Source organism: Gossypium raimondii, chromosome 1 (genome assembly GCF_025698545.1).
Source record: "Gossypium raimondii isolate GPD5lz chromosome 1, ASM2569854v1, whole genome shotgun sequence".
Taxonomy (NCBI): domain Eukaryota; kingdom Viridiplantae; phylum Streptophyta; class Magnoliopsida; order Malvales; family Malvaceae; genus Gossypium; species Gossypium raimondii.
Genome location: NC_068565.1, coordinates 3,232,793 through 3,376,971, shown reverse-complemented (window position 1 = coordinate 3,376,971; position 144,179 = coordinate 3,232,793). Strand labels below are relative to the sequence as shown.

The 144,179-nt window shown below is 32.9% G+C and overlaps 6 protein-coding genes, 1 long non-coding RNA gene and 1 pseudogene across 34 annotated transcripts; 1 reads left to right on the top strand and 7 right to left on the bottom strand.

The window, feature by feature from the left end:
* Nucleotides 1–12,300: 12,300 nt before the first annotated feature.
* Nucleotides 12,301–18,122, bottom strand: LOC105776123 (receptor-like protein 15). Of its 4 annotated transcripts, none has more exons than XM_052627533.1 (6): nt 17,467–18,122; nt 17,301–17,375; nt 17,050–17,205; nt 14,700–14,846; nt 13,667–14,617; nt 12,301–13,090 (listed from the first exon to the last, which is right to left on the bottom strand). In XM_052627533.1, exons 1-6 carry the CDS (start codon nt 17,717–17,719, stop codon nt 12,528–12,530), a joined length of 2,145 nt encoding a protein of 714 aa, XP_052483493.1. In that variant the 5' UTR covers nt 17,720–18,122; the 3' UTR covers nt 12,301–12,527. The 4 variants fall into 4 exon arrangements, with proteins under 4 accessions (XP_052483493.1, XP_052483495.1, XP_012454081.1 ...); XM_052627535.1 differs by having other exon boundaries at nt 12,301–13,036; XM_012598627.2 differs by having other exon boundaries at nt 12,301–14,617; nt 17,467–17,613; nt 17,722–18,122.
* A 15,036-nt stretch (nt 18,123–33,158) lies between these two features.
* Nucleotides 33,159–37,420, bottom strand: LOC105776136 (serine/threonine-protein kinase SAPK2). 25 transcript variants are annotated; one of them, XR_001127880.2, is made up of 8 exons: nt 36,528–37,419; nt 36,330–36,431; nt 36,182–36,235; nt 35,237–35,309; nt 35,012–35,057; nt 34,115–34,326; nt 34,000–34,028; nt 33,159–33,438 (listed from the first exon to the last, which is right to left on the bottom strand). XR_001127880.2 is itself a non-coding variant. In XM_012598680.2 (7 exons), exons 2-6 carry the CDS (start codon nt 36,420–36,422, stop codon nt 34,025–34,027), a joined length of 270 nt encoding a protein of 89 aa, XP_012454134.1. In that variant the 5' UTR covers nt 36,423–36,431; nt 36,528–37,419; the 3' UTR covers nt 33,159–33,438; nt 34,000–34,024. The 25 variants fall into 25 exon arrangements, 8 of the variants coding, with proteins under 8 accessions (XP_012454134.1, XP_012454127.1, XP_012454111.1 ...); XR_001127878.2 differs by having other exon boundaries at nt 33,159–33,435; XR_001127881.2 differs by having other exon boundaries at nt 34,137–34,326.
* A 9,453-nt stretch (nt 37,421–46,873) lies between these two features.
* Nucleotides 46,874–49,289, bottom strand: LOC128040609 (rust resistance kinase Lr10-like; annotated as a pseudogene).
* Nucleotides 49,290–53,677: 4,388 nt separating this feature from the next.
* LOC128040611 (uncharacterized) lies at nt 53,678–56,305 on the bottom strand. The gene is made up of 3 exons (XR_008195401.1): nt 55,817–56,305; nt 55,440–55,566; nt 53,678–55,022 (listed from the first exon to the last, which is right to left on the bottom strand). It is a non-coding gene; the product is annotated as an uncharacterized LOC128040611 (long non-coding RNA).
* Nucleotides 56,306–68,247: 11,942 nt separating this feature from the next.
* Nucleotides 68,248–71,566, bottom strand: LOC105784871 (LEAF RUST 10 DISEASE-RESISTANCE LOCUS RECEPTOR-LIKE PROTEIN KINASE-like 2.2). The gene is made up of 3 exons (XM_012610792.2): nt 70,656–71,566; nt 70,046–70,092; nt 68,248–69,394 (listed from the first exon to the last, which is right to left on the bottom strand). The coding sequence occupies exons 1-3, from the start codon at nt 71,516–71,518 to the stop codon at nt 68,259–68,261; spliced, it is 2,046 nt and encodes a 681-aa protein (XP_012466246.2). The 5' UTR covers nt 71,519–71,566; the 3' UTR covers nt 68,248–68,258.
* An 8,733-nt stretch (nt 71,567–80,299) lies between these two features.
* On the bottom strand, nt 80,300–84,059 carry LOC105776093 (rust resistance kinase Lr10). Its single transcript, XM_052629753.1, has 3 exons — nt 83,048–84,059; nt 82,171–82,232; nt 80,300–81,605 (listed from the first exon to the last, which is right to left on the bottom strand). The coding sequence occupies exons 1-3, from the start codon at nt 83,857–83,859 to the stop codon at nt 80,524–80,526; spliced, it is 1,956 nt and encodes a 651-aa protein (XP_052485713.1). The 5' UTR covers nt 83,860–84,059; the 3' UTR covers nt 80,300–80,523.
* Nucleotides 84,060–103,237: 19,178 nt separating this feature from the next.
* LOC105786649 (LEAF RUST 10 DISEASE-RESISTANCE LOCUS RECEPTOR-LIKE PROTEIN KINASE-like 2.3) lies at nt 103,238–115,748 on the bottom strand. Its single transcript, XM_052628534.1, is given in 10 exon segments — nt 103,238–103,339; nt 103,675–103,772; nt 105,629–105,838; nt 112,580–112,723; nt 112,726–112,941; nt 112,944–112,982; nt 112,985–113,044; nt 113,047–113,661; nt 114,206–114,249; nt 115,010–115,748. Coding segments are annotated over 10 exon segments (2,238 nt in total). The 5' UTR covers nt 115,720–115,748.
* Nucleotides 115,749–136,119: 20,371 nt separating this feature from the next.
* On the top strand, nt 136,120–137,418 carry LOC128039848 (uncharacterized). Its single transcript, XM_052628531.1, has one exon. It carries the CDS (start codon nt 136,120–136,122, stop codon nt 137,416–137,418), a length of 1,299 nt encoding a protein of 432 aa, XP_052484491.1.
* Nucleotides 137,419–144,179: the final 6,761 nt, after the last annotated feature.

Below are 144,179 nucleotides of genomic sequence, written 5' to 3'. Positions count from 1 at the left end.
GACTAAAGAAGTTATAGCATTTGGTTCAACTCCAATGCTGATCTTCATGTTGAGCTGCTGCTGGTTTCCATGCTGAACTGCTGCTGGTCTCTTGTTGCATTTCAGGCCAATGCTCAACAGGAATTTATGAATTTCGATTTTTTTGCTATCACTTGTAGTTCTAATGATAGTTCTACTGATAGTCTTGTTTTGTGTAACTTTCTTTATTAAATCTTCATATATTTAAAAATGCCATGAGTAACGTGTTTGTAATGTGCTGCAGCTATTTCAGGTGAAAGCAAGAATTTCCAGACGTTACCCAGAGTAAGATGTTTGGAAGGGACACAAGGAGAGGCTCTTTATCACCCAAGGATCAACAGTCTCGAAAAAACAAAAGAGTTGTGCTAGACAAGAGAAAAGGAGGTAAAAAAGAGAGCAAAAAAACAAAGAAAAAGAAGGTGCTACTATTTGGATTAAGGAGGTTCTCTCCAACCTAGCTCCTTATTCATGTAGGTCTGCTCGAACTAGTGTTTACATCAACTAGTATTACTCTAGTGAGGTCATCTGCAATGATTTCTATTTTTATAGGGTTGCCTCCTACACCCATGATTATCGCTTTGACAACTCTGCCTACTGTTTCGTGGCCAATACTTCTGCTCCTGTAGAGTTGCCAGGATCTAAGGTTTCTAAAACCCAAGAGCATGTATTGATGTTGGCTGCTATGGATAGGCCATAAGCCAACGTTTGAATACTTTAGAGGAGTTAAGGCAATTGATGCCTGACTGCTACAAATATCATAAGGTTGTGACTGCGTACCAGCAAGAAAACAAGAAGCTGCGGGCGCAGCTCGATTCTTCTAAGATGTTGGCTACAGCTCGATTCTTCTAAGATGTTGACTAACTATTGGAATGTCATAAATATTTTAAAACTATTCCAACACCTGAAGTTCTGATCGACACTTTGAACCTTTAGTATTGGGTTTTAACACTAGTTTCCATTTTACGAATCTAGAAACAAATATTAACAGTCTGGTAACTTTGATTTTATCACAGAGTAAAATTGGAAGCATAAAAACTCAAAAGAAATTTCATTCAAGAAGGCTTTATACACTTTGTTAAGTATGGCTCCTACTTTTAGTCAAATTTGAGAAATAATCTTCTAGTTAAACTCTGTTTATTTGTTGCAGTCAAACACTGATTAGTTTAGATTATTTTATTATTATTTGACATATGAATTTAGCCTATAAATAGGCTCTTTTACAACCTTAGAAAGACACCCATTAGAGATTAGAACTCATAACACATTTAGTGAATTTTGTGTTTACGTTTTGAGGGTTCTTTGTTTTCGGGGTTTAGTTTTTATCTCCATCTTTTGTACTCTTCGTTCTTTTTCCATTATAATAAAATTATCTTTGCTCGTGGTTTTTTATCCTCTTTGGAGGAGTTTTTCCACGTTAAATTTGTGCGTTCAATTTCTCAATTTATTCCGCTATTTTTGTTACTTGTTGCTTAAATTGAGTCGATCTTAACAAGTGATATCAGAGCTAGTTCAATTCAGATATGGCAACAACAAGGTTTGAAATTGAGAAGTCGATGGTGAGACAAATTTCAATCTATGGCAAGTTCGGATGATGGCAATTCTAGTTCAATCCGGTTTGAAAAAGGTTGTTACGGGAAAAAAGCCTGAGAATCTAAATAAAGCAGAATGGGAAGAGCTTGATGAAAAGGCCTTGTCTACAATCCAGTTGTGCCTCGCGAATACGGTATTGCAGGAGGTATTGATGGAGAAGACCTCATCCGCCTTATGGAAAAGGTTAGAAACTCTTTATGCGACTAAGTCTCTGGCTAACCGTTTAGTGTTGAAACGTCTATTTACATTTCGCATGAACGAAAGTGAGCTTCTTAGAGATCACATCAGTCAATTCATTACTCTTTTAAATGATTTAAAGAACGTTGAGGTTCATATTGATGATGAAGATCAAGCTATGCTATTATTGTGCTCTTTACCCCCTTCATACAAGTCTTTCAGGGAGACTCTGATTTATGGCAGAGACAAACTCTCGTTCAAAGATTTGAAGGGTCATTTGTTGAGTAGAGACAAACTTGACAATGAGCTTCATTTTGATAGCAAGGCAGATAGACAAGCTTCCGTTTTGATAGCATCAAAGAAACGAGACAAAAGGTGTCGCTATTGTAAAAAGTTAGGTCACGTCAAAGCAGATTGCTATAAACTGCGAAATAAAAGAGCTGCTGAGAGTAACGAGGAAGATGTAGCTAGTGCTAATTTGATCGATGAAAGCGGTGATGATTTCTTATTAGTGTCAACGAGCGATAAGTCCAAGCTCACATCCGAGTGGATCCTAGATTCGGGATGTTCTTTCCACATGTGTCCCAATAGAGAATGGTTCTCCACATATAGTTCGGTTGAAGGTGGAGTTGTGCGCATGGGAAATGATTCATCTAGTAAGGTAATTGGTATTGGTACTGTTAAAATTAGGATACACGATGGGACGATTAGGACACTCTCAGATGTCAGGTATGTACCTAATTTACAAAAGAATCTCATCTCCTTGAGTATTTTAGACTTGAAAGGATGCAAAATCAACATCGAGTCAAACGGCATTAAAGTATCTCGTGGAGCTCTCGTTTTGTTAAAAGGTAAAAAAACTGGCAGTCTTTATATTCTGGAAGGTTCTACAGTGACCGGTGAAATCGGACGTCCCTCATCCGTTACAGAGTCGAAGTCAACTCGTTTGGAGCGGAGGCAACTTGGTCATAGGAGGGAAAAATGTATGACTGTTTCGTTGAAGAGAGGTTCTCTTTTGGATGCAGGTTTTGAAAAGTTAAGGCACTGTGTTCGTGAAAATCAAACCCGGGTTAGTTTTGATTTGACAGTGTACAAGTCGAAGGCTAGAAGTCTTCCAGTTTCTAAGCACAGATTCGACTTAGTTAATTCCCTGCATAGTTTAAAATAGGCTCGTAGCGGGCTTTGGCAAAGATGGCGTTGTAGAAATATGAGTCAAGGTGGAGATTTGTTAAGTATAACTCCTATTTTTAGTCAAATTTGAGAAATAATCTTCTAGTTAAATTCTGTTTATTTGTTTCAGTCAAACACTGATTAGTTTAGATTATTTTATTATTATTTGACATATGAATTTAGCCTATAAATAGGCTCTTTTACAACCTTAGAAAGACACCCATTAGAGATTAGAACTCATGACACATTTAGTGAATTTTGTGTTTACGTTTTGAGGGTTCTTTGTTTTCGGGGTTTAGTTTTTATCTCCATCTTTTGTACTCTTCGTTCTTTTTCCATTATAATAAAATTATCTTTGCTCGTGGTTTTTTATCCTCTTTGGAGGAGTTTTTCCACGTTAAATTTGTGCGTTCAATTTCTCAATTTATTCCGCTATTTTTGTTACTTATTGCTTAAATTGAGTCAATCCTAACACACTTGAATTGAACTTAATGTATAATTTTTCTTGCATTAGAAAAAATATTATATACACATACATATAATCTAATTGTATATAGCTGTATCATATGTCTCTTGCCACAGAGAAGTAAAGCCATTTTCTAACTGACTTTCGTAACAATTCAAAGGAAAATCATTTCCAAATTGCACCAAGTAGCCATCCATTGACATCTCTTGGACATGATCTTCCACATACCAATTCATGTCATCGCTTGGAGAGGAAGGCACCATTTCCATTTCACTCCATTCAAAGTAATTGTTGCTTCCAATGTCTCCTTCAATACTGCATGAATCAGCATTCACCATTCTAATCTCAGCTTCTAGAGATTCCATCAAACTAGTTACCTGCTCCTCATTGCAGTACTCCTCACACTGTGATTCCTCTAATAACGACATTAGAAGACCGGCATCGATTTCGGGGACTCCGATTTCTTCCACGCCATTACTTCCGTTGATTAATCCTGGATTTTCCGTTAACATGAGAGCCATAATTTACAGCTTTTCTTTCTTTGGTGTATTATAACAAAGAATGGAAGAGGCTAAGTTAACTTAGACTTGAGAAAATGTTTTGCAATGACTCCATCAATGGAAGCTAAGCTTTTTATAGCGCAGATAATTGTGCTTAAGAGGCCCCATCGAACGTGCGCACATGTTCTCAACCAATAATTAAATAGATAATCAATTGGACAATAAAAGATAACAAATTGTTTAATCAATGGTCGTGCCAGGCAAACATGGAACAAACAACATAAAATTATTTTTGAAGTGGTGACAAATCAAAGTTGGATTAATTAATTTCCACCACACGATTTTAAGCATATCTCAAAGTGAAGGATTCCAAAGAAAAAAAATATCCCCACTTGGTCTAGCAACAAACTACTTTCCAGGCAGGCAATAATATCCAGCGTTGTATCAGACTCAACCAAATAGAGACCAAACAATATCTTATATGAAATGGACATTTTAAGCACCACTGCCAACTAGGGGCTTGCCTTTTATTATTATTTTATTCTTTGAGTCTTTACATTAAAACAATAATTGTACTAATCAAATTTTGTGGAAGTCAATTAGGACCACTTTAATTTGATTTGTATGGAATAAGATGCATTCAGGTCATATCTTTACCAAACTAATAAAAGGAGAATAATATGATGCTCATTTTGTGTTATATGTTTAAAGTATTATAGATTTCTAAAGGAAAAAATATTATAGATTTATTAGGTATAATAATTTATTTGGTGCTTCAGTTTTATAAAAAAAATTATTTTAATTTTTCATTTAATTGTTCATCTTTTTAGCTCTTAATTAAACATGCATTGCTTATCAAATCACCCAAAATAGATTGAAAAGTTAATGTTTGTTATCTTTGCTGGTGTGGCATACACATGGATTGTCGCATCAGTAATTAATTAATTTTTAAAATTTAAAAATTATTAAAAGTAAAAAATATTTTTAATTATAAAAAAATAATTAATTACTAACGTGGCATACACATAGCAGTCCACATGTTATGCCATGTCAGCAAAGTTAATGTTTGTTAACTTTTCTATGCATTTTGTGGGTGATTTGATAAATAATACAAGTTCAAGAGATAAAAGAGGTAAAAATTGGAGGGTCAAAAAAGTCATTATGCCTTTCAATTATAAAACATATAGAACTAAACATTTTTCAAATAAGAAAAAGGATGTGTTTGATAAATTGAAATTTAAGTAATGAAAATTAAGTACTGAATTTTTATTGTTAAATTTTATAAGTGCTGAATTTATATTAAAAATTGTTTGATAAATAAGTAAATTTAAGTACTGAATAAAATTATGTTATTTAATAAAAGTAAATACTAATTTAAAAATATTTATTTTAAATTTTAATCTTATTAATATAATATTTTATATTATTTTGGATAGTTTTGAATAAAAGATACATATGGTAACTTGAATAACTCATTTTCTAAAAAGAAGATAATTTATTTTAATTTTTAAATAAATAAAATCAACTTAATATTTTCTACATTGAATGATAACTAGCTACCTATTTACTTATCTTATTTAACTTTTTTTTGAAAATTTTATATTAAATAAATATTTAAAAACATATTTAAACTATTAAATATTGAATATTTTTATTTTTATTTTTAATAAAATAATTTTTATAATTAATAAAACACTCTAAAATTGTTGTAATACACGTGTTGGGCTTATATGGCAGACTAGAAAAACAAGCCCAGATGTGAATTTCACCTTATGATATAAAAATGTCCCAATATATAGGTCTTAACTGAACAGCAATTAGCAAAAATTTGATTTGATCTATATATATTTTTAAGCAATATAAAATCAAACCAACACTCCAAAGTGGATTTGTTGACACCGACTACCTTAAACAGTAATCCGACTTAATTTCAAACTAATAAAATTTCTCAATTGATTTCTCAAATCTTTAAAGACATTTCCAATTGTCATGAAGAACCAAAGCACATGGGTCTTGCTTCAATCATTGTTACTTAAGACCCAAAATAGATATTCATTTTTGTGTGTAGTGGCAACATGAGCACCAAAGTATTGGTTGAATGATAAAAAATTATGGGTCAATGCATTTGTAGCTTAATCTGGTCAGTTTGGTTGCCCATTTCCTTCTCAACATCCAGCATAAACATGTGACACAAGCTCGTTTATGTCATTGATTATTCAAGTCCCCACTTCACAAAAGATTCAGTAACTAAAATAATAATAATGGGTGCACAAACTTGTCAATGAATCTTGTCAATAGTGGGTGTATAGTGTCGGCTGCCTTTGATTAACATATAGTCCTTTGCTGATTCCTGTGTCTTTCATGTCTTTGGTCATACTCCACAAAAGCTAGATCTTGCCTATCAACAAAATCTTTATTCTATTCTCTTATCTTAATCTTATCACTATTTGATTAATTTGTATGTTTCCACTTTGATTCTTATTTACTTTGCACAATTATTTGTGTGAATTGAATGATTGGAGAGGCATTGCACGTTTGCAAGTTCCCTATATAAAGTTTTATTTCCTTTTGGAAGAACCACAACAATTGTGTTTCAATACTTTTTCAATCCCAATCTTCATCATTTCAGCAAATTCACTTTGTTTTCTCACATTTCCTTGTCTTAATCACTATGGCATTTGTAGTGCAAGAAAATTCGTTGCGTATGAGCTGTGATGTTGAGTTCAACAATGCCCTTCTCATGTCCTTCCTTGAAGAATCACCTAACGAAGAGTACGACAGTAAAGAATTAGACAGCTGGATGAGATCGTTAGAAGCCGAAATCAATCCGAACCCGATTGGTATCCGAGACTTAAGGATGGATCCAGAAAGTCTTAGCGATGGAGAGGAAAGCAATGGTACAAAACCAATTGATGTTGAGTTTCAGTGGGGTGATTTGGAGTCAATGTCATCCCCATCACCAAGCCATGACATGAATTGGCACATGGATAATCAGGGAAAGGAAGTAGACGTCTTGATTGATTATGGAGGTGATTATTTCGATGTATCCTTTGAGGATGCTGTGCTCCATGAACAAATGTACACACTTTCGAGGATTGAAACAGATGCTATTGGAATTTACAGCTAACTAGATGGATCATTTGTCACCTTCATATAATTTCCATTTACAATAGCTTTTGTACACAAATTAGTAGTAATTAAATAACCATAATTTACAAATCTTGTACATTATTGAGATATATAGAATTTCGTAAAACAAATGGTCGATATTCGTGGCAATTGTTTAATGGCTTAAGATTAAAAAAAAGTTCTTGCTAAAATTGCAAAATCAATTAAGCTTTTTAAGAAAAAGAAAAGTGTATAGTCCACGATGATAAAAATAATAAAAATTGGGTCCTTCTTAAATATTTAAAAATAAAAATTATAAAAAATAAAACTATTAAAATATAAAAATTAGTAAAAGCTTTTCTCACCCATAAACATTTGATTAAGTAACTAAAACTGTGTGATTGAAAATTTTAAATACATCATTTAAAATAAAAATAAATAAACTTTTTATTCTAGTTGGCTCAATATATTTATTGAAATGAGCTTAGTAACTACATAACTTGAATTTAAGAAATTTAAATGATAATTTATATTTTCTGTTAAACAAATTTAAGGTTAAAATTTAATCATTATTGTAAACCATGTCAAATATAAGATAATTGAGATAGAATAAAAATGGTAACTAAAATAGTAGTCCCTTAATTATTAGTATTTTTTATCATTCAACTATAAAAAGTTACAAAATTGTCACCTAACTATTCAAATTTGTCTTTTTTGTCACCAATTGGGTAGCGGTGACAACTTTTAAGATTGGTATGATAGTAGCTTTAACCTTTAACATTTATAAATTATGTCAATTTCCTCTTGATTCTAAAAATTTTAACCCTCAACATTTACACATTATATAATTTGATTTTTTTGGCGGATTTGTTTTTCTTTATAACATTGAGGGTTAATTTGAAAAGAATGAAAAAGATGAGAATTATTATCTTGGAATTTTTATGTTTCTATTTTTGTATATTTTCAATCAACTTTAGCTAATAAAATTATTTTTAATCTTTTTAGCTGAAAAGGTCACAAAGAAAAATAAAGCGCAAAAAGACCAAATTACACAATGTGTAAATGTTGAAGGCTAAAGTTGTTATTATGTCAATTTTAAAACTTATCACCATTAGCCAACTATTAAGTAAAAATACAAAATTGAATAGTTGAGTGATCATTTTGTAACTTTTCATAGGTGAGTGACTATTAGTGCAGTTTATCTTAAAAGTACGACTTCAAAAATAATAAAACAAATTACACAAAATGAAAAGTATTATGAACATAATACAAATATTATGAAAATATTAAAAATTAATATAAACATGAATATATAAATATATTAAAATATACATAAAATAAATTATTATCGCATAAAAATTTATAATAATAAATTGACATAAAGACTTTTTAGTCTTCCAACTTTATTTTAAAAAAGTCATTTCAGTTCCTCTATTTAATTTTCACCTCTTTTATCCCTTTAACTTATATTATTTGTCAAATTGCCCTAAAATGAATAAAAGTTAACGTTTGTTAACTTTTCTAACATGGCATACACATGGATTGCCACATGTATGCCATGCAAGCAATTAATTAATTTTAATTTTAAAAATATTAAAAATATATTTTTATATTTTTATAATAAATTTTAAAATAATTATTTTTAATTTTAAAATTTAAAAATAATTACTTTTGATTTGGCACCCACGTATATGTCAAATCAGTAAAGTTAATAATGTTAACTTTTAATTTATTTTGAGGTGATTTGATAAGTAATAAAAACTTAAAGCTAAAAAGGCGATAAATTAAATTGAGAGCTAAAATAATTTTTTTACAAAATTGGAAGGCAAAATAAGATATTATACCTAATTCAAAACACTCAAATATTTTCTCTCTATAAACTTTCAGAATTTTATGGTAATTTCTTATAGGCTGCTTCTTAATCTTACTTTTGTGAAATCCAGGAATTCATTTTAAAAAGAAAGTCAAGAATTGAGAAGAATAAAGCTTGTTTAGTATTATTTAAAAAAAAAAACTTGAAAAGCACTTTCTCGAAAAAAAACTATATTAAACAAAATTTTTGGTTAAAATATTTTACTTTTAAAATATTTTTATTGTTTAATTACACAATGGACTCTTTAATGCATACGCTCCACCTCTTATGTTTTTCTTAACTAAACTCAAAAGATATAATTTTTAATAATACATTATTATAATCTTGATTAATTAATAGGATTAACGATCCATAAAAGAAAAAAAACAAGTTCAAAAAGTAATACTGGCCTATTTCTTTTATGATTCTATGAAATTAGACCACATGTAATTTTAAGGTATGCAACATAATTATTACATAAAAAGTAATTAATTCATTAACAAATAAATTAATCCATAGCTAAAATAAAATCTAAAATTCAATCAAACCTCATACTTGTTCATCATTTCTAAACATAGAAAACCTTAGTAGCTTGAATACAATTAACTTAAAAGAGAAAAAAAAGCAACTAATCACTGAAATTGGTCACTAACTTGCGAAGAGTATCAACAATAAAGTACGACAATTTCATACCATTTTCCTTCAGTTTCAATGGACGGTAATGGAGTCTCCACAACTTTGGTGTGATTTTTCTCTGATGGTAGTCCATAAAGAAATGGATTTCCTTCATAACTGTTGATGTCAAATGTTGCGAATTGCCCCTTGTCTGGAACTCTGCCTGATAAATTGTTGTGCGCGACTTCCACGAAGTTAATATTGAACAAATCAGATGGGATCTTTCCACTTAAATTGTTGTAAGAAAAATCCAAACTTTCAAGTTGAGATAGATTCGATAAGGAAACCGGGATAAGTCTTGTCAGATGATTGTGGGACAGGTTAAGTGCACCAATGGCCCTAAAATCCATAATGCCCGTGAGATTGTTATTTGAGAAATCTAATTCAGAATGTTTCCTGTGTAAGGAAGGAGACTATTTTTTGTGACAAACTCTATCTTAACCCTATGCTTATCTATTTTAAACATATACTTATCTTCTAACAGAACACTATCCATCAAACTGCGCGAGTCATAAAGTTCTCGGAGGGGTTTTACAAAATCATAACCAGCTTCACTCCAGCTAAATGAATAAATTAACTCTACAGCGTGAGCGGAACCAATCTCAGAGTCAAAATTATTCAAGCAACTAGGTATCGAACCGGAAAAGGAGTTGTTGCAAAAATCAATTATCCTTATATCTCTTAATTGACACAACTGTCTAGGAATCAAGCCGCTGAAATGATTATTTCCTAGCAAAAGAAAATTTATGGCAGAAAGTAAATCAATTTGGATGGGAATATTTCCAGACAATCTATTATTTTGTAGGTTCAGCAACCAAACATTTGAAGGATCCATGGATAACGATAAGCACGAAAGTATTGGTCCTGGAAGAAAGTAATGGGAAATATCAATAACTAGCCCACCAAAAAAACCTTTGCACGGAAATTGGCCGTCAAAAGAATTGTTGTCGCGGCTAATTCATTAGGATGCTTACCAGTCATTTTGTTGTTGCTAACGTCAAAAGTTTCCATCCCAGCATAGAATTCTTTTTTTGTTATTAGACCTCCAGTGAACTCATCGTTCCCCAGCTTCAACACTTGTACGTTAGTCAAGTTATAGTGAGTGGAAAAAAATTCACCATGAGAGTTGTTATTGGTTAACGTCAAAGAAAACAAAGCAGTGCAGGTTTTTTACCAATTCTTTTGGAAATTCCCCTGATAAATTATTGAAAAATAAATCCAACGACAACAACTTCCTCATGGCACCAATTGAGGGTGGGAGCTCGCCTTCCAATAATTTATAGGATAAAAGGAACTTTAAATTTGGAAATATCATTCCAAGATCCTTTGAAAGATGCCCATCAATATGATTGTATGATACATCCATAAAAGCCATACTAATAGGATGTTGTGGAAGAGGATCAAATTTCCAAGTAACGGAATATTCCAAAGGTTCAGAACCTTTAGATCAGTGTTGTTTCAAGCAACCAAGAAGGCAATAAGGCTCTGTTCAACTGATTGCCTGACATATCAACCCACACTAAGCGATGCTGGTTTAACAAAAAATTAGCATTCCACATGTTACAATTAGAAAGTCGCAATGCCTTTAGTTGAATCGGAAGTATAAGGAAGAGGTTTTGATGAATTGGAAGATTTCACAGGCACAGCTCAAAGCTAAGCAGAAGTATTTCAAAACAGGGGAAGGAAGCTGAAATACCAAATATCAAAAAAAAATCCTTTGTGCAAGATGTCTTCAATCTCTCAGTATTGTTCTAATTATATCCGTTTGTCAACAATTTTGATAAATTTTCCTTTATATCAATTCGTTACACTTATTTTACTCTGACAAATGTCAATGTCCTTCTCATTTTTATTTTACTCCTATCCTTTTTCGTTACTCTTTTACCTTTTTTTTATAAATTAATATAAATAAAAATTTACATTATAATTAAAATGTTTCTCAAATTTATAGTTAATTAGAAAATTAGTTTTTATAATAATTTTATAAAAAACATTTTAATTGTTAATTTTCTTTTTCCTTTATATAAATAAATATAAAACAAATAATAGTTTATATACTAATTTAAATTAATTTTATTTAAAATTATAAAAATATATCCATTTATATTAATTTCATAAAATTGTTTTAACTTTCACTTTTTCCTTTTTTTTTCCTTCTCATTTTCTTTTTTATTGCTTTCTAATCATTTTATTATTATTATCGACATTTATTATAACAGAAACAAATATACGTGGTAGATAAGAAGAAAAAACAATTTCATACCTATATAAATAGCAGAATGAACACCAGATGTGATCATGAATCTAATAAACATACCTAGCTTCTGTTGAAGACAAAAGGCATACCTTGCTACTCTTTCCATCTCATGCGATTGTAAGCTAAAATTAAAGTTTTTTGATCTTTAAAAGATTGAAATAAGGTGATGTTTCAATTCGGTGAATAAGAACTCAAATCAGGGTGACATTGATAATTTACTCCACCTCGCATCCATTTTTAAAAAAATAGAACTCACTCAATTAGAAGTAGATTAGCTCGAAATCTATCTAATGATTCAAAATTTTATTAATATAAAGATCTCAAAGAAGTTATAAAAATATAATAAACACTTTATTATAGATTTAAGGTTCTGATCATATTTTTTTTTTACATAATATTAATGCCTACAACTACTCATAGTCTCTCCCAAACCATAAATAAAATGATAATATGCATTTCAACACACTTGAACTCATGCCCTCCTACATTGACAATAATGTGAATACCAATCTTAACTAAGAGTAAATCAGTTGTACAATTAACTACTTATAGCATCATGAATTCAAAATAAGCATAAATTCAACCTTCATTCTTGCCCATCATTTGTAAGCATAGAAAACCTTAGTAGCTTTGGTAAAATTAACATAAAATGAGGAAAGAACACTAATTATTAAATTTGATAGCTAACTTGCGAAAACAACCAACAACAAAGTATTAAGAGCTGTAAATAAAATTTTCAATGAAACGAAACCACCTCCTTCGCCAATAAGGGTTGATGTAGAAAAGAGCCCCAAAAGTCAATAAGAAGACACCGTACGTTGCAACAAAACTTGAAATGAAAAATGTACGATCAATATCATACCATTTTTCTTCAGTTTCATCTGATGATAATGGTATCTCTATAGGTTTGGTGCGGTTCTTCTCTGATGGCAGCCCATTAAGAAATGGATTTCCTTTATAACTATTGATTCCAAATGTTGCGAATTGCCCTTTGTCTGGAATTCTGCCTGATAAATTATTGTGCGCGACACTGAAGACTGCGAAGAAGTTAAGATCGACCAACTCTGATGGGATTCTTCCACTTAAATTGTTGTAAGAAAAATCCAAACTCTCAATTTGGGATAGATTTGACAGCGAAACTGGGATATGCCCTGTCAGATGATTGTGGGATAAGTTGAGAGCACGAATGGAGAACAACTTCCCGAGACTCCGAGGAATTGCGCCTGTCAGATTGTTACATGACAAATCTAATCCAGACATGTAATCCAGAATGTTTCCTTTGAAAGAAAGTAGATTATTTTTAGTGACAAAGTCTATATTAAACACATACTGATCTTCTAACTTAACATTGTCCCAGAAACTAGTAAAGTCATAAAGTCGTACAAGGGGATATAGATCACTGTAACCATCTTCATGCCTGATATTCCAATAAGAAAACATTAAATTTCCCCAGGAATAACTGAAATAATTGCCAAAGGAGACATTACTCAAGCAACTTGGTATTGACCAAGAAAAGAAGTTGGAAAGATCCATTATGCTTATGTCTCTTAATTGACACAATTGCCTTGGAATCAGGCCATTGAAACGATTATTTCCTAACAAAAGAATTCTTAGGCTAGGGAAAAAACTAATTTCCGCGGGAATATTTCCTGACAATCTATTATCTCTTAAGTTCAACAACTTAACATTTGAAAAAGCCTTGGATATTAAGCATGAAGGTATTTGTCCCGACAGAAAGTTATGAGAAATATCAACAACTTGGGCATTAAAAAATCCTTCGCATGGAATTTGGCCTTCAAAAGAATTTTTCTGCAGTAAAAGAACCTTAGCATCTATTCCATTAGGAATCTTACCAGTCATTTTGTTGTTGCTAACATCAAAAATTCGCATCTCAGCATAAAATTCCTCTTTTGTCATTAGGCCTCCAGTGAACTCATTGTTTCCCAATTCCAAAGCTCGTAAGTCACTCAAGTTAAAGTCAGTGGAAAAAAAATCACCACGAAAATTGTTATTGTTTAACTTCAAAACACCCAAATCAGTGCAGATTTTTACCAATTCGTTTGGAAGTTTCCCTGATAAATTATTGAAGGATAAATCCAACAACAACAACTTCCTCATGGCACCAACTGAGGATGGGAGCTCGCCTTTAAAGAAGTTATAAGATAAATTAAGATATTGTAAATTTGGAAGTACGATTCCGAGATCCTTAGGAAGATGGCCATCAATATGATTGTATGATGCATCCATATGAACCATACTACTCAGAGGATGTTGTGGAAAAGGGTCAAGTTTCCCAGTAAAAGAATTATTCCGAAGATTCAGAAACTTTAGATCCGTGTTGTTTTGAAGCAACCAGGAAGGGATGGCTCCGCTCAACTTATTGTGTGAGATATCAACCCATATCAATCGGTGCTGGCTTAGCAAAAAAAGTGGAGCACTCTTCATGCTACAATTGGAAAGTTGCAATACCTTTAGTTGAAACAACGGAATCCCATTCCCAGCTTGGTTGTCATTATCAATCTGTAGCTTGTTTTTCGTGCCCCCAAGTACGATTACCTCAAGCTTGGAAAGATTGAACATGGAGCTGAAAGAGAAGGAACCTTCAAAAACATTATTGCTAATATCGATGAACTGAAGAAACTTTTGACTTGGTATTAAATTTGGAGTAATGGAGCCACTGAGTAGGTTATCATGTACATCTAAAACCTTAAGAGATGTCAAATTGCTCAGGCAAGAAGGAAGGGTTCCTTCCAACCTATTATGACTAATGTCCAACACTTGAAGTCTCCTCAATTCGCACAAGCCTGTCACCAAGGAGAAATTAAAATTGTTTACATCATTTATATAAAAAAATAATACATCTCAACATTTTAATTTTGCTCTTACCTGGGACCGGTAAGGACCCTTTGAATAGATTGCCTGCCAAATATAGCGCTTTAAGAGAGGATAGCTTCCCAAGATTTTGAGGAATACTCCCATTGAAATAATTCCTCCTTAAATCTAATAGCTCCAATCTTCCTAAAGTTATCAAATCTACCAACAAAGCAAAGATAAGGCATGTTAAGAGATGCAACAAATAGGGAAACCTAAGAAAACATTTTTTTTTTCAAAGCAGTATGGTGTGCAAGTTAGTACATCTATACCATTTTTTTCATTCAATAATTTAAAATTATAACAGTGTTATGTAAGTATAAGGAATATTTTTTTGATTAATTGGAAGATTTCACTGCTCGAAGCTAAGCAAAAGTTACTCAAAACAGGCGAAGGAAGCTAGAATCACAAATATCTAAAATCCTTTGAGCAATATGTCTTCAATCCTGATAATGGACCGAGCTACCCTTTTAGATTCGAAGGTTCACCCGAAAAGTGAGAGGGTTTAGACAAAAATATAGGTCCAAAAAATAGACTTGAATAAAAAAAAATTAAAGTTCGTTTTGTAACATGCCAAGCTTTGTGTAAGATTTTTTGCTTGTGCCGGCTCATCTGGCTAAATTTTTTCCTGCATTGTTTTGATGTCATCTTGCTATTATATTGCTCTTATTTTATTGTTAATTTTGCTACTATTTTAGAAGCATTTGTTTGCTAAGTTTCAACTATCTTAGTATTATTTAAATATAAAGAATTTTTTAGTGTACTTTTAATTTGTTGGGAAACATTTATTTTAAAACTTTTAGTGTATTTAATGTATTATATTTTTTAAATTTGTTTCTATATAAAAATATTATAAAAAATTTAATATGACCAAGCTTAAATTTAGTATTTTGTATATGGGTGGGACTTGGGTAAAATTATTTAAATATATTGTTAAATTTTTAATATAATCATTTAACTACATTAAATAATTATTGCTTAAATATGTAATATTTTTATATAATATGTAAATAAATTTAAAATTACTTTCTAATATGCAAAATATGAGATAAACTGAAATATAACAAAAACGTGATATAAGAAAATTAAGTGGACATGGCAAAAAAAAAACATGAAAATGAAATGAAGATATGATTAGTAAGACCACTTTAAATAATGCAGTTCAGTTTCAAGAAATAAATAATTTAAAAATTTGAATTAATTCATGAGTAATTTAATGGATTAACTTATTTAAATATATCAATTATAATTAAAGTAAAATAATTATTTAAATAATTTTATATTTTAATCATTTTCTAGTTGGTCGGACTTAGATCATAAATGAACATGTAGAATTTTATAATTATATTTATTTACTATAAAATAATAAGAAGAAGAAAATATTTTCTCTAAATTTGATTACTATTAAAATCATATCACTATGTACCACGCGGATTTTTCTTTTAATTAAAATCACCCAAACAAGTCATACAAAACATTACATGAAGTCATACATTACATCAGATATAGTATAAAAATATAATAAAATAAACAAGATAAGAATAAATAAATATATCAATATAAAAATACCACACCTTTCCAATAGAAAAAAAAAAAGAAAAGGCAGCTGTTACGCTTTGAAAATAAAATTGAAAATAAAGAAACCTACACCTAATAAACCTTGTTTTTATTGAAAATAAAATTGTTTTAAAATAAAAACTCAATTATTGATTAACTATTTAATTTTTTTATAGTTAAATAGAATCGATGAAGATGATACTGTAGCTTATAAAATTGACATAATAGTAATTTAACATTTAATATACATTATTAATTTAGTCTTGATTATAAAAATTTAACCGTTAACATTTACACATTGTGTAATTTAGTCTCTCTTTTAATTTTGCTTTTCTTTAATTCTTTCACCTAAAAACTAAAAAAAATCTATCAACTAAATTTGGTTTGTAATGTACCAAAAATCTAATATAATAATTTTCATCATTTCTCATTCTTTTAAAATTAATCCTTAATATCACGAATACAAGTAAAATTGCCAAAAAAGATAGACTAAATTATTAAAATGTGTAAATGTTGAGTGTTAATTATTTTAGAATTAAGACTAAAGAGCACAATATATAAATATTGAGGGTTAGAGTTGTTATTATGCAATTTTAAAACCTGTTAATTTGATGACCAAAAAAGAAATATTCGTGGCCCAAAAGAAAAATCGGATAGTTGAGAAACCATTTTATAACTATTCATAATTGAGTAATAAAAAAAAATTACTAATAGTTGGATGACTACTAGTGTAATTTACCCAAAATAAAAATACACCAAAAAGATGATGATAATTGTAACATCTGAGGGAAATTGCATGTTTACATACCTTGATTCGACAGAGTGCTTTCCATTCCCAGCATATTAGAGGAAAGGTCAAGAGACCTGAGCGACGGAAGTGAACCCAGCAACCTCAGAATCTCAGTAGAATTGAAGTAATTGTTATGCAGCACTACATTCCTCAGCTTTGAGAAATTCGCAGCGTCTGAATAATTATTAAAAAGCAATGATTGTCAATCATCATCATATATCCAGTTCCAACACATAAATATTCAAATCATTGGGTAATTTGCTCCATACCCAACTCCCTTGGGGAGTCACTTAGGGAATTCCAACTTAAATCCAATGTCTCCAAGTTTTCAAAACCAGATAGTTCTGCATTGTGTGGAAGAGAGAAGAATTATTGTAAACTCCAATGTCTGCAGTATTATAATAGTATTAGACTCCCACATATATATATATATACCTGGGGTAGGGAAGGATCCGTTGAAGGAATTGCAACTAAGAATCAAATTCTTAAGAGATTTGAGTTCCATCAAGGACTGCAGATGGCTACTTGTTAAACCGTTACCAGAAAGATCCAACGTCTCCAACTGTTGTAGCCTTAGCAAACCTATAAAGAAGATAATGATCCAATAACCCAAATGTTCAAAGATAACTTCGGGAAATGGAAATGCAGGGTCACTTAAAGATGGGTTCGGGTGAAACTGAATAAACATACCTTGGTTCTCTTGCCATCTAATATAATTATAGGATAAATTGAGTTTTTAGATCTTTAAAAGACTGGAATAAGGTAACATTCAAATAGGATGAAAACACAAAATCATTATAACAGCCATATAAAAACCCTCCTATAAGAGAGAGGGAGAGTTTAACAATCCGTCGGGTGGTTGAGTTGCAGCTAACTCTCTCCCAACCACAGCAATCACTCCTTGGGTCATCAACCCATGAAGGGAGTACAACATGGTCTGAACCATCCACCACTTCTTGCTTCAAAAAGGACTTCAATTCTAACAGCCCCATCCTCTCTTCTTCAAAACATGCCTTGTTCCCATCAAATTGAGTCAATAGGATGACCAAATTCATCACTTGTATCAACTTTAGTGAATGCATCCCTTTCATTTCCAAAACCAAACCAAACTCTGATTACTTTATGGCCCATGGTGGCCCTTTATATTGTATATTGTATAGCTAGCAGACAATTTAATCCATGAACACGTCGAAACCAAACCAAACTCTCTGATTACTTTATTGCCGGTGGTCGCATTTTATATTGTATAATCCATGAACACGTGGAAAATGGAAAGTTGACTTTGATTACCATATTTTGCAAAAGTGATTTTGAGTAACATAAAAATTGATTTTGTAAAATTTGGCGGTGTTTATTTCTATTGTTTAAAAATGTTTATTTAACATAGTAAAAGGACTAAAACTACAGTTAAACAAAAAACTATCCTTCATTTTTTGTTTGTTGACGCCCAGAGTGAATAATATCTGCAAAGGAGCGAACTTAGAAATTTAGTACTAGAGGGTAAAAATAAAATTATAAAATTTTGGAGGGTTAAAATAAAAAAAATTATTTTAAAGGGCTTAAATTAAACTATTAACAATTATGAAGAACTAAAAATATTATTATGTCATTTAATGAAGGAGCCAAAGCCCTGTCACTTGGCTACGTGCCTGTCTTTTTTTTTATACATCTGGTCTACTGATAATATATATTTTTTTTTCTTTAAAATTATTTGAAGGTCTTCATGATAGTTGGGAAATTGTTGAAAATATATATTTTTCCTTGCAATATTATACATGTTTTCATGGCAGTTTTCTAGAAGTTGCTGGGAAACAAAGGGAACTTGCAACAACTTTTTTTGAAAAGAAAGAAAAAAAAGAATCCTATGTTTTTTTCAATGAGAAGGAATCTATGTCGATTATTAGATTAAGAAAAAATTGCGTTAGAATGCATGCTGACAAGATAGATAGTTTAGATCCATACCAAACATCTATAGAATTTTTGTTTCAAATAATAAATATCAAAAGCTCAATAAGTCTTAAATTGGGTTGCATTGTTTACAGGACAAAGTTTAAAAAATATTTTTAGGCACTATAATTAAATATTTTATGATAGTAAAATGTAATCTTATCATTTTAATATTTATATTTTATAATTTTAAAGGATTAAATCAAAATGTTATTATTTTAAAGAGGGCCAAAGTTTAATTTTTCTTTTATTAATTTAAATTTTTATAAGTTTTAAAAGGACCTAAATATATTTTTTTTTCCATGGTTCAAGTGCCTGCCAGCTCCCGTCTATGCCCCTAATTGTTGATGCAATAATTTGAAGAAGGGTGGTTTATCTTAATATGCTTTATATATTATTTGTTATTCATATTTGACACTTTTTTCTAATGTAGTATTTGTGTTTTTTTATCTAATGTGGTATTTGTATTTGATAAAATTATATATTTTGGTATCTAAAGGTAACATTATTAACTTTTTAGTATTTACTCGAGCTTTAGGATTGATTCGGTAAAAGTTAATTACTAATATTATTAGATTTGAATATTTCATAAGTTTGTTAATAGAATAAATTTAATGTTAATTGTGAATTTATTTATTTTATGTCTAATTTGTTAAGTACAATCTAATGATGTGATTTAATTGGATTTTAAGATTAATTTGATGATAGTTAATTGCTAATATTATGAGCTAATTATGATCTTTCATCAAATCAACTCTAAAACATGAATTAAACACTAAAAGGTTAACAACGTTAACTTCGGTACCAAAATGTATAACTTTTGTCAAATACAAGTACTACATTGGATAAAAAAATAATAGGTACCACATTAGAAAAGAGTTTCAAACTCATATACCAAATTATGTATTAAGCCTTAATAAAATCATAGGGGTTATTATTTACTCTTATTTTATGTAATTTATCATAGAGGATAAGAAGAATAAAGATATGGTTTTATACCAACAATTGGTTAGGTGTAATAATAAGACAAATAGCATTTATAAAGGAGAATATAAGTTCAAAAAAATATTTTTTTATTTAACTGCCCAAAGAAAAAATATTTATATATAATCTAAAATTCAATGAAAACTTATATCTAAATTCAAACTGCATACTTGTCCATCAACCTTAATAGCTTGACTACAATCAACTTAAAGGAGCTGTAAATAAGTACACTAATTATTGAAATTGATAGCTAACTTGCGGAAAGTATCAACAACAATAGGAACTGTAAATAAGATTCTCAGATAAATAGAACCATCTCCTTCGCCAATAAGGATTGATGTAGAGACAACCCCGAAACTCAACAAGAAGACAATACGTTGCAACAAAACTTGCAAAGAAAGAAACACGATCAATTTCATACCATTTTCCTTCGGTTTCATCTGATGCAAAAGGCATATCTATGACTTTGGTGTGATTTTTCTCTAATCGTAGCCCATAAAGAAATGGATTTCCTTCATAATTGCTGATGGAAAATGTTGCGAATTGTCCGTTGCTTGGAATTCTTCCCGATATATTGTTGTGAGCGACACTGAAGACTTCCAAGAAGTTAAGATTGACCAACTCTGATGGGATTTTTCCACTTAATTTGTTGTAAGAAAAATCCAGACTCCCAACCTGGGATAGATTCGACAATGAAACAGGGATAAACCCTGTAAGATGATTGTGGGATAAGTTTAGTGCATGAATGGCGAACAACTTCCCGAGACTCTGAGGAAGTTGGCCTGTCAAATTGTTACATGACAAATCTAATCTAGACATGTAATTCAGAATGTTTCCTTTATAAGAAAGGAGACAATTTTTAGTGAGAAATTCTATCTTAAACACATACTTATTTGGCTCAACAGTAGTCATGAAGCTACTACCGTGTTGGTTTTTCTTTGTAAGGAAGAAAGAACAGACAGATCAAAGTTCAGCAATCAAATGTGTCTTTCTATATTTTTTCTATTTTAATACAGAATTTACATACAAAGTGCAGCCTTATATAAAAAAAATATTACCAATTACAACTTATCAAATTCATCAAGTCTAGGAACTTGAAATGTACTCATTGAAGATTTCTGTTCAATCAGCACCATTAAAATTATCCTATCAAATTTAAGATAAATAAAATAAACAAGTTGACAACTTACCAACGTGTATTAAAAACATTTGGAGCATCTCATCTTGCAAGGTCAGTTTGCCCCTCTAGTTTGGAGCATGTCCATTCACAAGACAGCTCGCATCTTGAGTATCTAAGAATCTTGTTTCCATTTGAACAATCAGCCGGATAATCCGCCAATTACTGCCCGCCAGATAGGTTGCTGCCCATAAGATCACCCATGACTTATAAAAAGAAGCCCATGAAGCAAATGATGCCCATACCAATAATAGATCCTTTGCTTCAAGGCTTCAAAGGGCACATTGAACACCCAATGGTGCACCTCCTAAGTCTCCAATAGAAGCATCACATCTAGCAACTTCTAAATTCCGAATCGGAGCTTGACATATACTCTCAAGGTGTCACCAAAGGTCTTATAAATAGTAAGCACTCTTGCCATTTTTAAACTTATCATAAGTCACCCAATCATGAGTAAAGTGTGTCCAAAAGGTGTAACTACGATTCCCTTCTCACAAGTCCAAAGAGCCCACAAGTCATTACCACAAGCAAACGACGGGAAAACCCCTTTATTGCATTAGGGCCTCTCATCCAAGTAACCTTAGGATTATAAGCCATGAGACCCTGACACCTAAACCTGTTCATAGGTTAAGTTCCTCATTCAACCTCAAAGGCTCACTTAAAATTTAGAAGGATTTGGATGAAAATGTTAAGTTTGAAAAATAGGTTTGGACAAAAAAATGCTTAAAATGTGGGGCGAGCTTGAGCTCAAACATCCAAGGCTCAAGTTTGATCCAACTCAACCCGTTTTCTAAGTTTATAATATATTATATTATATTTATATAATTTATAACACAAAAATTAAATATATAGTAATATATAATACTATAATATAAATATTGAAAAATTATTAAAATTCCTATATATAAATTTTAATAAATAAAAAGTATGTATAATCACTAAAGATTAAATTAAAAAATATAATAAATTTAAAAAATAATTAAAAAATAACATGGATAAGCTTAAAATGGGCTAACTATTTACAAATATGGGTAGACCTAAGCAAAATTTAGACTTGTATTCCAAGTTGTAAATATAAAGTGTATTAATATTATACTTTTGTTTACACCGTAAGAGGAGTTTGAGATGTCTACAAATCACTAAAAAAAAACCCTGGGATTAGTCCTCTCCACGTTTTCTAACACCTCACTTCGAGCTCAAGCCCTACAAGTTCTCTTCACAAGCTATAGTTTCTCTCCCCTTGAAACTTTAAGCTAAGGAAGTTCAAGTCGCTCATCCTCTAGGAGTTCGACGAGTCTGCATAGCATGCCTCACTTATCTCTCCCATACTTTCAAGGTTTGCCTCCCTCAAATACTACGAGAATTGACAATCCTCCCACCAAGGAGACTGCAGGATCTGAAGGCCCTTTCAAGGTCCTCTTTTGCATCCTTGGCACCCAAAATGGGGGCCCTTAGATCTACGTCGTTTCTTCTTCCATTCATTCCAGAGTTTCTATCTCTCAAGCAGTCAGAAGAGTCAGAGGAGTCTGTAAATCCGTCTCCGGTGCCTCATCTTCATCCCCTCTCAACCCTTAGGCTACATCTTGCACCTAGGTAACCTCAAATTATCTTCTTTCTCCATCAATAACTCCGATTTTCATCTACTTTCACCTAGCTACTAGTGGTACATGCTCTTAAGTATAGATGCTTGCGATTCTTTATTTTTCTATTCTGCAACATTTGTTGCTTCCATTAAGAGACGAACTCAAGGCGCTATGCCTCCAAAGAAAGTAGTGGAGCCTGCCCCTCAAAGTGGTCATCCACCTTAATGTGAGAGGCCACCAAAAGCTCTGTTGGGGAATGTTCATAATAAAGAGACCATGTGTCTTCAAAACTCCCTAACCTATGAAAACGAGAAGTGCTACCCTCACCATTCAAAACCAACAAGACAAGAGTCTGAAACCTCACGTAGATAATCAAGGAACTAGCTTAAAAACAAAACACCAAATCGGAGCTAGCAATAGCTCACATCCTAAAATGGAAGATGACACTTAGACTCTTGTAAAAATAGAACGTCAATAATGATAATATATCACAAAGAAAAGAAAAATAAAAATAAAGAACACACAAATTTTTACGTAGAAACCCATTCGGGAAAAAAACCACCAGTAGAGGAGAAGAAAATTCACTATGTCAATTTCGAATGATTACAAGAGGAGTTTCGACTACATCTATTTATAGGTTGAAAAAACCTAATTTTAATCAAAGTCAAATATATTTTGCTAATAAATGCTAAATATATCATACTCATAAATACTAAATCTTCTAGAAAGAAGGTATATTTTGTTTAACTTGACTTACAAGCAATCTCTTAGAATTTTGGTCACACAACTCTAACAATCTCCACCTTGACACAAATTCTCAACGAACAAGTTTTTTTCACCTCTTCCATAAAACCTTTTGGGTTTAACTTCAACAATGAACACCAACCAAGTCTAAGCAATGCTCAAACTTGGTTATAGGAAGTGACTTAGTCATCATATCTACAGGTTATTCATGAGTACTAATTTTGCTCACAACAATATCACCACGAGCAATAATATCACGAACAAAATGATATCGAACAATAATGTTTTTTGTTCTCTCATGAAATATTTGATCTTTTGTAAGGAAGATGACACTCTGATTGTCACAATTGTACTGATTTGAAGGTCTTCATTGAGTTCACTAAAGAGTTCCTTCAACCAAATAGCTTCTTTACAAGCCTCAGTAATCGCCATGTACTCAGCTTTAGTGGTAGACAAAGCGACTGTAGTTTGCAAAGTGGCTTTCCAACTGATTGCACAACCTCTGATTGTAAAGATATAACCTGTGAGAGATCTTCTTCTATTAAGGTCTCCAGCAAAATCGGCATCAACATACCCAATGACTCCATCTCTAGTTCTTCCAAACTGTACACAAACATCAGTAGTACCTCGTAAGTATCTTAAAATCTACTAAAATTCTTTCCAATGTTCTTTACCGAGATTCGTCATGTATTTGCTAACTGCACTGACTGCATATGATAAATCTGGACGTAAACAAACCATAGCTTACATGAGAGATCCCACTACACTAGAGTATGGAACATGTGACGTGTACTCAATCTCATCACCTGATTGTGGAGACAAAGCCGATAGAAGTCTTAAATGGCTACTAAAGGAGTACTAATAGGCTTAGCACTTTGCATATTGAACCTGAAAAGAACTTTCTCAATGTACCCTTTCGGACTTAGGTATAATTTACTTGCTTTTTTATCTCTGAGAATCTCCATACCAAGTATTTTTTTTGCTAGTCCTAAATCTTTCATCTCAAATTTTTCACTTAGTTGGTCTTTGACCTTTCTTATCTCTCATTTATCTTTTACTGCTATCAACATGTCATCAATATAAATGAGTAGATACACAAAAAAACCATCACTGTTTTTCTTAAAGTAAACACAACTATCAAAACTACTTCTTTTAAGATCATGAGAAGTTATAAAGGAATCAAACCTCTTGTACCACTATCTTGGTGACTGTTTCAAACCGTAAAAGGACTTTTTTAGCAAGCAAACATAGTTCTCTTTTTTTGATACTATAAAACCCTCTGGTTCTTGCATGTAAATATCATCCTCAAGTTCTCCATACAAAAATATAGTTTTTACATCTAACTGCTCAAGCTCTAAATCATGCATGGCCACAATACCAAGCAAAACTCGAATCGAACTATGCTTCACAACTAGGAGAACACATCTATGAAGTCCACTCCTGAAATTTGACCGTAACCCTTTACAACCATAACTCTTTGCACCAAGCCTTACTTTATATCTGGGTTTTTCAACTCTTGGAGTCCCTTCTTTCCTTTTAAACACCCATTTACAACGAACAACCTTTTTACCTTTAGGAAGTTTCACAAGATCCCATATTATATTTTTGTGAAGTGATTCTATCTGCTTTTACATAGAAAACATCCACTTTTCTGAGTCTTCATAGCTAACCGACTTAGGATAATTAGATGGCTCTTGGTTTGCATCTATATCTTTAACCACATTTAAAGCATAAGCAACTAGATCAGCCACATTTAGATGGCTCTTGGTTTGCATCTATATCTCGGCATATTTATTTAAAGGTTTAATTTATTTTCTAGTTTTGTTTTTGGTGATAGAAAATTGTGGTAAAGAAACAACTCTATTCTGAATTTTCGTACTGGCTTGAGGAATCGACTCTGTTGTAGATTCTAGATTAATTTGATACTCCACCTGTTTTTTATTTTTTTTATTGGAAGAGTCTTTAAGAGATAAATTAGGTAGCATGGCAGTTTCATCAAAAACAACATCTCTGCTAATTATAACTTTTCTATTTTCAAGACACCATAACTTATACCCTTTTACACCAGCTTTATAACTAAGAAAAACACATTTAATAGATTTTGGTTCTAATTTTCCATTATCAACATGAGCATACGCAGGACACCCAAAGATCTTTAAATTAGAATAGTCAGCAAGATTACCAGACCATACCTCTTGTGGAGTCTTTTTCTCAATGGCAACGGATGAAGATCGGTTGATCAAAAAACATGCAGTAGAGGCTACTTCGGCCCAAAACAACTTTGGTAAGTTGGCATTTGACAACATACATCAAACCTTCTCCATGATCATTCTGTTCATTCGTTCTACAATGCTGTTTTACTATGGAGTATGACAAATTGTCAAGTGTCTCACGATCCTTTCTGACTTGCACAATTTATTAAACTCATCAGAACAAAACTCTAAGCCATTGTCTGTGCAGAGATATTTTATTTATTTTCTCGTCTGTTTTTCAATCATAGTTTTTCAATACTTAAATGCAGAAAACACATCGCTTTTCTGCTTTAAGAAGAATGCCCAAACTTTTCTGGAAAAATCATCAATAAAAGTTAGCATATAATTAGCTCCACCTCTCAAATGCACTCTGGATAGCCCCCACAGATCAGATATACTCCAATGTTTCTTTCGTGTTATGGATTCCTCTAGTGAATCGAACTCTCTTTTGTTTCTCAAAAACGCAGTGCTCACAGAACTTTAGTTTGCAAATTCCTTGCCCATCAAGAAGTCCTCTTTTGCTCAATTCTACCATGCCATTCTCACTCATATACCCTAGGCGCATATGCCACAGTTTAGTAATATCATCATCTGACAAGGAAGAGGAAGTGACAGCTGCATCACCAGTAACAATAGAACCCTAAAAAACATATAACTTGACAGTCTTTCTCTGCCCTTTCATCATAACGAGGGAACCTTTGGAAATCTTCAAAACCCCACTTTCAGTTGTGTATCTGTACCCTTTTAAATCAAGAGTACTTAATGAAATTAAATTTCCCTTCAATTCTGGAACATGACACACGTCACTAAGTGTTCTGACAACTCCGTCAAACATCTTAACTTTAATCATTCCAACACCTGTAATTTTACACGATGCATTATTTCCCATTAAAACAACACCTTCAGACACTGTTTCATAAGTGGTAAACCAATCCCGATTGGGACTCATGTGGAGGGTGCAGCCTGAATCAATGATCCACTCCTCGCTCACTTTAGAATTGTTGACAGAAGCGACTAGAAGTTCACCATCGTTGTAGTCTTCTACAATATCAACTTTATTAGAATTTTCTATTTGTTTTCCCTTTTGATTCACAGTCTCTCTTTTGATCTTGTTCTGTAGCTTGTAACACTCAGATTTAATGTGCCCTTTCTTCTTGCAGAAGTTACAAGTTTTACCTCTATTTGAAGACTTCTTGCGAGGGTTCTGTTTCTGTGTCCTTCCACGATCATCATCAGCATTTCGTTCTTGTCTCCCACGAACAGTGAGACTTTCTCCCTTAGAGTTGGGTTTAACCACAAGATGATTCATCTTATCATATGAGGTCAAAGAATCATAAACCTCATCAATTGTGAGAGACTCGTGGCTATATAAAATCGTGTGTCTAAATGTTGAATAAAACAGGGGCAACAACTAAAGTAGAATCAACCCTAGATCTTCCTTATCATACTGAACCTCTATTGCCTCCAAGTTTGAGAGAATTTCTTTAAACACTATTAAGTATTCGTGCACAAACGCACCTTCCTCCAAACGATGAGCATAAATACGCTATTTAAAATGCAACTTGCTAGTTAAAGTTCTCAACATACATATTTGTTCCAGCCTCTTCCATAATGCAGCGGCGGTCTTCTCCTTCATCACATCTTGTAAAATTTCGTTAGACAAATGCAGATGTAATTGTGTTAACGCCTTTCGATCCTTACGCTTCTTCTCTTCATATGTAAATGTTGAAGGCATCTTATCTATCCCTAGTAGGGCATCCTCCAGATCCATCTGCGCAAGGATTGCTTGCATCTTAATCTGACATAATACAAATCTAGTGTTACGATCCAATAGCGAAATTTTATACTTCAAAGACACCATTACCGTGATCGAGATGAACAACCCGAAAGCTCTGATACCAATTTGTAAAAATAAGACATCGGTAATGATAATATATTGCAAAGAAAAGAGAAATAAAAATAAAGAACAAATAGATTTTTATATGGAAACCCTTTCGGGAAAAAAAACCACCAGCAGAGGAGAAGAAAATTCACTATGTCAATTTCGAATGATTACAAGAGGAGTTTCGACTAAATCTATTTATAGGTTGAAAAAACATAATTCTAATCAAAGTCAAATATATTATGGTAATAAATGTTAAATATATTATACTCATAAATACTAAATCTTCTAGAAAGAAGGTATATTTTGTTTAACTTGACCTGCAAGCAATCTCTTAGAATTTGGGTCACAACACTCTAACAACTCTCAAGGATGTCACTCCTATAGGTACCTCTCCCGATGTTTCCTTGGTACCCACATATGCCTTCTGCAACTCAATTTTTAAGGTTTGCATATTGATAATTTTTAAGGTTATTGGTTCAAATTTCATGATTTATAGATAGAGATATGAAACTAAAAGGTTTAATTTAAGGTCAAGCATTAAACCAATTAAAATATATATAAAGGGTAAATGAAAATAGTGTATAAAATGTGACAGCAATATTGATTAGCTCCAAATAATTTCACTTTTAGCTATCTCTGTATTAGTGTATATCTAAATTATTATTATTTAAATTTTTGGTGTCAATTTTCTAATTTAATTGTAAAACATCAAAAACTTAATATTTTATTAAGTAATAAAAATAATTTTGAGGATACTTTTATTTTTGTTATACAATTTAGAAAAATACATTTACATGATAAAATTTAAACTCAAAATTATAAAATTATTTGTTCTTTTTATACAATATCAAGATTGAGAATGAGAATAACATGATTTGAACTCGTATTAAATGAATCTTGTACAAGAGCTTAATCTGTCACTCCATATAAATTGTTGACACCATTTTTCAAAAATGAGGTCGACTTGGATTTTAAAAAAGAATATGAATATGGGAGTCGCCACCTATCTTTTTTATTTAGGTGTGATCGGATCACCTCATTTAATCATTTTAATAAATGTTTAAATTTATTAAAAACGATAATTTTTTGTCTACAAAATCCAGAAAACGGGTTCGGGAGTCGATTACGTAAGAGGAAGGATTAGCACCCTCGTAACGCCCAAAATTGGTACCTGGTTGATTAATTAATGTCTTAAAGTCAAAAGTCGAAAATCCATAAAGAATTTAAAAAATGCGATCCTCCCTTTTTATTAATGTTAAATTTATAAACGATGATTGGATAAATCGAGGTGGATGCTAAAGACCTTCTTGTCTCAGAGTAATAAAATGTCACATCCAGTACGTTAGGACACAACATTTTAAACCCTCGAGAACAAGCTTATCTTTTGATTTTCAAAACTCGTACATTTTAATTTCAAAAGGATATTAAATTATTTGGGTTAAAGGAGAAAAATTGAAACCCAGCAAGTTAGGGCACGATCACTCGAATTTCCCAAATACGGAATATTGCCTTTATTATTTTTAGAAAAATCCTCATCATGAGAAAACAACGTGTCATATCCAATGCGTTAGGACACAACGTATTGAATTCCCGATAATGAGCTTTTTATGTTTTTTGATTAAAGAGCATTCTTGATTATTTAGATTCAACGAAGAAAATTGGAACCCAATACGTTAGGGCTCAATCCTCCCGAAGATCCCAAATACTGAGTATTGCCTTTATTTTCAAATTTTTCTCTTTTTTACGAATTTAGGTAAAAATTATATAATGGAGTAACAATTGTGATAATGTAAATATAAATAGCACGAGCAAGAACAAAAAAATAATAATAATAATGAAAAGATAAATAAATAAAAACAAATCAATCATATATACACAATATCAAGTAAACAAACAAATAAAAAGCTGAAGCATTTAAAGAATATAATAATGATAATAATGGACATGTGAATAAATAAATAAATAAATGAAGATCAAGTAAAGCAATAATAATAACAAAGAAAATAGATAAAATTATAAATATATATAAAAAAATATATGTATATATATAAAAGAAATATATGTGTATAACAAAGTTTATAATTAAAAGATATAAATGGGTAAATACTAATAATAATAATAGTAAGCTAAGAATAAAATAAAGTAAAATAAAACAATGATACATTGAATGCGAAAAGAAAGAATAGAAAATGAAGAATAGAAAATAAAAAATAAAATAAAATAAGTAAATAAATAAAGTAAGCAAAACACCACAAATAATAAAAAAAAACCCTAATCGAAACTAAAAAGGATTAGATTAAAGTCAAAACAAAATTTAAAGGCAAGAAATTGAAAATAAACAAGTAAAAGCATCCCAGGATCAAATCACAACGTGCGCATGACATGGGGGACTAAAAGGGGAAATTTCCCCACCCTCAAAACGCAGCTCTTTAATGCGTACTTAATTGAAACAGAAATAAAATGGGAGAATAAAATTTAAAAGGAAATAAAATATAAAAGAAGGACCAGATCGAAATGCGCTTAAAATGCGGAAAGACCGCGTGCTCAAATGTCCCCTTTACCGCAGAAACACGCGGATCCTAAGGGTTCGGGTCGGACTCGGGTCGGCCATTGGGTTTTAAGCCAAACGGCGCTGTTTTGGCCACTGAGGCCAAGGTCCAAAACGACGTCGTTTTTATACCTTATAAATACAAAAAAAATCAACAAAAAAACATTTTACCCCACTTTTTAGAAAAAAAAAAAGAGAGAGGGTTCTCTCTCCCTCCTAAGACCGGCCTAGGTCTCCGATCGAGGGCTCCGGTGCACCTCCGCCGTAGCTCCACCGTACGCGGTGGTCAGAGGTGCAAAAATCGGGCATTTCTTAGCCCCGCTTAAAGCTTGTCACTCCTAGAACCTAGATTTAAGACTGAATCATTTGAAAAGTGGCCACGAGTCCTAGAATCGAAGGGAAACCGTTTGGCTTCTCCTCCTCCGGTGCGGCGCAGGTAAAGATTCTCCTTATCTTTTCTCTTTTATATATATATAATCTTATATATATATGCTCTAAAAACAAAACAAAAAAAAGAAAGAAAAAGAAAAATAAATCAGGAGATCGAATGAAATAGAGGAAAAACGAACACCTTTCTTCCAAAAATTTCGATTTTTTATTGATTCAGCAATATTTTTGTATTTTTCAATCGTTTTCATCACAGTCCCTCCCCCCCCCCCTTTACAATATTTTCTCAGGCCATTTATAGCTGATTTACACGCTGTTTTTGTTTGCTTTTGCTTTGCTTCCGTGTCAGTCTCCTTTTTGCCCTGTTTGCAGGTTTTGGCAAGGTCAACGAGCGTTGGAGGGATAACCCTGGCCATTTTGGTGCAAGGCCGCAAATGTCTGTCCTGCTTCGGGCGATGAGTACGCTACAAGGATACGAAGAAGCAGTGCGGTGCACATGGTGCCCTAGGGTGTCTTTTTTTTTTCTGAAATAGTTTAAGCTTTGGGTCATTTTGGGCTACTAGGTTTTTTCTGATTTGGGCCATATTGGGCCTGTTTGTAATTTGGACTTTATGAATATTTTTGTTATTTTGGGTTTTATTTATTTGTGCTTGGACCTGGATAAAATAGGACCTGTACATAAATTAAATTAAATTTCAAAATCTTAGTTTTTCAGATTTTATAATTTCAACGAAAACTATATTTAATTTTCATATAAATTTATTATATATTTGTAACATAAATTTTATTACCAACTCCAATCAGTTTCAATTTTAGCGTACATACATAATCGAAAAATTTAGATTCATATATAAGAAAAAACGAAAACGTAAACTTTAAATATTTTAAAACTTTCGGACAATGTTAATGCTTTTGAAAATTTTAAGACATTTTTCAATAAAAATTTGAAATATTTTTCCCTGATCCTAAGTTTATACTCCATTCACCGAGCCACAATTTAAGCAACAAATATATATACATACAAAGGGGGGGGGGGGAAGCAGAACAAAAAGCCCTTTCCCACAAAAACGAATGTATCCTAACATGCACATGTATTTTCATCCACAAAAGGAAATTAATTACACAATTTTGGAGCTAAAATTAACAAAGCATATGTAACTTCAACTTCGTGTCTTCATCTATGTACAGCAAACATAGCCAAGCATCATTAACAAATGACACAACTAAGGAAGCACTTATCGGCATCCTCGCCGATACCGGAAACATCTTCAGCCTGATCCAAAACATCGGCCGCATCATTGGCATCTGCATAATACATACATTCATATATACCTTGAACTTCATATCTTCATCCGCATAATACATACATAGGCAAATATCATGTACAAAAGAAACAACAGACGACCTCTGGGCCAGCACCGTCCTCAATATCAACAATGGCTTCAGCAATATCGATGGTGGCTGCAACCTTATCCAAAACATCGGCCGCATCATTGGCATCTTTAATGGCTTCTGCAGCTTTCTTTAAGAACCTAGATAGCTGGTCTTTCTTGGTTACAATTATAACCCCAAATACAATGTTAAAAAGGAATGCGATAACAATGAGGAAAGCAGCAGTGTAAGCCATCTTTAATTTCGTTGGCTATATAAAGATTAAAATGCAAATGCAATGAATATATATATATGCACATAATATGCTTTTAGAGGCATTGGAATTGTCGGGAAAGATTGGGAGTTTCGTTTTAATCTACGCTATGAATTTGATAAAATATTAGATGCTTTGGGGTATATACTCCTTCATTATGGTACTCTTTGTTTGGTATATTTAGACTTGTGTGCTCAAGCTTTGTAATCTTTTGTTTGTTTTAATGTAACGTGACATTCTTAATGATATTTTAAATACCATGATTGTATAATTAATTTCACTACACCAAAATAGGTTTTTAGTGGCGCTTTTTTAAAGCGCCGCTAATAGTATTTGCAGCGCTTTGAGAAGCGCCGGAAAAAACGCCGCTAAAGAACGCGTCGCTAACTTTCAGCGGCGCTTTTCCCACAAACGCCGCTAAAGACCAAGACCTTTAGCGGCGCTTTTCTCACAAACGCCACTAAAGACCACGACCTTTAGCGGCACTTTTCCACAAACACCGTTAAAGACCATGACCTTTAGCAGCGCTTTTTTACAAACGCCGCTATAGACCACGACCTTTAGCGACGCTTTTCCCACAAACGCCGCTATAGACCATGATCTTTAGCAGCGCTTCTAGCAAAAACGCCACTAAAAACATAACCTTTAAAAAAATTATTTTAATCAAATAATATTTATTTTTATGATAAATATTATATTATGTTTTATTTTTAAAATTTGAACTTTAAATATACTTTTTAAATATAAATATAAAATATTATTTAAATTAAATTTTCTATGAAAATTTTAACTTTAAAACTAAATATAAAAATTAATGAATTTAGTTTTAGAATTTAGGGCCGTAAATTAATAACACAATTAAAATTCAAAAGTTAAAACTCAAGTTGTCGTAAATATTAAAGTAAAATAAAAATTTAGAATCAAAACTAAAATAAACAATGGAAAGATAGCTCAAATGTAGGTTTTTGCTGCAAGTTACAAAGACAATAACGAAAAATTAAACAACACACATAAAATTTATCAAACTAGTTAAGAAATACATGGTGCAGCCATGCAGTATAAATACAATAGAATCATAGGGTAATTTTGTATAAATATCTTCAGAGTACCAAGAACAATTTGTCACAAAATTATAAAACATAATTAAAAAAAAAAAGAACAAGTAGCAGACAAGCTATTTGTTACTTTTTGTTTTGCTTCCAAGGCTTCCTCAGTTGCCTTCATCTTGGCAACAGAATCATCTTCATCATCCCTGCTTAAGAAAACAAAGAACCTATTGTTAAACAATTTAGAACTTGAAAAAGAAAAGAACCATGTTACTCGGACTTAGGTATGAGTGTTAGGTGTCAATATAAAGACATGTCAGATATGGGTATGAAGGCATGTCTGAGATGAGTATGTTCAATTTTTTTCCAAGTTTTCCCACATCCATGGGTTCCGAACACTGATACTTAAATCATAAAGAGTCAGAATAAAAAGCATAACCATAATAATAAAGTACAAACCTAAAAAAGCAAGTACATTCAACAACATATTTTTCTTGAAATCCCATAGAAGCAAGATAGCAAATCATGTGACAACTCTTATCATATAAAAAATAGAGGAATTAATAGATCATAAAACTATAAAGACAGCTAAGGGCAAAAGTGGACATTAGAACCAAAAACAACAAAATAAAGGCACTAATATAATAACTTAAACTTTTAGGTTCAATGATTCTTTGACATCATCAAAATTAATAATACAATTTCTATATGTTAAGAAACATCCTAGCTGAAGGTTAAATGAAGAGGCTTAAACTTAAGAAGCAGCTTACCTATGTTCGGCACCTCTTAAATTATTTACCTGAAACGAAAAGTTTTTTTCAATAAATCATGTACACATCAACTCAAGATGAAGAAAAACAGAAAATATTAGTCCAATGTTATAACTGAAAATTGCATATCCTTGTACAGCTTAATGTGCTTGTTAGCTGATAACGATGTTATCTGAGAATTGTATAACTTTCTTTTCTCTTCAATAGCTTCAATTGAAGCCTTCTCTCAATTGAAACCATTGCCAATTCTTCCTTTTCTGCAAGCAAACTCTTAATGGAGGCTTCCATTCCTTACTGGCTAGAATTAGATTGTTCCAAACTAAGTTTCTGTGCAGTAAGAGAACGTCACATTTAATATTTAAACAAAAATAAGCATGCCACCATTTAACCTTACAGAGGGAAAAAAAATTTAACCATTTAACCAAGGGGATATACTGAGGAAAGCACACGAAGCCACATTAACATAAATGATAAAAGAGCACACTATATAAACAAGAGATTCATCATCATTTAGCAAAGGCAAACCTTTCCACACTGATTAAATATTTGTTCTAATGTTGATACATACAGGATTATCAACAATGAGTACAAATGTTTAGCAAAGCCTAAGTGTCAGTAACTAGGTGCACACATGTGATCAAAGTATATCCATATTAAAAAGTTTTAATTGAGCTGCATCATTAGTATATTTTACATTCATTGTATGCAGATGTGAGTGTTTTGCAGTACAATATAGTGATATATTGCTTTTTTTATATCAACATGATATATTGTTTATTATATTTAAATGCTTAACGCACCGTTATCCTTCCTGGTTTTGTTATAACAGGGAAAAATCCACTCCTTTAATTCACAAACCAGATATCAAAGCTTATGTCAACATATAAAAAGAAAAATGATATACAGGTTTTAAAATGTGTGCTCCCTAAACATAAAACAAATTATCACACTAAGCTAGCTCCAATGCCATTAAAACAATTAGAAACAATACAATAAATGTCAATGCAATTACCTTCCACCATACAGTAAAAAGCCAAGTGCCGCAAACAGTGACAAACCTGCACATATACAGTGAGGATCAAATATCCATTCATTATTGAAACAAATTACAACATGATTAACATTTATAAAGCATCTAAACTAAGTGATTATCCTGAATCATGGTACATCAACAGAGCACCAAAGTTACTCAACAGTTAACTACTAAAAATCTATTAAGAACACCAAAAAGACTTACCTGCAAAGAACATTTTAGATAGAATGACTAAAACTGGGATATATTTCCACCACAATATCAGCCACATTGCTATCTGAAATCAAGTACCCCCAGCCTCATGTTAGAGAAACTTTATTAACATCTTGTCCGAAGCAATGTTTCAAAGGAAATCAATTATGCAATAGCACTTACAAAGGTGACAGAATCATTAAACTTGCTAGATAAGAAAAAATATATACCTATGTTACTTGGACTCAGGTATGAGTGTCAGATACGAGTATGTATCTGACATAGGTGTGGTTAGTTTTTCTATGTTTTTTTATGTATTTGAAGGATCCTCGGAGGTCATATCTTCATATCCGTGTTTCGGACATAAATGTCGGTCATGGGTACTTCATGAAAAATGAAGAGTCCTAACAACTTAGATATATTTTGTGGGTTCATATTTACTACTAAAATTTGCAAGTGCTAGAAACATCCTTGCATTGTTCTAGCAAAAGAAATAGTGTATTCTAACTTACTAACCTATTTTATGGTTTATCCCTCATCCAACTAATGGCAAAATAAATATCATATTCTTCTAACCTTCAAAAATCTGCAAATGCTATATACATCCTTCCCCACTTAACATGTATGTACATCCTTCCCCACTTAACCAGTCATCAAATCAGACCAGCTTATATCTATATATGCTACTTACAAACCTGCACCATTCATGTCTCAAGCTGGTAACTGACATTTAAGATGGACTATATATAATTATTCCCAAACCTTAGAGTAACTGAAATCGCAGATTTTCAAACGAGGTGCAGAACTTCCATCTAAAAGGGTATTTTCTTATTTCAAATCTCTATGGCATATTTGCTGCAAACAAGAATAGGAACATGGAAACAATAAGTAGATTTAGTTCTTACATTTGGCATACACTAAGAAACATCAAGGTTTGATTTTTTTGAGTTTAAATACCATGGAGTGACAGTAATTAACACCAGAGATCAACTGCTGAAAAAAATATCTAGCCTGAAGAAATACAAGTAAGCACTAAAATAAATTTTGTTTCCAAAAAAAAAAAAAGTGGGAATGAAAAGAATAAAAATAGAAACAGAAAAAGGACCTCATCTTCACTGAATCTACCAGCACTGTAAATTCGATCAAAGAGCTCACCACCAGCAGCATACTCCATCACAATTGCTAAATGGGTAGGCATCAAAACCACCTACAGCATTCATATCCCATCAAAAATAGAAACATCCTAAATTTTTTAAAAGGGAAATGAAGCAATAGAAACATCAAAAATATAAACATCCTTAACCTCATCTTCCACTCAGTACCCTTTAATTTCCAATCCCTTTTTGCTCTTTTTCTCATCGTTTCCTTGGTTTAAGAAGGGCTTTTCTTTGCTCTTCTTTCCAGGATTCCTTCTCATCGAGAGATGCGGCATTACCGCTGTTGTCTCTATGCCTTTTTGCCTATCTTACTCTTTCTCGAGGGACAGATGCCGATTATCCTACAATGCTTTTTTTAACATCTGAAAAAGCTTTTCTTCACAGGTCGAGAGAAGCCCAAGAATTCCTATCTAAGGCTCGGAACCAACCTCAGCAGTTAGGTGTTCGCAGATGAGTTTACGATCCTACCCAGCCTTTCTTCTTGCGACTAGTTGAGTTGACCTTTCTGTCTGGAGCGCGAGTGTAGCGAAGGACCCTTCTAGGACCACCTATCTTTTTATCTTTATATCGTTATATATATATATAAATATAGGGCTTTCACTGCCTCCCTTAATACAGTACAACACGAATTTTTGGGAGGTTTATTTGATTTATAATCAGAGGAGAAGCTATCTTACTTTCCCGGTAGTGTGCCTTCTGGTTTTGGTGAGGAGTGAGCCGGAAGGAACAAATAATCTTGAAAAAAGCTTCTTATTCATTCAACAAAGCATCAGTAACTGATTGCGGACCAATCAGACATTTTTTTTTAGAAAAGAGAAGGGAAGAGGATCCCATCCTGGTTCTGGGTTCTTTGATTTTGGAGCCTTTTTATCCATTTGAGAGTTTTAAGACGAAGAACAAACAAGAACTGGCTTGGCTTCAGTTGGGAAGAAACACAGAGTGAATAAGCTTTTGGGTTTTTTACTTGGATGTGGGAAATTAGGGATTTTAGGGGGGGAAGTTGGGGATTTCGGGGGAGGGGATTTGTCAAAATGGCGCTATTTTTTTTTTGAAGTAAAATTTTTTTTTTGGCGTTTTTATAAAAGCGCCTCAATTGCTTATCTTTTGCGGTGTTTTTAAAAAATATCGTAAAAAATTATTTCATTTGGAATAAAATGATACCGTTTTGCTATATAAATGGCGCTATTTTTTTAAAGTAAAATTATTTTTGTGGCGTTTTTTATAAAAACGCCGCTATTGCTTGCAAAAAATTATTTCATTTGGAATAAAACGACATTGTTTTGCTATGCTAAAATGGAGCTATTTTTGTAAAGTAAAATTATTTTTTGTGGCGTTTTTTATAAAAACGCCGCTATTGCTTACCTTTTGCGGCGTTTTTCATAAAAGCGCCGCAAAAAATTATTTCATTTGGAATAAAACGACACTGTTTTGCTATGCTAAAAATCTTTTATTTTTCATTAAAATTATTAGTTAAGTGATTTTATAAAACATTTACTATTATTTTTATAAATTGAATTTTATAAAAAATCAAGTACTCTCAAAATAAATATCGTATATTTTAATAAGAAAAAATGATTAAATAGTCGTAATTAATTATTAAGTTAGAATTATCCAATGTAAGCAATTAATCTCTCACATATCAAATTTCTATTAAAGATTGAGGCGTTAATCATGATTTTATATTATTCATTTCGATCTAATCTCCATTTTATTAGAGATATTTCTTCCTAACTAAAATATAATTATTTTGCTAGATGTTCGATGTGGAATGATTTTAGTTTTTGTATTTTATTTTTATTTGCTATAATTTGGTCCTATATATCCAAAATAGATAGTTACCTATCTGTATCAATTTGTTACATATTTTTATTAATTTTTTTAAATCTAATATTTAAATATATCAAATGGTTTAGATTAAATATTTTTTAGTCATAAACACCGCTAATGTTACCTTTTCCGGCGTTTACAGAAGAAACGCCACTAATAAATTAAATTCTTGTAATGAAACGACACCGTTTTGAAAAATTCTAATACATATTAGCGGCGTTTTTGCTATAAACGCCGCCAAAGCTCACATATTTTATAATTTTTTATATTCAATTATTGTATATTGCATATCAATTTTAAATTAATAATCTTTACAATTTATTATTATCTCTTTTACAATTATATAAGAAGTTATTTAATACATAAATTAAAAAAATACTAATTAATCTAAACCTTAAACTCTAAGCTGACCTTGAATCTCTAAACCCTAAATCACTAACTCTTAACCACAAACACCAAACCCCTAACCACTAACCCCTAAACCTTATTTAATATATAAATTAAAAAATACTAATTAATCTAAATCCTAAACCCTAACCCTAACCCTAACCCGACCCCGAATCCCTAACCCCTAACCCCTAAACATTATTTAATATATAAATTCAAACACACTAATTAATCTAAACCCTAAACCCTAACCTGACATCGAATCCATAAACCCTAAATCCCTAACTCTTAACCTCTAACCCTTAACCCCTAACCCATAAACCTTAAATCACAACCCTTAAATCAGAATCCCTAATCCATAATCCCTAATTCCATAATCTATAAACCTTAAAATTGTAACTCTTAAATCGGCCCTAAATCCTAAATTAACCATATATATTAAACCCTAAACTATAATGATAATTAAATTAAATATTTTATAATTAATACTATCGTATCTTTTACAATTATATTTGAAATTATTTAATATATAAATTAAAATCAATCAATTATGTACCCAAAAAAATTAAAATTATTTTAAATAATAGTATTTTAATTTCTCCATTTTTAACAAATATTTTTCTATTTTTTTATTTCAAATTATTTCTACGTGTCATTATTTCAAATTTGTCTATTTTTAACAAATATTCAATTAAAAATAAATTAAATTATAATTAATATAAATAAACAAATTAACTAGTAAATAGACAGATAAAATATTTTTGCGACGCTTTTTCAAAAACGCCGCTAAAGCCCCGAGCATTAACGGCGCTTCTTGGAAAACGCCGCTAAAGCCCCCAGCATTAGCGGCGCTTTTCCAAAAGCACCACTAAAAATCTGAGCATTAGCGGCGCTTTTCCAAAAACGCCGCTAAAAATCTGAGCATTAGCGGCGCTTTCTTTAAAAACGCCGCTAAAGCCCCAAAAGATAGAAAACGATGCCGTTGGGCTTAGGTTTTTTGCGGCGTTTTTTTAAAAAACGCCGCTAATGCTTGATCTTTAGCGGCATTTTACGTAATGCGCCGCTAATGCTCGATTTTTAGTGACGTTTTTTTATCCAAATGCCGCTAAAAGCCTGTATTGGTGTAGTGTTTGTACCATGACAACAACTTGGATTAGACTCATGATGTTGAAGTAATGTTTTACAACTTTATTTTTGTTATTCCAAAAGTTGTTATTTTAGTCAAAGGATATATATTTCGTTTATTAATTTACTAATTATTAATTATATTGTGATACTGTGTATCAACATGAGTGAAAAAAGGGGAGACAAAATGGTCTTGAAGAAGGTTTTGAATATGGAGACAAAAGATTTTATGGAGAAGAAGAAGATAAGCCATGGAGTGTCTCACATGTCCCCCAAAATGAAGTGTCTGGGATTATTTAAATCATGGGTATTTCAAGTCGAATCTCGGGTTGAGTTATTTTCACTATAATTATATAACAATTATCTACTGCATTAAATATGCATTCAAGATAAAATTCTTGCATAAATTATTTTATTTTGTTAAACTCCTAAATAAATAGGTATCACAAGTTAATTAGGCACCAAGTTAATTAAAAATTATTAAAATATTCTTTATATGTAACATAAATTATATTATTATGAGAGTGTTTTCGACTTTTTATATTTTATTTAAAATCAATAAAATCCCAATCATAATAAATCTTGAATTCATGATACAATGCATTTTAAACATTTAACTTTACCATTCAAATCAAATAAGGCAAACTATACAAATAGTCACCCAACTATGCTTGCATTCTGTTTTGGTCACCCAATTTTTTAAAAAAATCAATTTAGACACTAATATTTGTACTCATTCATGTTTTGGTCACTGTTGTTAAATTGATAATGAAAATAATGGTGTGGCCTTTTTCTAATTGGTATAATAAGACATTTAGTCCTTAATACTTGCATATTCTACCAATTTGATTCTAATTCTAAATAATTCAATAACTTCAACTCTTCATATTTACAAATTCTATCAATTTGAAGACTAAATGTGTTATTATAACAGTTAAAAATGTCGCATCATTATTCTCGTTTTCAATTTAACAATGGATGATAAAAAAGAAATGAATAAAACATTAGGGCCTAAATTAAAAAAATTAAAATTGAGTGACCAAAACAGGAATATGAGTATAGTTGAATGACCATTTGTATATTTTACCCAATCAAATATTTATTTAATTCTTACATAAAATTTAATAAATATATGCGTTTATTTTTCTGGCGAATATTGTGATATGCCATAATCCATAAGATGTATGAAGCTTTTGGCAACGGTAGCGTCACCAATCTTTAAATTCCGATTTCCCCGGCTATACAAAGATTAATTGGAAATTCATTGAAACATTTATATACAACTAGAATAAACCCTCCCACTTCGTTAAGGATTTTTTATTTTTTTATTTAATAATAAATATATTAAAATTTAAATTTACTATAATTATTTAATCATGCATTACAAATTTATATTATGTATATGAATCTTTAGCAACACATTTTTTTTAACACTAATCTCATTATAGGTTATTTATCATATCTGTTTTTTTTTATATACAATAAAACCTAATTCTACCCATAGCCTATCTCCAACTATTAAATAGGTCTCAGCGTACTCAAACTCACGTCCTCCTGCATCGATAATAGTGTGAATGCCAATCAAGATATTCATCTGCTTCCGAATCCTACAAGACCCATTCATTCTTTTTTCTCTTATATATGGTCAGAACTTCATCTGGGTTCAAATTCTACTGAGAGGTCCACTATAGATAAAAAATTGTTGAAGAAATTAAGAACAATATGTTCCTTTTGTCCCTTCCAAGCGATCAAAAAAATAAAGAAATAGTTAATATATTCAAGATAATTAGTATTTACAAAATACCGTCTCAATTCATCCTATTTCATCATATCCAAGATGTGATATGGTTCCGAAGGACTAACTGGGCAATTCCAATAAGATTTCATTCTTGAACAAATATCCATTTTTATTTATTTATTTCATCTATTCCATGACCAGAACAGGGGGATACACATTAGAAGAAATGACAGATCTATTCACTATATCAATAACCGAGTCGGATCTGGTGTATTATAAGGGATTTGCCTTTTCTATTGATTCCTATGGATTAGATCAAAACCAATTCTTGAATGAGGTATTAATTCAACTCCAGGGATGAATCGAAAAAGAAATCTTTATCGGCTCTACCTCCTATTTTTATTAAGAAAATGAATATTTTTTATCGAAGGATCAGAAAAAAATCGGTCCGGATCTCTTGCGGGAATGATTTGGAAGACTCAATTCGCCATTTTAACTATATATTTTAAGATATATTTTACTTATAAGAGGTAAAAAATAATATATGATTAATGATTTTGAATCAACTTAAGACACAAAACGTGGACCAACCTCTTTAGATATATTATTTAAAAACAAAATAAATTCATTGTTTAGAGCAAAAATAAATTTTGATATGAAGCCGATATGTGAGTGAATGTTCCAATCCTTCTCTAAAAATCAACTTCAAATACATAACCTGTTTGAGATTTTAATAAAAACTTTTATTTTGGCTGATAAAAGAACTTCAAATACATAATTTTAAGATAAAATAGTTCTATATTTGTTCAAACAGATGGGGTATGTACCTCAATCAATATAAAGTAACATGTAGACCCACCCTGTTAAATAACCCATTTACAGATTAAAAATTATAAAAATTAAAAGAATAATTTAAGAAATAAGTTTTAATTTTTATATTTTCAAGAAAAATAAGTTGGAAGAAGAGGGATAGGTATGAGAGAAGCTGGATTCATTTCATATGTACCTTGAACTTCATATATTCATCTGCATAATACATACATAGGCAAGTATCATGCACAAAAGAAACAACAGACCGTCACGCCAACTTCTACAGTTTCACCGCCAACAATATCACCAATGGCTTCAAGAATATCGATGGTGGCTTCAGCGATTTCTTTGGCGGATTCCAAAACGTCATCTGCATCGTTCACTTTAGTAGCATCTTGAGGCTGCTTGGCATCTTCAGGTTGCTTTTCCTCACCATCTTCCTTCTGTTCTCCTTTCTTTTTGCGACTTGCCAACGCAATTACAAACCCAAATACAACAAAGAATAAGAGACCGATCGATGATAGGCGCAAACTGCCCACCCATCTTTACTTTCCGAAGTTGCTATCTATACAAAGATTAAATGCAAACTTAACCAATCTTTTATATATAATAAGTTTTTATAAGCTTTGGAATTCTGAGAAATATTAAAAGTTTGTTCTTTCACCATGAACGGCCGGATATATATATATATATATTATTGAGTTTGGTATATGAGTTTTTTTTTCAATTTGATATTTTATTTTGTTACCTTAGTTAAATACTTGAGTTTGGCAGAAATGCTTAATTTGGTAACTGATTTTTTCCTAATTAAGTATCGATATTCTTTTCTACTAGAGTAGACATATCAAACATTCATTAAGTTATTTGATTTAGATACCAAATTTAATATCAAAACGAAACTTAAATACTAAAAATATATTAAATATAAAATATAAAATATAAAATATATTTTAAAAAGTAGGATGGAATATTTATATAGATGCTTGAGTATCTTTATTTTAATTTTTACTGCGATTTTAATTTGCTTTTTCGTACTGAAATTTGTTGCCTTATGTTTTAGCTTTTGCTTGATTTGTAATTTTTTTGTTTGTTATGATTCAATTTCAATACTTAGTAAATATGACACAATAAAAATAAAAAATTTAATTCCTATTAATTTTGAAAGTGAACAAAGATGATTAATTACGAAAATTAATAGTTTCTTTAATAGTATAGAATTTAATTTATATAATAATAAATTAAGTCCTTAATATTTATCTATTTTTTCAATTTAATCCTAATTTTAAAAAAATTCAAAAATCATTTTAATAGCACTTTCAAGGAAGTTTACACCAAATGGATCAGGTTTGAAAGGTGGGGTTTTGATGCAATGATGTTTTAAAAGCCCCAATGAAAGGAAATATATTAGAAAATAATGAAGATGAAAATGAACTAGAGTTTCATTAATTTAAAAAGAAAAGAAAAGAATTGATTAATATAAGATCCCTAACAAGGTTAAAAGTTAATTAATTAAATAAAAAATCATTTTAATAAAACTTTCAAAATGAATGGGCATTTCATGCATAACTGACAATGATGTTTTAAAAGGAAATGTATAAAAATAATGAAGCTGAAAATGATCCCATAAAAAGTTTTTGTTCTAATATTTGTTACAAATATTAGAGGAGCAATATATATATATATATATATATATATATATATATATATATATATATAGAATCAAACCTTTTGAGTTATAAATTATATTAATAAACTTAGGAATGAGCTGGAAAGGTAAAGACTCTCTAATCATTGAGATTGGATCAAATGAGGCATTAGTGTAGGTAATGTTTGAGAACAGAATGGTTAGAGTAGATAATGTTTCTTTCTCGAAAGGTTGAGACCGTGGATGCTGCAATCTATCTTCAAGGATATTGAAAACAGATGGTTAGAGTAGGTAATGTTTCCTTCTCGAAAGCTAAGAAGCACGGAAATGAGATGGCTTATGCTCTGGCGTTAGCTAGAATAAAAAGGCATGGTGGTGAATATATATTGAGTGATGTTGTTGTGTTTCTTCTGAAGAATTGGTTAGCAGTTAGTGCCTAAAGGATTCTTGGTTATATGGGGCATATGTTTTGGTTGCTTGCACAATTTTTTTAGAGGGCAGATTAACAGAGGGGGGTTTTGGAGTCTAGTGGTATGAAATTATGATGTTATCGATATGAGATTTTGGTGTTTTGTACTTGGGTGATGGACACTTTTCGTGGGGGATTGCTGCATTTTGTAGATTTTAATATTATTTACAAATGCGTAAATGTGTAATAATTTGATTGAGATAAAAAAAAAAACTTAAAACAGCTTTCAATGTATGTTTAAGTAACACAAGATTTCTTTAAAAGAATGAGACTTAAACTTAATTTTTAATTTTTAAAAGCATCATATTTATTAATGATGTAATTTAATGTCGACGACTATGAAAAAATAATTATAACTTCGCCTTAGAACTACCTAATTTACTAACCCAAAAGAAAATCTTTCTGAAATTGATAACAAGTTTAATAATTTTAGACAAATCTCTATCATCTTAATTATCCCAACTACAATAAATGATGTTCAAGACAAGTCAAGTTTAATACGTAAGTAGTGTGGAATCAAGTTTTAAATATCAAGGAAATATGAAAGCACTGAAACGTTTTGTTTAGGGTAAATGAAAGCTTCTGAAACTTTGAGAAATCAAAGTAATTAAACCAATAAAATTCCTTTGGACGTTTTTGGCACATGAATTGTATTGTTTTACACTAAACAATTAGTCATGGTCTTCCATAACAATTACACTAAACAATTCATCAAGGAAGGAATATTCCAGCCCAATACGTCGCAAGCCACATTTAAAAATCTTTTGGTTTCATTTGGATTCATGCCTCATTTGCAAACTCGAATTTGAGATAATAAAATTTAACAAAAAATCGATCCACCCTCAACCAACGTTATATCATAAATGTCATCAATCGTTACATATAAAGGCGTTTAATTTCTGAACCCCAATAATCCATTTTTTTTGACGGTTTTTAGCAGCCATTTATCGGACAAACGCCACTAATAAACTCCGCGGAGTCCTCAAATTCCTGTAGTGTGACTTAACTTTTTTAGCATATTTTGATGATATTTCATATTAATAATATGTTCGTGGAAGTGAATGACATGTTTGACATTATATGTATAAGATGTTGATGAATTATCAAGTATTCTAATTTAGTGGAGGCAGGGGCGAAGTCAGATCAATCTTTTAAGGGAGTCGAATAAAATTTTAATTTTTAAAAGATTAAATCGAATTTTTATAATTTTAAGGGGTCAATGTATAATTTTACTTTTACTAATTTAAAATTTTTTAAAATATTTAAAAGCTTAAATAACAATTTTATATTTTAGGGGGTCAGAGCCATGCCCCTCTAGATTCGAGGACCAAAATTTAATATGAGAGGTTAATGAGAGATTGAAAGCAGATATTAAATGAAATAAGCTGAAACACAACAAAATCTGAGTCAACACGAAATATAAGTTTTATGGTTTTGATTGAAGATAAGAATGGAGGCATCAATACCAAAATGAGATTGTCAAACACTATCTATTACACTAATTATAATTTTCAAACTGATATTTATATTAATTTAATATTTTTTATATATAAGTTGCATAATATAAATGTTATTTAGTTAAATAAAATTAGATTAGAGCAAATCCTAATTTATTTTTATACCAACATTATTTTCTTTGAATTTATTTTTAAATTTAATATTTTATTCAACTTTAAAAGAAAAGGATAAATGGTTATTTGCTTGATTTAATGTCTAGATTTAATTCAATATTCAACCCGTCAAAATTATCTATTAGACTAATATGAGAAAATCCTCTGACTGTTTTTTATTTTTCAGCCTTATAAATTAAAAGGGTCATGATAATAAATTTAAAATAATTATTTTATTTTATTTTTATTAATGTTTAATTATTATTATTATTATTATTATTTATTTCATCTATAACTAATGTACAAATTGTAAAATTAATTATAACTTCAATTAAAATTAAAAAGAAAAGATTGGCAACAAAAATTGTAAAAAAATACAGACTCAATCATCATAACAACGAAAAAGTAAACAAGTCATCTAACATCTACATCACAATGGATTCTCTTTTGACTCACCTGCACCTAAAGAATCGATGCTTTATGCACAGAGTTCTCCCATAAACTCCTCTTCAATGCAATCACACAAGTCTTGATCTAAGGCAAAAGATTTATCCGAAAATAAAAATTTTAATTATCTCATCTCATCAACTCAATTCAACCAAACCTAAACTAAATTAACACAAAAATCTATTCATATATTTTCCTTTTAATTTATATATAATTTCAATTATGATTTAAATTTAAATACTTAATACTGAACATATAGCCTAAGGAAAATTGGTAATTATGAACAATAATTTAACACATGTAAAAGTTTTTTAACTATACTTATCTAGTTACATATGCGGCACACATAATATGATACTAATATATATATGGCAAAATAATATAAAGCTAAAAGGTGAGATAATTAAATGAAGTGTTTCTAATCTTACATGACATTTGATGTACTTGGCTCATCGTTAGAGTTCTCACAGCTATCAACTTCCATTCATGTTTCAAGAGGAAGTTGATGGAATGGTTTAGGAGGCATTTCAAGGAGTTCAACATCAAATTCAAGCATCTTTAAGACTTTACTCATTGAAGGACGATCAGAAGGAATTAATTGTATACACCAAAAGGCTGTTATTATCATCTTCTTCACCATTACTTTTTCATCGTCAGAAACATCTCCCAACTCCATGTCTTCTCCTTGATCCAACCGGTCATAAATCCAAGATGGAAAATATATTTAACTAGTGTGGTCAGCAAATGCATTCACATTCTTTCTCCTTCCTACCATTTCCCTTAGTAACATTCCAAAACTCTAAACATCAGCTTTGTATGAGATGCCAACAAGATTTTTGTAAACCAATGTAGGAGCAATATATCCTATTGTTCCTCGTGCTGCAGTGAGAGAGACAATACTATCATTTATTGAATACAATTTAGCAAGACCAAAATCAGAAATTTTTGGATTAAAACTCTCATCGAGAAGAATATTGTGTGGCTTGATATCAAAATGAAGAATTTGCATGTCACATCCTTGATGCAAGTAGTGAATTCCTCAAGCCACCCCAAGTGCAATATCAAATATTTTTTCCAACCCAAAGTATTCTTATTTTCTTCTGTAAATATGATTTTATCTAAAGATCCATTGGACATGAAGTTATATATTAAAGCTTGCTTTGATCCCTCCACACAAAATCCAATAAGTTTTGCCACATTAGCATGATGAATTCTCCCGATAGAAGCAACTTCATTTATAAAATCTTGGCCATTACCATTTGATTTGCCCAATAATTTTACTGCCACATTATGTCTACTACGAAGCTTTTCTTTAAACACTGAAGTACTGAACCAAAACCTCCTTCACCTAATTTATCTTTAAAAATTTTAGTCATTTTTTTAAATTCTTTGAAAGAGTATCTGATAGGAGCTAAATTGTAGTTTTGAAGGAACTCTTCAATCTTATCATCCATAGATAAATTGTTAGAGCATTATAAGGAAATTAGTCAGTTGTCAAGTTAGTAGTTAGTAAGCAGTTAGTTAGCTAAGGAAGTTGCAGCAGTTAGTTAGTTAGTAGTTGCAGCTATCACTGCTGTATAAATACATGTACTGATAACTCTTCTAAATAACATACATTGATTATATTCATCACTTACTACTTGAGTATAATTCAACATGGTATCAGATGTTAGTTTTTTCCTGGGTTAAGTACTTCTGTTGTTCGCATGGATCCTTCGTTGAGTCCCTCTGCTGTTCCCTCGATGGCTTCTCAACCATCTGCTGGTATTGTTGATAGTAAGTTTTTCTCCACAAAGAAGGTTAGTGTGCTTCTTGATGATTCTAACTACCTTTTGTGGCATCAGCAAATTCTTTTCGCTGTAAAAACTTATAAACTGCAAAGATTTCTTGATTTACATACTGTTCCGCCTCCTTCAACGGTTCTTGATGATAATGGGGTGCCTCAAGAGAATGTTAACTTTGAAAGGTTTGAACAGCAAGATAGTGCACTTGCTTCTTGGCTCTTGACATCAGTGAGTCCAACAGTTTTACCTCATCTTATTGGATTAGATATGAGTGCACAGATCTGGAACGCTATCGTATCCTTGAATGAAAGTAAGTCTACTTCGCGGCTAATGTTCTATCGTCATGCTTTGCATTCACAACGCAAAGGTGATCTATCTATGCGAGAGTTTTTAATGAAGGTTAAAGGTTTTTGTGATAACTTTGCTGGTTGTGGGGAAATCATCAGCGAACATGAGCATATCACAGTGATTTTAAACGGGCTACCAGCTGAGTATGAGCCAATCGTGTCCATCATTGTAGCCAGCCCAACGCTGTACAGCCTTCAGAGTGTCATGACTATGCTGATTGATGCTAAGTCTCGACAGCAAGTGTTACTGGCTGAGGTCCCTAGCTCTACGAACCTTGTTTTGCAGCTGCCTGCTGGTTCTGCTACAGATAGTTCCACACCAGCTTATCGGCCATCTAACTCTCGTGGTCGTGTCGTGGTCGCTCTTCTAACACACGATTTCAATGTCAATTGTGTGGTAAACTCGAGCATCTTGTGGACCGTTGCTACTACCGATTCGATTCATCCTACAGGAGCACAAACTACAGACCCTCTCCACAAGCTAATGTTTGTATGATTGCTCCTTCAATGGTTCCATCCCCTAACTGGTCATATCAGGTATCTTCTTCCTCTAGCTGGCCAAACTCCTTTGTTAGTAATTCAGTGCAATAGGGTCCGTCTGTGACTGTGCCTGCTCCGTCACCACATGCAATGATTGTCACTCCGGATACGGTTGGAGATTCTGCCTGGTATCCTGATTTTGAGGCGACACATCACCTCACCCACTCGATGGAGTCCATTGGTGATACCACCTCTCGTCCTGGACCAGGTAGGGTGTATGTGGGCAATGGTAACTCCCTGCTTGTGTTGCGTTCTGGTCAGTCAACTCTTATTACTAAGACACGACCACTTTACATGAAGTCCTTGTTATATACTCCTGGTATAACTAAGAATTTGCTTTTTGTGTCTAAGTTCACCAGAGACAATCAGGTGATGTTTGAATTTCTTCCATCACAATGTCAAGTTCGAGACTTAAAGACCAAGGAAGTGCTTCTTCAAGGTCCAGTTCATCAGGGTCTGTATAAGCTTTGCTTCAACAAAAGTCGTATGAATAATCAATATCGACAGCCAGTTAGTTGTTTTCAAACTCATGCTCCAACGCCTCTAAGTCTGTGACATGCTAGGCTAGGCCATCCCTGCAGAAATGTACTGATTAAAGCGTTACAAAGTTGTAATCTGGCTTTTGATAATAATAAAGATTCCTTTGCATGTGTGGCATGTCGTTTAGGCAAAGAACATAAACAGCCTTTGCCCTCCTCTGAAACTCGATATACGGCACCTTTGCAGCTTGTTACAGCAGATGTCTGGGGTCCAGCACCAGTAACATCCAATGGGTTTCGATATTATGTAGCATTTACAGATGCTTTTACAAGATTTACATGGTTATACTTTATGCATAAGAAGTCGGATGTTGCTACTATTTTTCCTCTCTTTCACAAGCAAGCTGAGAGAACCCTTGGTATGAACCTTCGATCACTCCAAATAGATGGTGGGGGTGAGTTCCAAGCTCTTCGACTGTATCTTGCTCAACATGGAATTTTGCATAGGCTCACCTGTCCCCACACATCAGCTCAGAATGGCTTGGTTGAACGCAAGCATCGCCAGATAGTTCAAACTGGACTTTCTATGCTTGTTCATGCAGCAATGCCAGTGTCATATTGGAACGATGCCTTTAGCAACGCTGTATATCAAATTAACAGGTTACCATCTGCACCTTTAGGATCTATCTCTCCTTATGAAAAACTTTTTCAAAACAAACCCAACTATTCCTTCCTTAAAACATTTGGTTGTTTATGCTTTCCAAATCCCTGACCCTATAATAAAAACAAACTTCAGTTTCGGTCTATTCCTTGCATTTTTCTTAGCTACTCTACTAGTCATAAAGGGTACAGGTGTCAAGATAGCAATGGTCGGGTTTACATAGCTAGGCATATCACGTTTTATGAAAATCAGTCTGGGTTCCAAGTAGTTTGCTTCAAACCGCCCTCAGCCTCTACAACCCCTCACACTAGCTCCAGGCTAATGGTTCTAGCTCCTATCTTACATTCTCCTGTACAGCCTCAGTGTCTTAGCCAACCTAGTTTGACCTTACCATCATGCCTACCTAACTCTCCTGTCCATTCACACCATGGTCCCTCTATTTCTCCCATGTCAACTACTCCCTTAAATGCGTCAACCTCTCAGTCACAGTCTGTCTCCATCCCTGTCTCATCTCTCATTCCTACTCTACAAAACACCCATGCTATGGTAACCCGCAGCAAAGCTGGCATTTTTAAGCCAAAAGCATACATAAGTGGTGTTTCCTTGTCATCTGAAGTTCCTCCAGACATTCATACTGTTATGGCACAACCTCTCTGGAAAGAAGCAATTCTTGATGAGTTGAATGCACTTATTCGAAATAACACCTGGACACTGTGTAATCTACCTCTTCAACGGAAAACTGTTGGCTGTAAGTGGCTGTTCAAGGTGAAAAGAAAGTAGATGGTACTATAGAAAGGTACAAAGCTCGGTTAGTAGCAAAAGGCTTCTCTCAACATGCTGGGACTAATTTTCGAGACACGTTCAGCCCAGTAGTTCGAGCTATTACTATACGAACGGTTCTTGTTGTTGCAATCATGAAAGGATGGTCACTACGACAGGTGGACGTGAATAATGCGTTCCTCAATGGACAGCTTGATGAAGAAGTCTTTATGGATCAACCACCAGGTTTTGAAGTATGTGGCTCGAATGGTAAATTGGTATGTAAGTTAAACAATGCATTGTATGGACTGCGTCAGGTGTCTCGTGCCTGGTTTCACACACTTCAACAATTTGTGGTGAATAAGCTGGGGTTTTGCGCATCCAAGGCAGACCTTTCATTGTTCATTCGGCGTTCTGGCTCAAATCAGCTATTTCTCATGGCATATGTTGATGACATTATTCTTACTAGTAACTCCAATCAAGCTATTGATGATGTGGTATGTCAGTTACACAAACAGTTTGCTCTTAAGATTTGGATCCTCTCAGTTTTTTCTTGGCATTGAGGTGCAGCACATGCCTCATGGTCTGCTTCTCACTCAACGAAAGTATGTTCAGGACATTCTCTAGAAGACAGGGATGGAGGGTGCTGCTAACACACCAACTCCTATGATCAGCTATCCTAAACTGATAGCCTCTGATGGTGGTCAGACAGTTGATGAACATCTCTATCGTAGCACTACAGGGATGCTGCAATATCTGTGTGTTACAAGACCCGATCTCTCCTTTTGCGTTAATAAGCTAAGCCAGTATATGAACTCGCCTAGTGAAGCTCACTGGAAAGCCGTTAAGTGTGTTCTCCATTACTTAGCTGGAACAATAGATCATGGGTTGTTCTTTTCGAGTGGACATTTCAAGTTAGTCTGTTACTCCGATGCGGACTGGGCCTCTTCTATTGAAGACAGGCGATCTACCACGGGTTATGTTATCTTTCTCGGACTAAATCCGATAGCATGGTGCTCGAAAAAACAACCTGTTGTGTCCAGGTCTTCTACAGAGGCTGAATATCGCTGCTTGGCTGGTTGCGTTTCTGAATTATTGTGGATTCGATAGTTACTAAATGAGATAGGAGTTTGCATGGTCCATGCACCAACAGTCTGGTGTGACAACACGTCTACAGTGTCCATGTCAGCCAATCCAACGAATCATGCAAGAGTAAAACATATTGAAATTGACCATCACTTTGTTCGAGAAAAGGTTACCGATGGATCCCTTCAGGTCAATTTTGTTCCGTCTGCTAATCAGATTACCGATGTGCTTACTAAGCCTCTAGCTCCCAAGCAGTTTGTAGGTCTGCGCAGTGCTCTTCGAGTAACAACTAAAGATGAGGCGGTTGCTTTAAGAAAAAGAGAAAACCAGGAGAATGTTAGAGCATTATAAGGAAGTTAGTCAGTTGTCAAGTTAGTAGTTAGTAAGCAGTTAGTTAGCTAAGGAAGTTGCAGTAGTTAGTTAGTTAGTAGTTGCAGCTATCACTGCTGTATAAATACATGTACTGATAACTCTTTTAAATAACATACATTGATTATATTCATCACTTACTACTTGAGTATAATTCAACATAAATGCTTCTTCTCCATTTGTAAGTTACAAGCACAAGCAAACAAGGTATCCCAAAGAAGAGCCTCAGTATGAGGAATAAATCTTTCAAGAAAAAAATATTGGAAAACATCAGTGCTTTGTAAAATCAACTTATTATCTACATTCTCGAAATGTCTATGCGTGTGACAGTTTCATCCTCCTTAAACCACATACATTCGCTAATTTATGCAATTAACTTTGAATTAGCAATTTAATTATGGGTAAACTACCAAAATAGTCACTTTTGTATGGCTCAAGTTACATTTTAGTCACTTATGTTTGAAATGTTACGTTTTAGTCACTTATGTTATCACGTTGTAACATTTTAGTCATTGAGCCGTTAGTTTCTATTAAGCGTATAAGAATCGATGTGTACGTTAAATCATCATTTCAAACAAAATTCTAGGTTAATTTACACAATCGGTCCCCATATTTTTTCGTTTGGAGCAATTTAATTTTTTCTTTTATGTTTTTTTAAATTGTTGAAAATGAAAAAATATAGGGACCAATTGTAGAATTTAACCTAAAATTTTCGTTTAAAATGATGATTTAAGGTGCCACATCAACTTACTGATACACCATTGTCAACAATTAACAACTCGGTGACTAGACTGTCCATGGTAGGTAGACCCACAAAAAAATTTCAGCCGTTTACTAGTCCCACTGGCCAAATATGGGCACGAGATTTTGCCTAGGCCCGGCCGAAGAAAAAATATGGGGCTGAGCTGCTTTGCCCGACCGTTTTTAATTAAAATTAAAATTAAAATTATTTTTAATAAAATTAAAACTAATTGTTATTAAAATTAATTGTTAGTAAAATTATCAAATTATTAATTGTTAATTGTATTAATTGTTGTAATAAAATCTAACATTTGATTAGTAAATTTATCAAATTAGTAATTGTATTAATTGTATTAATTGTTGTAATAAAATCTAACATTTGATTAGTAAATTTATCAAATTATTAATTGTATTAATTGTATTAATTGTTGTAACAAAGTCTAACATTTGATTAGTAAAACAAACTTGATGTTTTATTATTATTATTTTGTAATACTAGTCAAGGAAATGAAAGTAAATAAACTTAAAATAAAAAACTATTATATTTTAAAAATAAAAAATATATATATTTAATATTTTTCGGGCCGGGCCCGGGCCAAAAAAATCTTGCCCGAGGCCCTGCCCATTTTTTAAACGGGCCCAAAATTTTGCCCAAGCCCATATTTCGGGCCTATATTTTTACCCAAACCCTCCCATATTTCGGGCGGGCCATCGGGTCGGGCCGGGCCGCCCGGCCCATGGACAGGTCTATCAGTGACTAAAATGTTACAACACGATAACGTAAGTGACTAAAACGTAACATTTCAAATATAAGTGACTAAAATGTAACCTAAGGCAAACAAAAGTGACTATTTTGGTAGTTTACCCTTTAATTATTTGATATTCCCATTGTTCCCTTGTGTTAGCCTAACTTGCAGTAATAAAGGATTCAACAGTAAAATGCCCAAGTCAGCTTAACTCACAACAATAAAGGATTCAACAGAATTCCCTTAAGGTTTCCACGAAGAACAGCAGAAGAACGAAGTAAGAACGAGCCTTGAAATAAGAACAAAAACAAGAACACTTGAGAGAAAAGTTTGAGTGAATACTCTCAAAATTCTTATTAATAACTGAATTGTTTCATTATTCTTTGTGAATAAGAATTGAGAGCATTTACTCAAACACTTTGCGAGCGCTCTTTCTGTTGTTCTCTTGTAGCTTCTTTTGGCACAATCGCTTCCGCTATACAAATTGGTGCCTTGGAGGAGTTCTAAGGAATCCTCACTTTTGGGCGTAAAGGCTGACTTAGGCGAGTTTGGAGCAAACGGATCGCCTAAGGCCGCACGGTTTGCGAGACGAAAGGTCTAGCCCCGTGACATTCTTTCCAAATCAAACAGGATAAAACTAAAATAGATATAAAGAATCTTTTAATTTTCCTAAAATTAAACTTGAATGGTTCTGTTTTTTCTCAATAATGATCTCCTAGAAAGGATGAACTGAGGTTGGCTGAAACAATATTATTTTTGGAGAAATATATGAATGGAAAGGAGTGCATGATTCAAGATAGATACAATGACAACGAAGTGGCAATCTGCCATTCTAAATCCATTCTGGTATATACAAAAATTTTAAATGGATTTAGAATGCCAATCTGCCATTCTAAATCCATTCTGGTATATACAAAAATGAAAAATGAAAAAAAAAAATTTAAAACGGAACGAAGCTTAATGTTGGGTAGATATAAAAGTGAGGCCATATGCATACCTACAATAGTAACGAAGCCTATTCCGTGAATTCCGTAAAGGAAGTGGTGCAAGGCCCTTTTCAGATATTGCAATCTGCAGTATTCAGTAGAACGAGTCAAACACGACTAGATTTTATACAATTTTGTATTAACTTGTATTTCATATTAAATCACAAACTCTCTGTAATTTTTACATTTTAGTGTAAATTGCAGAGGAAATGAAAAACAAATTAAAAGAAGTGGTTCAAACAAAAACTCAAAAAGAGAGGGAAAAAAAGGCAGATGCAGCTGCTCTGAGCCAAAAAATTCAATGCTCATCTGTTTTTTACTTTCACTTTGGAGATTGGATTGGATTAATTGTTGCATTACATTAGTGACAATACTTTCCATCCGTTTGGGTTAGATCTACCCTTTTCGGTTTTTAGTAATATATTTTACTTTAGCTGAGAAATAAGAAAGTTAATCATACTCAACCTAAAGGTACATAACTTAAATACTACTAGAAACTTACAGAGATAGTTCGTAGTAGTTCTCGCTGTAATACCATGAAAGGTAAAATCCCTTAGATAGCTTGTTGTAGATAGCCAATGTAGACATGCCTGATATATTCTTAACCATAATTGGAACCCCCACTTTCACTGTGCAAGTTTGATTGAGATTTAGTACCGTATTTTCATCTAAAAAATAGAAAAAGGAAGTTGGAGGGGAAGAGGTATTGGATTTGGTAGTACAACGAAAGGCATCGATATACTGAGATGATTTTATAGGTTTCCAGCAATTCACAACATACATAATGCTATCCAACTCTCTACCAGAATAATAATAAGAAGAAGTAGAAGGAGCAGTAATAAAAATACGAGGAGGAAAATAAGAAATGAAATAACCTACGTATATGGAACTAAGAGGAAGGGAGTTGCAATCATCCTTCTCCAGGCTCGAATCTATCACGTGGATTGTTTTGTTTTCGTAAAAAATATTTTGGACAGAGAATTTTCCTTCTCTTAAAACCAAAGTGGTGCGATTGTTATTCTCATACTCAAGTTCCAGGTTATAGTAACCACACTGGGGAGGTTGATTTTTTTATCGCAATGGATAACTGATATTCAAATTCCCACAAAAAAGTAGAGCCACAATCCTGGTTAATAAGATTAGCAAGAGAAGCACCAGAGAATAGAATAAGAAATAAAGCAAAAGTGGCCATTAGGTGACCAAACAATGGGAGTTTGGCTTTTAAATATGACATGCTTATAATTTGGTAGAGAAGAAGAGCAACAATGAAGCTTCTAACTAAATTAGGGAAATATGTAGAGAATATCTCAAGATGCGAAGAAGCATTAATGAGGACAGAAGACTTTGACGAATGTGAGCTTTAACTAAGAATAGAGACAGGGTTATGCCTCCATGGGGAGCGGGGAGCAAGAGGGAAAGACTTTTCATAAAAGTCAATGACCGACAACCAAGACAAGCTTTTAATCGTAACATACTAAAAATTTAGGTAGGTAAGAAAACAAAACTTAAGTTTCAAACTAAATCAAGGGTATATATATAAAGAAAATTACCATGTGAAAAGAAGCATTAATGGGGATAGAAGACTTTGACTAGTATGAGGTTGTGAATAACTTTCAATGCTTTGAATTTAGAAAAAGGAAGATTCGAAACAAGTTGTATTAACTTTGGAGAAATAAACCTTTATATGAGTATTTAAGTTGAGCTATCCCAACTACAATGACGACTAAGAGAATGCGAGTTAGCCAAAGTCTTTTTAAAGAAAAAAGTATTATGAGACTATTATAGCAAATTAAGAGATAAAAATATGTAATTTATTTATTTATTTAGATCTCAAAATTATTAAGAGATAAAAATCGTCATTAATTAATTTTATATATTTTAAGATTTTTTAAAATTTTTATAATTTTTAAAAATATAAAATTTAGAATTTTAATAAATATTTAGAATTTTGAAAATTATTTAGAAATTTAGAAAATTATTTTTGTAGTTTTATTGAGAGAGACCAATTTGTTCATTTCAAAATTGACAATGAACAAAGGGCATTCTTGTTGGGAAATGTACTTATATTGTAGTAAACATGTACTTTTTTTGTATTTGAACAGTGAATAAAGAAATAAAATTTCACATTTCACTATTATATATTTTTGTGTTTTTGTCTTTCATGTTTTGTGTTTTTGTCTTTCATGTTTTGACTCTAATCCAATATATTTATGTCGTCTTATTTCTAGGATTGCATGCAACTACACTCAATTATGCAATATCTACTCTTAAATAGGGTTTATTCTGCAACACCCAAGGCCCAATTTGATTAACCGGATCCAGATCTTAGGTATTACATCACTAATACAAACAAATCGAGTTTTCTTATACAAATTACAATCAATTTTTATACATGACAACTAAATGCATAAGTAGATACAATTACAATACATAATAACGAGGTTACAGAGTTTTTGATTTGATGCCCTAACTTATTTCATTTATCCCTAATTGAAGATTCTAAGTACGTATCAACTTTGAACACACCACCAACTGGCTTTGTATGCATAATAGCCTAATATGCCACTTCTTGGCGTAATCCTAGCATTGTCCCTCCTAGTGCAAACTTGCATCAATTTACCTATAACATATTACACACAAGTAAGGTCATAAGAACTTAGTGAGAAAAATGTCCTTTACCTACACAATGCTTGCAATTTTTACTGAAGAATCATTATGACGTTCTTACTATTCTAGTCTTTCAACTTGTTTCTAGTGAATACTTTTCTTAGAATTTCATTCATCATTCTCTATGGATATCATGCCTTACTTTGAACTCATTAATTATCCCTCAACAACTTCTATATGGCACTTACCTTTTTGAATCTAATATTTCATAAGTCTTTACCCATTCTCTTTACAAAGGTCTATACAATCAAAACATTGTTACACTTGTATATGTAACTTTAAGCCATCATTTAACCACAATTCATGTTTGATCACCTCTACAGATGACAGTACCTTCCTTCAAATATAATATTAGAAAAATCCTTGTTCAAAATATGCTTCTTTTATATTTTCCCATCATCCCTTCTACATCTCATCACTTCATTATTCACAGTCGAATCATGGTATTGCATAACACTTTATCGTAGCCCATAAAGACAATGTGCCTTTCTTTTCTTTCTAATCACACTTACAAGTCATACTTGATTGCGCAAAATAGTTTAATACAGAATCTGCCACATGAATCATTCATTTAGGGTAGGCCATTGAGAGCCTCACTACAATATGCCATAAAGGCACTGTTTCAAAATTCACGATCTAAATTATTCTTTTAGAGTGCACCTCAAGGGCTTATCTCTTAAACTATTGCCACAAAGGCTATTATTGCAGGGTTTGCCACAGAGACTATCCCTTCATGATTCACCACAAAGGCATTCTTTTGATATTGCACCACAAAGGTGTTCCTTTCCTAACATGTTTATTATATGTATTTGCCTAAACTCATGTTTTGTGAGGTTTGCCCATCATCATCCTAGGACACACGAAGAATCCCATTAGGTAATCATCGTCCTTTAGTTCCTTTAAGAAGGTGTCATGGTCATGGGCTTTTCCTTCAAGATTCATATCAAAGATTGTCTTTTTAGTTCCGACGGACCCCTTTAGACTTCATCGTGGTGAACAGACATAAACTTTCTTAACAGACTCTTCATACGCTGACATTGCTTAAGACTCAACACTTTAAGACACTAATCATGCACTTCATCACATGCATTTCAAATGTGCCATACACCCATACTCAAACTTCATATATTGAACTTCTCAGATTCATACGAACTATACATGCAAACCCCAACAAAAATTCAAACTATACACTTTTGGTTTCTATTTCATAGTTCAAACGATTACCATAGGCATATCTTGTATGAACAATATACATGAAAAAGTTAGTATAAGGACTCACCTGACTACCACAGATAGCAACTTGAACTCTAGGTCCAACATTTATCAAGATACTGTAGCAACCACTTGACATGGAGTAATCACTGATAAAATCTCGTATCTCAACTTTAGCTTAAAGAAATGTATTTGATTCCTCAAGCCTCAAATAACCATATTTTTGAAGAAAGAATAAGAGAACTCCCCTTTTCCAAACTTGAATATCTATTATCATAATTTAGGTCCTCATTGAAACTTGACAAATGTCACATCCTTACAGAATTATCTTATCAAAAGTCTGCAACTTTCAAAAAACCTAATTGAGTATCCCCTTATCTTTTAACTATCCTGGTTCACAGTCAGTTGGTTCCTAACCAGCTTATCTTGTAACTTAACTTGCACAGTACCACAGTTAACGAGTGCACTATATCCTTAAGGTAAACTCATACTCTCGATGTCATTTTACTTTACCATTAGTCTTATTCCAACTAATATAGCCACCAGACAAGGAACCTTTGTTAACTTAATCTCATAACTGTATATGTCCAATCTATATGCCTAAAAATGCACTTGGGTGAAGCCTACCCTGCCAATCATACTTCCTTAGGACTATACACCAAACCTTGTACCTGTTAGAACCGAGGTGTTACATATTCAACCACCAATTTAAGCACATAAAAATGGATCAATAATCTAGAATTATTAAACCAAGAATTAAGCATATATAATTGAGAACAAGAAACTAAGTATTTATTGCGTAAAATAAAAATCAAATGAAAGAATCCATCATATGGTTCATTTCCTTAAGTATTTAGAAAATTAGGTCATGCTTGAAAATAGAAACATCCAAGATACAATATAATCGAAAGAAATAAAAAAACTCATGATAATATCCTAATAAATCTGTAACACCCCCTAACCCCGAACCATCGCCAGAACAGGGTTATGAGGCATTACCGGACATATCAGACAGTTTACAAAAAAAATTCTTAAATAACTAACAAACATATTGAAATAAAATCATAAAATCATATGTTTATTTACTATTGACTTCATCTCTCTTTTTTTTTTATAAATTTTATAAAAATTTCGGCAGCATTTCTGCTTATTTTTACATAGAACCCCCTGCAATTAAAACCATATCTTTTCCAAATATAACCAAATCAACCAATTCATTCCACATTCACATTTTCTATTCTAATTACTTCTAATCAAACTCAATCAACATAATATCAATTTAAAATTTAACAAGGTAATAAATAAATCAAAATAGATAAACTTCTTTCATAATAATTCATAAACTTTTAATACTAACATTTTTTAACCATTTATATTAAAACATAACAACCTTTATACACATCCTATGTACATGCCACATTACCCAAAGGAAAATATACATCACCAAAGTTATCTTTGAAGTCGGGATTAATCTGGATCTTTGAACCAGGACCGTTGACTTCTATCGACTGCATGCGAAACAATCAGTCACGCGAGTATTTCATACTCAATGGTATTACCATAATTCAAATTATAACAATAATAAACATGTAATGCATAATTCGTATATACAATTTAAATTCAATATTTCAACAATAGCAATTCATCAACCAATATCGTATATCCACAATTTGAGTTTGAATAAATCATGAACCTTAGGTTCATTTCTCAATCTCATTTCACATTTCAATTCACAATTCAACTTTTTCATACCATTTCAATAGCTCGTTTGACCAACTCGTTCGGTTTATCATTTCATCATGTACCCTATTAACAAAACTCGGACTTTGGCGGATACACGGATCCAACCAAACACACCAGAATGGCACCCAGTGCCTCATCGGATAGTTCAAGCAATAGTTGACACCAGTGTCTCATCGGCAAAGCCAAGAAAGTTGGTACCAGTACCTCATCGAATCTATCCGAAGAAATATAGTGACACCAGTGTCTCATCGACTCGAGGTCAAGTATCCTGAACTCTTCCAATCCTATGGCATGCCAACTATATCCGACTCAGCCCGACTAGTTAATAGGGTATTTAAATCACATATAATCCCAATTTAATCACAATTTCTCACACTTTCAATTCAATCATTTTCAACATTTCAATCAATAATTAATCCGCAATTCACATATTTTCACAACTCAATACATTTCCATTCAATTTAATATCGGTCACTATTCGATTTAAATTCACTTCCCACTTTCAATCAACAAACAATTCAAATATTAATTCATATCAACTATTCAAATTAATTCCCACTCATCTTAATAAAAATAATAAAAATACTATTACTAATACTAGTATTAATACTTACCTCACATTTCATTTACTAAACACATAAATTAAAATTTAACATTTAAAAATAAATAATTTGAATTATAGTAATACAAACCGTAAATCTCTCGCTTTAGTCTTCGATAGCTTTCCCTTTTCCTTTTGATGTCGATGCCTCGGGTTCTTTATTAGCTACGAAAATAATAATAATTTATACTATTAATTACAGCACTAATTATAATAAATAATTGAATTTCTATTCAATTTCTTCCTAATTCTCAATTTAATCCTAACTAAATTCACTTACTTCCCTAATTCAATTCACACTCTATTTCTATTCAAATTTCATCCAAACTAAAATTTAACTATCAAAATTTCAGCATATTTTGCTAATTTCGAATTTCTCTAAATTTAGTCCTTAAAACATAAAACTTATAGTTTCTTTTACAATTTAATCCCTTTTTCAATTCTAACTTAAAATTCCTTCAATTTAATCCTAATTCATCTCTTTTGTTCAACATAAACTATTCTTGAAAACCTATGAACTTACAAAATATCAACTTGATTCCATCAAAACTTTGTTTTAAAACTTTTAAAACATTAGAACTAAGAGAAAAGGGCTAATTTGATGACCAAATTAACTCCAAGCTTTAAAATCTATTTTCCCTTTTCTTTCTTTTTTCTTCTTTCTTCCCTGTTTCGTTTGCTTCTCTGTTTCTTTGTTCTTTCTATTCTGTTTCTTTTGTTTTGTTTTTATTTCTTTACTTTCTTTTATTTACTTTACTTTATTTCTTTTATTATAACTAATAATATTAATAATAATAAAATCTTTTACTTATTATTTAAGCATATATTTATTTTTATTACAAGTGTACCTATGTAATTATTACTATTACACTTGTCTTAATCTTTACCATACATTTGTCATCTATTTAATTTATATAATATAATACAATATAATATATTATATTATATTATATAATAAAATAATATATATAAAACATAAAAATCTAAGATTTTTATCACTTTTACCGTCCCATTTCTTATTAATGGCTTAATTGCCATTTTAATCCTTTTTATTTTTTTATTTATAATTAGACTTTTACCCTTTATTCATTTTAATCCTTTTCCTAATTACTCTTAATTAAGCTAAATTCACCTTTCTAAAACCTAATTAAATACACAACTAGTCTAGTAAATATTTCTAATAATTATTTTCAGACTCAGTTTACTAAGACGGAGGCCCGATATTATACTTTTCTGATGCCCGTGAATTTTGGGTCATTACAAAATCAACTAGGAATCTTCAATCTTGACGAAAATCAACTTCAAAGTCGGCTTTAGTGGTTTTTTGAGTTGTTTCCTTAAATGTTCTATGACGGCTCCCTCATTTCTTCTTATTTTTATCATATATACATCTTAGAATACTCAAAAAACCTAAAAGTCGTGATTTTCCATTGTTCGGTGCACAATTTCGTGAAAACAACATGGCCTATCACACACCCGTGTGGGTCACATGGCCATGTGGAATGGTTCAGCCCGTGCGGCTCCTGCAACTTCCTCCAACGCTCTAATTTTCACTTGTTTTTCAACTTTTTTTCCTTCTAAGTGCTCTATTAAGCATAAAAATATTAATTTAAAGGATTAAGAGCACAAAAGTCACAATTAACATTGAATAATCACCAAAAGATGCATTAAGAATGAGATAAAAATATGTTACTTTTAGCACTTATCAAATATCCCCACACTTACATGTTTGCTTGTCTTCAAGCAAAATCCTCAACTACATCTTCAAAGACATTGAAAAGTTTTGCGAATTGTAGAATGATAATTTTGGACACATACTTTTACAAATATATTTACCATCTTAATCATCTCAACTACATTGAGGAGGACCAGGACAATACAAGTATTAAATCTTCTTTGTTAGACTATCAATTATTAGGTAGTATGTTAGCTTGACTGTTAAGTTAGTTGATCAGTTGGTTAGTTAGATTGTTGTTACTAGTGGATGTAGAAGGGACTCAAAAACCTATACATATATTATTAGTAAGTTTACGTTTTGGTCACTAAAATTCAAAAAGTTATAAAATGGTTACTAAATTATTAGAAAGTTTTTATTTAAATCACTAGACTGTTAAAATCGTTGTTGCATGGCCCTTTTTTGTTTGCATAGATTGCACTGATCAAAAGCTCTTATTCCCTTTTTCTTCTACAGTTCAATGTTTTTTTTTTATGAAACAACTTTGAACGTCACAAATCTGCTAATAAAATTTAAAAGGTTTTCTTCCCCAATCTCTGACAGTAATCATCAAATCGACTTGGATTAAGGTATGTTCTTCTACTCGTTAATGGGTACTAATCTACCATGTCAATCATCGAATCGTCACTTGGAGCTCGTTAGTCAAACTTTAGAAAAAAAAAAACTTAACAACCTAGTAACTTAGAATTATCAAATAGTTCAATAGCTTAAATGAAAACTTACAAATAATTCAATGACCATTATAATTCGGGTCAACATGAGAGAGTATTATTTTGTGATAAATTTGACTACTAGTTGATATTTTATGATAATTCTGACTTTAAATATAAAAAATTAAATTAAAAATAGTGTGAAATTTTACTTCCTCAAAATTTGATTTTCATTTTTGGGACTAATGAATTTAAGTAAATATAACTCAAATTAATATCATACTATAGATGTCGTTTTCTTTTTCTTAGAAAAGAAAAACATCGAAGAAAGCATAATTCGGTTGAACATTTTACAAATGATTCTTGAAAAATGAAAATATGTGAATGAGATAAAAATATGTTACTTTTAGCACTTATCAAATATCCCCACACTTACATGTTTGCTTGTCTTCAAGCAAAATTCTCAACTACATCTTCAAAGACAATGAAAAGTTTTGCGAATTGTAGAATGATAATTTTGGACACATACTTTTACAAATATAATTACCATCTTAATAATCTCAACTACATTGAGGAGGACCAAGACAATACAAGTATTAAATCTTCTTTGTTAGACTATCAATTATTAGGTAGTTTGTTAGCTTAACTGTTAAGTTAGTTGATCAGTTCGTTAGTTAGATTGTAGTTACTAGTGGTTGTTTAGCTGATAACAATAGTCAGCTATGAAGCTCAAGTTCTATAAATTATTAGTCTCAATCTCAAATTCTTATGTATGATCAATAAAAATTATTGATTCTTTCTCTCAAATATTTTACTTTCTTAGTAGCCAAACAAAAAATTTTAGTTGTATTTTTAATAAGGCAAATCACCATAGTTAAAGTAGAATAATTCTTTGGTTTTGTCATCTCATTGGTCCTATACCTCTTTCAACTATTGGAGATTATTCTGAGTCACACTGATGTGATTGAAATCCCACAATTCTGACATATATCCCTTCATCAGGCTATCACCCTTCTCTTGTTGTGTCTTCTCAGACCAAATACGGACGGCCGCATTGTCTTCTACTTTATCAAGAAATCCCTTTTCCATGACAAGCTCTCTATTTAGCAACTAAACGTGAATCAACACACTTTTCTATGATGAAAATGCAATGCAATCACAACCAAAGCAAAACGAAACAAGTCAGTACATTTCATACAAAGCTAGAATTTAAAGCAAGCCAGAAATAATACATAGAGCACCTATTCAGGAAACCACTAGAGATTCGGTATGGCTCTATCTAGGGTAAGTTCTTAGGGCTTATTATATGTGGTTCGGTTCTAAAGTAAAGGTATCGAATCAATGATTCATCGATCCTCACTCATTATAGGCTCATACGGACCAAGTTCGATTAGGGAATACATTTCCCTATGGCTATACGGAGATGAAGACCTCACGAAGTCATAGGTACAGATGTATCCCAAAAGCGATCCACTATCCTATACGGAGGTGAAAACCTCACGAAGGAATAGCTTCTCACTCCCACTTAAGAAGGGCAAAATTGAACAATTATGCAATGCGATATACATAAATATACCAAGAGACTCAAACCAATAAAGCAAACATATCATTATGTAACAAAATGATGAAGACTTGATTTACCACAAAAATAAGGATGAAATGCAATGAAGGGATCATAAATTTAAACCAAATTATCAATTTTCGGCAAAAATACCAACAGTAATCAACTCGCGGCTTGACTCTCTTATTTTGTCCCCAGTGGAGTTGCCAAGTTGTCGAAACCTTTTTGATCGACCTTTTTTTATTTTATAAGGAACTAAAATGGAGTCGCCACCAATTCTTTTTATGAGGTGTGATCGGATCACCTCTTAATTTGATCGTTTTAATGAAAAGTTTAATTTACTAAAACAACGATTTTTGGTCTACAAAATTCATGAAATGGGTTCGGAGGCGATTACGCCTTTGGGAGGATTAGCACCCTCGTGACGGCCAAAATTGGTACCTAGTTGATTAATTGATGTCTTTAGTGTAGAAAATTAAAAATTTGAAGAGAATTTAAAATACGATCCCTTATTAAGACATTACTTAACTAAATTAACTTTCATAAAAAGGGTTTATTTCAAGTTAATCGAGAAGAAAGGATCATGTCCCGTAAGTTAGGACACAATGCTTTAGATCCTCGAGAACAAGAATGAACGCCATTTGATCATCACTTAAATCTCGTTTTTTTATTTATAATTAAAGTAAATATTTGACTATCTTGGTTTTAGAAGGAAGTCATATTCCGTAAGTTAAGAATACGACTTTTGTAATTCCAAAATAATGAACATAACCTTGATTTGAAATATTTTCCTTTTTTGTGCCTCGTGCAAAAACGAATATAATACTTAAAGCAATGTATATTTAGCTTATTTGGCCATAGTATAGAAACAAGTAAGTGTATTTGAACACGGTTCATGACATAATTGTAGCCATAATAAAATCAAATGGAAGTATATAAAAAATAGAATGATGGTTTACGGAAAATAAAAATGTCGTGCTAGTAAATGACAATGCAACATCAATTTGTAGTAATAATGGCATGATAATAATGCGCATGATAAAATATGAAAGTATAATAATATTAACAACAATAACAAGAACAATAAATGTGCAAGTAAAAACGTAAATAATCTAATTTTGAAAGTATAAAAAGGGTAATACATAAATAAGTAAATAATTAAATAATGAAATAATAACGATAATAAAGGCAAAAGATAAAAAGATAAAAAAATTAAAAACACACAATAAAAAGGAAATACGAAAACAAATCAATTTTAAATATTTAAAAAGTAAAGGAAATAATAAGTAAATAAATAAATAAAATAAATAATACATAAAAATATTAAAAAATCTAGATGTATTCGAAATTAAATAAATAAGGATTAAATCGACATTGAAATGAAATTAAGAGTCTAAATTATGATAAAATAAGTGCATAAATATAAGGACTAAATCGAAACTTAAGTAGAATTTTAGGGGGCAAATCAGGATAAAAATAAAATAAAGGATATATTGTAACACGCGAAAAAGAGGAGGGACCAAATGGGAAAATACCCCCTATCCTTATGCGCACCGTTTCTCAGAAGAACCAAAATATAAGAACTTAAAATTAAACGGTATAAATTAAAAAGAAATAGGACTACACTGAAAAAGGCGATAAAAGCGGAATGACCAAACGCGCAAATAGACCCCCTCAAAAAAAGCGGATCTTAGGATCGGGTCAGGTCGGACTTCAGGTCGGCCTTGAAACGACGTCATTTTGGGAGTGACATTTTGGGCTTTTGAGGTCATTCCCAAAACGGCGTCATTTTGGAGGCCTATAAAAACTAAAAATTTTAGAAAAAAAAAATCATTTCCTCTCTGCCTTAAAAAAAAATCCTCTCTTCTTTCCCTTTTCTTTGAAATAGCCCCTAGGTCCAGCCAAGGGAGCCATCGAGCTCTGCCGCGATGGCCGCCGGTCACCGGCGACGGCTCCCCCACCCACGGTGGCCAAAAAAGTATAAAAAAAACCCCTTTTTGGTCGTTTCGGCTTCCTGAGCCTGAGTCTGGGACCGATATTTCCAAAAACCCACCGAATCGCCAAAATTCTCGAAGAAACCTTTCAATTTCTAAGTTTAAAAATCTCCTCGTCATAACCACCTATCATCGGAGGTGGTGACCTTGTCTACTCACGGTGGTAGAGCCCGAAGCACTCGGTGAGTGTTCCGAACCCTTCCCTTTTTATTTTATGTTTTTTTATATATAAAAAGACTCGAAAAATAAATAAAAGAAAAATAAATCACCTTCAAATTTTGATATTCTGCTGATTTTATTACTTTGATTGCTTTTTTTTATTTCTATTTTTTTTAAAAAAAACTCCTCTTACAAATTTGTTCAATAGCTTTTATAGCCATTTCATAAATGGACTGGACTATTTATTGGACTTTATTTATTTGATTTTGTTTATTATATTATCTTTGTTTAGTGGGCCAGGCAGAATTAGCATGTTACAATTGAAATTTTAAATTTAAAAAGTATAAAGGTTAAAATAACCAAATTCAAGTATAAAATTAATATAAAGACAAAAAAAACCAAATTTAACTAATAAATTTTGTAAAATATTTCTTTAAAAAAACAAGATAAGGAGACGTCATTTCCAACCCACTATAATAAGCCACTAAGTCTATGCAAGTCAATTCTTCTTAAGAAAAAAAAAAGAAAAAAAAAAAGACAAATGAGTCTCTGGTTTTGACATGGTAAGTAAAATTGTAAGGGAGATGATAATGGAGAATGGATATCATAAGCTAACAATTGTTTGGTATATTATACATCAATTATTCTACCCTAGTATCTTATTTTGAGTAGTCAAATTCAACTATGTGAAGAAGACTAAGTGCTTTAACTAATCACCGTAACATATTTTCTCTCCTCTCTGTTTACTTTTCCCTTATCTCCTATCTATTTCAAGCCTCCTTTTGCATCAATTCATAAGACACTTACGTTGTGAAGGAGCTCAACAATCCTACAAAGTATCACTTCAGTATTATTTATTTAAAAACCAAAACAACTTTTATTTTTCAAATACATATTTATGTACAAATACAATACACATATCGAGATACTAATATATATGAAAGGCAAAATATATACGATGCTACAAATGTAAGATAATGAAAGGAAATGTTTCCAATATTAAACGACATTAAAACTGGTTATAGTAACAACATCCAATGACCTACTTTCCTCATCATTAGAGTTCTCACAATTATCAACCTCAGTTGATGTTTCAAGAGGAACTTGATGAAATGGCTTTGGAGGCATCTCAAAGAGTTCAACGTTAGATTCAAGCATTTTCAACACTTTATTCATCGAAGGACGATCAGAAGGCAATAATTGTATACACCAAAAGGCTGTTATTATCATCTTCCTTATCATTACTTTTTCATCATCAGAAATATCTCCCAACTCCATGTCCTCTCCTTGATCTAACCGGTCATAAATCCAAGATGGAAAATATATTTGGCTAGTGTGGTTGGCAAATGCATTCAAATTCTTTCTCCTTCCTACCATTTCTAGCACCAACATTCCAAAACTATAAACATCAGCTTTATATGAAATGCCTCCAAGATTTTTGTAAACCAATTCAGGAGCAATATACCCTATTGTTCCTCGTGCTGCAGTGAGAGAGACAATGTTATCATCTACTGAGTACAACTTAGCAAGACCAAAATCTGAAACTTTTGGGTTAAAGTTCTCGTCCAAAAGAATGTTGTGTGGCTTGATATCAAAATGTAAAATTTGCATGTCACATCCTTGATGCAAGTAGTCGATTCCTTGAGCAACCCCAAGCACAATATCAAATAGTTTTTTCCAACCTAAAGTGTTCCTTTTTTCTTCAGAAAATATGATTTTATCTAACGATCCATTTGACATGAAATCATACACAAGAGCTTGTTTTGATCCCTCCACACAAAATCCAATAAGTTTGGTCACATTAGCATGATGAATTCTTCCAATAGAAGCAACTTCATTTATGAAATCTTGGCCTTTTCCCTTTGATGTGCACAACAATTTTATTGCCACATGATGTCCACTACGAAGCTTTCCTTTAAACACCGAACCATAACCCCCTTCACCTAATTTATCTTTAAAATTTTTAGTCATTTTTTTAACTTCTTTGAAAGAGTATCTAATTGGAGCTAGATTGTGGCTTTGAAGGAACTCTTCAATCTTATCATCCATAGATAAATGTCTTCTTCTCCATTTATAGATTACAAGTACAAGCAAACAAGGTATCCCAAAGAAGAGCCTCAGTATGATGGAAACACCTTTCAAGAAAAATATATTAGAAAACATCAGTGCATTGTGAAATCAACGTATTATCTACATTCTCAAAATGTTTATGTATGTGACAGTTTCATTCCCCTTAAAACACATACTTTCGCTAATTTATGCAATTAATTTTAAAATAGCAATTCAATTATTTGATATTCCCATTGATGCCTTGTGTTTTTCTTTTTTCTAAATCAAACAAGATAAAATTAAAATAGATTCTTTTTAAACTTCAAATCAAGATAGATATAAAGAATCTTTTAATTTTCCTAAAATTAAAGTTCAATAGTTTTGTTTTTTTTCTCAGTAATGGCTTAGAAAGGATGTGTACTGGCGTCGGCTGAAACAATTATTTGGGTACATGGGAAGTGGTGGATGCCGTTATTGCAAACAAGAGAATTGGTTTAGTTTCTAAATCCAATCTGGTAAAAGTGTTGCATTCTTCGGTGACTATTTTACTTGATATAAGGGCCTGGTGATTTTGGGTGATTGTTATGCTTTTCTGTTGGTCACTTCTGATTTATGCTTCGGTATATATAGAAATGAGACCATTTGCATACCTACTCATTAAAGGCAGAGTTCCAAACAAAACATCATATATCGCATTCCGCAGTACGATATATATAAAAGTGAGACCATATGCATACCAATTTCGTTAAGACAGAGTCCAAAGCAAAACATCACATATCGCAATCTGCAGTATTGAGTAGAATGAGTCAAACACAATTAAATTTTATACAACTTTATATTAACATGTATTTCATATTAAAATCACAAATTTCATTACTATTATTGTTTACTGACATTTTATGTCAAATTTTTGTTTATATACTAAATTTTTGCACAAAATAAAAGGAAAAAATATTTAACTATAAAAAGTAGTGTTGTAAATATTAAAAGTTTAATTACAATTATTTAATCTTCATGGATAATGTCATTTCTGTCAGCTATTTATAATGTTGATAGTAATATTATTTTATTAGATAGAAAAGTCTAATAAATTGTAAATATTGATTAAATAGTTGTTTTGTCTATATAAAATCTTTTTAAAATCATAATTTTCACTATTTTGCTTGGAGTTTCTCTGAGCCAAAAATTTCAATGCTCATCTATTTTTTACTTCCCTATCCATTTGGGTCTGATCTACCCTTTCCGGAATTTAGTAATATATTTTACTTTAGTACTTTAGCTGAGAAATAAGAAAGTTAATCATACTCAACTTACGGGTATATAACTTAAATACTAGTAGAAACTTACCCAGAAAGTTCCAAGTATGGGTTCTCATACCATGAAAGGTAAAATCCCTGAGATAGCTTATTGTAGATAGCTAATGTAGACATGCCTGATATACTCTTAACCATAATTGGAACTTCCGCTTCCAAAGTGCAAGCTTGATTGAGATTCCGCACTGTATTTCTGTCTAAAAAATAAAAGAAAGTTGGAGGAAAAGAGATATTGGATTTGGTGATACAACGAGAGGCATCAATATATTGAGATGATTTTATAGGTTTCCAGCAATTCACAACATACATAATGCTAGCCTCTGACTCTCTACTATAATAATAATAAGAAGTATAATAATGATGAGAATGAGAATAATAATGAGGAGAAGAAAAAATGGAATACAATTGTCCATCTAAATACTTGAAATATATGGAACTAAGAGGAAGGGAGTTGCAATCATTCTTGTCCAGATTTGAATCCATCACTTGGATTGTTTTATTTTCGTAAAAAATATTTTGGACAAAGAATTTCCCTTCCCTCAAAACCAAAGTGGTGCGGTTGTTATTCTCACACGCAAGTTCCAGGTCATAACAGCCACACTGAGGAGGTTGGTTTTTTAATCGAAATGGGTAACTGATATTCAAATTCCCACAGAAAGTAGAGCCGCAGTCCTGGTTAAAAAGATGCCTAGCGAGAGAAGCACCAGGGAGTAGAATAAGAAATAAAGCAAAAGTGGGCATTAGGTGAGCAAACAATGGGAGTTTTGCTTTTAAATATGACATGCTAATAATTTGGTAGAGAAGAAGAGCAACAATGAAGCTTCTAACTAAATCAGGGATATATGTGGAGAATATCTCAAGATGAGATATGGCACCATGTGGAGTGGGGAGCAACATAAAAGACTATGACCGACAACCAACACAATGCAAGTTTTTATTTTGAAGAGGCTGATAGCCACAACCCTCATTTCCTTAATTTCCTCCGTTTTTATTTTGTAAGTTAATATAGAGAACAACAACTCTTGGATATTCATTAAAAAAATATTGATTAAATTCTACTGTTAATCCCCAAATTATGCATCATTTATGAGTTTAATCTTTGTACTTAAATAACAGAGGAAGAATATATATAGCTGATGAACAGTGACATTCTTGATTTCTTTCTTGTTTTATATATATAGAATCAAACCAAGTAACTTTTAAGCTGTAATTATATTAATAAATTTACATCAGCATTCAATATCTTTAAATAAGACCAGATTTCCGATAAAAGAATCAGACTTAAACTTAATTTTAAAATTTTAAAAGTATTAAGGAGTAATTTATATTTTAACTCTCATTAAAAATGTAATTTAATTTCGTTGGCCACATCAAAATTTATTTGGTAACCCAAAATGAAATTATTTCTAAATTGATAACAAATTTAATAATTTTAGACCACATGTTCGCAGACAAATCTCAATCATCTTAATTACCCCAACTACAATGAATGACGTTTAAGACAAGTCAAGTTTAATACGTAAAGAAAGGTTTTAAAAATCAAGGAAATATAAAAGCATTGAAACGTTTTGTTCAGGGTAAATGAAACTTTGAAAAATCAAAGTAAACGAATAAAATTCTTCTGAATTTTTTTGGTGCCTCCTCTAATATTTTTCTTTTGGCACATGAATTGTATTGTTTTACGTAACAATTAGTCATGGTCTTCGATATCAATTATTTTTAAAAAAATATTATTAAAATGAATTGTCGAAACTATTTTTTGTGAAAAGGTCGACTTTTTATTTTGAAAATGAAAATGGGAGTTGCCACTGATCGTTTTTATGATGTATGATCAGGTCACCTCGTAATGATTTGATTTATTAAAACAATTTTGGTCTACGAAATTCAGAAGAAAAAAAAAAGGGTTCGAGAGTCAATTACGTATGAGGAAGGAATAGCACCCTCGTAACGCCCAAAATTGGTACCTAATTGATTGATTAATGTCTTAATGTCGAAAATTGTAAATTTTGAAGAGATTTAAAATACGATCCTTTTGTTAAAATCGCTTAATTGAATTTTTTTTAAAAAGAGCGTATTTCACGTCAATCAAGAAAAACAATTATATTCCGTGATTTAGGACACAATATCTTAAATCCCGAAACGAGAACAAACACCGAAAGTTTTATTTATTTTTTAAGATATTTGATTATCTCGGTTTTAGAAAATAAATCATATTCCGTAAGTTAAAACACGATCTTTTTTCAATTCCCGAGATAATTTAAAAAATTATGTTTGAAAGGGTTCGTGTATTCAAATTTATCGAGAAAACCGAAACCCGTAAGTTAGGGAACGACTTTTCGAATTCCAAAATACGAAATATTGTCTTTATTTTCAAATTTTTATTTTTTACAAATTTAAGTGAAAATGTGTACTATTTAAAATGATACATGAATGAAATGTCGCATTAATAAATGACAATAATGAATATAATAATAAAAATAATTTACGAGAATCATATAATGTACACTATTTTAGCATTAATATCAACAATCAAAATATAAATAAAATAAATAATAATAATGATAATAGCAACAACGTATGCACATAAATGACAATGCCAATAAAAAATAATAAAGACAAAGAAACCAATACATAATTAAATATAAGGAAGATAATTTATAAAATATGGAAAATAAAACCAAGTTAAAGCATGAATGAAATTATGGATACAATTTGTAATAAAATATAAAAGTATATAAAAGAATATAAATAAATGAACTTTAATTATTAAATAAGGTTGAAGAACTAATAAATAAATGAAATAAATAAACTAATGAATAAAACAGTTTGCAAAAAAGGGATTGAAGTTAAATAAATCAAGTATCAAATTGAAATCAAAACGATATTAGGGAGTATAAATTATAAGTAATAAAAAAAGCTACTAATGATTAAAAAGTAACAAAACCAAAACCGTAGGATAAAAATAAAAGAAACTAGAAACAGGACCAAATTGTAAACCGTTTAAAATCAGAAGGATCAGGACAGTAATTAAACACGCGGATCCTATCTGGAAACCAAGTCAGGTTTCAGATCATCGAAAACGTCACTGTTTCAGGCGTTCGTCTCCTCGAATGGTCCAAGGACCAAATTGAAAATAAAGTAAGATTAGGTGATAAAATTAAAAAGAAAAAGAAAAGGTACTAAATTGAAGTAGGCTGAAAAAGTGGAAGGACTAAAGGCGTAATTAAACCATTAACGTGAAAACACGCAGATCCTAAGATCGTCCGTCGACGCTACGGGTCACTTGAACGACGCTGCGTTTGGCCATCGGGATTAAGGCCCAAAACGGCACCATTTCAATCCTTTATAAAAACTAATTATTTTTTTTTTTTAAAAAAGTGCATATATTAGTATATAAAATAAATAGATCACATAAAAATTTTTGGAAAGTAAATTTGCTTGATTCAATCTCTTCTTCAATAATAAATATGAGATTATTTACACAAATATCTTCAAAATAGATGCAAGAAAATAATCAAGATATTTTGGTCAAACATGCCAATAAATAAGGCAAGTTATAAAACTTGTGCAATGGTCATTGTCGAAACCATTTTTTTGTGAAAACGGGATCGACTTAGGTTTTGAAAAATGAAAACGAACATGGGAGTTGCCACCAATCCTTTTTGGATAAGGTGTGATCGGGTCACCTTGAAAAGTGGTTGCTTTTAATAAACGATTTGATTTTATTAAAACAACGATTTTGGTCTACGAATTTTAGGAAAACGGGTTCGAGAGTCAGTTACGTACGAGGAAGGGTTAGCACCCTCGTAACGCCCAAAATGGGTACCTAGTTGATTTATTAGTGTCTTAGTGTTGAGAATTGAAAACTTTGAAAAGATTCAAAATACGATCCTTTATTAAAATGCTAAAAATTTTCAAGAAAATAGCATATTTCACGTTAATAGAGAAGATAATTATATCCTGTAAGTTAGGACACAATGTCTTTAAATTCTCGATTCGAGAATAAATGTTGAAAGATTTGTTTATTTGAGAGATGTTCAATTATCTCGGGTTTAGAAAAGAAATCGTGTCCCACAAGTTAGAACATGATCTTTTGTCAAAATCCCAAGATCGTAAAAATTTGTTTGAAAAGATTCGTATATTTGGATTTATCAGGAAAATTGATACCCCGTAAGTTAGGATACAACTTTTCCGAATAACAAAATACGAAATGCTATTTATTAAAAATAAATTTTAATATATCAAGTAAAAAAATGATACACGATGTCGTAGTAAAAATGAGAAAATAAATTACATTATTGGTATGCATAACAAAACAATGATAAATACGATATAAGCATAAATGGCACGAGTGACAGTAAATAAAAGATAAATAAAGAGACGAATCAACTATGTAAGACAATAAGTAGATAAACAGATCGAATTAAAATATTTTTTTAAAATGGGCATAAAAAAATCATCGTGCACAACAACTGAACAATAAAGGAAATTAAAAAATTTATAAAATATAATATATATGTATGTGTATGTACATAAAAATATGAAGAATATATGTAGGTATACATATTTTAAAATTATGAAACAAAAATATATGTAAGTAAGTATGTTTATATATGTGTATGTAAAAAATATGAAATATAGAAGTATAAAAAAAGTATGTGTATTGTAGCGACCTAAAAATTTTGGCACGGGCGCTAGTCGATGTAATTTTGTAAATTTGAAAACTGAATCTCAATTTTATTTGAAAAAAGGAGTCGCCACCGATCTTTTTTCTAGGTGTGATCGGACACCTACAAAATTTTCTTTTTAGAAGAAAAATTTATTTTTAAACTTTTCTAAAAAAAAGGTAATTTTAGGTCCACGTAAAAATCCAGAGAAAATTAGGGTTCGGGAGTCGGTTACGCGCGAGGAAGGTATTAGCACCCTCGTGACGCCCAAAATTGGTATCTCGTTAAACGCGCATTGTCCTCATTTTCAAAAATACGAATTCAATTTAATATTAGTCGTGACCCGATTGAAACACGAGAATTTTAAAGCACAACAACTTTTTCTTTTTTTGAAAACACAATTTTTTTTTAAATACAAGAATTTTAGAAACACGATTTTTTTTAAAAAAACACAAAAATTTTGAAACACGAGATTTTTTTTTGAAAACACGAATTTTCTTTTTGAAACACGAAAATTTTTAAAAACACAAAATTTGTTTTTGAAATCATAAAATTTTTGATAAAATACGAAACACGAGAAATTTTTTTTGAAAAACGAAAATTTCGAAACACGAGAATTTTTTTCGAAAACACGAATTTTTTTGAATATTTACAATTTTTAAAAGGACGTATCGTATTTAACATAAACCGGTGATATTCACCCAACATAGCGATGAAATCAACGATTTAATGTTAAATCGATTCATTGTCTTATTTATTAAAATTATTTAAAATTAAATTAAATTAAATTAAATTAAAAACATAAATACAAAAATATAAAAGTGCATAAAAATACCAATAATATTAAAACGAAATGGCATAAAAATACATGCATTTAATTAAAAATGAAATAAATAAAATTACCGATAATGTCCGAAATACGAGCTTCGCCGAACGGGTTACACAAATTAAAACCCCTTTTTTTCTTTTACTTTTTTTTCTTTTTTCCTCTCTTTTTCTTTTTTCTTTTTTTTTTCTGGATTGGGCTGGCCTGTTGGGCTGCTGCTAGGCTTGGGGGCTGCTGGGCTGCTGCTGCACTGGGCCTGGGGGGTCCGCTTGGTCTGCTGCTGCTTTGGGCCTGGCCTGCTAGCTGGCTGGCCTGCTTGGCTTGCTAATAAGTGGCCTGCTCTTTTTTTTTTTGCTTTTCTCTCTTTTCTTTTTTTTTTGGTTTTTTTTTGGGCTGCTTTGGGCCTAATTATTGGGCTCACTGGGTCGGGTTGCGGGTCAGCTAGGTCGGGCCGAATTCGGGTCGGGTCAGCCCGATTTAATTTTTTTTTTCTTTTTTTTTCCCTCTTCCTTCTTCTTCTCTCTTTCTTTCTTCTTCTTCTTCTTCCTTCTTCTTCAAAACCGAGCCCGCACACCGTCGCTTCTTTCATGCCGCCGTTCGAGCTGCCACCGTCGACTCCACCGGACCTTTCTCTCCCCTTTTTTCTTATTTTTGAAGCTTTTTTTTTTCTCTTTGAAATTTTTTTTTGGAGATTCGTGGGTGGGGGGTCCATTTTTGGAGTTTAAACTCCTTTTTATAGTTGATTTTGCTTCTTTTTTGCAGGTAGCAGGTGGGGAAGGCCATGCCCTAGGCTGGCGGCCGGAAATCGTGGGGCAGGTGCACGAAATCCGCCGGATTATTGGGGATTTTCTGACAGAAGGACCAATTTGTAAATGCAGCAAAAGTTTTGGGGCCGAAACAAATTTCGAATAAGTTTATGGGTCAAAATGTAATTTCAAAAAGTTTATGGGTCAAAATGTAATTTTAGGAAAATTTAGGGGTTAAAATGCAATTTTAAAAAGTTTAGGGGGGTCAAAATATATTTTTTTATTTTTTGTATTTTTTATTTTTATATATATATATATATTTTTTAAATATATATATAAACACGACAAAACCCGGACAAAATTTAGTGCTTACAGCTGCCCCTCTTTGCTCATCGCTGTGAAACAGGGATAGAGCAAAGACTTTAAAGCACTGAATTTTGTTCGACTATCCAAAAATTTTCTTTTTATTTGAAAAACAGAAATTGAAAATAGCTCGGCGTGACCAAAGCTCAACTCACCTTTGTATATGAGTTGATTTTAAAAAAAGACATAAATTAAAAATACCTCAGTGTGACCCGAGGCTCAATTCACCTCTGTATTATGAGTTGATTTAAAAAAAGACAGAAATTAAAAATACCTCAGTGTGACCCGAGGCTCAACTCACCTCTCAGATTATGAGTTGATTTTTTGAAAAAAGAAATTAAATTAAAAAATACCTCAACAGTGACCCGAGGCTCAACTCACCTCAGATTATGAGTTGATTTTTGAAAAAACAGAAATTAAATTAAAAATACCTCAGTGACCCGAGGCTCAACTCACCTCAGATTATGAGTTGATTTTTGAAAAAGCGAAATTTAAAAATACATCAGCGTGACCCGAGGCTCAACTCACCTCTGTATTATGAAAAATGGGCATAAAAAAAATCATCGTGCACAACAACTGAACAATAAAGGAAATTAAAAAAATTATAAAAATATAATATATATATGTATGTGTATGTGTATGTACATAAAAATATGAAGAATATATGTAGGTATACATATTTTAAAATTATGAAACAAAATATATGTAAGTAAGTATGTTTATATATGTGTACGTAAAAATTATGAAATATAGAAGTATAAAAAAGTATGTGTATATATACATATATATATATATTTACAACACTAAAAATGTTCGTATATACATATTACAAAAATGCATGCATGTATTTATATATTTTAAAATTATAAGATATAAGAAAAATATGTATAAGGATTATAAAGCATGTGTAAGTATGTATATATATATTAAAAAACGAATGTATGTATATATATATATATGTATATAACAAAATTCTGGAATTAAAAGGTATAAACGAAGAAATAATAATAATAAATAATAATACAAGGTTAATGATGCCATATAATAGTATTAATAATATTAAAATATTTAATTTAATAATAAAATAACTAAAATAAAAATAGAGGATTAAATTGAAAATGAACAAAGTTTTAGGACCGAATTAAAAAATGGAAAACACAAAAAGGACTAAATCATAACGCGCGCGAAAGGAAGAGGACCAAAAGGGGAAATATTCCCTCGCTAATCAAACGGCGTCGTTCCAGTGAAGCGCATGTGCTTGGTCTAGGGACCAAATTAAAACAGGAGAAAAATTATGTGGCCAAAATTGGAAATATGTGAAAAAACTGCATTGAAAGCGACACAAAAGTGGAGGGATCGATTGCTCAAATATCCCCACCAACGAAAAAATGCGAATCCTTAGGCGGGTCGGGTCACATAGGCGGGTATGGCCTTATATGGCGCCGTTTTAGGGCCACTAAAACAGGCCCTAAACGACGTTGTTTCATGCCTGTTATAACTTTCTGCCATTTTTATAAAAAAACAAAACAACCCTAGCTTTCTCTACTAGGGTTTTTAACTTTTCCTGAGCCGCCGCAGCGTCACCATCCTTCCACCGCGGCTCCATCGCAATCGGTGGTCGGATGCTCACCGAGTTGGGTTTTTGAACCCCGTTAGAGCATATCCGAGTGCAAAGGTAAGCTTTCTTCCTTCTCTTCCTTTTATTTTATGCATAAAAATAAAAACATAAAAAACGATGAACACAAAAAATCACCTTTTATTCAAACTTTTCTTTTCTCTTGGTTTTTTCTATTTTCAATCTTTTTTCTGTCTTTCTTTCTGAAAAAATCCCCCTTTTACAGATTTCTCCAATGGCCTTAAATAGTCGGAATAATAATAAATAAAAATACAAAATCCCCTTTTTCCGTTTGTTACTCGTTTTTCCCTTTATTTTGCTGTTGTCGTTGGTTGTTTGTTGCTACAGGTACAGCTGGAGGCGAGACGCACGTGGGGGAGGCCGATATGTGCGCGGGGAGGAGCCTGGCTTGGCTGTGGCGCAAATCGTTCCAGAAACCCTAGGGGTTTCTGGATGCTTCAAGAAAATGGGCCACTTCGAGTTAGGCTAGGGTTTCTATTTGTGGTTAGGGCTTCCTGATGTAATTTGGGTTTATTAATTGGGTTTGTAAAAAAAAAAACTGGACTTTTATTGGTTATTATGGGCCGGGTAAAAATTGGGCATTACAGTCATTGCTTGAGTTATTGCTTCCAAAACTTGCCTCAACAAATTTTACTCTATGTACTTTTTAAATTTTGAAATTTTAACACTAACCGAAAGGTAGTAGTTAAATTTGGTTAGTTGAATTCTGCTATTAATTTTCACTATTTGTAAAATTGTATTTGTAGTCCATAAATTTCAATCCCGATACTTTTTGAATTTTGACATTTCAATCTTGAAGCAAATGACAAGAATTAAATCTATTAACTAGGTTTTTAGTGAGTAATTTGTACAAATAATAAGTTAACATTGCAATACACATGTAGAAATATGTTTGCCATGCCAAAATTTGAAATTAGTAGAACTTAATGAATTTAACAACTACCATTTTGCAATGACTGCACTCTTAAGTTCGAAAAACATAGAGGTTAAAAGTAACCAAATTAAAATATAAAAAATAATATAAAGACCAAAAACCAAATTTAACCAATAAAATTCGTAAATTATTTCTTCAAAAAAAAAAGAGGAGACGTGGTTGCCAACCCCACTATTATGACCCACTAAGTCAATACAAGTCAATTCTTCTTAAGGGGGAAAAAAAAAAGAGACAATTGAGGCTCTATTTTTGGCATGCTAAGTAAAACTGTAAGGGGCCGGGATGATTATGGAGAACAGAAATCATAAGCTCACAAGTTTGGTATATTATACATCAATCATTTTGAGTAGTCAAATTCAGCTATGTGAAGAAGACTAAGTGCTTCAACTGATCACTATATCATATATTTTTTCTCCTCTGTTTAGTTTTCCCTTATTTCCTATCTATTTCAACCCTCCTTTTGAATCAATTCATAAAGACACTTATGTTGTGAAGGAGCTCAAGAATCCTACAAAGTATCACTTCAATATTATTTATTTAAAATCAAAACAACATTTATTTTTAAATAATTTATGTACATATGCAATACACACACAAGATACTAATACATACGAAAGGAAAAAATTATATAAAGCTACAAAGGTAAGATAATGTCAGGAAATGTTTCCAATCTTAAACGACATTAAAACTGGTTATAGTAACAACATCCAATGACCCACTTTCCTCGTCATTAATTAGAGTTCTCACAGCTATGAATGTCCGTTGATGTTTCAAGAGGAAGTTGATGAAATGGCTTTGGAGGCATCTCAAGGAGTTCGACATTGGATTCAAGCATCTTTAACACTTTATTCATCGAAGGACGATCAGAAGGCAATAATTGTATACACCAAAAGGCTGTTATTATCATCTTCCTTATCATTACTTTTTCATCATCAGAAATATCTCCCAGCTCCATGTCCTCTCCTTGATCTAACCGGTCATAAATCCAAGATGGAAAATATATTTGGCTAGTGTGGTTGGCAAATGCATTCAAATTCTTTCTCCTTCCTACCATTTCTAGCACCAACATTCCAAAACTATAAACATCAGCTTTATATGAAATGCCTCCAAGATTTTTGTAAACCAATTCAGGAGCAATATACCCTATTGTTCCTCGTGCTGCAGTGAGAGAGACAATGTTATCATCTACTGAGTACAACTTAGCAAGACCAAAATCTGAAACTTTTGGGTTAAAGTTCTCGTCCAAAAGAATGTTGTGTGGCTTGATATCAAAATGTAAAATTTGCATGTCACATCCTTGATGCAAGTAGTCGATTCCTTGAGCAACCCCAAGCACAATATCAAATAGTTTTTTCCAACCTAAAGTGTTCCTTTTTTCTTCAGAAAATATGATTTTATCTAACGATCCATTTGACATGAAATCATACACAAGAGCTTGTTTTGATCCCTCCACACAAAATCCAATAAGTTTGGTCACATTAGCATGATGAATTCTTCCGATAGAAGCAACTTCATTTATGAAATCTTCGCCTTTACCCTTTGATGTGCACAACAATTTTATTGCCACATGATGTCCACTACAAAGCTTTCCTTTAAACACCGAACCATAACCCCCTTCACCTAATTTATCTTTAAAATTTTTAGTCATTTTTTTAACTTGTTTGAAAGAGTATCTAATTGGAGCTAGATTGTGGCTTTGAAGGAACTCTTCAATCTTATCATCCATGGATAAATGTCTTCTGCTCCATTTATAGATTACAAGCACAAGCAAACAAGGTATCCCAAAGAAGGGCCTCAGTATGATGGAAATACCTTTCAAGAAAAACATATTAGAAAACATCAGTGCATTGTGAAATCAACGTATTATCTACATTCTAAAAATAAATTTTATTTTGGCAGAGGAAAATCTAAAGTTGCATTTAGTTTAAAAACTGTGCTATTTTTATTTTCTTTTTTTAGAAAATGAAAAATATTGAACTTTGAAATTTCTGAAAAATAAAAATAAAAATATATGAAACTTAAAAATATAAAAATATTTTTATTGTTTTTACTAAAATATTTTTGCAAAATTAAAATATGAGAACAATGGATTTTAATTTTTTAGCCAAGGGTTTTTCTAATCTTAAATGTGTATCGTGATTTGAACTCATAGAAATATAAATTTTTTTATGTTAGAAAAAATTACTAAACGTATTAGAAAAAATTACTAAACGTATTTTCATGTTTTTATTATTAAAATATTTATTTTATTTTATTTACCAAATCTATTTTTCAATTAAAATATTTTTTCTGAATATGAAAATGAAAATAAAAATAATTTTTAAAACGGAACAAAGTCTAATGTTTGGTATATATAAAAGTGAGACCGTATGCGTACCTATTATAACTATTCCGTTACCGATGATCGAAGACAAAATGTCAGAAATTACATAATCCCATCTGCAGTATCCAGTAGAGTACTGAATCAAATTTTATTAACATGTATTTCATATTAAAATCACAAATTTTAAGAATGTTTTATGTTATATAATGGTATCTTATGAAAAGATATATACATTCAAAGACTCTATTCATTAGGCATTTTAAATGTTTCAAAGTCGTTACATTTTAGTTATTTTATTTAATTTATTTTTTCTCGTTTCAATTTCCTATTTAGTTGACGATTTACTTTATGATGTACGTGGTATAATTTTTGAAAAAAATAAAAGATTTATTTATTTAGTAACGCACTTTTATTTTTATTTTTATTTTTACTCCTCTGAATGTAATTATTTTTTCAGTTTTATCCATTATTCTTTTCTATTCTTCTTCTTTATTTATTTCAAGGCTTTTTTATATATTTAATATGAATACTTTTTTTATTTTTATTTCAGCGGAAATGCATAAGACTAGTTTTATTAGAGAAGTATATCTTAGTGTCTTATTAACTTATCACACAAACTCTCTGTAATTTTTATATTTTAGTGTTAATTGCAGAGGAAACACAAACAAATTAAACAAAAACTCAAAAATAGAGGAAAAAGAAAGCAGATGCAGTTGGTCTGAGCCAAAAAATTCAATGCTCATCTATTTTTTACTTTCACTTTGGAGATTGGGTTGAATTAAGGTGTTTTTGTCACAATACTTTTCTATCCGTTTGGGTTAGATCTACCCTTTTCGGATTTTAGTTATATATTTTACTTTAGCTGAGAAAATAAGAAAGCTGATCATACTCAACCCAAGGGTTTGTAACTTAAATACTAGTAGAAACTTACAGATTAACTCTGTCGCTCCGGCGGTAATTCCATGAAAGGTAAAAACCCTCAGATAGCTTGTTGTAGATAGCCAACGTAGACATGCCTGATATATTCTTAACCATAATTGGAACCACCGCTTCCACTGTGCAAGCTTGATTGAGATTTAGCACTGTATTTTCATCTAAAAAATAGAAAAAAGAAGTTGGAGGGGAAGAGGTATTGGATTTGGTGGTACAACGAGAGGCATCGATATATTGAGATGATCTTATAAGTTTCGTGCAATTCACAACATTCATAATGCTAGGCTGTGACTCTCTTTTATTATTATAAGAGGAATAAGTATTATAATGATAAGTACTAAGATAATCAGTATTATAATAATAAGTATAATAAAGATGAGAAAAAAAATAACTCCAATGAGGAGGAGTATAATAATGAGGAGAAAAAATATAATATCCATCTGAATAATTGAAATACACTGAACTGAGAGGAAGGGAGTTGCAATCATTCTTGTCCAGGCTTGAATCCACCACTTGGATTGTTTCATTTTCGTAAAAAATATTTTGGACAGAGAATTTTCCTTCTCTCAAGACCAAAGAGGTGTGGTTGTTATTCTCACACTCAAGTTCCAGGTCATGGCAACCACACTGGGGAGGTTGGTTTTTTAATCGGAATGGAAAACTGATATTCAAATTCCCACAGAAAGTAGAGCCGCAGTCCTGGTTAAAAGGATGCCTAGCAACAGAAGCACCGGGGAATAGAATCAGAAATAAAACAAAAGTGAGCATTAGGTGACCAAACAATGAGAGTTTTACTTTTAAATATGACATGCTAATAATTTGGTAGAGAAGAAGAGCAACAGTGAAGCTTCTAACTAAATCAGGGAAATATGTAGAGAATATCTCAAGATGAGAAGAAGCATTAACGAGGACAGAAAACTTTGACGAATGTGAGCTTTAACTGGAATAACAGGTTTATTACTTTTTTTTCCTTCCTAGAAATTCCTCAAGAGGGCAAGACTTTTCATAAACGATAATAACAGACAACCAAGACAATGCAAGTCTTCTTTAAAAGACAAAAACATTGAAGAGGCTGATAGCCACAACCCTCATATCCTTTCCTCTTTATCATTTTGTAACTTAATATAGAGAACAACAATTATTAGGCGCATTCATAAAAAAGTATCGGTTAAATTCTACTATTAATCTCTAAATTATGCATTAACTTGTGGATTTAGTCTTTGTACTTAAATTTGATTATTTTAGTATAATTTTAGTTTTGAACTTTTCAAAATTTAAAGTTTCAATCTTGTGGCCATTTTAGTTTTTGTAATTTTCAAAATTTAAAATTTCAATCTTGACGAAATGATAGTTCTTAAATTCAATAAATTAAGCTAATATTTTCAAAATCTTATATAGCAAATATATTATAACATGTATAATATCATGACAGCTTGCTATTTCTTCATATTATTAAAAACAAGTCATTTAATGTTGCATTAAAATTAGAATTTGAAATTTCTAAAAATATAAGGATTAAGAATGATCAAATTAGATAACATAGACTTAATATATAATTTCACAAATATTATAAGACTAGTAGTCGATTTTAATTAAACAAATTTAAGTGTTACCAAGTTAAGATTAAGTTTTAAAATTTTAAAACACAGAGACTAAAATTGATTAATTTGAAAAGAAAATGGACAATTTAATTGTTACCAAGTCAAGATTAAAATTAAAAATTCTAAAAGTATAGGGTCTAAATTGATCAATTTGAAAAATATTGGACAATTTAACTGTTACCAAGTCAAGATTAAAATTTAAAATTCTAAAAGATAGGTACTAAAATTGATCAATTTGAAAAGAAAACGGACAAAAATTTGACCTAATTAAAGTATAAAGATTAGATCCATAACTTATTGAATATATAGGACTAGCAAAAGAATTTGACCAATACGTCACAAGCCACATTCGAAATTCTTTTGGTTTTACTCGGATTTATGCTTCATTTGCAAACTTGAATTTGAGATAAAAATTTTAAATTTAAATTTAATTTTTTTGTTTGAATATTTAATAAAAATTGAATTTAGGTTTTGATTAATCCATCTTCAAGTTTTAATTTTTAATCGAAATGGGTACCTAATGGTAAGATTTCCACACTGTGAAGAACTGCAGTCTTTGGTTACACAACTAGCAATGCATGGATTAAGGAATGTTAAGAGAGCTCAAAATCCTCTCTCTCAACATACAACATCTCGAAAGACTTCTTTCGAAGAAATTGATCGACCCTCAACAAACGAAAATAAAAAGAGTATTAGGAATGATGATGCAACGAATTTGATTATTTTTTGAGTACATTATATATCAATTATTCTGCCCTAGTAAATCAAAGCAAATCTTCGAAATATGTAAAAAAGGAACAAATGCTGAAAGAACAAAAGATGTAAAAAAGGAATAAAGGATGATGAACATCTTCGAAGACATTGAAAAATTTTGCCATAATTTGGTTGTGCAGTTGTGCAGCTCAAGTTCTATCAACTGTTAGCTAGTCTGTTAGCTTGACTGTTAAGTCAATTGATCAGTTGGTTAGTTAGATTGTAATTACTAGTTGTTGTTTAGCTTATAACAATAGTTAGTTGTGCAGCTCAAGTTCTATAAATTGTAAGTCTGTCAGTCTCATATTCTCAAGTATGATGAATACAAATTCTTGATTCTTTCTCTCATGTATTTTACTTTCTTAGTAGCCAAACATGATATTTTAGCTGTATCTTAGCATGGCACAACAGCCATCGATCATGGATCCGCCATGTGTTTCTGAAACTCGAGGCAATCTTATCGATCTTGCTGAAGGAGCTGTGGACAACCGATTGTTCTCTACCAAGAAAATTAATATTGTTCTTGATGTCTTTAATGACCTTCTATGGCGTCAACAAGTGTTGTTAGCCCTCGAAACTCATCAGAAATTTATTGATGCTTCAACAATTACCCACCTCAGTAGATCACGGATGCTGTTGGAGTGTCCTAATTCTAAAAATATAGGGACTAAAATTGATCAATTTTTAAAAAAGAAAATGGACAGAAAGTTAACCTAATTAAAATATAAAGATTAAATCCATAAGTTATTGAATATATAAGGACTAAAAAAAGAATTTGACCAAAAAGATTTAGCAATTAACCTTCGTCGAGGATGGAATATCCCAGTCCAATACGTCGAAAGCAACATTTGAAAATCTTTTGGTTTCATTTGGATTTATGCTTCATTTGCAAAACTTGAATTTGAGATGAAAATTTTTTGTTTGAATATTTAATAAAAAATAAATTTAGGTTTTGACTAATCAAAGCAAACCTTATCTGACTAGTCAAATTCAACTATGTGAAGAAGACTAAGTGCTTCAACTAATCAAAACAACATTTATTTTTAAATACATATCCATGCACATAACAAGGTACTAGTATATATGAGGGGCAAAAATAGTATTTGGCTCATCATAAGAGTACTCACAACCACACGAACCTCCATTGATGTTTCAAGTGAAAGTTTTTGAAATGGTTTAAGAGGCATTTCAAGGAATTCAACATCAATTTCAAACATTTTCAAGACTTCATTAAAGGACAATCAAAGGTTGGTAATTATATACACCAAAAGATTGTTATTATCATCTTTCTTACCATTACTTTTTCATCATCAGAAATGTCTCTCAACTCCTTGTCATCTTCTTGATCCAATGGATTATAAATTCATGACAAAATATATTTGAATAGTGTGACCGACAAACGCATTCAAATTCTGTCCTTGCTACCATTTCCATCACTAACATTCCAATACTATAAATATCAACTTTGTTTGAAATTCCTCCAAGATTTTTGTGTGACTTGATATCAAAATGTAAAATTTGTTGGAAAATTGCATTTTATGGGAACTTTGAGGCATATTCTCAATAGGTAAAAGTGGAGAGTAAAATCATAATTTTATGATTTCATATTCTACTCCATGAGACCTTTACAACAATATACCATATGCTCAAAATGGTTGAGTGATGAATGAGAGATTGATGCTCAAAGTAAGCTACTTGGAAATATTGTTGAGGAAAAATAAAAGGCTTAGATCTCATATTAGTTAAATACCATGTGTGAGATGTGTTTATATATGTGAACTCTCTTAAAGAGTGATTGAATGACTAAGCTTGTAATCTTGCCTCATGTGCTAGGGGTGTAGGTCCAAACCCAATAGGGTTGGGCTGCACCACTCGCATGATGTATAATAGCTTGTTTTTAGTGAAATTGGAACAGTGATTTTGGGACCACAAATTTAAGTCAGAAAAGAAAAATTATTTTAATATTATTTTATGGTTTGAATTATGATAGAAATATCGTATAAAAATTTCGTTAAGAAAATTTTACTGATTACATGATTAATTGATAAAGGACCAAATTGCATAAAATGCAAAAGTTGAGTTCTAGTAGTCAGAGGTATCAAATAGCTATAAAATTCAAAATTGGAGGTCCTTATATGAAAAATAAACCATTAAGATGAGTTATTAGATAATTATGATGGTTCATCCTTGGAAAATTAAATAAAGAAAAGAATGAAATTGGAAAGTAAAAATAATAAATGATAAAATAATGAAAATATCATCATTTTCATCATCTTTCCCAATATTAAAACATAAAAACCCTAGCCATGGAAACCTAAGGTCAAGCCAACTTATTTTGCTTAATTAGATATGTATTCTTGTCCCGTTTTTAATAATTTTTATATTTTCGTGATCGTAATAGCTTAATTTAGCTATCTCGAGGATTAATTTGTAAAGTTATCAAACTACTAAAGTTTTGCCATGGATGAATATGCATGAATTATGAAATTTTATGGTAGAAAATGAAAGGTTGTTGATAGATAAACAACTTTTGTTAAGGGAATTTTGATGAAATTGTGATTTAGGGACTAAACTGTAAAGATGTAAAATTCATGGAAAAATTTTGAATTTTATGAAATACATGGGCTGTTATTGTTATATGTAAAAATCGGTTAGGCTTGGAATAAGGGTTAAATTGCATTATTTTCATTTTCTGAGCCTAAGGACGAAATCGTCATTAATTAAAAGTGTAGGGGCAAAATGGTAATTTTGTCTAAGATGTGAATTGGATTGAATTGAATATGAATTGTATAAAATTGAGTTAAATTTACTCGTATAGATCCAGATAGACAAAATACGGAATTAGATCAAGGAAAAGAGAGTGTCGGATTAATAGACAACAAATCAACGAACACTTGTCAATGTAAGTTCGTGTAACTAAATTATATATATTTATATGTTTGAACTTAATGTTGTACATTTGAATTGTATAAATGTCATATATGTATGAAACTAATCACATATCCGACAATGCCCGATAAATAATAAGTCTTGTTTGGATAAATGAGATTTGATGGATACAAGGTTCCCGAATTGGTTGTGGTCCGGCATATGTTGCAGACACACCACAACTCGAAAGAGCATCCCATTATTAGATCTCATGAGCATCCCAATATATGACCCTCTCAAGCTTCTCGTTATATGGTTCTTATGTGATTCTGCATGTGTTATAGACACACCACAGCTCTTATGAGCGTCCCGATTAAAGGCTCTTTGTGAGCTTCCTGATTAATGGCTCTCCGAAGCTTCCCGATATGACTCGTTTGAACTTCTCGATATATGGCTATCCGAAACTTCCCGATAAATGACTCTTCGGAGCTACCCATTTATTGGCTCGCATGAGCTTCCTGAATATGACTCTTATGAGGTTCCCATTATACAGCCCGAATAAGCTTCCCATTATACAGCTCACATGAGCTTCCCGTTATATGGCTCGAGAAGAGAGCTTCCCGTTTATGTACTCGTATGAGCATTCCCGAATAGGAATTAACGGTTTATAGTTTTGTACACTTCATGTGTACTACTCTTGTATCCATCGATATTTTAAATGATTCAACGGGTAAAGTTTTGATATGAGATGATGTGAATTCAAGATGAATTACTATGAGAAATACTTAAGTACAAAGATATGAAATGTACACGCTCATGAACACTTGAAGTGATAAATACATGTATGTGGAAACTGAATATTAATGAGCTCATTCATGTTTCTTGGTATTTATGTGAATTACATGACTAACATGTTTGATGAGGATATGTGCTAGGCAGTTGACCAAATTGGTTTGAGCAAGTTTATTTGCTTACCTAAAATGTGAATTAACTGGTAAGTTAAATTCCTGTTATACGAACTTACTAAGCATTAAATGCTTACTCTATTTTATTTCATCTGTTTTATAGTAACCCAGAAACTCGTTAAGGTTGGAAACTAACCGGAGCCACATCACACTATCAATCACTCTTTTTCGGTATATTTATTAAATCAACTTTGGTATAATGGCATGTATAGGTTAATTTGACCATTGATGGCATGTAAATATTTTGTTGTGAATAACCATTTGAATGACTTATGTTTGATACATTTTGATATATCTATAAGTTCATAGTCTTATCATAGTTGATATGTATTTTGGTATAATTGATTAATGGTTAATTAATAGGCAAAATGATAACATGGTTTGAGTTGTTTATATATGATGATATGATATGAATAAGACTTGATTATGACTTGATTCAAATGTTTTATATTGGTTTAGAAATGTGTTTAAGTGTTATTGTAGGTAAAAGACAAGTTTGGGTGAGAAATATGGCTAGGAAATAACTCTATTTTGTCCACACGGGCAAAGACACGGGTGTGTGTCTCAACCGTGTGTGGTACACGGCCTAGCACATGGGCATGTGATCTGGTCGTGTGTCCCCTGCATCATTAAAATTCAAAATAGAATGCTCAATATTTTTCACATGGCCTGGCACATGAGCGTGTGGCTTGGCCGTGTGACCCTTGCACCTACACACGGCCTAGCACACGGGCGTGTGACTTGGCCGTGTGACCAAAGTCAGAGAGTTACACGGGTATGGACACAGGATGGGACACGACCGTGTGTCCCTATTTTGAATACCCACACGACCTGGGTTACGAGCGTGTCACACGGCCTGACCACACGGGCGTGTGTCCGTTGCACCTTGGAAAAATTTTGGAATTTCACGAAAAATTCTCTGAGTACCCAGTTAGTTTTGACTTGTTTCTAATGTATGTTTTGTGCCTCGAGGGCTCATAAAAGGGACTTTATGAATAATTTCTGACATGAATGTTAAATAATATGAAATGTTTGTATTTGATCTATATATTCTGGTAATGCTCTGTAACCCGTATCCATTGCAGGAACAAGTTTAAGGGTGTTACATGATGTGGGCGACATGAAATGGCAAATTTTAGGGATAATTTTTTGATTTGATTCCAATAAATCTATTTAAATATTTTGATTTAATGGCAGATTTTAGGGATAATTTTTCCATAATTCCAACACTCTCCATGCCTATAAATGGCCATGATTCTGAAGGGTTTTTTACACACTCATACTCTCTAAGAATTTATCTTGTCAAAATTTTTTTGTTCTAAAAAATCTCCTTTTTTTTTCATATTTCGTGTTTTTCTAATTATTCCGGTGATAGAAAAAGGTTTTGTTTGTTCGATTGATTGTGGTAGAGGTGCTACTACTTTGATCACTGCTGTTGTTGTATCCTGAGAGACTTTCGACCAACGTTACTCCAAGTATTGTAGGAGTAGTCGAATCTGTCTTAAAGAAATTGTGTTTCACGAGTCTTAACGTTTCGTAAAATCTCGATTCTCCTTTATTTCAACTGTTTATTGTGGATTTATTTGATTTTCGTATTTGATAAATTAACTATAAATAATTCTATTCATATTTGATTTTATATATGTTTATTTATAATCAATTTATATTATTTGCTAACGTGTTTTGTCCAACAAAATTTGCATGAAACTTAACGTAAGTAACCAATTCCTTAAACCATCTCAAGCACAATACCACGCATTTTTTTCCAGCCCAAGGTGTATTTACTTATATCAAACAATGTACTTCAATTTTTAGAGCAGGTTCCAAACTTACAGTGGTAAAAAGAACATGTCTCAATAATGAAAGCTACATGGGGATCTTGCATCTTCACCGGATGCTTTAGCCCACGGTAATTCCAATTGATGATTTTAATAATCCTCGACGACATTGACACTCGGTGCTCGCCGATTCATATTGCCTACGAATTTTAATCTTCCACGAGAAGATTGATATCCCCAATCATTCTGCTTTTGCATCTCTCCCTCTTATATTGGCTAATGGTTGTTACATGGGGAATTAACTTGATTTTTTTTTCGAGAAATTTCATCGATTATATTTAATCATAGAATATTCTTCTTAAAATTAAGTGAATCAAAAAGTAATTTAAAATTATTATATTTCATTGGTTTGAGAGATGGAGGAAGATATTAAATACTTATGTTATTTGTTATATATACATATTTTTTTTCAAAACCTGATTCACTCAAAACAAAAATAAAATAAAAATTTCATATTAAAGATGTTTCCTTTTATTACAAAATCTTTAATTACGAGATTTGTGACAAAACATAATTAATGAGGTGTCCATTTTGGGCATCGTTAACCGACTCATTAACTCAATTTTATTCTACTTTTTAAATACAGATCTGAAAATTAATATTTTTTTTAAAAGGCTCCAACTATTAATTCAAAAAGGTTCCAAATGTTAATTTCAAAGAAGTCCCAACTATTGGAGTAACAAAAGAAGTTGAACTACATATCGGTCAAAGTAAAGATAAGGAAGATTTTGAGGTAATTCACTTGGATGCTTACAACTTTATTCTTGGCTTAAATTTTCTTCACAAAATTAATACTCTTTTGGTTCATTTTGCCGACTGTATATGCAACCTGGATACTCGACAATAACAATGTACAGTGCCGGTAAGTCGAGACATGAGGAGCAAAACGAAGGTATTTTCGGCAATCCAACTAGCTGAGAATGTTTATTAAGGAAATAATATTGACTCGATTGATCGGAGGAGTGATACGAAGACCCCCTTGAAAATGCTAGAGGGGCGACAAACTGATATAAAGCTTGTTGAGTTATCAGTGGAGCTATTACCTAAGAGAGAGGTGGGTTGTGCATCAGGTTTTGGGACAAAATTGACAATACAAACTGGGTAGCTGAGACAAGTAAATGCAACGAGTAACATACATTTTAAACACTTTGGTAATGTTTTTCATTCTGACTTGTTGGCTTGGTAATGACATAGGAGTCCTTTCAGAGTTCTGAAGCGAATAAGCCAAAAGGCTCACAAACCAGAGTTAACAACGAGACTTAAGGTTAACCCAATGTTCAATGTGAGTGTGTCAAAGCCCAAATACGAGGATCAAGGAAATCTCAATCGAGGCAAGTCACAATGTGGGCAAGTAAAAGCAGAAAACTCTTGCAAACAAGATGTACCAAAAAAGAGAGAAACGGTTCGAGTTAGGAGATGACAGAAGCTGAAGCAAGTGTTTTGAGGACAGAACTACCTAATAGAGAGGCTAATTAGGAATCGACTGAGGCATCGAGAGAGTTCCAAGGTGTGAGACTGCCTGACAAAGGGGCAAGACTACTTGGATGGCTAATGCTTTCGTGGATACGTTGGCGGAGAGGATGTTTATGGCTTGGTGGCTGCCTAATTTGCCTTTAATGTCAAAAAAACGTAATGAAACTGAAAGTTAAGAGTTCATTGTTTTTCAATGATCTCAACCAATCCTTCTTGGTGAAGATGTTGGTCCATTGAACTCCAAGGAGCTTGAGCAATTTGAACAGCATTTCGAGTGTATTTGAAGCAAACATAAGAGGTGTGCCAGTTTGTCTTTATGTAGGTGTTTTCTTGGTTTTGAGATTTGTAATTTGGCACCTGCAAATTTTGTATCTCTGCTTTGTGGTTGATGTATGCTTTTATTTCAATAAGCTTGTTTATTTGGATCTTTACAGCAGCAACCTAAAAGAAAGTAGAGAATATAAGAGCTAAAACTATTATAACATTCATATATACCTTGAACTTCATATTATCATCTGCATAATACATACATAAGCAAGTATCATGCACAAAATAAACAACAGACTTCCACGCCAACTTCTACAGTTTCACCGCCATCAATATCACCAATGGCTTCAGCAAGATCAATGGTGGCTTCAGCAATTTCTTTGGTGGTTTCCAAAACGTCATCTATATCGTTAACTTTAGTAGCATCTTCAGGTTCCTTTTCGGCACCATCTTCCTTTTGCTCATCACCTTTCTTAGTTCCATCTGCATATGCAATTACAGACCCAAGCACAATAAAGAATATGATACCAATGACGACAGCAATAACCCCAAACATGTTGATGAGTATAAAAAGATTAAATGCAAACTCAACTAAACATTTTTATATATTTATAAGCTTTGGAATTGTGAGAAATATTACAAGTTTCATGTTTCACTATGAACGAATGGAATATTCTGGTAGTTTTGAACCTAAGTTTGTTTCCTTGTGTTTTAGCTTTTGCTGGTTTTGTAATATTTCGTTTGTTTTTTATATATTTGTCATAGCAAAAGAAATAAAATAAATAAATATTAAAATTTGTTATTAGTCCCTATACTTATTAGAATTTGAGATTTAGTCTTTATAATTTAAAAGTTAAAACTTAATTCCTCGTACTTTTTCAATTTAAATATTCTAGTTCAATCATTATTGTTATTTGTAATTTCTGTCAAAATTTGTCAATTTAACATATCTTTTTTTGGCCCTCCAACATTACAAATAAAAGTTATTTTAGCCCTCCGTTTAATTTCTCGCACCTTTTAGCCCTTTAACTTGCATTTTTGTCAAATCACCCCAAACTAAATGAAAAAAAAGTTAACGTTTGGCATGCACGTGAATTGTCGAGTGGATGACACGACAACATTTAATTAATTTTTAAAATATTAAAAAATTTGATTTTTATAATTTTTTAATAATTTTAATGATTTTAATTTTTAATTTTAAAATAATTTCATATTTTTTGAATTTTAAAATTTTTAAAATAAATTAAATCTTGGCATATTATCTATGTGACAATTCACGTGTACGCCTATATCAATAAAGTTAAAAAAGTTAACTTTTCCATTCACTTTTGGATGATTTGACCAAAAAAACATAAGTTTAAGGGATAAAAAAGTAAAATAAATAAATGGAAGGAAAAATGATTTGTTTTGTAAAGTTGAATGCCAAATACGTCATCATGTCTCTTTTTTTTTTTTGCCAATCATATGCAATATCATATGAGGGAAGTCTAATCAACATGCCAAGTTGATAAATTTTAACAGAAAATACAGACAATATTAATAATTAGACTAAGATTTTTAAATTAAAAAAGTAAATCAACTCTTTTATATATAGGGATTAAATTTCAATTTTTTTTTCTCAATCATTAACAATTACAGAAAAAGGCTATGGAGAATCCAAGCCATCCCAGTCTCAAAAACTTACAGCATACAATAAACTCTACCAAGGCCAATAAAAGCAAATCTAACAAATCCCCTTAACTGAATACATTGCAGCAGAAATAAAACAACTAATCAAACAAAGACCAATACTCACTTTTTTCTTCAACACTCTCACCACTTTAAAGGTATCCAAATGCTTAACCCCTGCTATTGCCAGTGCAAAAGTCATTTTGTTCCCCATATGTTCTGCTTCCTCCATTTTGTTCCCCATATGTTCTGCTTTCTCAAATGACAGATACGATCTCTCAATTTCAGCAAAAAAATAGTATAATTTTCCCGGTCTTGACTCTGTTTCTGAAAGCCATTTAAACACCACATTGGAACCAACTTCAATCAATAATGGACAACATGTTGCCCATCCCATACCTTCATATAACTCAAGCGCGACTCCAATTGACTTCAATTCTGCAAATTCAGCATCTTTCGCCTCGCTCGGACTTGAGAAAAATGCTCGCGCCACTCCTTCATCTCTCAGTACCCCTCCACCTCCAGCTTTGTCCTCGAACACTACCCCACATACATTAAATTTCAGCCAACCCCTTGGAGGAAATCGCCAGCTCGTCTCCAAGCCCTTATAAGTTTTGTTATGAGACCTGCATTTTAAAGGGCAGAACCACCAAGAACTTTCAGTTAAAATGATTTCATTATACATTGCCCTTACCCACATCATTGCTCTCATCTTTGAACGGAAATTTCAAATCTTATTTACATAGAGGGACTAACAACATATTTTAACCAAACCATAAATAAACAATAACTACGAATTCATTAGAATTAAATAAAAATAAATGATTAATTTATTTTAATTTAATTTTATATGCCCAACAAGGTTAGAAAAACATTTAATTAAGTCAAACCTCATTTAAATAGAACATGCAAGGAAGTTTATACCTAATGGATCAGATTGCAGTCTCAACTCCAAATGCCTTTACCTTATATAATAAAGTGAATTAACTTAACAAATAGGTAATCTAGTCCCTCTTGGACACCATCTTCATCCTGCTCATCACCTGATCTTATTTGCATGGTCAAATGCAATACTGATCCAAACACAATAACGACTATGATAACAACGATGAAAACCATATACCACTGCATCTTCATTATTTTCCCACTTGCATGCAGGGTGTACAAAGATCAAATGAATGTTCAATGAATTATTTATATGTTTTTAGATGCTTTGGGATTCTGGTGAATATCAAAAGCTTCGTATTTCACTATGAATTATCCTTGTGGACATAATATATGAACACATTTTAAAGTTTTGCAATGAAAATATTGCAAATTAACTACGAGTATAATGTAGTGGCCGGTAGCTCACTTTCTCTTTTAATCACGTCATTGGTGGTTCAATTCTCATTCAAAGGAAAAATACATTTTAATTTTACCGTAAACTTAACGTGATGAAAACCTTGATTCCAAATACCAAACAAAATTTCATACAACTATGATGATAAAATCAACAGCCAAGAACAAAACGTATCAGATTTCATCACCAATCTAAAGACAAAACCATCGAGAATAGGAGAAACATCACCCACATATAACTATCACTCCATTTTTCTATAATCGCAATCATATCTAACCCCTTAATTGTATATAGGCTAAACATCACTACTGTTCGCCCAACCATAACTTGATCAATTACTTCTTGAGACCTGCTGGTTCTAACACCATCCTTGATCATTTAATAGCAAACCACCCCAATTCATTTGTACATTCACCACCATCTTCATCTACATAATACTTGCATAAGCAAAATATTATCATGAACAAAAGATACAACAGACCTGCACAGTTTCATCAACATCAATATCACCAATGGTTTCAGCTATATTGTTGTTGGCTTCAACAATAACTTTGGTTGCTTCCAAAACTTCATCTGCATCGCTGCCATTTTTAGGTTCCTTTTTAACACCATCTTCCTTGTGCTCGGCATCATCTTTCATACTTGCATATGCAGCCGCAATTACAAACCCCAACATAGTTAAGCCTATAAAGAACCCCATACTCAAGATGACAACCCTAGTCCCATCCATCTTTAATTCCCGATGTTGCTCGGTATACAAAGATTCAATGAAAAATTCAATGAATCATTTATGTGTATAATAAGTTTTTAGAAGCCTTTAAATATTGGGAAAAATATCGAAAGCTTTCATATTTCACTGTGAACTAATGGAATCAGCAGGTATATGCTCGATTATTTGTTTTCTTTCAATGATTATTTTAATTTGTTTCTTGTACTTGTTTTGTGTTTTAGCTTTGTTTTGTAATTTTCGTTTGTCTTAATTATATATTTGTCTTAGCAAATGAAATCAATAAATAAATAAGAGCTAGAAATTCATTATTTAAAATCCATTCATACATTGAAATCGTTAAGATGTGGCTATCAAAACTATGAAATTGAATCCGGAAATATAATTAAATTTACTCAACAGTTAAAATGGTTAAATTTTATGGTTTTAATCTTCTAGTCAATACATAAATTTTAAATGAAATGATATTTTTTAGAACTAAGTTAATTTGGGCGTATAATCTTAAAGAGATAATTTTCAAAAATATTCATAAATTTTAGTTTATACGTAAATTTTGATTTTGTGTAATTTTATATATAAAATTTTAATTCAATTCAATTCTGGCATAGAATGATTTTATTTTTACATATTGCATACACATAATTTTATTATTCGATATAAAAATAAATTAATATTTTTTCTTTAAATATGGATGGTTGAATCAAAATTAAAGTTTTATATATACATTTGAATCACGATTAAAGTTTCATGTGTATAATTACACCAAATCCAAATTTACATATCAAATCGCACATTAAATCAAAGTTCGATATAATTTTAAAATTTATCCCTAATCTTAATATGGAAATTATATAAATTTATTTTAATTTCTAATCAAACAATCATCAATTAGAAATCAACATATATTCAACATGTAATTTATTAGACCATTCAAGTTTAATTAATTTTGTCTCGAGTCCTAACTTAATTGACATCGACATTGTTGTTATTGTAGAAAGATGTGAGTTCAAATGTGTTAGATTGCATTTATCTTTCTATGTAAGAGGAGTTAATAAAGAACTTACCTACACAATATACACCACATATTTCTCACTTTAAAAAAAAAAACTTCCCCTAAAATATTTGTGCTAAAATTATCTATAAATTAGGAAAACAAACTTACAAACTATTAGGAAATAATTTTCCTTATATTTTATCTACATTTATCTTTTTGATTTTACTTAGCGGCACTGTCCACCTTTTTCTCCTGCCCATCAACGCTCTTTTTTCTTTTTTTTTTCTTTTTTCTTCTCATTCACTCCATGTGTCTTCTCTCTTTTCAGTTTGCAGATATATTTTGTGGATATCTTTGTTGTCTTCATAAGTTGTGATGGACAGATGACGGTGCATATCATCGTTGAAACACCACTGACCGCCGATAGTTTCTTTTAAAGGTGGGTAGCTCTTAGTTGACTTTTTGATCTGTTTCTGTTTTGAAAGTATTTCATAATAATAAATGATTTCATGAGTCGTTTTGGACTCGTGTTGTCTTAAGTTTTATATTTTTTTTTTGTTTTTCCATCGTTTAATAAGTTTTCACTTTTAAAAGCTTTTGTCTACTCTTATAGTACGCTTTTTAGTCTTGCTTTTGCAAGTGGATTTAGGGTTAGTTTTGTCGCCGTCCTCTCTAGTATGGTGGATGCTCAATTCTTTTGCCAATTTATGCCCGTCGATTTGGACCATTCAGGGCTAATTTCGTTATTGTATTAAGTGTTTACAATCACTCTTGATATGTTGTGCTTGAGTTGTGACAGAGCTAATTATCAACGTGTCATAATATTTTATTAATGTTAAAGCTAAAGCTTTTGTTGTATTGAAGCGCATACAATGGGTGTTTGTTATTTTTTCCCTCCGAATTGTATGGTCTCGTTAATTAAATAAAGTGATTAATTTTTCTTTAAAAAAATTCCTTATAATTTTCCTTAAATAATATACAATTTAATTAGTTCAAAAATCATTTTAATAGAAAAAGGAATTTTACACCAAGTTTTCAAAAATCATTTTAATAGAAAAGGAAATTTCCACTAAGTTCTCAAGGTGGATTCTTTTTCTAGTATAGTTAACAATGGTCTTAAAAGCCTCCGGAAATAGACGAAAGAATAATGACGATGAAAAAGATCCCAAAAAAGAACACATTATTTTCTAATTCTAAAATATTAGAGGATGGATATATATACACACATATTATATGCTGTTGACTGAGCCATACTGTTGGAGCCGAGAGCAACAAACAGCAAGTTCAACAAGAAGCTTGTCGAGCAAGAATCGTGACTTGCGTAAGAAACAAAGCGAAAAACAAAATGATTTTGAAGCAAAGCTAAAATAGAGAGCAAATGGATGAAAACTTGTTGAATTCATTCAAAAACTGAAAATGGCATAAAGCCAATACATAAACAAGCTTACAACTTGACAAAACAAGAGGTTGACCTAAACACAACCTCGCCACTAACAAGCTTAGTAACTTGAGCTAATTAACTTGTACAAATCAACAAAGCTAATTAATCAGCTCAATCACCATCAGTTTTACATCAAACATAAACCTAACATAGTTGAAATACAACTAAGTTACATTACATTAACTTAAAAAATACAAAATAAGTAAAAAAACAGCTTGCTGGCTTGATGAACTAGTAGCTTCTACATGTAGTGCCCTCGACAGTCTTGGTTGCTGCATGCTGACCATTGTTTCAACACTCCTCCTTGGTTAGCATGTTGCAAACTCCCATCTTAGCTCTCAAATGTTGAAACTTTGAAACACTGAGTGCCTTTGTCAAGATATCAGCAATTTGCTCTTCAGAACTGCAATGAACCAGTTTAATAACCTGAGCTTGCTCCATTTCTCGAACTGCATGGAGCTTGATATTGAAGTGCTTGGTCCTTCCATGAAAAACAGGATTCTTTGCAATAGCAACTGCAGATTGGTTATCACACATTATCTCAGTTGCTTCATTTTGCTCATGGTTAATGTCTTTCAAAATTTTTCTAAGCCATATGGCTTGATTGACTGCTGCAGTAACAGCCACATATTCTGCCTCTGCAGTCGACTAAGCCACTACTCCCTACTTCTTTGAACTCCAGCAAATCTTAGCAGAGCCTATGTTGAATGCATAACCCGTAGTGCTCTTCATATCATCTAAAGAACCTGCCCAATCACTATCACAGTAGCCAACCAACTTCAAGTTCTCAGCCTTGGTAAACTGCATTCCATAGGACAAGGTTCCTCTGATGTATCTTAGAACCTTTTTTGCAGCTCTAAAGTGACTTTCATTTGAACAATGCATAAACCTCGAGAGTAGGCTCACAGCATACATTATGTCAGGTCTAGTAGCAGTCAAATACAACAAACATCCAACTAGACTTCGATAGGTTGTTTCACAAACCTTTTCATGCTTATCTTGGCTCGATAGCTTTTCTCCAATAGCAACCGGTGTGCTGGTTGCTTTGCAATTCCCCATTGAGAATTTGTTGAGAACCTTCATAGCAAAGGTCTTTTGACTTAGCCAAATTCCAGTTTCAGCTTGAGTTACTTTCATGCCGAAGAAGTAAGACATCATCCCAAGTCTGACATCTCAAAGTGCTGTTGCATTTTGGCTTTAAAGTTGCTTAGCATCTCTCGATCTTCTCCTATCACCAGTAAGTCATCGACATATATTGAGACAATGAGCTGAGTTTCAGCACTAGTTGATTTAACATACAAAGTTGGCTCGCTGAGACTTCTTTCAAATCCTTGACTTGTCAGATAGCCATCTATTTTGCTATACCAGGCCCTTAGAGCCTGTTTCAAGCCATACAAGGCTTTGTTGAGCTTGTACACCATTTCTTCCTTGCCAGACACCTTGAAACCTTGAGGTTGCTCCACATAAATCTCCTCTTCAAGGTATCCATTTAGAAATGCTGATTTTACATCAAGTTGATGTATCATCCACTGCCTTTGTGCTGCTAAGGCAACTAGTAGTCTGATGGTATCGAGCCTGGCCACTGGTGCACAGGTCTCTAGATAGTCTGATCCATACCTCTGACTAAAGCCTTTCACAACCAATCTAGCCTTTAACTTGTTTAGGCTACCATCAGCATTGTTTTTGACTCGATAGACCCACTTTACACCAATAATCTTCCTGTTTGTTGGTCTTTCAACCAGACTCCAGGTCTGATTCTTTTCAATCATTTTGATTTCTTCAATCATTGCTTGCTTCCAGCCCTCCTGGCTTTCTGCTTCTTCAAAGCAACTTGGTTCAACAGTAGCCACTTGTGCTCTTTCATAGACATCAGCCAGTGATCGAGTACCTCTGATTGGAACATCATCTACATCCATTTCAAATGTGTTTTCATCATTTTCAGCTTGGTCCAATGCTAGGTCTTCAGCCACTGCCTCTGATTCAGCCTTCTCCCAATTTCAGCATCCTTTTTCATTAAACACAACATCTCTGCTCACCAGAATTTTGTTTGTACCAGGTTCTAGAATTCTATAGCCCTTTTTAACCATGCTGTAGCCAATTAGAATCCCTGCTTGAGCCCTTTTATCTAGCTTGCTTCTCTTCTCAGCTAGAACTTGAGGGTAGCACAGACAACCAAAAGTTCTGAGATGAGCCAGAGATGGCTTGAACCCAAACCAGACTTCAAATGGAGTCTTCTAAGCTAGAGCCTTGATTGGAAGCCTGTTTTGAAGGTAAACCATCAGATAATCGCTTGACCACGAGTTTTGGGCAGATTTTTCTCAAATAGAAGGCATCTTGCCATATTCATCAAGCTTCTGTTCTTCCTTTCACTGACCCCATTCTGTTGGGGTGTATACACATTAGTCAGCTGGTGTTTGATGCTTACTTCTTCACAGTAGGCTTGGAACTGAGCTGAGGTATACTCAGTTCCATTATCGGACCTCAGTGCTCTAAGTTTACAACTGCACTCGGTTTCAACAATGACTTTATACTTCAAGAACACAGATGCAACTTCTGATTTCTGCTTTAGAAAATAAATCCAGCAGTATCTTGTAAAGTCATCAATAAAGAGAATAAAGTACCTGCTTCCTTTGAGAGACTCGATCTTCATTGGTCCACACACATCAGTGTGCACGAGCTGCAGCTTCTCTGATGCTCTCCATGTTGTGCTTGTAGGAAATGGCAATCTTGCCAATTTTCCTTGTTGACATATTTCACAAAGCTCATCATTCTTTACTGAATCGATGAAGTTTTCAGCAAGTCCTTTATTGGCCATTCGAGCTATGGATTTGTAATTTGCATGTCCAAGCCTCTGGTGCCAGAGTCTAGAGTCATCAGTGGAGTCTATGCAGGCTGAATGCAAGTCATTTGGCCAGTCTACTTCAAAACATTTGTCAGTCATGGTGACTGTTATGAGGTTTGATCCACTTAGATCAAAACTTTGGCATTCTTTCTCCTTGAACACAACTGAGTAACCTTTCTCAAGTAGTTGAGTTATACTGAGAAGGTTCCTATCTATTTCAGGTACCAAGAGTATATTTGAAATGATTTTGGCACCTGTTGGAGTATAGATCAGCACATCTCCTCTTCCTTCAGCATTTATGAACTGACCATTTCCAATTTTCACCTTGGTTTTGTAGGTTTTGTCCAAGGTTTTGAAAATAGTTTCATCTGGTGACATGTGGTTTGTGCAACCACTGTCTAGTAGCTAGCCCTTTGAACCCTTCTTCTGATTTGCTGCACATGACATAGCAAAAACCTGTTCTTCTTGATCACTGCTCTCTTCAGCCACTCTAGCTTCTACCTTTTGTTGCTGAAATTAAATCTGCCTTGGTTTGCTTCTGTTCTTGCAAACCTTCTCAACATGGCCCTTTTTCTTGCAGTGTTGGCATACTGCATCTGGTCTAAACCAGCATCTATCTTCTGGATGACCAGCTCTTTTACAATGTCTGCAGAGTTGGTCACTGCTCCTAGCAGCATCAGGCTTAGGCCTGTTTTTCCAAAACTTTTTGCCTTTGTGAGCATTGATGCTCGAGGCTTCTTTTACTTTGGCTTGAAAAGCCCCTTCCTGGTGCTCCTCTTGTCTACTGGCTCTTCTTTGCTCTTGTGCATACAAGGCATTGATTAGCTCAGTTAAGGAGATAGTTGTCAAGTCCCTTGAGTCTTCGAGGGATGAAATTTTAGCTTCATACCTCTCTGGTAGAGTGGACATGACCTTCTCAACTATTCTAGCTTCACTGAATTACTCTCCAAAGAGCCTTATACTGTTTACAACAGCCATAATTCGATCTGAATACTGCTTGACTATTTCTTCCTATTTCATTTTGAGATTTTCAAAATCCCTTCCCAAATTGAGCAGCTGTTGTTGCCTTGTTCTCTCAGTCCCCTGAAATTCTTCTTTTAGCTTGTCCCAAGCCTCCTTTGGTGTTTCACAGGCCATGATCCTCATGAAGATCACATCTGTCACACAATTCTGTATGCATGACATGCCTTGTGCCTTTTTGTTCTTTCATCAGTGTGTTGCCTTATTTGAGCAACTGTTGGATTAGCTCGAAGAGGAGCTAGCTCAGCATCTGAGTTAACAACTTCCCATAGGTCGAATGCCTGCAGGTAAGTCCTCATCTTAACTGCCCAAATGTTGAAGCCCTCTCCATTGAAGACAGGTGGTGAAGCTAGTGAAAAACCTGATGATGCCATGGTTTTGATACTGAACTACAACAGGTCCTCTAAGAATATGGCTCTAGATACCAATTGTTGGAGCCGAGAGCAACAAACAGCAAGTTCAACAAGAAGCTTGTCGAGCAAGAATCGTGACTTGCAGAAGAAACAAAGCAGAAAAATAAAACAGATTTTGAAGCAAAGCTAAAATAGAGAGCATATGGATGAAAACTTGTTGAATTCATTCAAAAAACTGAAAATGGCATAAAGCCAATACATAAACAAGATTACAACTTGACAAAACAGTAGGTTGACCTAAACACAACCTACTACCACTAACAAGCTTAGTAACTTGAGCTAATTAACTTGTACAAATCAACAAAGCTGATTAATCAGCTCAATCACCATCAGTTTTACATCAAACATAAACCTAACATAGTTGAAACTAAGTTACATTACATTAACTTAAAAATACAAAATAAGTAAAAAACAGCTTGCTGGCTTGATGAACTAGCAGCTTCTGCATGTAGTGCCCTCGACAGTCTTGGTTGCTGCATGCTGACCATTGCTTCAACACATACTCTTGAATCTGCATTTCTTCGATAAAAAAAAGAAACAAACAAACGTCAAAGTAGACGCATTTAAGGATAAGATCTTGACCAACCTATTAAGTAATGTGGCTTGGTGTATGGGTTTTTTATCCAAATAATATAAATTGTAAATTATATTAACAGTCACTCAATTTTAATGTAGCTAATAAAATAGTCATTTTGATTTCAATTCAATCACTCAACTTTCAAAAAATAACAAATCAGTCACTAACGTTATCGAAAAGTGACAAATCAGTCACCCATTAACATTTTTTTACTGGCCTAACAGGACAGATGATGTGGCCAGTTAACTAACTGACATGGCTAGTTAACTTGCCACATTGAACAAGGTAAAGTTTCAATTCAGTCACTCAACTTTCAAAAATTAACAAATTAGTCACTAATGTTATTGAAAAGTGACAAATCTGTCACCTATTAACATCATTATCGAAAAGTTACAAATCAGTCACTCATTAACATTTTCAACTACAAACCTAATGGGGTAGGTGATGCAGCCAGTAAACTAACTGAAGTGACCAGATTGAAATGGGATTAAAGACAATTTTGGGTCAAACTATCAATACCTACAACCAAACTGGCGAGGAGAAAATCCTCCAAAGAAACATTCAAGTGATTCAAGAACCAAAATGACTTGGATTTGTCAAGATCTTCATGGGATATGATGATATAAACAAAATGGTCACCAATTAAGTTAAACAACACTAACTCCATTGCCAACATTATCAAGTTGCATAAAACAAAATCAGAAGTAAAACAAGAGGAACATCTAGACAAACCAAACAATTGATTGAACCCATGATTTCGAGAACAAAGGAAGCGGTTACTCCAAAAGGGCAATCAAATGTCGACAAATTAAATTCTAGTTTGGGTTAATGATTAGAAAGGTTCCAAAGTCGAAATTGTACTAGATATTTTAGCAAAGGAGGATGAGAGATGGATCAAAAGAAGAGTAGCAGAGATGGTTGGCAACGAAAGTTGTGGTCGAGGTGAGGTAAGCCCAATCCTTGGAAAGGGATTTGAATCAGGTCATTGACCTAAGGGGTAAACTAGAAAGGATATCGAAAAGGGTATTTTGGGGTAATGAAAATGAGGAAGCCATGGTTCTTAGCTTTCTTCCTGGACAAGAAGAATTCATTCAAGGGTTTTATTTGTTCTTCTTTTTAAACGTCTGGTTTTTGAAAGTTAGTAGGACTGAATTGTTATTTTTTGAAAGTTGAGTGACTATTTTCTCATTGCGATCAAAGTTGAGTGATTATTGGTGTAATTTACCATTATATATATTTTGGGTTCAAAATAACATGGTGGCCGGTTAAATTTCAAGTCACTTTTCTGTTACGTCTATAATGGAAAATGATTAGTAAGACTGATTTGTTATTTTTTAAAAGTTCAGTGACTAAATTGAAATCAGAGTGATTGCTTTGTTAGTTGCATCAAAGTTGAGTGACTGTTGGTGTAATTTACCCTAATATAAAATAATTAAATAAATATTGAAATGGGATAGAGATAGTAATATTTACAAATCTAGGTAGGAGTTATAGTAAAATATCGGTGCCGCCTAACCAATCGGCGGCACCTCTCTTCCCAGCCATCGGTCACATTAGGTTTTTTTTAAAAAAAAATTATGGGTGTCGCCTGGTCATTCGACGGCACCAAACTAAAATGTGATCATGACCTAAAATATTTAAGGACCTAATATATAAATTTACCATTTGATTGAAAAACTTTAAAGGTGCCTCCTGACAACAAACCAACTTCTATATGAAACAAACATCTTCATCTTCATCTACACATAATACATAAATAGCCAAATATCATGAACAAAATATACTACAACAGATCTCCACGCCAACATCTATTTGGTCACCATCAAAATCATCACTGTCTTCAGCAATATCTTTGGCGGCTTCTTCCAAAACTTCAACTGCTTCGCTAAGACCTTGAATGGCGTCTCCAGGTTCCTCTTCTTCGACACCATCTTCCTTCTGCTCATCACTTGTCTTAATTGCACGTTCAAATGCGATTAATGACCCAAACTCAATAACGACTATGATAACAATGATGAGAATCATAACCCACTGCATCTTCAACCCAATTACCCAATTTGGTGTACAAAGATTAAATGCAAAGTTAATCAATCATTTATATATTTTTAGAAGCTTTGGGATTCTTGGACTTATAAAAACCTTCGTATTTCACTATGAAACTACAGCGTAACTCTACATGCTAAGATTTATTTTTAATTTCAGACCATGATTATATTAATTTGTTTTACTTTAACCCACAAATTGGTATATAAACTACACAAGTTTTACATTTGGTACCTAATATTTTTTTTGTTATAAGTGATAACTAAACTATTTTTTTCTCAAATTGATGCCTCTATTAGTTAAATAGTTAAGTCTATTTTAAAAACCACTTAGCGCATAAATTGGTACTTAAACTATGCTTTTTTTTCTTATTTTGATATCTAAATTTTTTATCACAAATGTTGCTTAACCTACTTTTTTCCAAGTTATTATCTTTATTTTATTAGTACAACAGTTAGTCAAATTGTTAAGTCTTTTAAAAGAGAAATACTCAATTAAAAATTGTCGTGCGAAAAAAAGAAGATAAAAAGTATTATTCTCTTTATATAGATAGATACATTCTTTCTTTTTACAATAATTTTTTTCATTCCTCTCATCTTAACCTTCTTCTGTGAGCATTCTGGGTTTCATGATTTTGGTCAAGGTTTTCAAAACTAAACTGATTGTTGAACTGGTCAGGCCACTAATTCTAGGTTTGATTGATTCGTCTAGTTCAATCAAATAAAATATTAAAAATAAAAAAAATATTTAGAAAATAGAGAAAATCTGTTCAACCGCTTTTTAGCTCGATTACATTGATCTATATTGGTTTGTGGATCGGTTCAACCCCTAACCTAGACTCGTATCTTGATTGGTTCCCAGTCCGACTAACCGATCCAGTTCTATAAGTGTTGGTTTTGATTGATGAAAGAACTTTTACAATCCCATAAGGTCGAGCAAGCTGACCATGAAGTTCAAAAATTGGAATAATCACCAGCGTCTCGATTTTAAGAGGACAAATTCCGAACATCGTTGGGATTACCATACATTAAAAAGGAAAACAAAAGAACAAAAAAGAGAGCGAAATAATGTAAAAAAAGAAAATTAAATAATTAAAAATATATATTTTTTAAAATGTTTATATGATGTGGTGGTCTATATTTCTTGGAATTTCTTATCAGATATTACATTTTGGTATAAAATAAATAAAAATAATTTTGAAGTACCAATGAATTAAACGATTGTTTTTCCATAAATTTGTTGTCTTGTGTGAAATAATATATCCGTCTTGGTAAAACAAATATATAAGAACTAGAAATTGATTAAGATTAAAGACAAATGAAGGAACTGATTAATTTAATATGTTAGAAACAGACACATTTAATTAATTAAAAACTATTTTAATAGAACTTTCAAGGAAGTTTACACCAATTGAACCAGTTTTGATGTGCGGCTAACATCATCATTTAAAAGCCCCAACAAAAAGAAAGTTCTAAAAAATATAATAATAAAGTTCAAAACCATCTCATAAAATATAGGACCTCAAATTATATTTTAGTCACTTATGTTTGAAATGTTATGTTTTAGTGATCACTTACATTCTCGTGTTATTACGAAGTGGTCACTCTACCATTAAACTATGTTATCTCCTTAACAGCAGTCTTACATGGCAATTCAAATCGGTTTTAAATGCAAACTTAGATGTATAGTTACTGGGATGAAAATAGGTTTTGAATTAAATAATTTTAATTTGGACTGCCACGTAAGGCATCCAAGTTGGCATTTAAAATCTATTTTGACTGCCACGTAGAATCGCTGTTAGGAAATTAATGGGGCTTAACAGTGAGTAACCACTTCGTAACAAAACGATAATGTAAGTGACTAAAATATAATCTGAGGTAAACAAAAATGATTATTTTTGTAATTTACCCATATATATATATATATATATATATTCAGACCTAATTATAAAATAATTAGTGGATACTTTGTTTTTAGTCATTGACTGAATCAAAATTTTTTTTGTAAGTATTGCATCATATTCTTGATTTCTTCGTCGAGTTTTCCTTCTCTCCATATATTGTTATTGAATTAATCGAAAATTATTTTTACATATTGTTATTGAATTTCCACAAGACAAAATCATAAAATAAAAAAGTATAGAAATATTTAGTAATATCCGAATTACTATTTAATATTTAATAAATTATTTTTATTTAAACTTAACTATAAAATATAAATATAACATGTCCAAATAATCACAAGTATTACAAATAAATTGTCTAAGTAATTGATACCGTCTAGACTAAAGCCAACTAGTTGGACTAAAATTATCGTATATGATGGGACTCAAAAACCTATACATATATTATTAGTAAGTTTACGTTTTGGTCACTAAAATTCAAAAAGTTATAAAATGGTTACTAAATTATTAGAAAGTTTTTATTTAAATCACTAGACTGTTAAAATCGTTGTTGCATGGCCCTTTTTTGTTTGCATAGATTGCACTGATCAAAAGCTCTTATTCCCTTTTTCTTCTACAGTTCAATGTTTTTTTTTATGAAACAACTTTGAACGTCACAAATCTGCTAATAAAATTTAAAAGGTTTTCTTCCCAATCTCGACAAGAATCATCAAATCGACTTGGATTAAGGTATGTTCTTCTACTCGTTAATGGGTACTAATCTACCATGTCAATCATCGAATCGTCACTTGGAGCTCGTTAGTCAAACTTTAGAAAAAAAAAAACTTAACAACCTAGTAACTTAGAATTATCAAATAGTTCAATAGCTTAAATGAAAACTTACAAATAATTCAATGACCATTATAATTGGTCAACATGAGAGAGTATTATTTTGTGATAAATTTGACTACTAGTTGATATTTTATGATAATTCGACTTTAAATATAAAAAATTAAATTAAAAATAGTGTGAAATTTTACTTCCTCAAAATTTGATTTTCATTTTTGGGACTAATGAATTTAAGTAAATATAACTCAAATTAATATCATACTATAGATGTCGTTTTCTTTTTCTTAGAAAAGAAAAACATCGAAGAAAGCATAATTCGTTGAACATTTTACAAATGATTCTTGAAAAATGAAAATATGTGAATGAGATAAAATATGTTACTTTTAGCACTTATCAAATATCCCCACACTTACATGTTTGCTTGTCTTCAAGCAAAATTCTCAACTACATCTTCAAAGACAATGAAAAGTTTTGCGAATTGTAGAATGATAATTTTGGACACATACTTTTACAAATATAATTACCATCTTAATAATCTCAACTACATTGAGGAGGACCAAGACAATACAAGTATTAAATCTTCTTTGTTAGACTATCAATTATTAGGTAGTTTGTTAGCTTAACTGTTAAGTTAGTTGATCGATTAGTTAGTTAGATTGTAGTTACTAGTGGTTGTTTAGTGATAACAATAGTCACTATGAAGCTCAAGTTCTATAAATTATTAGTCTCAATCTCAAATTCTTATGTATGATCAATAAAAATTATTGATTCTTTCTCTCAAATATTTTACTTTCTTAGTAGCCAAACAAAATATTTTAGTTGTATTTTAATAAGGCAAATCACCATAGTTAAAGTAGAATAATTCTTTGGTTTTGTCATCTCATTGGTCCTATACCTCTTTCAACTATTGAGATTATTCGAGTCACACTGATGTGATTGAAATCCCACAATTCGACATATATCCCTTCATCGGGCTATCACCCTTCTCTTGTTGTGTCTTCTCGGACCAAATACGGACGGCCGCATTGTCTTCTACTTTATCAAGAAATCCCTTTTCCATGACAAGCTCTCTATTTAGCAACTAAACGTGAATCAACACACTTTTCTATGATGAAAATGCAATGCAATCACAACCAAAGCAAAACGAAACAAGTCAGTACATTTCATACAAAGCTAGAATTTAAAGCAAGCCAGAAATAATACATAGAGCACCTATTCAGGAAACCACTAGAGATTCGGTATGGCTCTATCTAGGGTAAGTTCTTAGGGCTTATTATATGTGGTTCGGTTCTAAAGTAAAGGTATCTGAATCAACAGATTCATCGATCCTCACTCATTATAGGCTCATACGGACCAAGTTCAGTTCAGGGGAATACATTTCCCTATGGCTATACGGAGATGAAGACCTCACGAAGTCATAGGTACAGATGTATCCCAAAAGCGATCCACTATCCTATACGGAGGTGAAAACCTCACGAAGGAATAGCTTCTCACTCCCACTTAAGAAGGGCAAAATTGAACAATTATGCAATGCGATATACATAAATATACCAAGAGACTCAAACCAATAAAGCAAACATATCATTATGTAACAAAATGATGAAGACTTGATTTACCACAAAAATAAAGGATGAAATGCAATGAAGGGATCATAAATTTAAACCAAATTATCAATTTTCGGCAAAAATACCAACAGTAATCAACTCGCGGCTTGACTCTCTTATTTTGTCCCCAGTGGAGTTGCCAAGTTGTCGAAACCTTTTTGATCGACCTTTTTTTATTTTATAAGGAACTAAAATGGAGTCGCCACCAATTCTTTTTATGAGGTGTGATCGGATCACCTCTTAATTTGATCGTTTTAATAAAAAGTTTAATTTACTAAAACAACGATTTTTGGTCTACAAAATTCATGAAATGGGTTCGGGAGGCGATTACGCACTGGGAAGGATTAGCACCCTCGTGACGGCCAAAATTGGTACCTAGTTGATTAATTGATGTCTTTAGTGTAGAAAATTAAAAATTTGAAGAGAATTTAAAATACGATCCCTTATTAAGACATTACTTAACTAAATTAACTTTCATAAAAAGGGTTTATTTCAAGTTAATCGAGAAGAAAGGATCATGTCCCGTAAGTTAGGACACAATGCTTTAGATCCTCGAGAACAAGAATGAACGCCATTTGATCATCACTTAAATCTCGTTTTTTTATTTATAATTAAAGTAAATATTTGACTATCTCGGTTTTAGAAGGAAGTCATATTCCGTAAGTTAAGAATACGACTTTTGTAATTCCAAAATAATGAACATAACCTTGATTTGAAATATTTTCCTTTTTTGTGCCTCGTGCAAGAACGAATATAATACTTAAAGCAATGTATATTTAGCTTATTTGGCCATAGTATAGAAACAAGTAAGTGTATTTGAACACGGTTCATGACATAATTGTAGCCATAATAAAATCAAATGGAAGTATATAAAAAATAGAATGATGGTTTACGGAAAATAAAAATGTCGTGCTAGTAAATGACAATGCAACATCAATTTGTAGTAATAATGGCATGATAATAATGCGCATGATAAAATATGAAAGTATAATAATATTAACAACAATAACAAGAACAATAAATGTGCAAGTAAAAACGTAAATAATCTAATTTTGAAAGTATAAAAAGGGTAATACATAAATAAGTAAATAATTAAATAATGAAATAATAACGATAATAAAGGCAAAAGATAAAAGATAAAAAAAATTAAAAACACACAATAAAAAGGAAATACGAAAACAAATCAATTTTAAATATTTAAAAAGTAAAGGAAATAATAAGTAAATAAATAAATAAAATAAATAATACATAAAAAATATTAAAAAAATCTAGACAGGGTCGAAATTAAATAAATAAGGATTAAATCGACATTGAAATGAAATTAAGAGTCTAAATTATGATAAAATAAGTGCATAAATATAAGGACTAAGTCGAAACTTAAGTAGAATTTTAGGGGGCAAATCAGGATAAAAATAAAATAAAGGATATATTGTAACACGCGAAAAAGAGGAGGGACCAAATGGGAAAATACCCCCTATCCTTATGCGCACCGCTTCTCAGAAGAACCAAAATATAAGAACTTAAAATTAAACGGTATAAATTAAAAAGAAATAGGACTACACTGAAAAAGGCCATAAAAGCGGAATGACCAAACGCGCAAATAGACCCCCTCAAAAAAAGCGGATCTTAGGATCGGGTCAGGTCGGACTTCAGGTCGGCCTTGAAACGATGTCATTTTGGGAGTGACATTTTGGGCTTCTGAGGTCACTCCCAAAACGGCGTCATTTTGGAGGCCTATAAAAACTAAAAATTTTAGAAAAAAAAAATCATTTCCTCTCTGCCTTAAAAAAAAATCCTCTCTTCTTTCCCTTTTCTTTGAAATAGCCCCTAGGTCCAGCCAAGGAGCCATCGAGCTCTGCCATGATGGCACGGTCACCCATGACGGCTCCCCACCCACGGTGGCCAAAAAGTATAAAAACCCTTTTTGGTCATTTCGCTTCTCGAGCTCGAGTGCTGGACCGATATTTCCAAAAACCCACCGAATCGCCTATCTATTTCAACTATGTGAAGAAGACTAAGTGCTTTAACTAATCACCGTAACATATTTTCTCTCCTCTCTGTTTACTTTTCCCTTATCTCCTATCTATTTCAAGCCTCCTTTTGCATCAATTCATAAGACACTTACGTTGTGAAGGAGCTCAACAATCCTACAAAGTATCACTTCAGTATTATTTATTTAAAAACCAAAACAACTTTTATTTTTCAAATACATATTTATGTACAAATACAATACACATATCGAGATACTAATATATATGAAAGGCAAAATATATACGATGCTACAAATGTAAGATAATGAAAGGAAATGTTTCCAATATTAAACGACATTAAAACGGTTATAGTAACAACATCCAATGACCTACTTTCCTCATCATTAGAGTTCTCACAATTATCAACCTCGCTTGATGTTTCAAGAGGAACTTGATGAAATGGCTTTGGAGGCATCTCAAAGAGTTCAACGTTAGATTCAAGCATTTTCAACACTTTATTCATCGAAGGACGATCGAAGGCAATAATTGTATACACCAAAAGGTCATATTATCATCTTCCTTATCATTACTTTTCATCATCGAAATATCTCCCAACTCCATGTCCTCTCCTTGATCTAACCGGTCATAAATCCAAGATGGAAAATATATTTGGCTAGTGTGGTTGGCAAATGCATTCAAATTCTTTCTCCTTCCTACCATTTCTAGCACCAACATTCCAAAACTATAAACATCACTTTATATGAAATGCCTCCAAGATTTTTGTAAACCAATTCAGAGCAATATACCCTATTGTTCCTCGTCTTTGCGATGAGAGAGACAATGTTATCATCTCATCGAGTACAACTTAGCAAGACCAAAATCTGAAACTTTTGGGTTAAAGTTCTCGTCCAAAAGAATGTTGTGTGGCTTGATATCAAAATGTAAAATTTGCATGTCACATCCTTGATGCAAGTAGTCGATTCCTTGAGCAACCCCAAGCACAATATCAAATAGTTTTTTCCAACCTAAAGTGTTCCTTTTTTCTTCAGAAAATATGATTTTATCTAACGATCCATTTGACATGAAATCATACACAAGAGCTTGTTTTGATCCCTCCACACAAAATCCAATAAGTTTGGTCACATTAGCATGATGAATTCTTCCAATAGAAGCAACTTCATTTATGAAATCTTGGCCTTTTCCCTTTGATGTGCACAACAATTTTATTGCCACATGATGTCCACTACGAAGCTTTCCTTTAAACACCGAACCATAACCCCCTTCACCTAATTTATCTTTAAAATTTTGAGTCATTTTTTTAACTTGTTTGAAAGAGTATCTAATTGGAGCTAGATGATGGCTTTGAAGGAACTCTTCAATCTTATCATCCATGGATAAATGTCTTCTTCTCCATTTGTAGATTACAAGCACAAGCAAACAAGGTATCCCAATGAAGAGCCTCAGTATGATGACACCTGTCAAGAAAAACATATTGGAAAACATTGGTACTTTGTGAAATCAACGTATTATCTACATTCTCAAAATAAATTTTATTTTGGCAGAGGAAAATCTAAAGTTGCATTTAGTTTAAAAAAATGTGTTATTTTTATTTTCTTTTTTTGAGAAAATGAAAAATATTGAACTTTGAAATTTTGAAAATAAAAGTAAAAATATGTAAAACTTAAAAAAAATAATATTTTTATTGTTTTTACTTAAAAATATTTTGTAAAATTAAAAATATGAGAACAAGGGATTTTAATTTTTTAGCCAAGGGTTTTCTAATCTTAAATGTGTATCGTGATTTGAACTCATAGAAATATACATTTTTTATTTTATTTATGTTAGAAAAAATTACTAAACGTATTTTCATGTTTTTATTATTAAAATATTTATTTTATTTACCAAATATATTTTTCAATTAAAATATTTTTTCTGAATATGAAAATGAAAATAAAAATAATTTTAAAACGGAACAAAGTCTAATGTTCGGTATATGTAAAAGTGAGACCGTATGCATACCTATTCCATAAGTACTCCAAAAGCCAATAATATCAATTAGCCATCTGCAGTATCCAGTAGAGTAAGTCAAATTTTATTAACATGTATTTCATATTAAAATCACAAATTTTAAGAATTTTTATGTTATATAATGTTATCTTATGAAAAGATATATACATTCAAAGACTTTATTCATTAGTCATTTTAAATGTTTCAAAGTCGTTACATTTTAGTTATTTTATTTTATTTTTTCTCCTATTTATTTAACGATTTACTTTATGATGTATACGTGGTATAATTTTGAAAAAATAAAGATTTATTTATTTAGTAACGCACTTTTATTTTTACTCCTCTGAATGTAATTATTTTTTCAGTTTTATCCATTATTCATTTCTATTCTTCTTCTTTATTTATTTCAAGTTTTTTTATATATTTAATATGAATACTTTTTTATTTTTATTTCAGCGGAAATGCATAAGACTAGTTTTATTAGAGAAGTATATCTTAGTGTCTTATTAACTTATCACACAAACTCTCTGTAATTTTTATATTTTAGTGTAAACTGCAGAGGAAAAACAAACAAATTAAACAAAAACTCAAAAATAGAGGGAAAAGAAAGCAGATGCAGTTGGTCTGAGCCAAAAAATTCAATGCTCATCTATTTTTTACTTTCACTTTGGAGATTGGATTGGATTAAGGTGTTTTTGTCACTATACTTTTCTATAGATCTACCCTTTTCGGATTTTAGTTATATATTTTACTTTAGCTGAGAAAATAAGAAAGTTGACCTAAGGGTATGTAACTTAAATACTAGTAGAAACTTACAGAGGAAATCTGCTGTAGCCCTGCCAGTACTCCCATGAAAGGTAAAAACCCTCATATAGCTTGTTGTAGATAGTCAACGTAGACATGCCTGATATATTCTTAACCATAATTGGAACCACCGCTTCCACTGTGCAAGCTTGATTGAGATTTAGCACTGTATTTTCATCTAAAAAATAGAAAAAAGAAGTTGGAGGGGAAGAGGTATTGGATTTGGTGGTACAACGAGAGGTGTCGATATATTGAGATGATCTTATAGGTTTCGTGCAATTCACAACATACATAATGCTAGCCTCTGACTCTCTACTATAATAATAATAAGAAGTATAATAATGATAAGATGCAAAATAATAATGAGAAGAAAAAATGGAATACAATTGTCCATCTAAATACTTAAAATATATGGAACTAAGAGGAAGGGAGTTGCAATCATCCTTGTCCAGATTTGAATCCATCACTCGGATTGTTTTATTTTTGTAAAAAATATTTTGGACAGAGAATTTCCCTTCTCTCAAAACCAAAGTGGTGTAGTTGTTATTCTCACACTCAAGTTCCAGGTCATGGCAACCACACTGGGGAGGTTGGTTTTTTAATCGGAATGGATAACTGATATTCAAATTCCCACAAAAAGTAGAGCCGCAATCTTGGTTAATAAGATGCCTAGCAAGAGAAGCACAAGGGAATAGAATAAGAAATAGAGAAAAAGTGGGCATTAGGTGACTAAACAATGGGAGTTTTGCTTTTAAATGTGACATGCTAATAATTTGGTAGAGAAGAAGAGCAACAATGAAGCTTCTAACTAAATCAGGGATATATGTAGAGAATATCTCAAGATGAGAAGAAGCATTAATGAGGACAGAAGACTTTGACAGAATTTTAACTGAGAATAGAAACAGGGTTATGGCGCCATGTGGAGTGGGAAGCAAAAGCCCAGACTTTTCATTAAAGACAATGACAGACAACCAACACAATGCAAGTCATCTCCTTTCCTCCTAATTTATTTTGTAAGTCAAGTTTTCTTTTTTGAAAAGTAAACAGTTTAGTACTCATTTTCCATTTCCTACTTTATTTACATAAATGAGCTACTTTTTTCATTATTTACCGGAATGGGCTGAAAACATTATAACACGTTCACATAGGAGCATTTTAAGGAGAAATCCATAAAAACGCATCATTGAGGAAGCGTTTTGCCATGTCAGCACAAAACGCACTGACGTGGCAAAATATTAAAATTTAAATCTTAAACCCTAAATTCTAAACACTAAACCCTAAAACCCTAAACCCATAAACCATAGGCACTAAACATGCAAATAGCCCTAATCCTAAAAAAACACGGGCTAAAACGAGTCCCTGAGGGAGCCTTTTGACACGTCAGCAAAGTGCGTCCACGTAAGAGCGTTTTGTGCTGACATGGCAAAACGCTCCTTCAGTGACGCGTTTTTTTAGAATTTTTCCTTAAAACGCTCTTATGTGGATACGTTTTAGTGTTTTCGGCCCATTCCGATAAATAAATAAAAAAAGTGGCCCATTTTCATAAATAAAGTAGGAAATGGGCATTTATTGGTAAAATAGTCAATTTAGTATTAGTAAATGTGCCTGACAAACAAAACACAAAAGTCCAAAGACAAAATCCAGGAGAAAAACCCAACACGAAATTATTTGCTTCAGCAGATATAATCTATTCATATAAGGATATTTATCTTATTTATTTAGTTCCAATCAATTTGATTTAATTTTAATCAAATTGTTTTGTTAGCTGCAAATTTTGTGAATATTTCCAAAATCTGACCCTACTAAATGCTTATAAAAGGCTATTTATTTCAAATTTTCAAAAATATGAGGATTAAGACTGATCAATTTGGAGAACATAAACTTAATCTACAATCTCACAGATATTACAGGATTAATAGTCAAGATTAAAATTTAAAATTTTAAAATATAGGGACTAAAATTGATCAATTTGAAAAAAATGGACAAAAGTTGACCTAATTAAAATATAAAGGTTAAATCCATAAGTTATTGAATATATAAAACAAAAGAATTTGACCAAAAATATTTAGCAATTAATCTTCTTCGAGGAAGGAATATCCCAGTCCGATACGTCGCAAGCCATATTTCAAAATTTGGATTTATGCTTCATTTGCAAAACTTGAATTTGAGATGAACATTTTTTGTTTGAATATTTAATAAAAAAATGAATTTAGGTTTTGACTAATCAAAGCAAATCTTATCTGACTATGTGAAGAAGACTAAGTGCTTCAACTAATCACTATAACATATATTTTCTCTGATCTCCTCTGTTATCTATTTCAAGCCTTCTTTTGCATCAATTCATAACACACTTGTTTCGATTCTACAATCAAAACAACATTTATTTTTAGATACATATCGATGCACATAGCAAGGTACTAATATATATGAGCGGCAAAAGTAGTATTTGGCTCATTATAAGAGTACTCACAACCACCAACCTCCATTAATGTTTCAAGGGGAAGTTTTTTAAATAGTTTAAGAGGTATTTTAAGGAATTCAACATCAATTTCGAACATTTTTAAGACTTCATTAAAGGACAATCAACAGGCGGTAACTGTATATACCAAAAGTTGTTATTATCATCTTCTTACCATTACTTTTACATCATCGGAAATGTCGCTTAACTCCTGGTCATCTTTTTGATCCAATGAATTATAAATTCATGACCAAATATATTTGAATAGTGTATCCGGCAAACGCATTCAAATTCTCTCCTTCCTACCATTTCCATCATTAACATTCTAATACTATAAATATCAGGTTTTTTTAAATGCCTCCAAGATTTTTGTGCCACTTGATATCAAAATATAAAATTTGCATGTCTAAGTAATCAATTCCTTAAACCTCCTCAAGCACAATACCACACTTTTTTTTTTCCAGCCAAAGGTGTATTTACCTATATCAAACAATGTACTTCAATTTTTAGAGCAGGTTCCAAACTTACAGTGGTAAAAAGAACATGTCTCAATAATGAAAGCTACATGGGGATCGTGTATCTTCACCGGATGCTTTATCCCACGGTAATTCCAACTGATGATTTTCATAATCCTCGACGACATTGACACTCGGTGCTCGCCGATTCATATTGCTTATGAATTTTATTCTTCCACGAGAAGATCGATATCCTCCCCAATCATTCTGCTTAAGTTATTTGTTATATATATATTTTTTTTTCAAAACCTAATTCACTTGTTGACGCCATTTTTTTGACAAAAACGAGGTCGACTTGTTTTTTTTGAAAAGAAAACATAAATAGGAGTCGCCACCAATCTTTTTTGATAAGGTGTGATCTGGCCACCTTGAAAAGTGGTTGTTTTTAATAAACAATTTAATTTTATTAAAACAACAATTTTGGTCTATGAAATTCAGAAAAACGGGTTCGAGAGTCGGTTACGTACGAGGAAGGGTTAGCGCCCTCGTAACGCCCAAAATTGGTACCTAGTTGATTACTTAATGTCTTAGTGTCGAAAATTGAAAACTTTAAAGAAATTTAAAATACGATCCTTTATTTAAAAAAAACTTGTATAAATTAAATTACCCGTTATGACCCTCTCATTTCGGAGGGAGAAAATATCACACCCAATGAGTTAGGGTATGATATTTCACCTCCTCCTAAATGAGATTGTCCAAAAAACTCATGCAATAAAATTTAAAAGGATATTCAATTGTTTAAGTCAGATGAAGAAATTGCAGCCCAATACGTTAGGACACAATTTTTCAAAATTCTAAACATTGAATATTACCTTTATTATTTTTTAGAAAAAATCATTATCTCGGGAAAACAATGTGTCATATCTAATGCAATAGGACACATTGAATTCCCAATAATGAGCTTTTTATCATTTTTAAAAGAGTAATCTCGATTATTTAGATTCAACGAAGAAAATCGGAACCCAATACGTTACGGCTCGATTCTCTCAAAGATTCCAAATACCGAGTATTACTTATATTTTTAAAATTTATTTTTTGAAATCGAAATAAAAATGGGTGTAATGGAATGATGATGATAATGTAAGTAAAATAATCACGAGCAAAACAAAATATAAATAAGTAATAAGACTAATATAAAAACAATCATCCAGCACGATGACAAATAATAAATGATAAAAACTAAAGCAAGAAAAATAACAATAACAGACATGTAAATAAATAAATTAACAAAATTATAAAAATTATAAAATTATGAAAATATATATATACATATATATGTATAAAATTATGAAAATATGAAAAAACATGTGTATGTATACATATTTAAAACTATTACACATGAAAATATATGTAAGTATATATGTTTGTACATATATATATATATATATATATATATATATATATATAATAATCATCAAATATAAAAAGTATATATTTGTAGTTATATATATGAATCATAAAATATAAAGAATATATACAAGATATATATTTTAAAAGTACAAAGAATATGTAAGTATATATGTATATATATTTATGAAAATGAAATATACATAGATGTGTATGTATGTAAGTATGTGTAAATATTATAAAATAATAATACAATATATATATAGGTACGTACATATATGTATAAATAAATTATAAAAATATACACATGTATATATATACTTTAAGCTTATAAAATATGAGAGTATGTAAACATCTATATATATTTATATATATAAAGCTAAAATGACAAAAAAAAACTAATTAATATATTAATAATAGTAATGAATAAATAAAAGGAAAATAAAACTGATAATAATAAATAGTAATAATAATAATGATAATAATAATAATGATAATAATAATTGTCGAAACCGTTTTTTGAAAACAAAAATTCAGTTGTCGGCTTTAAAAATAAAACTGGAGTCGGCACCGATCCTTTATTATGGTGTGATCGGCCCACCTTAAAAATTATTCTGGTCCACAAAATTTAAGAAAATGAGTCCGGGAGTCGGTTACGCACGAGGAAGGATTAGCACCCTCGTGACACACAAAATCGGTACCAAATTGATTGTTTAATGTCTTGGTGTCGAAGGTTAAAAAAGATTTTAAAATCAACTCAAATGATGGAATTTGAAAAGGGATAATCAACTGTTCAAGTCATGTAAAGAAATCGAGTCCCAATACGTTAGGGTACAATTCCTCATAATCTCCAAACTTTGAATATCACTTTATTTTATATGAAAATCTTCATTTTGAGAAAGTAACATGCTACACCCAATACGTTAGGACACAGCAAGTTAAGTTCCCGAAAATGATTTTTATTCTCATGCATTTTGAATAAAAAATATTCTCGATTATTTAAAATTAACAAAGAAGATCGGAACCCAATACGTTAGGGCTCAATTTTCTCAGAATTCCAAATACCGAATTGTGCCTTTTATTCGAAAATTCCTATTTCGAGAAGAAAATGTCATGACCAGTAAGTTAGGACCCAACATTTTGAATTCCCGAGAATAAGCTTTTATTTAAAATTTACGAGTTTATTGCAAAACAAATACTTGGCTTTCTAAATTCATCGAAAAATAATCGCAATCCAGTAAGTTAGGACACGATCTTTCTCGAGAATCATGAATGCCAAATATTTAAAAATAAAAACGATTTTAATGCTTTGACGCAACAAAAATACATTTTCTTTAAAAAGTATAGTAAAATGCTAATGTACCACATGTAACCAATACTTTAATTTAAATTATACCTATATATGTATCGTAAAGCGTTAATATATATACATGTATACAAAAATTATGAAAAGAAAATAATAATAAAATATGTACATGTACTTATATAATATAAATAAAAATAAGTAAAATATATTAATAAAGTATGAGTATATATATGTATAAAAAATATGAAAATAAAATAATAATGTATATACGTATATGTAAAATGCACATGTATTTATAGAAAGTATATGTATATTTATTATATAAAAAAATGCGTGTAAGTGTATAAAAATAATGATGATGATAAAAATAATGAATAATATAATAATAATAAAAATAATAAAATAGTTAATAAAGGGTTAAATTGAATTAAAAAAGAAAAAAAGGCTAAATTTGAAGTAAATTTGAAAACAGGATCGCATTGAATGCGCGCGTAAGGGCAGAGGACCAAAAGGGAAATAACCCGCCTCCCCAAAACGCTTTGCAGTAATGGGGACTAATTTGAAGCAAAAAATAAAACATGAGATCAAAATTAAAATAAATAAAAAGTTGATTTAAACATGCTCATAAAACTCAAGGGACTAAATGCGCAAATTAACCATTTGGGGCCAGAACGCGCGGACCCTGTTGCGGGTCGGGTCGATGCGCGGGCCTGGCCCCTAAAACGGCGCCGTTTACCTCTGCTTTAAATTTATCAAAGGGAAAAAAAAATCAAATCTGTTCCATTTTTTTTCAAAAGAAACAGTGGCTGCTAGGGTTTTTCTCCTAACCCTCTGGCGCCGTCGTTTTCAAGAACTCCCCACGGCCTTAATCGCTGTCCTAGCCTCCGATCGTGACGGAGAATGGAGCTAAACACGATATGACCGGGTAAGTCCCTTCCCCTCTCTTATTCTTGTTATGAAATAAAATAAAAAATAGAAGAAAAAAAATATAAAAAAAATGATTCACCTTCCAAAAAACAAACTTTGTATTCTTAGTATTAATCTTTCTATTTTCGTATTTTCTTTCCCTTGAAAATCCCCCCTTGTTCAATATAAACACGGCTTTAAATAGCCGAAATAGAAAAGAAGAAAATCTAAACAAATCTATTCTGTTATTTGCTAGCATATTTTGCTATTCTGTTTGTTTTGTTGCTGTAGGTATGTGTGTGCATGGGCAGCAGCAACGTGGGAAGCGACGTGCTGCGATGGAGGCGTGCGAGCAGCGTGATCTGCGGAGCGCAAGGAGAACTGCTGGGTGTGGGAGCGACGCTCGTGTAGAGGATGCTAGTTTAGGGTTTCAGCAGATTAATTTTGCTGAGCTTGGGTTTGAAAATTGGTCATTGGGCACGCTAGCTACCGGATCTGCTTATTTTTTTGCTGTTTTGGTTTCTTATACGGGCCCGGGTAATTTGGCTTATTACAGCTGCCCCTCTTTGCTTGTTGTCGTGTAATGGGAACAGAGCAAAGACTAAAAGCCCAATTGTACCCGGTCCTACTGCCTTGACTTCTTCCGTGCTTTTCTTCTAGTAGCCTTATTCCTTCCTACTGCATCTTCAGAGGTATAGGAACATGTGCTCTACTCCACTGGAATGCCGGAGAGATAGGATTCATATGTTGTAGCTTCTCAAAATAACAAAATTTGCTATCTTTAATCTGCTCCACTGCAACTTCAGAGAGATAAGACCTATAGCTTCAACTTGTTCCGCTACAACTTAAAGATAAATCTAATGCGATTTGCTCTACTGCAACTTCAGATAGATGAGATCTGCGATTTTAATCCTCTCTACTGCAACCTCAGGGAGATAGGATTAATTTCTTCAATTTGTTCAACTGCAATGTCGGGGAAACCAGATCTGTCGTCGTAGCTTCAATCTATTCCACCGCACCATCAGGGAAGTAAGATCCGCCGTTGTGGCTTCAAAATTGCAATGTCAGGAAAACTAGATCCACTGCCGCAGCTTCAATCTACTCCATTGCACTGCTAAGGAAGTAAGATTCGCCGTTGTGGCTTCAATCTTTTTAATAGCAATATCAGGGAAACCAGATCCGCCATCGTAGCTTCAATCTGTTCCACTACACTGCTAAAGAAGTAAGATCCGTCGTTATGGCTTCAATCTTTTTAATGGCAATATTAGGGAAACCAGATCCGCCGTTGTAACTTCAATCTGTTCCACTGCACTGCTAAGGAAGTAAGATCCGCCGTTGTGGCTTCAATCTTTTTAATTACAATATCAGGGAAATCAGGTCCACCGTTGTGGCTTCAATCGGTTCCACTGCACTGCTAAAAAAGTAAGATCCACCGTTGTGACTTCAATCTTTTTAATTGCAATATCAGGGAAACCAGATCTACCGTCGTAGCTTCAATCTGTTCCACTGCACTGCTAAAGAAGTAAGATCTGCCGTTGTGGCTTCAATCTTTTTAATTGCAATATCAGGGAAACCAGATCCGCCGTCGTAGCTTCAATCTGTTCTACTGCACTGCTAAGGAAGTAAAATCTATGGTTTCACCGGTTTATTCTCTGGAGAACATGACCTGTATAATTCAATTTATGAACCTAATTATGCCTAGTGATTAGGATGACATGATCAAAATGAATCAAATGCTCCTAACTAGACGTGTATGAATGACATTTGAATGAATACAGAATGTCATATTTTGAGAATGATCCTTCTTTATCACTTGGGTTATCATTACTCAAAGTTAAAGTTTCATCGCTAATGTGTTATAGCGTCTTCTTACTCGGCTGACATCTCTAAAGAAACACTTGACCAGATTGCCCCCCACTGTAAACCTTCAAGTTTGATCTATTGGGGCGTAAAATTTGTACCATCTTTATCCCGTTGTAACACAAGAGTAAAAAGATTTGGCCTTTTCTCAATCATCTGTTATCACAATTCAATGATACAGGATGTGAAACTCTTTGGTCTCTTACACCATTCCCAGGGTGTCCTACCAGATGCTCATGCACAAATGAAGAATTTTCTTCTCCAAGAACAACTTCTTCTTATTATTCGGTGATCATTGCTTGCTTGTTCATCTAAGCTTTGTCACCAACACGACATATTGCCATTTTGTTCAATCGATGTTTTAGACAACAAAATTCAAAGGGATAGTCTTAATTTAGACTCTTCCTTATTAGATTCCAACCTTTGAACTTGGTGCGTTCTAAACAGTAGTCCTGTTTAAGGTTCCTATATTATTTAGAAACTTCTAGAGTAATATGCAAAACTTTTCTTGTGAAAGTTTTATTAGTCTATTAATCATTACTCTAATGCAACACACTTGCAAAGAGAACAAAATGATGGATACAATTGAATTGGTTCTGAGCATAACTCGAAATGAATAAATTATCAGAGATAATAAAGATGGATAACAAAGACATTGATTTAGGAATGCGTATCTTGAAATGAATAAAGTGTTCCAAGAATAACAAAAATAGTATAAGGATTAGGTGCCCCGGATATCGCAGACTTGAACTTTCTTGCATGCACTTTCGAAGACCATTCTGAGTTTAACATGTGTTTAGGAGTACTTTGTCGATGCCCCAAGATGTCGCCTACCCTTTCCTATTGATTCAGGTATAGCAAGACCATTGCATGCCCCGTTCTGATCAGTATTTGAGTCACCCTTATCGGGTTTTCAACTCAAATCCCCTTTGGTCTCAAAGTGCCCTTTGCGGGTTTTCACTTTGGCCTCTCCATTTTTCTTTTCTTTTTCTTTCACTTTCATTTTTTCATTTTTTTTGTTTTGTTTTTTTTTTTGTTTTTTTGAATCTGAACTCATAGGATAAGGCATGCCCTTGTTATCTCTTCTGATCAGAACCAATGTAAGATCTTCTTTGTGATCAAATTTCTTTCATAGAGCTTTTTGGGGCAAAATTTAACTATGACGAAAACTTTGGATCTTCTTCTTCAATTAATATGAAATCCAACAACGGAGAAATGGCAACTTGACTTTGACGGGCTAAACCATGATGAGCCAAAGAAGAAGGTATTGCCCCGGCAAAGAATTCTAAATGCATCGTTCATTATGTAAATTTTTTCGATATCGCATTGTTATTCAGATTACAATGTCAGTGCATACCCAATTATGACCATACGAAGGCATCTTTGAACTCTTTGAAGTAACTCAACAAGGTCCTGTTTTATTTCTTCGGTTATGTACGTTATCTTAAGGTTACAATCTCCATTGTCTCCTCATGAAGTAAGATTTCATTCCTGTTCTACCATCCTCAACAAGTCTAAAAATAGGCTACAATCTATGTCATCTTTAAAGTCATGAGATCCCTCTAAACACAAATCCCACTCAAAAGGAACTTCTGAGCCCGTAACAGCATCACTCAAGTCATTGATATCAGGGGACCCAAAGTGGGTACCAAAGAATATACAAAAGAATATATGAATAATATGAATGAATGGTTTGGCAGAAAAATTCAAAAGAATGAAAGAAAAAAAATCGTAAAGAATGAAAGAACATTTGCTCAAAGATGATTGCAATAATGTATTTCATTAAAATAATAATGTTCAGACGTGAGCTTATTTCATAAAGGAATTCTTATTGCCTCTAGGCTAAAAACAACAAGTGTGTTCTGAACATTACTCTAAGTAAGCCCTAGACGCTACAGAGATTTCTTTTACAATCCGATTATTTAGACGCTCCCAAGTTTATAAGGGTGGATACCTAACAAGGTACCTTTTCAAGTGTGTCTTCATATACGGCATTGATATGAGCGCTTTCCAACTCTTCCTCATATGTCATATTCATCCCATTATCAATGTGATTGGGTAGTGAATTTTCTGCACTCGATGAGTCACCAAACTTGACAACACCCATGTTGATGAGTCTCTCAACTAGCTTCTTGAAGGCAGTGCAATTCTCTATTGAATGTCCTGTAATTCCCGCATGGTAGTCACATTGTGCGTTCTCGCATCATACCATTCAGGATACGGAGGTCGTAGAGGCTTCACATGAAAAGGGGAGACAACGTGTTCATCAAATAAGCCTTGATATAACTCTTTATACGACATCGATATGGGTGTGAACTGAAGCCTTCCTGTATTTGTCCTCATGTAAGGTTCTTGCTTTAAAGGGGCCTGATGGCTGGTGGTCTTCGTCTTTGGCTGCCCTACAGTGGTTGGTTTTGAGTAGCCCCTATTGTACCTACTTGCATTATCCACCTTATTCCCCTTATTCCTTGGGGCTTTTACAGTGTCTGGGTGCTCTACTCTTGCCTGTTTTGTTTCTGTTGGGTCATTAAGGGCAACAGGACTGGTTAGATTGCCTCTTAGATTAGAACCTGGGCCTGTCGAGTGATTCATCAGTGTCGATGTACCAGTTTGATATTGCTGAGGCTTGATAGTAAAGAGTGCCCCTCGTGGATATGCATCTGGCTGGGTCTGAACACTTTTTAGGGTAAATTTTGGGGGATAGGCAGGGTCTTCATTATTATCCCCAAAGTGAACCGCTGGATTTTTCCCTTTTTCTAACCATTTACCCAATAACTGGGTTAATTGGCTCATCATATCTCTTTGGAATTCTAATAGATGATCTCTCATATCTTGTTGAAATTTGGTCAATTACTCCTGCATCTGTATTTGCATTTGCTCCAATCTTTCCAATCTTTGGTCCATTTCTTTAATCTTTGTCCGAGTACCGTATCGGTGTTGAGTTGGTTGGTTGGTTTCCAGGTTAACTGAGCAATGATTTTAATTAATTAGGATCATTTAGAGGTGTTTAATGCATATGATGCAATGTAATGCAAATGCATGAAATGAATGCGAAAAGAGACATTGATTCATGTTCAATTCTTTACTAGAAATCTTCACTAGAAAACAAATCTCTTTACATAAAGCGGATATATATACGGCTTCCCCCTCGTACTTCAAGCGAAGACATCGACCATTCGGATATTAAGATGCATCTCGCGAATTTGAGCTCCTTTTTGTTCGATCTAGGTTGCAACTCCTTGCTCACTCACGTTCATTAGCTTCTTTAAAAGATTGGGACCTTTGATGACTTTTGAATAAACTTTGACTATTTGGATCTTCAGGTCATGCAGCAAAGTCGTATACTCCTCTTGTTAGGCTATTACCTTTCGCGTCACGTCTTCGTAGACTATACTCGAACAACCGTATTATCCTCCACCTTATCAAGAAACTCGTTTTCCATAACAAGCTTCCTAATCTAGTAATCAAACTCGAATCAACATCTCTTTTCTAAGATGCAAATGCAATGCAATCATGATGTCATGCAATCAAAACAAAATAAACCCAAGTCAGTATCCCACCAAAAAATATATAATCCAATACAAACATGAAATAGCAAGAACATTTATTTAGGAATCCTCTAAGGTTTGGTGTAGCCCTACCTAAGGCAAGTTCTTAAAACTCACTATATGAGGTTTAGTTTCTAGAGTAAGGGTACCCGAACCAGCAGATTCCTCGATCCTCACCCATTATAGGCTCATGTGGATCTAGTTCAGTTCAGGGGGATACATTTCCCTATGGTTGCACGGAGATGAAAATCTCACGAAGACATAAGTACGGATGTATCCCGGAAGCGGTCCACTACCCTGCACGGAGGTGAAAACCTCACGAAGGACTAGTTTCTCGCTCCCACTTAAAGGGTAAAACTGACCATGTAATGCAAAATGCAAATGCAAATGGAAAGTAGCCAACATTTCATGATAAAAAATCAATGAGTGCGAAGGGAAATCATGAATTTTTTAAAAACTTTTGATGTTCGACACAAAAACAAAAATGAATCAATTTCTGGCTCGACTCTCTAACGTCCCCAGCGGAGTCGTCAAGCTGTCGAAACCATTTTTTTGAAAACAAAAATTTTAGTTTCGACTTAGAAATAAAAACTGGAGTCGCCACCGATCCTTTATTATGGTGTGATTGGCCCACCTTAAAAATTATTCTGGTCCACGAAATTTAAGAAAACGAGTCCGGGAGTTGGTTACGCACGAGGAAGGATTAGCACCCTCGTGACACCCAAAATTGGTACCAAATTGATTGTTTAATGTCTTGGTGTCGAAGGTTAAAAAAGATTTTAAAATCAACTCAAATGATGGAATTTGAAAAGGGATAATCAATTGTTCAAGTCATGTAAAGAAATCGAGTCCCAATACGTTAGGGTACAATTCCTCATAATCTCCAAACTTTGAATATCACTTTATTTTATATGAAAATCTTCATTTTGAGAAAGTAACATGCTACACCCAATACGTTAGGACACAGCAAGTTAAGTTCCCGAAAATGATTTTTATTCTCATGCATTTTGAATAAAAAATATTCTCGATTATTTAAAATTAACAAAGAAGATCGGAACCCAATACGTTAGGGCTCAATTTTCTCAGAATTCCAAATACCGAATTGTGCCTTTTATTCGAAAATTCCTATTTCGAGAAGAAAATGTCATGACCAGTAAGTTAGGACCCAACATTTTGAATTCGAGAATAAGCTTTTATTTAAAATTTACGAGTTTATTGCAAAACAAATACTTGGCTTTCTAAATTCATCGAAAAATAATCGCAATCCAAAGAAGTTAGGACACGATCTTTCTCGAGAATCATGAATGCCAAATATTTAAAAATAAAAACGATTTTAATGCTTTGACGCAACCAAAATACATTTTCTTTAAAAAGTATAGTAAAATGCTAATGTACCACATGTAACCAATACTTTAATTTAAATTATACCTATATATGTATCGTAAAAGCGTTAATATATATATACATGTATAAAAAATTATGAAAAGAAAATAATAATAAAATATGTACATGTACTTATATAATATAAATAAAAATAAGTAAAATATATTAATAAAGTATGAGTATATATATGTATAAAAAATACGAAAATAAAATAATAATGTATATACGTATATGTAAAATGCACATGTATTTATAGAAAGTATATGTATATGTATATTATATAAAAAATGCGTGTAAGTGTATAAAAATAATGATGATGATAAAAATAATGAATAATATAATAATAATAAAAATAATAAAATAATTAATAAAAGGTTAAATTGAATTAAAAAAGGAAAAAAAGGCTAAATTTGAAGTAAATTTGAAAACAGGATCGCATTGAATGCGTACGTAAGGGCAGAGGACCAAAAGGGAAATAACCCGCCTCCCCAAAACGCTGCGCAGTAATGGGGACTAATTTGAAGCAAAAAATAAAACATGAGATCAAAATTAAAATAAATAAAAAGTTGATTTAAACATGCTCATAAAACTCAAGGGACTAAATGCGCAAATTAACCATTTGGGGCCAGAACGCGCGGACCCTGTTGCGGGTCGGGTCGATCATGTGGTCCGCCCCCAAACGGCGCCACACCTCTACTTTAAATTTATCAAAGGAAAAAATCAAATCTGTTCCATTTTTTGAAAAGAAAAAGGTCGCTAGGGTTTTCTCCTAACCCTCTGGCGCCGTCGTTTTCAAGAACTCCCCACGGCCTTAATCGCCGTCCTAGCCTCCGATCGTGACGGAGAATGGAGCTAAACACGATATGACCGAGTAAGTCCCTTCCCCTCTCTTATTCTTGTTATGGAATGTACAAGCCCATTTGCCCGGGCCCAACAAACAAAACAAAAATAATTAAACCCGATTAGCCTAACCCAATACCCCAAGCCCAATATCCAGCCCAAACCCCAAATCTGACCCAAGAGGATTAGTCAAACTAGGGTTTCAGAATTGAAAGCCTAGCCTAGCGCCGCAGCCACCAACATTAGTACCTGCCCCTGCTACCGCCGCAACCACCACCACCAACACCTCTGGCACCTGCAAGGGAGAGCACACGCAATAGCAAGTACAATAACAGTAGGAAAATTGTAAAAAAAATGGATGTAATGGGCTATAAATAGCCGAATATCAACATTGTAAAGGGGCTTTTGGGGAAAAAAACAAATTGGAAGAAATAAAAAAAAGTTTTAAGGTGATTTACTTTGATTTTTCCGACTTCTTTTTTTCTTATTTTTGTTTTATTTCAGTTTTCTACATTGTTTCTTTCTCTTCTCATTTTTCATTTAATCAATATACATAATAATATATAAAATAAAAATAAAGAGGAGAGTTTTACCTGATTTCGGCAGAGGAGAGGAGGAAGAACCGAAGGGTCTCTTCCATTTTCGGTCTCTTTTCGTTGGGATTTCGGCTTTTCTAGCCTCGAATAACCTTACTCGAAAAAGGGGACAAAGTGGGGTTTTTTGAATTTTTCGGCCACCGCGGACGGCGGCGCCATCGCCGGGGATCAGTCACCGGCGCGGTGGCCGACTGCCGGACCTAAGGCCGAAAATCGGATTGCCCAGAAGGACTTGAGAGAGTTTTTGAGTTTCTTGTTTTAAGAAAAGTGAAGAAAATGAGAAATCTGAAAAAAGTTTTGTTTTTATAGCGTCTGGAAACGACGTCATTTTGGCTTGTTTCATCTGGCCCCAAAACGACGTCGTTTTACCCCATAACCCACGCGTTGACCCGACCCAGGGAAGGATCCGCGTGTTTTCACCAAATGGGTTATTTATGCGCGCAGTCCCTCCAATATTAAAGCGCATTGCAATTCGGTCCTTTTCGCTATTTCCTTTTACTTTTAATCTAGCCCTATAATTTTAATTTTATTTCAATACGGCCCACTGCTGCGCTGTGTTTTGAGGCAGTCGGGTTATTTGTCTATTTGATCCCTTCCCTTTTGGCGCGCTTTGTAATTTAGTCCCTTTTATTTTGAATTTGCCCAGTATTTTTGCTTTTACTTTAATTTAGTCCCTTTTAGTAATTTATGACTGTGTTCATCATTTTAATGTTATCATCGTTATTGTTATTCATTGTTATTGGTTTTATTTCCCATTTATTTAGTCATTACAATCTTATTAATGCCTTAACTAATTTTTATTTATTTATTATTATTTTAGCTTTATTTTCATATTATATGTACATATACCTATGTATATTTTATGTATATGCATACACATATTTGTTTCTATATTTTATTTATATATACCTATATACATGTCTATACTTCATTTTCATAAATATATATATATATACACTTACATATACTTTATACTTTCAAAATATACCTTGTATATATTCTTTACATTTATGACTAACATATACTTACACATATATACTTTTATATATTTAATGATTATTATATATGTATATATGTATGTACATACACTTACATAATTTTAATGTACAATAATTCAAATATGTACACATACACATGTTTTTCATGTTCTCATTGTTTTATTCATATATATATATATATATGTGTGTGTGTTTATATATTTTTATATTTGCATCATGTTGTTAATTTTGCTCATTTATTTGCATGTTTATTATTGTTTGTTTTCTTACTTTAATTCTTAATTATTTGTTACCTTGCCCGTATGATTGTTTTTATTATTTATTGTTTTGCTTGTATCATTTTATTTACATTGACATCATTATCATTATTTTACATCCATTTTACTCGAATTTATCAAGAATAAAAATTTCAAAATAAAAGCAACACTCGGTATTTGGGACCTTCGAGAGAATCGAGCCCTAACGTATTGGGTTCCGATTTTCTTTGTTGAATCTAAATAATCGAGGTTACTTTTTTAAAAATAAATAAATAAAAGCTCATTATTGGGAATTCAATATGTTGTGTCCTAACGCATTGGATGTGACACGTTGTTTTTTCGAGATGAGGATTTTCTTAAAAACAACCAAGGCAATGTTCAATGTTCGGAATGTTGAGAAATGGTGCCCTAACGTATTGGGTTGTGATTTCCTCATCTGACTCGAATAATTGAATATCCTTTTTAATTTTTATCGTAGGAGTTTTTTTTACAAGCAACCTATTTTATACAAGTCATTTTAAGACAAAAGATCGTATTTTTTTTAAATTCTTCAAAGTTATCAATTTTCGACATTAAGACATTAAATAATCAACTAGGTACCAATTTTGGGCGTTACAGGGTGCTAATCCTTCCTCGTACGTAATCGACTCCCGAACCCGTTTTCTGAATTTCGTGGACCAAAATCGTTGTTTTAATAAAATCAAACCGTTTATTAAAAACAACCACTTTTCGAGGTGATCCAATCACACCTCATTAAAAAGGATTGGTGGCGACTCCCGTTTCATTTTTCAAAACCCAAGTCGACCTCGTTTTTCCATCCAAAAAATGGTGTCAACAGCTTGGCGACTCTACTGGAGAATTTAAATAAGAGAGTCAAGCCACGAGTTGATTATATCTTGTCTTTTTGTCGAAAGTTGAAAATTTGATTTAAATATACAATCCTCTCATTGCATTTCATTTGTTTTGAGTTATAGTTTTCATCATGTTTTGTATTTTAAATTTTTATATCTTTCTGCATTGCATTGCATGACCGTTGGTCACACCTTTTAAGTGGGAGTGAGAAGCTAGTCCTTCGTGAGGTTTTCACCTCCGTGCAGGATAGTGGATCGCTTTCGGGATACATCCGTACCTATGTCTTCGTGAGATTTTCATCTCCGTGTAGCCATAGGGAAATGTATTCCCCTGAACCGAACTCGGTCCGTATGAGCCTATAATGGGTGAGGATCGAGGAATCTGATGGTTCGGGTACCTTTTCTTTAGAAGCCAAACCACATATAGTGAACCTTAGGAACCCACCCTAGGTAGAACCACTTCAAATCCCTAGTATATACCTAAATAGGTGCTTTATTATTTATTTCTTGTATTGGATTTTATTCTTATACTGATTTATTGTGTTTTGTTTTGACTGCATGGCATACATGGCATTTCATTATAAAAGGCGTTGATTCACATTCGGTTACTAGATAGAAAGCTAATAATGGAAAGTGAATTTCTTGATAAAGTGGAAGATAATGCGGTTGTCCGAATATGGTCAGAAAAAACGCAACTCGAGAAAGGAGACAGCTTGACGGAAGGGTACACGTCAGAGTTATCGGACTTCACTTATATCAATATAACTCAGAATAATTTTCAGGAGTTGAAGGAAATATGGGCCCAGTGGGATGATGAAGTCAAACAATTGTTTTACTCTAATTATGGTGACTTGCCTTATTTGCTTGATATTAAAGTGGACGAGCATTTGTTTCGAGCTCTGGCCCAATTTTGGAATCCCGCTTATAGTTGCTTTACTTTTGGGGAGATAGACTTGGTGCCTACTATAGAGGAATATACAGCCTTACTGCGTTGCCCAAGGTTTCAGGCAGATAAAGTCTATTCTAAAGCCGTCAATGTCCCGAATTTTGTGAAGAAGCTAGTGAACATCTTGGGAATGAGTGAGCAATGGGTCTTAGCACGGGTCAAACAAAAAGGGGAAAACAAATGTATCCTTGGAGAAGTCTACGTGATTTGATTTTAGCTCACCCTGATACAAAGAAAAGAGTCGATGTTTTTGCTTTGGGCATTTATGGGCTGATGATTTTCCCTAGAGCGTTGGGATATATAAACGAGGCAGTTACTGATTTGTTTGATCGACTGGACAAAAGGGTCACACCTGTTCCAGCAATTTTGGCCGAGACATTTAGATCTTTAAGTGTGTGCCGAAGCGCGGGGGAGGGAAGATTCATTGGATGTGCACAGCTCTTGTTAGTATGGTTCCACAGTCACTTCTGGAAAGTGGATAAAGTTTCTTACCGAGTATTCTCCAAGAATTATTCTCCACTAAAGGAATTAGCAACCATGTCGAGACGTGACAACATTACCGTAGAAAGATGGATAGCGATTCTTCAAAATCTCAAAGATGAAGATGTTGAATGGAAAGCTCCTTGGATGGTACCTGATGAGATCTTGTATCGATGTGGGAATTTCGACTGGGTCCCTTTACTTGGGATTTGGGGAGCTGTTGGCTATACGCCATTGATGGTACTGAAACAATATGGATCAAGACAGTTCGTGCCTACCACCCAAGGACTAGCTCAGTGCGAGTTTTCGTATAAAGATGATGGTTACAAGAAGAAGATTCGAGAGATGACCAATGCTTGGAGGCAAACTCATCGGATGAAATGATTTACTGTGGGAGCAATGACGACCCCTGAGTATCATGGATGGCGAAGTAAGAGGATTAATGATAACATCCCCGGGCCAAAAGAAGATTGCGTTCGATCCATAGAGGAGCATTTGCAAGTAGTTCCATCAGAATTAGAGATCATCAAGCAGGACTTTGAAAAACGAAGTTTGGAATTGGAAAAGAAGATAGAGCAGTTAGAAGAGAAAAAGATGCGTTTAGGACTAGATGTCGATATCCATAAGTTGGAAGCTGAAAAATTGAGGAAAGGGAAGAACAAGGCCGAAGAGGATTTAGATAGTCTAAAAACAGATTATAAGAAGCTACGTTCGTCACTGAGAACTGCGGGTTTAGGTAAAACATCAGAGCAATGGCGACAAGAGATCAAGGAAGAAAAGGCCAAAGTTGTTCAGTGGGAAAAGAAATTTCAAGACGCCCGAGCTCGAGAAAGCGCTTTGGAGAAAAATTTGTTAGAATACCGAAATGAAGAAGCAAGATTAAAAGCCCAGATAACTGAGTTGGAAAGGTCGCTTCACTTGTGCCGTAGTCGTAACTCTATGATCGAGCTAAGAGTAAGTTTGAGCAAAATTGAAGAATTGAAGATAAAGATAGAAGAACTTGAAGACGCATTGCGAAATTCTGAATTACGAGTAGAACTTCTTGAAAGACGTAATGAACAGTACCAAGAGCAGCTCCATCATCTTCAAAGTCAGATTAGAGATAGAGATTACGTTATAGGCGAAGCTGTGACTCAAGTGCGGGAAGTGGCTGACCATCTGCAAACCTTAGCGGTTCAGGCTGATATACTGAGTTTGAAATATGAGTCAGAGTCAAGTCGGGGTCGAGAGTTAGCTTGGCTCCTTAAGAGGGTTAAGGCTTTGAGCATAAAGGCAAAGCCGTATATGTAATCCACTTTATGTAAAGAAATTTGTTTTTTAGTGAAGTTTTTCTAATGAAATTGAATTAGAATCAATGCCTTTTCTTTGCATTCATTCATCTGCATTGCATTTTTATCATATGCATTAAAGTTTCAAATAATAATAATAATAATAAAGAGCTCTAATTAATGACAGTTACCCTGGAAATCAACGAAAATCTGTCAACTAGATATCATTACGGTACTCACCGGAGAACTAAAGAAATGGATCAAAGACTAGAGAAATTAGAGCAATTGCAAGAACAGATGCAAGTTCAGATGCAAGAAAAACTAGCCAAACTGCAGCAAGATATGGAAGCATCCCAAAGAGAATTATTGAATCAATTAAAACAGTTAACGGCTGGGGGGCATGATAAGGGGAAGAGCCCTACGGTAAATTCTGGGGATGATCACGAAGACCCTGCCTACCCTCTAGGTTTCGCCCCAACTAATGTCCAGACGCAACCAGGGGTGTACCCACAGAGGGTACCTGTCACCATTAGATCCCAATACCAAGTTGGTGCCCCAGCATTGATGAACTTCCCAACAGGCTCGGGTTCTAATCCCGGGGATAATCCTATTAATCCCGTGGTTCCGGATCTCGACGACGCAGCAGAAATAGAGAAGATAAGAGTAGACCTTCCAAAACAATTAGAAGACCGATGTAAATGGTTAGAGGAGAAGTTTCAAGCCCTGGAAAATGCCGATTACCATAGAGAAATAGACGCTAAAGATTTGAGTCTGGTACCTGATCTGGTACTCCCTCCCAAATTTAAAATGCCGGATTTTGAGAAGTACAACGGGACCAGTTGCCCCGAAGCCCATATTACTATGTTTTGTAGGAGGATGATAGGATACATCAACAATGACCCATTGCTGATTCATTGCTTCCAGGACAGTTTGATCGGGTCAGCGGCTAGATGGTACAACCAATTAAGTCGGGCCAACATTCATTCATGGAAGGATTTGGCGCAAGCCTTTATGAAGCAGTATAGACACGTGATGGATATAGCACCCGATCGAATTATATTGCAAAACATGGAAAAGAAGCCTAATAAGAGTTTCCGGCAATATGCTCAGAGATGGAGGGAAGTGGCTGCGCAAGTTCAACCACCACTTTTAGAGAAAGAGTTAACTATGCTTTTTATCAATACTCTAAAGGCTCCATTTCTCAATCACATGTTGGGCAGTGCCACTAAAAGCTTTTCAGACATAGTGATGTCTGGAGAAATGATAGAGAATGCCATAAGATGCGGCAAGATAGAAGCGGGAGAAAGTACTAAAAGGCCAGCACCAAGAAAAAAAGAGCATGAGATAAACAACGCAAGTGTGTTTAACAGGGATCATTCTAAATCAATCACGGTGGGGTAAGCCAGAGCAGTAACCGCTAATCAGCAAAATTTTTCGAAATAGGAATCCAATCCAAGGCCAAAGGTAGAGAAACTTCAATTCACACCTATCCCAGTGACATATAGGGAATTGTACCAGAACTTATTCGATGCACGTGTAATATCTCCATTTTACCTAAAACCTATGCAACCTCCGTACCCTAAGTGGTATGACGCAAGCGTTCAATGCGAGTATCACGCGGGGACCAAGGGGCACTTAATTGAAAACTGCACTGCATTCAAGAAGTTAGTTGAAAGACTTATCAATTTGGGGATCGTAAAGATAGGTGACTCATCAGGACCGAATGTAGCAGAGAATCCATTGCCCAACCATGATAATAAAGGGGTGAATGCGATAATTGAGTATGGAGGAAGGAGAGTCAAAGCCAACATAGCAGAGATAAAGACCCCCCTTGAATGGGTTTGGAAACAAATGATGAAAAGAGGTCTCATCAAGCAAGGTTCAATAGAAAGGCCTGAAGGAGCAAGGAAGTTTTGTGAATTCCATGCAGAAGAAAGCCATGACATCCAAGAATGCACCGAGTTCAGAACCATGGTGCAAAACTTAATGGATAAAAAAGAATTGGAGTTTTATGAAGAGATTAAGGGACTAGAAGAAGGAGAGGTTTATGCTACAGAAGAAGGATCTACGGGGAAAGCCCAAAAGGCTAATTACCCGGTGGTGATTATTTCAAAACCAATGAGCAGAGAATCTGGTATACAAATAGCACCAAAGGTCATAATCCAAAAACCTGTATCCTTTCCCTACAAGGATAGCAAAAAGGTTCCTTGGAATTACGACTGCGATGTAACAATCCCAGGAGAAGAGAGCTTGGTAAATGCTTCAGGAGAGGATGAAGGATTCTATACACGAAGTGGAAAACGCTATGATCCGGAAAATGCTAGAGTGGAATCTGGAAAAGGAAAAGCCTTAGCGGTTGAATTGGGAAAAACAAAAGCAGACAAAATTGAGCCGCGTGTCAATCAGTCGGTAACTGAAAATGAGGCGAAAGAATTTCTAAAATTCTTAAAACATAGCGAGTACAGCGTGGCAGAACAATTACATAAGCAACCGGCTCGTATCTCGGTGCTTGAATTGCTTCTAAGTTCAGAGGTACATCGTAATGCGTTGATTAAGGTGCTAAATGAAACTTATGTCGCTAGTGATATCTCAGTGAATAAGTTGGACCGTTTGGTTAACAATATCAGTGCCGACAATTTCATTTTCTTTAATGATGATGAAATACCGCCGGGGGGAAGAGGAGCCACCAAAGCATTACATATCACTGCTCGCTGCGGGGAGTATACGTTAGCGGGAGTGCTAATTGATAATGGATCAGCCTTGAATGTTTTACCCCTATCTACCTTAAATAGGTTACCGGTGGATAGTTCCCACATGAAATCATGCCAGAATGTAGTGAGAGCATTTGATGGCACCGAATGAAAGGTGATGGGAAGAATAGAAATACCCCTCTTGATTGGCCCGAATACATACGAAGTGGATTTCTTAGTGATGGATATCAAGCCTTCGTATAATTGCTTGCTGGGGAGACCATGGATTCATTCAGCAGGGGCGGTGCCTTCATTATTGCACCAGAAGTTGAAATTAGTGACAGAAGGCCGGTTAGTTATGATCGACGCTGAGGAAGACATTATTGCATCGGTAACCAGTGACGCACCATATTTGGGAACAGATGAGGAGGCGATCAAATGTTCCTTTCGATCCTTAAAGTTCGTAACTGCGACCTCTGTTATTGAGGGAAAGAGGATCCCAATGCCCAGCGTGTCTAGAGCCACGAAGATGGGATTACAAATGACAGTTGGGAAAGGAGCTGTGCCTGGAAGAGGACTGGGAAGACGCCTTCAAGGAAGAATAGAGGCACCAGTGGTGAAAGACAAACATGACCGCTTTGGTTTAGGATTTAAACCAAATGCTAAGCAAAGAAGGAAAGAGTTAGAGAAAAGACAAGAGAGGAGGAAGGCGCGTTTGAACGGAGAAGAAGTTGATTGAGAACCTATGGCTTTCCCCCACATATCTAGGACCTTCGTATCGGGAGGAACCATGTATTCTGGTCTGAGGACTCCAAGAAGGAAGACCACAGAGGAAATGTTAGGAAACCTGAATATCAATGCCATATTTGAAGAAGAATCTGAAGAAGGAAGTACATCAGGCATCTATCCCTTTGAACCTGGAAGTGTTTTAAACAATTGGACTGCAGAAGAAATGCTTGCAGTTTTTAGAGCTTTTCCAGAGTTCCAAGATATCGATGACATGAATGACTCTACTATGAACTTAGAGAACCCTTTTGAACGAGAGATGTGTTTAGAGGAATCTCAAGATTTTGAAGATAACATAGATTTCAACCTATCTCCGGACTTGTTGAGGATGGTAGAGCAGGAAGGGAAACAAATCCTACCTCACGAAGAGACGATAGAGACGGTGATCCTGGAAGAAGGAAAGGTGGTGAAGATTGGCACATGCATAACTGAATAAGTAAAACAAGACCTCATTGAATTGCTTTGAGAGTTCAAAGATGTCTTCGCATGGTCGTATCAGGATATGCCTGGCTTAAATACGGATATTGTAGTTCACCATCTTCCTATAAATGAAGATTGCAAGTTAGTTCAGCAAAAATTCCGAAGAATGAGGCCTGAGGTTGTATTGAAAATAAAAGAGGAGGTGCAAAAGCAATTCGATGCTGGATTCCTGCAAGTGGTCAAATATTCTGAGTGGGTAGCCAACATCGTACCCGTCTCTAAGAAAGATGGGAAGGTACGAATGTGTGTAGATTATAGAGACTTAAATAAAGCTAGCCCAAAGGATAATTTTCCCTTGCCTCATATCGACACTCTGGTAGATAACACGGCGGGGCACTCACTGTTTTCTTTTATGGATGGCTTCTTGGGATATAACCAAATTAAGCTACATCCTGACGATATGAAGAAAACTACATTCATAACCCTATAGGGGACTTTCTGCTATAAAGTGATGCCATTTGGATTGAAAAATGCGGGAGCCACATACCAAAGAGCTATGGTGACCCTTTTCCATTATATGATGCATAGAGAAATAGAAATCTATGTGGATGACATAATTGCAAAATCTAGAACAGATGAGGAGCATGTACAAGTATTAAGAAAACTCTTTATACGGTTAAGAAAGTTCCAACTAAAGCTTAACCCAGCCAAATGTACTTTTGGAGCTAGATCGGGAAAGTTGCTAGGGTTTGTAGTCAGTGAAAGAGGGATTGAGATTGACCCAAATAAAGTCAAGGCCATACAAGAATTGCTTCCTCCGCGCACTCAGAATGAAATTTCCTAGGAAGATTGAACTATATTCCCAGGTTCATTTCACAGTTAACGAAGAAATGCGACCCCATCTTTCGTCTCCTTAAGAAACATAATCCGGGAGTATGGGATGAGGAGTGCCAAAAAACTTTTAACAAGATTAAGTATTACTTGTCCAACGCCCCAGTGCTGATTCTACCCTGCCCAGACAAACCGCTCATACTGTATTTGGCAGTGTTTGAAAATTCCATGGGATGCGTGCTTGGTCAACATGATGAATCAGGACAAAGGAAAGAGCAATTTACTATCTCAGTAAGAAGTTCACAGAATGCGAAACAAGATATTCACCAATCGAGAAATTATACTGTGCCCTAATCTGGACAACTCGGAGACTGAGACAGTACATGTTGTACCATACGACCTGGTTAATCTCCAAATTGGACCCTCTGAAATACTTGATGGAGTCAACCGCTCTGAATGGAAGAATGGCCCGATGGCAAATTCTTCTATCTGAATTTGACATAGTCTATGTGAACCAGAAGACGGTCAAAGGGAGTGCAATAGCGGAATTCCTAGCAAGTAGGGCTCTGGATTATTACGAGCCATTGAACTTCGATTTCCCAAATGAGGATTTGATGTATGTTGCAACTGTAGAGAAAGATTTCCAAAAAGGTGGTCCTTGGAAGTTGAGTTTTGACGGAGCTTCAAATGCTATAGGCAACAGAATTTGGGCAATACTCGTGTCTCCTAGTGGAGATTATTATCCTTTCACTAGCAAATTGGACTTTGACTGCACAAATAATATGGCTGAGTATGAAGCTTGCATTATGGGCATCCGGGCAGCCATAGAGCGGAAAATTAAGGTGCTAGAGGTATATGGGGACTCTGCATTAGTAATTTACCAACTCAAAGGGGAATGGGAAACAAGAGACCAGAAGTTGGTCCGCTATCGAAAATTGGTTATGGAGTTGATTGAGGAATTTGATAATGTCACCTTTAGTTACCTCCCACGAGATGAAAACCAGATGGCAAATGCTTTGGCCACTTTAGCTTCCATGTTTAAAGTGAACAAATTAGAAGATATGAAGCCTATCCAGATCAGCATCTATGAGGCTCCAGCCCATTGTTGCAACATTAACAATGAAGAGGAAAAGGATGATCACCCTTGGTACCATGACATATTGCGATATGTGAAGAGTCGTGAGTACCCTGACCATGCGACAGAAAATGATAAGAAGACATTAAGGAGATTAGCCATTGACTATGTCCTAGATGGGGAAATTTTGTATAAAAAGGGAAAAGATCAAGTATTGTTGAGGTGTGTGGATCTTTGTCGAGGCAAAAGAAATTTTGGAAGAAGTGCATGACGATGTCTGCGGAGCGCATGCCAACGGCTTCACGATGGCGGACAAATTATGAGATTTGGGTACTATTGGTCCACCATGGAAGGGGATTGCATTAGTTACGCCAAAAAGTGTCATAAATGCCAAATTTATGGTGACAAAATGCATGCACCACCTTCACCCCTCCACGTAATGGTTTCTCCATGGACGTTTTCCATGTGGGGAATGGATGTCATCGGGCCAATATCTCCAAAGGCTTCTAATGGGCATCGTTTTATCTTTGTGGTTATTGATTATTTCACTAAGTGGGTGGAGGCTGCTTCATATGCTAACGTTACAAAGTCAGCAGTCAGTAAATTCTTAAAAAAGGAGATTATATGTCAGTACGGGATGCCAGAAAGGATCATATCTGACAATGCGCTGAACTTGAACAACAACTTAATAGCGGAAGTTTGTAGTCAGATCAAGATTAGACACCATAATTCATCACCATACCTCCCAAAAATGAATGGGGCCGTGGAAGCAGCAAACAAAAATATTAAGACGATTGTAGGGAAAATGACTGAAACCTACAAGGACTGGCACGAGAAACTACCTTTCGCTCTCTTGGCGTATCGTACCTCTGTTAGGACTTCTACTGGGGCAACACCATTTTCTTTAGTCTACGGGATGGAGGCAGTATTACCCATAGAAGTTGAAATCCCTTCTCTCTGGGTATTAACCGAACTAAAGTTAGATGAGGCCGAATGGGTTCAATCTCGATATGATCAGCTGAACTTGATAGAAGAAAAGAGACTAAAAGCTATTCGTCACGGTCAGATGTATCAAAAACGAATGATGCGAGCCTATAACAAAAAGGTTCGTCCCAGAGAATTTCACGAGGGGGACCTAGTGTTGAAAAAGATTCTTCCTCTAGAAAAAGATTTTAGAGGAAAATGGATGCCAAATTGGGAAGGTCCTTATGTTGTAAAGAAGGCCTTTTCTGGAGGAGCTCTGATCTTGAGCGAGATGGATGGTAAAAACTTGCCGAATCCTGTGAACTCAGATTCAGTCAAGAAATACTTCACTTAAAGGAGAAGGACCAAAGTGAAAATCCGTAAAGGGCATTCAAAAAAAAAAGGAGGAGAGGCCAAGGTGAAAACCCGTAAAGGGCGCCTTGAGACCAAAGGGGATTTGAGTTGAAAACCTGAAAAGGCGGCTCAAATTTTGAGAAGACATGAGGTGACTGGAGCAGCTCAAATTTTGATCTGGAGCATGTGGTGGTCTCGATATACCTGAATCAACAAGAAAAGGGTAGACGACATCTTGGGGTATCGACAAAACCTTGCAGATTCCCTAAACACGTATCAAATTTAGAATGGTTTTCAGAAAGCTTATGCAGGGAAACTCGTGCTGCGATATCTTGGGCACCTGTCGTCATCTTATTCATTTTGAATTTTGGCAAAAATTTGTTATCTTGATTAATATATTCATCTCAAGCTTTGCTCCTAATAAAATTCCATCTTGTCCATCGTCTTTTCTCATTTTATCTTAGCAAAATTTGATGTCTTGATTAACTTATTCATTTCGAGATTTGTTCCCAATAACATTTTGTTTGTCCATTACGATAATCTTTTTCAAACATTTGAAATAACAACTAATAGACTGAATGTTCAAGCAAAAGGAGTTTTGCATATTACTCTAGAAACTTCTAAATAATGAAGGAACCTGAAACAGGACTGTTGTTTAGAACACGCCAATTTTAAAAGGAAAAATTTAAGTCAGGGCTATCCTTTCAAATTTTGTTGTCCAAACATGGATTAAACAAAATGGCAAGGTGTCATATTGGTGACATAGTTTCAATAATTACCAAGTGATGAGAAGAGGTTTTCTTGGAGAAAATTCTGCAATTGTGCATTTTGGTATGATACCCTAGGAATGGAGACCAAAGAGTTTTCACATTCTGTATCATTGAATTATGATAACAGAGGATCGAGAAAAGGTCAGGTCTTTCTATCCTTAGGTTACAGTGGGAGAAAGATGGTTCAAATTTTGCATCCAGTGGATTGCATTTGGAGGTTCACAATGGAGGGCCAATCAGATTAAGTGTTTCTTTGGATATGCCAGCTAAGCAAGAAGGCGTTGTAACACGTCAGTGATAAAACAATGAGCAATAACAACTCAAACATTAAGGAATCATCTTCATGACATCATGCATTCATTCAAATGTCATTCATACGAATCTAGTTAGGAGCAGTTGATTCATTATGATCATGCCATCCTAATCACTAGGCACAATTAGGCCCATAAAATAGAACATAAAAGTCATGTTCACCAGAGAACAGATCAATGAAGATAGCAGATCATGCCTTCCTGTACCGGCAGTGAAGCAGATCGAAAAAACCAGCCTTGTTTTCCTATACTGACAGCGAAGCAGATCGAAGAAACCATAGTTTGTAATTAAGAAGATTGAAGCTACAACAGCGGATCTTACTTTCCTAGCGTTGCAGTGGAACAGATTGAAGCTACAACAGCAGATCTTACTTCCCTGACATTGCAATTAAGAAGATTGAAGCTACAACAGCAAATCTTACTTTCCAGGCGGTGCAGTGGAACAGATTGAAGCTACAACAGCGAATCTTACTTTCCTAGCATTGCATTGGAACAGATTGAAGCTACAACAATAGAGCTCACTTCCCTGACATTGTAATTAAAAGATTGAGGCCACAACGGCGAATCTTATTTCCAGGCAGTGCAGTGGAACAGATTGAAGCTACAACAGCGAATCTTACTTCCCTGACATTGCAATTAAGAAGATTGAAGCTACAACAGTGGATCTTACTTTCCTAGCGTTGCAGTGGAACAGATTGAAGCTACAACAGCAGATCTCACTTCCCTAACATTGCAATCAAAAGATTGATGCCACAACGGCGAATCTTATTTCCAGGCGGTGCAGTGGAACAGATTGAAGCTACAACAGCAGATCTTACTTCCCTGACGTTGCAATTAAGAAGATTAAAGCTAAACAGTGGATCTTACTTTCCTAGCGTTGCAGTGGAACAGATTGAAGCTACAACAGCAGATCTCACTTCCCTGACATTGCAATCAAAAGATTGAGGCCACAACGGCGAATCTTATTTCCAGGCGGTGCAGTGGAACAGATTGAAGCTACAACAGCGGATATTACTTCCCTGACATTGCAATTAAGAAGATTGAAGCTACAACAGCGGATCTTACTTTCCTAGTGTTGCAGTGGAACAGATTGAAGCTACAACAGCGGATCTTACTTCCCTGACATTGCAATTAAGAAGATTGAAGCTACAACAGCGGATCTTACTTTCCTAGCGTTGCAGTGGAACAGATTGAAGCTACAACAGCGGATCTTACTTCCCTGACATTGCAATTAAAAATATTGAAGCTACAAGTCAGATCCCCCCTGAAGTACAATGGAGTAGATTGAAGTGACAAGACACAGTGGATTGGAATGAGACTACTTGAAGAGAAGTACCAAGAGAAATCAAGACTCAACGAGACCGGGCAAAATTTGTCTTTCTTAATCTTTGCTCTGTTCTCGTTACATGACAACGAGCAAAGA

What these genes read in the sequence shown, in the direction of transcription:
- LOC105776123 (XM_012598621.2), bottom strand. Translation starts at nt 17,719, where the DNA reads ATGTTTATTCAGTTTCACCCGAACCCATCTTTAAGTGACCCTGCATTT. An exon ending in TGACTCCCCAAGGGAGTTGG is followed by an intron (nt 17,206 to 17,300) that starts GTATGGAGCAAA and finishes ATAATTATTCAG; the next exon opens with ACGCTGCGAATTTCTCAAAG. An exon ending in AAGCACTCTGTCGAATCAAG is followed by an intron (nt 14,847 to 17,049) that starts GTATGTAAACAT and finishes CTTTGTTGGTAG; the next exon opens with ATTTGATAACTTTAGGAAGA.
- LOC105776136 (XM_052629770.1), bottom strand. Translation starts at nt 36,422, where the DNA reads ATGCCTACCCATTTAGCAATTGTGATGGAGTATGCTGCTGGTGGTGAG. An exon ending in TTAATTACTGTCACTCCATG is followed by an intron (nt 35,310 to 36,181) that starts GTATTTAAACTC and finishes ACTTGATTTCAG; the next exon opens with ATAGCAATGTGGCTGATATT. An exon ending in TTTTTACTGTATGGTGGAAG is followed by an intron (nt 34,327 to 35,011) that starts GTAATTGCATTG and finishes CTTACTGCACAG; the next exon opens with AAACTTAGTTTGGAACAATC.
- LOC105784871 (XM_012610792.2), bottom strand. Translation starts at nt 71,518, where the DNA reads ATGTTGCTCCCCACTCCACATGGTGCCATATCTCATCTTGAGATATTC. An exon ending in CCATACTTGGAACTTTCTGG is followed by an intron (nt 70,093 to 70,655) that starts GTAAGTTTCTAC and finishes TCAATACTGCAG; the next exon opens with ATTGCGATATGTGATGTTTT. An exon ending in ACTCTGTCTTAACGAAATTG is followed by an intron (nt 69,395 to 70,045) that starts GTATGCATATGG and finishes TTTTCTTGAAAG; the next exon opens with GTGTTTCCATCATACTGAGG.
- LOC105776093 (XM_052629753.1), bottom strand. Translation starts at nt 83,859, where the DNA reads ATGTCATATTTAAAAGTAAAACTCTCATTGTTTGGTCACCTAATGCTC. An exon ending in CGGAGCGACAGAGTTAATCT is followed by an intron (nt 82,233 to 83,047) that starts GTAAGTTTCTAC and finishes TGGATACTGCAG; the next exon opens with ATGGGATTATGTAATTTCTG. An exon ending in TAACGGAATAGTTATAATAG is followed by an intron (nt 81,606 to 82,170) that starts GTACGCATACGG and finishes TTTTCTTGAAAG; the next exon opens with GTATTTCCATCATACTGAGG.
- LOC128039848 (XM_052628531.1), top strand. Translation starts at nt 136,120, where the DNA reads ATGCAACCTCCGTACCCTAAGTGGTATGACGCAAGCGTTCAATGCGAG.